The 144,179-nt window shown below is 34.2% G+C and overlaps 2 protein-coding genes across 3 annotated transcripts in view; both read right to left on the bottom strand.

Moving 5' to 3' along the window:
* LOC144447926 (glutamate receptor ionotropic, NMDA 1-like) overlaps positions 1–29,593 on the bottom strand; it is a 48,386-nt gene extending 18,793 nt beyond the window's left edge. The window contains exons 1-9 of the mRNA XM_078138027.1: positions 28,988–29,593; positions 10,867–11,049; positions 8,997–9,106; positions 8,033–8,154; positions 7,468–7,648; positions 6,022–6,247; positions 4,722–4,833; positions 4,183–4,301; positions 2,974–3,138 (exon numbers count right to left, since the gene is read on the bottom strand). Coding sequence (XP_077994153.1) covers positions 2,974–3,138; positions 4,183–4,301; positions 4,722–4,833; positions 6,022–6,247; positions 7,468–7,648; positions 8,033–8,154; positions 8,997–9,106; positions 10,867–11,049; positions 28,988–29,434 — 1,665 coding nt within the window. The 5' untranslated portion in view covers positions 29,435–29,593. The remainder of the gene's footprint in view (positions 1–2,973; positions 3,139–4,182; positions 4,302–4,721; positions 4,834–6,021; positions 6,248–7,467; positions 7,649–8,032; positions 8,155–8,996; positions 9,107–10,866; positions 11,050–28,987) is intronic.
* A 46,757-nt stretch (positions 29,594–76,350) lies between these two features.
* On the bottom strand, positions 76,351–129,792 carry LOC144448540 (MOB kinase activator 2-like). Of its 2 annotated transcripts, none has more exons than XM_078138808.1 (5): positions 129,651–129,792; positions 79,753–79,907; positions 79,286–79,382; positions 78,316–78,440; positions 76,351–77,005 (listed from the first exon to the last, which is right to left on the bottom strand). In XM_078138808.1, exons 1-5 carry the CDS (start codon positions 129,665–129,667, stop codon positions 76,716–76,718), a joined length of 684 nt encoding a protein of 227 aa, XP_077994934.1. In that variant the 5' UTR covers positions 129,668–129,792; the 3' UTR covers positions 76,351–76,715. The 2 variants fall into 2 exon arrangements, with proteins under 2 accessions (XP_077994934.1, XP_077994933.1); XM_078138807.1 differs by lacking the exon at positions 129,651–129,792 and adding an exon at positions 83,880–83,910.
* Positions 129,793–144,179: the final 14,387 nt, after the last annotated feature.

Genomic DNA, 144,179 nt, shown 5'->3' with positions numbered 1-144,179 from the left:
AAAAAATCTATTGTCTTCATCTAGACATGTGTACTTAAATATTTTCTGAGAGATCCTAAGAATATTTTCCTGTATATTAGATATGATTCCCCCACATCATTTGGTGCATATGTGGTCTAGAAAAAGCATCATTCTTTTTAACTGTCAATGAAGCGATTTGATACATTTTATGCATAAATTAATTGGCAAATCTGCCTAAGTCTGAAGGTAGATAAACTGGATGACATCATGATGTTTTAGACACTCAAAAGTGCATGCCATGTATAGTTTTGAAACAAACATGCGATAGGTTTTACTTAGTTTTTACTTGGTCATACTCTGTTAAGTTTTGTGTTCATTTTATTGTTTTAGTTTTGATGTCAAACATGATTATGGTTTGTGCAGGGCTTTCTTGAAATGGTAAGACAAATCTGACTAAATGAATACAAATTTGGGAAAGTTTGGACGGGAATTTAAACATACATACATATACAACTCCAAGCAGTACCTTGCAAGGGTGAGGAACATATGAGACAGGAAGCCAAATAATAGAAAAGTAAGGATAGGCAGCCCAAAGAAAACTGAATTTGTTAGGAAAATCATTAAAAAATGTTATGTCAGAAGGATCTCTAAAAAGAGTGGATTTTAAAATGCTACAAACATCAACATTATAATTAAAAAAAAAGCTAAAAAAAGCTATCTTTTCTTTGTCCAATAATTTTGTGATTTTAACAAGGATACAGAAGGCTAACACTAAGGATCAAATTTCCTTTGGAGCAAAAATACATTTTGGTTTAAGTATATTACTGAGTTAGGTAAGACAAGGAGAGATATGTTATGGCTTGCATTAAAGAACATATATGCAATGCTTGTTCACATGTCATGTTTTTAAAAACCTCTTTTTCAATTTGAATGGCACGACCTCTTTGTACATACAGCTACATGTACATTAAAAATATTGTGAAGATAAAACATCTCCAGTCCAAAAAAGTTATACATGTATATGGCAGAGCTCGAAATAATGAAAAATATTTTCTTGTCTATTGGACAAGTAGAAATTACAAAAATATTTGTCCAAATCAGAAAGTACTTGTCTACAAAGTGACTATTTTTTTGTAAATTTATTGAGATGTTTGCTTGAGATATCCTTCTTGATCAGTTTTTTTACCAAGTGAGTTGCCATAGCATTACTTCCAGTTTGAGTAAATTCAGGAAATCTAAGCAGACTAATCATTTGCTTCTATTCATAATTTTTTATGTTAAAATATCACTTTGAAAGTTTGTGTAGGTACAGCGAAGTTTTACTTCTATTAGAATGAGGGAGTCGCGGCTTTAAAATTGAAAACCATGAGAAATTCTACTTTTTCTTTGGGACAAGTACTTTCTAAAAATCACTTGCCCAGTGCTTCAAATCACTTGTTCGGGACAAGTAAAACGCCCTTATTTCGAGCCCTGTATGGTCATGCCAAACAGAATGAAAAGTGAGTTAAAAGTTTAGTAACATATAGAAGGCATAACAAAGCCTACGAGAAAAGGTCAGAAAATCTACGAAAATACAGAAGTGATGACAGAATGGTTAATGAGTTATTGAATCCTAGTGGACAGGATACAGAGATAAAATCAGACAATTATCCTCTACCTTACTTTAAGCATCCAAAAACTAACAGAAAGACTCATTCACTGTATTTTGATGGTCATACTTTAATAAGTCAAACACTGAAAGTTTATTGACTTAAGAGATAATTTGGTTATTTTGTTCTGTATGGCTGGGTGGGAGGTGTGCAGTAAAATAGAAGTCTACATTTGAAAGTGGAATGTGTGTGTTTGGTTCAAAATAAAAAGAAGAAAAAAAAAAGAAAAACAACGTAGGGAGAGCAGGTGCATTTTTGCAGCTGGTTGTTACCTAGCAATGGTTTTCATTTGATCCAACAAGCTTAATAACTCAACTTGAATTTGCATACTTGTTTTCAAGCACTTACAAAATGACAACATTTGTTTGCCATGAAATATAAAATTTGAAATAAGCAGCATGTTCTCATTAGTATGCAAATTATATTCAAGTTAATTGAGGCTTGTTAAACCATACAAGTGGTACTACTTACAATGGAGAAATTTACTGGTTATTTGATATGCAAAGCTTGGGGGTAAATAATGGATATATAATGAACAGGGAGGAGAGTTCAATGGCATACATTTGCAATATCTGATATGATAGGCAAAACACATGCTATCTTTCTTTGTAATTTAGTTTGAAATAAAATTTACGTGTTAAGTAAATGTTTATTTTCCATCAGACAATATCTAAAAACTAGTTTGTCAAATTCAGCTTTCTTTGAAACATGCCAGTATTTGCAACAAATCAGATATTGCATATTGGCTGCTCATTTGATCAAGTTTTTCAGAATATGGGTTAACATCTTTTAGTTGAATACATGTGAGTTATTATGCATGACCCGATACTGGTTAGCTAGTTAGGATAAACATTTTGTAGAAGTATTTGAATCATTTAAATTTGAGATTCAAAATTTTGTATTTAATTCTAATTTTAGAAGGCAGCTACTGTAGCCTATACAAATGTCAAGCAAAAATGAATTTACTGTTAGTATTATGAGCTATAAATATGCAATTTGTACAAGAGTTTTCTTGAAAGGTGAGCCGAAATGACTTTTATCAAAACCAGGTAATGATGGAAATTAACTATGCATAATATATGTTAATTCCATATAAATTTGCATAACACTGGTTGGTTTTATAACCTGGGGTTACCTTTTACTAAATAATTCAAAGCCTTGCTTTACTGATGTGAGAGAACTTGAATGTGCATAAAAGACAACTGCACTGTTTGATAAAGTCATAATGATCAATAATATAATAAAATGAAGCTTTGGCCACAGTAACTCATTTAGGCTGCCATATTGTTATTAAGGTCAAGGGTCATGCATGGGTTAAATTGATAAGAGTTTTAAAAAAATCATTGCAGCAGAATTTACCTACCTTTCGGACTAAGATTGTCAATCCCTGATATTTGAAAGGTTTAGAAAAATCAATATACTTGGCTCTTTCGTTGTTGATTGTTAAAGGTGCAACAATCAGGTCAGCTTTTCCTTCTAGTAATTCCCCTACCATGCCATTCCATCTCTTTTCATTTGAACCATTGATCTTCAAAGAATACACGAAAAAAGTTATGATGCAGCTTATAATAATATGTCCTTTTATAAGAGGATTGACTATATTAAAGATGAAACAGGGATATCAAAGTTTGCTAAGTTCATGGGAGTTATACCATATCGTTCATTACATACCAGGTGGACATGGTAAGTAGAATTTAAACTGTCTCGGTGATATTTCAGTGATACTGAATGTCATAACTTACCATTTCCTGATTATCATATTTTTCATAATGTACCACGTGGACATGGTAAGTGAAACTTAGACTGAGTGCCTGATATTTCAGTGATGCTGAATGTCATGACTTACCATTTCTTGTAGACTGTCGACAGTCGTTTGTGCCTTTTTGCTACGTTTTATCTAAAACTAAAGTCGTTGCCTCACTCCGATCTGGAGCAATACTATAACCATGTACTGATCAGCTCGCGCCAGAGGCACGAGCTGATCGTGCCTTTGGCAATCACAGTTCCTATCAGTACGCATTAGTATCCAGTAGTATGGAGTGAGGCGATGACTTTGATTTAGATGAAACATAGCAAAAAAGGCACAAACGATTGTCGACAGTCTACATTTCCTGATTATCATATTTTTCATAATGTACCACGTGGACATGGTAAGTGAAACTTAGACTGAGTGCCTGATATTTCAGTGATGCTGAATGTCATGACTTACCATTTCTTGTAGACTGTCGACAGTCGTTTGTGCCTTTTTGCTACGTTTTATCTAAAAGTAAAGTCGTTGCCTCACTCCAATCTGGAGCAATACTATAACCATGTACTGATCAGCTCGCGCCGGAGGCACGAGCTGATCGTGCCTTTGGCAATCACAGTTCCTATCAGTACGCATTAGTATCCAGTACTATGGAGTGAGGCGATGACTTTGATTTAGATGAAACATAGCAAAAAAGGCACAAACGATTGTCGACAGTCTACATTTCCTGATTATCATATTTTTCATCATGTACTAGGTGGACATGGTAAGTGAAACTTAGACTGACTGCCTGATATTTCAGTGATGCTGAATGTCATAACTTACCCTTTCCTGATTACCATATTGTTCATCATGTACTAGGTGGACATGGTAAGTGAAATTTAATTCGTCTGACAATTTAGTCAGTAAATCAATACAGAATCCTTTGCAGCAATACATGGGATCTATTTGGAATAGAGATTAGGAGAAATTGTTAAATAAAATAAACAAATAACATGTCATTTAATAACTTTGATTACAATTACAAACACTAGTACAGCTTTTATTAAAGCCTAAGATAATTTTTGATAAAAAATCAAACACATTAAAGTATGGTACAATAAAGTGCCTTAAAGGCAGAAACAAGTCTTTGATAGCAGTAATCAATACAAGTGTACTAAAGGCAGAAATACGTCTGACTGGATTTTTTCTTTATTTTGATAGTAGTAATTAATACAAGACTTAGTGTACTAAAGGCACAAATAAGTCTGACTTGACTTTCCCTTTATCATAATATGTTGCTGGCAATAGACCTTCTTTAAAACTATTAATAACCCCATCCACATAGCCCTTTTAAGTTTAGTCAGACATGACAATATACTCACCTGCCCCTGTCTTATTGGGTCCTTGACATTTTATTTGTTTTTGCTCCTTGCATTCACCATTAGGTTCTATCTTGGAAATGAAGACAAAGGGAGGACTTACTATCGTAACAACCTGTCAGAAAGATAGTACACATAAATTACCTTCTAGTCAGCAGAGCAATAGAGAGAGGCAGAGACAAATTGATATTGTGTGATCACATACAATCAGGTACAATACATTTACATGCAACAGTGCTGGTGTACAACTACATTGACCAGAGCAGTAGTGTTCTTTTCCCAAAAGACATTACTGTGATTTATTATCTGATGTGTATTTGATGTGTACATATAGTTATCATTGCATTAACTATTTTGTTCATGTTGTAATATTATATTTATTATTTATCTCCGCATTAACTATTCTGTTTATGTTGTATTATTGTATTTACTATTTTCCACATTAAACAAGATTTTTAGTTTATTTTGGATGCATGTGTCAAATATCAATATATGGTAAATTTGATATAACAGAATGCTATTTATACTGTAACATTGTTTATATCAATCTAACAGTTATTTGATTGAAGAGCTAGATGAGGTGACGAAAGTTCTTGAGATTTGAGCCATGGATAGACTATCCATTCTGGATTGCAAGTTCACTATTGTTGTTACAGGAGGTACGCAATCTCTCTTTTACATCAACATTGGTTGGGAATAGTGTATATCTCGTTTTCCTTCATGTGAAACCCTAAAATCCTGCAAGGCAGTACAGATTAACACTTTCAGTGCCCATACAAACCATGCTATGGGCTATTATTGGGAAAATACTAGTAACATGGTGGTAGTTGGTAGATCTTCCTCAGAGGGAAAAACCCAAACTCGATTATTATGCTGACATTGCTTTATTTTCAATATCAGATGTACTTTGATCGGTTTCAGGTTCAAAATCGGATGAACTCTCAAAATCAGAGCTACAACTTAGCAATGGGTCACTGTCACTACTGCTTGATGCCATGCTGGAGTACACACACAAAATCAACCTTTGACAATTAGAACTTTGCTTGAACTTACTGCACAAGTCTCATTTCAACGGAAGTATGACGAAATAAGAACATTTTATAACAAGATCATTGATTGGACATTTTTGATATGATAAAGGTATTATGTGAAACAAGCGAATCAGAATATCCCTTACAAAATACAGTATCTAGAATGAGTCGATGTATTGGCCTGTGGCAGTTTGCATATGATTGGGTTGGCCAAACAATCGGCCTAGGGGCATTGAAAGAGTTAACAGAAAAGAGAAAGTTATCAACTTTACCTCCAATCTCTTTGAGATCTGATATCCTTCGGGATTTGTTTTTTCACCTCCAGGCCATATAATATCAAACTTTGTGTTTTTGTCTTTAAGCCATGGCCATGATCCGACCACAATTTGATCATCATTTACAATATTGATTATTTCATATTCAGCCGACTCTCTGTCACCATTTTTATCAAACGCCACTGATCCAGTGGCTCCTTCAAAAGTCACGTTAAGCAAATACCTGTTAATTACAAATAAAGTCAAAATTTAACAGAACGTACAAAAATATTAAGTTTTTATTTACCTACAATGTACATACCGGTAATATGATATAGACCAGGTGTTTATTTAATCTATCAGGTCTAATATGCAAACAAGGCTTCATCGAAGACACAGCTCCTCAAACACTTTACTGCTTTGACTATGTAACTGAAATGGTGACATGATTTAAAATAAATTAACAAATAAATACTAAAAATGCCTGAGATAAGGAAGAAATGGCTGGAATTTGATAATTGACATGGAAGGTCAAGGTCAAGGTCAGCATATATGAAGTCAGACACTTGACTGCAGTCTCTATGTATTGAAGTTTTTTTCAGTTAAGCAGTAAGATGTATTGAGTTATTACTCCAAATATGGCTGCCATTCAGTAAATATCAATATCAACACTAAAAGTAATCCTTGTGTATACTTTTCTTCCCCTTTATTACATGTGGACTTGATTTATAAGAAATTGGTAACAAATAAATAACACAGAGTGTCTGTGGTAGGCAAGAAATGGCTGGATTTTGATAATTGACCCTGATGAGGGTCAAGGTCAAAGTCTTAAAAGAAAGCTTGTACCTGATAATAGGGGCAGACACTTAAATGGTGTCTCTATGTATTAGTTTTTGAGTTACGCCGTAAATATTGATTTTTAACTACAAATATGGCCACCATTCCATTCAGTCAAATTTGCATATGTCGTGAAATTAAGTAATGTGCACGACTTGTCACCTTTGTACCAGGTTTGAAAGAAAAGCGGATATAGCATGTCTGAGAAATGATGTATTATGACGATTTCTTTGTATTAGCAGTTCAAGTGCAACTTTCCCAACTTGGTGAGCCAGCAAGTCGGGTGTCATAAAAATTGTTTGCACCTCTAAAGCTATTTGCAATGTCACTGATAATGGGTCAGTAAAACTGATAACAACTGATATGACATTATTAGGGGCTTCACACTTAGATATTAAGCTTAGCTTTGCCTGATGTGTTATGTAATAGTGCTTTATCACATTTGTAAATATTGCCAACAAACATTATTCAGTGATAAGAAAGATAAGAAACCCCACTTCCTTAGCTAATGGCTTGATTCTGTAATGTTATGGATGTACAGATGGACAGACGAACAGACACATGGACGAAGCCCATTGTAGTAGTCCACCCTATCATATAAAGGATATACTGTTAGGTGTGACTTACTTGTAAAACAGGGGACCATTGGTCCAGTATTTTTCAGTTCCTCTACAGCTACTAGGTGGTTTGGTAACATTGTGTTTTTTGTTATCATACAAATCAGTCAGTGCTTTGTAGATAATGTGAATAGAATCCTGTATATGTGCCAGTTCATTGGTTCCATTGGCAAGACGTAGTCCAACAATACCTAAAAAATAGATATTTACTCTTAGGTTTCTACATGTACATATGCAGATGAACACATAATTCACTGTTTCTATTGGCACAATCTGTACCATATCAGCTACTCTGCCCCAACTAAGGTTAACTTAACTGAGGTATTAATAATTGCCACAACCCTTATATTTAGCAATCACGTGATTTGTTCACACATCTATTGTAGTTTTTGCCTGTGTAAGGATTTCTCAGGTACAAGAGCTATTGTTATTTTATTTTTTGAAATAACAATAAATCTATTTTTGGTTATCACATATAAATGAACACACAAGTCACAGGTTCTACTGGTCAGATGTTATTAGCCTGTAGGGGATTCTTCCAGTGCCTTGCCTGTGATAGGCAGTCTAATTATTACCTGTAGGAGCTTCTTCCAGTGCCTTGCCTGTGATAGCTTGTTCTGTTACCAACCATACATTACCAGTGTCTGTTAAGTTCAGTTTCTTAGCAGCTCTGTAGATTTCTACAGCATCATCCTCACTACACAAAGTAATAACCAAGAGTTTACGTCAATGAAAATTATTCTCCAGCCTTTTTAGAATTTGCATTTATACTGTCTTACAAACTGCTGAATTGCTAACAATGTCAAACAATTAATGTGGTTTGAAAATTATACACTCAAACTGATTGGTTCAAAAAATTATACACTCAAACTGATTGGTTTAAAAAAGTATACACTCAAACTGATTGGTTTAAAAAATTATACACTCAAACTGATTTGTTTGAAAAACCACACACTCAAACTGATTGGTTTAAAAAACTATACACTCAAATGATTGGTTTGAAAAACTATACACTATAACTGATTGGTTTGAAAAACTATACACTAAAACTGATTGGTTTGAAAAAATGCACTCAAACTCAGATTGGTCACAATGTAGAGTGATAACATAGGCCATTCTAACTGACTACCATTTTGGTGTAGTTAAATATCTACATACAAACAAACTGACAACTACCATTTGGGGGTAGTTAAATATCTAAATACAGGCAAACTGACAACTACCATTTGGGGGTAGTTAAATATCTACATACAAACAAACTGACAACTACCATTTGGGGGTAGTTAAATTAGTTGTTTGCCTTTACTAGCAAAATAAGCATTTAGTGAGTTTTTGCAACGACTATCTTGTAGTCTAGAAAGAATATCAATGATTATAAAAGGGAGTGGGTGACAGATCCTTTTTTATTCACCAATATTTAGTCATCATCGAGGACTACATATTGAAAGAAAAACAAACTATTTTGAAATCCTTTATTTTCTCAGTTTTTGACAATTCTAGCATTAATGATGGTTAGGACATTGAATGTTTTTGACTTACTTTGCATAAAGTAAAAAGACTCTAGAATGGACTTCATTAGTCTTCATCAATAGTTCCATCATACTATTCTTATCACCTCCTCCAGCTTTGTATACCAATGATTCCTCAATCTAATGAGAAAAGAGAAAAAAGTTGGAAATGTGTGTATCATGGTGCTGGATTTGAAATTTGCTGTTAAACTTAAAACATCTTTGCATGCATTTGTGGGTGTTTGTATTCAATTTGTCACTGATGTTTTTTCTGCACTTATTTGTGTAACTTTTTTCTCTCTTTGTTTTGTATAGTGGTTATGATTTATTTCAGTTTGTAAATTTTGATGGATGTTCTCAAAATAAATCTGCATCATTATTGATGCTATCAGCACTATCACATGACTCACTATCTCAAATGTAGGTTATGGGTGATTAGGTGGGTGGGTGTTATGAAAGAGTTGATTCACCCAACCTTACTTGTACTTGAGGTTGAATAATTAATTCCTTAAAGGGCGCCCTCTTATGACAACTGCTCCCCTCAGTCTCAGAGGGACACAATTACTCAAAACTATTCACAGACTGAAGACAACACAGCTTGGCAGTCTGAGGGAGGTGGCCCTTTTATTTCAACATACAGGAAAAGAGATGTCAAACAGACCGTCACAGTATTTTCAATTACAACAGCGCCCTCTGTAGACAACATTTACCTAATCTTAGTTCAATCAACGATCTATTAAAATCCACTAACACGTCAATCAGTTTTCAACTCTTGATTACAAAGTTATCTTCCTTATCAATTTCCCTTTAGGTTAACCACATTATCACAATTTCTACACCATCTCAGAGAGAACTGTGTCCATATCTTTAATTTCTACACTATCTCAGAGAGAACTGTGTCCATATATATCTTTAATTTCTACACCATCTCAGAGAGAAGTGTGTCCATATCTTTAATTTCTACACCATCTCAGAGAGAACTGTGTCCATATATATCTTTAATTTCTACACCATCTCAGAGAGAACTGTGTCCATATATATCTTTAATTTCTACGCCATCTCAGAGAGAACTGTGTCCATATCTTTAATTTCTACGCCATCTCAGAGAGAACTGTGTCCATATCTTTAATTTCTACACCATCTCAGAGAGAAGTGTGTCCATATCTTTAATTTCTACACCATCTCAGAGAGAACTGTGTCTATATCTTTAATTTCTACACCATCTCAGAGAGAACTGAGTCCATATCATTAATTTCTACACCATCTCAGAGAGAACTGTGTCCATATCATTAATTTCTACACCATCTCAGAGAGAACTGTGTCTATATCATTAATTTCTACACCATCTCAGAGAGAACTGAGTCCATATCATTAATTTCTACACCATCTCAGAGAGAACTGTGTCTATATCTTTAATTTCTACACCATCTCAGAGAGAACTGTGTCCATATCTTTAATTTCTACACCATCTCAGAGAGAACTGTGTCCATATCTTTAATTTCCTGTATACTGATTAAGCTAGCATTGATCCATTACATTTTCTATGATAAATCTTTCTCAGTTTTGTAAACTGATTTAACGCGGCATTGTTTCATTACATTCTCTATGATAAAAGATTCAGGTGTGGTTTTTATTCGTACCAGATACACTGTTGTAAAAGACTTCAATCCTGTAGCAGCATTTTTGTTTTAGTACAATTCATTCTATATAATACTATATATATAAAGTTCCCTAGATATCTATTGCCCCCCCCCCTCCATGAAAATAATCACAGTTATATATATATATATATATATATATATATATATATATATATATATATATATATATATATATATATATATATATATATATATATATATATATATATATATATATATATATATATATTAATAACTTACCTTGATATCACCTTCACTATCTTCTTCAATTTGCTTAAATGCACTGAGTACAGCCCTTCCATCTTGATCACTACTCGTAATGGTTACAATTCTTTCCCACTTATATTCCAGTAATAAATCAAACCACACCTTAGCTTGGTGTGAATATGGAGGAATAGTACGCAGAAAGGACATGTGAATATTCTGCAAGTTAAAAAAACAAAAGAGATAATGTGAGACATTTATGATTTACCATCAAACTGTATACTTACCAAAAGGTGAAATTATACGTTTAATTATTTTCTCGATGTGAAGGAACAGAATGTAGAAATGGACATTGTGAATGTTCTGAAAGTTTGAAAAACATTAATGACAAAGACATAAAAATATTTTAAGGTAGCTATCAAAATCAATGAAAGTTACCTAAATTAAAGTGGCCATATGGATGACAATTTGGTATTTATTTTGGATTTTTATTTGATAAAACAGCTTCACTATGTTTTTCTACATGAAAAAATAATGCGAAATAACATATACCAAGTCCATGTTCACATCTCAATAAACGGCAAAACATTAAACAATGTGTAAAATGTTTGTTATTGTACGTACAATAACAAACTTTTTACACTTTGTGCATCTTTTTGCAATGTTTTGAGTTATGAACATGGACTTAGTATATGTTCTTTCGCATTATTTTTTCATGTAGAAAAACTTAGTGAAGCTGTTTTATCAAATACAATTCCAAAATAAATACCAAATTCTCATCCATATGGCCACTTTAACATATGAAATATTTTTTTAGGGTTCACCATTTTTTTTCTTCATGGAAAATGAACTTATACTTTCCAAGTAATTTGAGAGCCATTTTTGACCCTAAAATGGATCAAGTTTAATTTAATTACTATTATTATATATATTTTTGGACATATTTTATATAATTATATATATATATATATTACTTCAAAAGTTTGCAAGGTTGCAACGTTTTTGTAGTGATTTTAACAAATGTTTGATTTTCTTATCATAACTTTGATTTCTGAGGCATCTACTGTATGGTATAGTTGACTTGTAACTAATACTAATTTATATACATATTGGTACATGAATGTATATGTGGCTGGGTCAACTAAACTGTTAAGTAATGATAGAACAGAGATTTCACCAAGTTTTGGAGGGGGAACATCAATCAGAAAATCATTGGGGGAGGGGGGAGGCGTAAGCAGCTGTGGAGGAGCAATAAACCATCAATTATGCATGACTAATTAAGATAAAATGTGTGTGTTGTGATAGTCTGAGAGTACAGATTATATGCACACAATGAACATCATTGCTATCCTTTGAAAAAGTTAGCTTTCACTTGAGTACACATATAGATGGTACAAATATTTTTTTTTTAAAAGTAGACTGCCATGGGTAGGACAATATCCAATTACACATATGTATATGGCTGTTGGCTTGGGCTTTGTGAAAAAACACTGTCCAGATGAGAAATCACTTTGCTCATTCATAATTCATCATCACAGTTTCAAGGAACTATATGCTGTTTTATAAATGATTAATGACACATATACACTTTCATGTTGTATGTTCCTAAACATGTCCAAATGTTATTACGTTCTTAATCCAGCACAAACCTCCATGTCCGATAGCGCAACCTGTTTACTTTGTAATCTCTCTCTGGAGAAAATCTAATACTTCTGAATGCAATAGTACACGATAACAGCACTCTAATCCTACCAGGTAATGAACAATACTGCAGGGTAAATTGACTCACACCGGTACTTTCAATCTTGCCCAAGGACTTTGACTGTTCAGAAGCAAACGGAAATAGCACAGATAACACCAACCATGTACTGATTACAAGCTAGCAAATTTGACAGTCATGACTCCATATATTGATAATATTACAAGGACCACTGGATGATCTTTAGGGTAACATGGTACCGAGGAACTTAGTTTAATGATGTAGTCTTATTTTGTAGCAGATAAAAACCTTGGCAAAATACGTATTTTCACAAAAGGACATGATATCAAGCAAAGACAGTCAGACAGTAGATGGGTAATTTCAATTTGCTTCAATTGACACCCCTAGGCATTCACATTGTAATGAGATAAGTGAACTTTGTCTAGTGACTGTATTGAATAATAAGTTTGTGGAATGCAAAGTGTGCTTAACTTATGAACTATAAATGGAATCCACAATTACACCTGATGCAGTAATTACTATCAATGCAACATCTAAGTGCACAGTAATCATTTTAGGATAGGATTTCTCCTCTGAACAGTCTCACTGTCTACACTCTAAGGATTTAAAGTTGTTTTTTCAGAAATCTAGGTAGGAGTTAAATTATTCAAAATGGCTACGTTGGAATTATGTCTGTCTGATACAAAATGGCTAGACTTGGAATTGTGTCTGTTACAAAACAGCTAGACTTGGAATTGTGCCTGTTACAAAATAGCTAGACTTGGAATTGTGTCTGTTACAAAATGATAGACTTGGAATTGTGTCTGTTACAAAATGATAGACTTGGAATTGTGTCTGTTACAAAACAGCTAGACTTAGAATTGTGTCTGTTAGTGTTACAAAATGGCAGACTTGGAATTGTGTCTGTTACAAAATAGCTATACTTGGAATTGTGTCTGATACAAAATGGCTAGACTTGGAATTGTGTCTGATACAAAATGGCTAGACTTAGAATTGTGTCTGATACAAAATGGCAGACTTAGAATTGTGTCTGTTACAAAATGACAGACTTAGAATTGTGTCTGTTACAAAATGACAGACTTAGAATTGTGTCTGTTACAAAATGACAGACTTAGAATTGTGTCTGGTACAAAATGGCAGACTTAGAATTGTGTCTGATACAAAATGGCAGACTTGGAATTGTGTCTGATACAAAATGGCTATACTTGGAATTGTGTCTGTTACAAAACAGCTAGACTTGGAATTGTGTCTGATACAAAATGACAGACTTGGAATTGTGTCTAAAACAAAATGACAGACTTGGAATTGTGTCTGGTACAAAATGACAGACTTGGAATTGTGTCTGATACAAAATGATAGACTTGGAATTGTGTCTGTTAGTGTTACAAAATGGCAGACTTGGAATTGTGTCTGGTACAAAATGGCAGACATGGAATTGTGTCTGATACAAAATGGCAGACATGGAATTGTGTGTGATACAAAATGGCAGACTTGGAATTGTGTCTGTTACAAAATGGCAGACATGGAATTGTGTCTGATACAAAATGATAGACTTGGAATTGTGTCTGGTACAAAATAACAGACTTGGAATTGTGTCTGTTACAAAATAACAGACTTGGAATTGTGTCTGATACAAAATGACAGACTTGGAATTGTGTCTAATACAAAATAACAGACTTGGAATTGTGTCTGTTACAAAATAACAGACTTGGAATTGTGTCTGTTACAAAATGGCTAGACTTGGAATTGTGTCTGCTACAAAATGATAGACTTGGAATTGTGTCTGCTACAAAATGACAGACTTGGAATTGTGTCTGTTACAAAATGATAGACTTGGAATTGTGTCTGTTACAAAATAACAGACTTGGAATTGTGTCTGATACAAAATGATAGACTTGGAATTGTGTCTGTTACAAAATAACAGACTTGGAATTGTGTCTGTTACAAAATGATAGACTTGGAATTGTGTCTGATACAAAATGGCAGACTTGGAATTGTGTCTGTTACAAAATGACAGACTTGGAATTGTGTCTGTTACAAAATGACAGACTTGGAATTGTGTCTAATGTTTTATTTCTTATTTCTTATCATCTCTGTATGTACAGTAAACAAAGATACTTGCCAGCAATTATTCCCAAGTATGAAAAAATTCAAAATTCAAAGTAAATACCTAATCTTCATCCAGATAGCCACTTCAAGTAAGAGTATTTTTATCAATTTATTTATCTCTGTTTATTTTGTATATTTTACTCTTTGATATCACTTTAATTGGTTACGCAAAGTGTTCAAAGATATCCATAAACAGCATATATAATACCTTGGAAATATTTGCATACTTTCATAAGTTAATTAATACATTCAAAAGCAATTAAAATTGTTCACCAGGCAGCTAGTGCTGAAAACCATGAAATCCTGACCTTTGTTAAACTCAATAATGACAACGAAATATTGAACATTTTCTGCTTCATTGAAGTTAGTGGTATAGATGCACACATATGGTGAAATAGCAAAGTAAACAAAATGAATTACATATCTATTTATTATGTCTATAAGGTATAAAAAGTTTACCTTATGGTGTTCACATACAATTATATGCTATCTTTGAATGAATGATAATCTTTTGAATAGGATGTAAATTGTATAACTTAAATTTTCTGTTCCAGGTACAGGCTTTACAAAAAACATCATTATTCTGTTGTTAAACACAACTGACCTGAGGGGTTCAGTAGTGCTATAAGCATGGTAAAGTATACAATGTAAATCTGTCTGTGGCAAGTTGTTTGAGACATGGATCATTATCCATCAATTTTCTGGAAATTCTTGTCACTGTCAGAACAGGATAAGTTGTTTTTCAATCAGATATCCGATGTTTTGTGTACAATCCCTCAACATCAATCATTATCTATTGAACATTTGCAGGATGTTGTCACTGTCAGAACAGAATTATTTGATTCCTTTTAAGTCATTTGTTAGAAATGTCTGATAATGTGAAAGTTGTTTCAGACATTAATCACTGTTCATCGACTTTTTGCAAAAAACAGTCACGGTATGAACAGGATAAGTTCCTGTTAAATTATACGCTAGATATTACTGATAATGGCAAAGTTCCCTTGACATCAATCTTTACCCATCGACTTTTTACAAATAGCCACTGTTTGAACAGAATTACTTCTTTTTAAGTCATATTTCTGATAATGTCAAAGTTGTTTGTGACATTAATCACTGTTCATTGACTTTTTGCCAAAAAAACAGTAATGGTATGAACAGGATAAGTTCTTGTTAAATTACATCCTTATTGCAAAGTTGTTGGAGAAATTCACATTTAGGTATCAACATTTTGCAATAATCTTTATTACCTAGCAGAACAGTTGCATTATAAATTCTTTTAAAAACATACCGTATATATATAATATGTTCGGTATTTCATACAAATCCTAATAAAGTTCCCTACGGCATGGATTGATTAGACATCAATTTTCTGCAAATTCTTGTCTCAGTCAGAACAACTTACAAGTTTTTTTTAATTGTAAGTCAGACATTTTGTGTAAAACCTGATTATGACAAAGTTTGCATATATATCAATCATTGGCCACTGACTGGCAAAAATGCTGTCACTTTTACACCTGGTTCAGTTTAAGTTGCTTCTCATTGCAGATATCACGCCATATGCAAATATACCTAGCAACAATGGTTGTCAAACACATGATCGCAGTCAAGCTTTCTCCATGGCCATGTGCAATGACATTGAGAATAACTGCTATGCTGCTAAGCATTTGACACTTTCAGCTTGACCACCCTCACATGGTTGATATGGTTGCAATGGCGATCACAGGATCTCATGAGATCTACCACGAGACGAAAAATGCCTTATCATAAGTCAGATATTTTGTGTCAAACCTAAATGACAAAGTCGAATGCTGAATGCAGATATCAATTGCCCATCAACTATCTACAAAATGCTTTTACTATTTGAACAGGATAAGTTCCTTTTAAATCATAACATGTTACTTTTCTGATAAGATCAAAGTTGCCTGAGGTAATATGTGCAAATGTAGTCACTGCATGTGAACAGGATTAGTTCTTCCGAAATAATATCTTTCCATTGGTCATATATGATCTAATAATGGCAAAGTTCCCCAAGACACTGATATTATCCATCAAGTTGGTGGAAAATGTAGTCACTAAGTCTGACAGAAATTGATGATTATCGGTATAAGGTTCTATATTACCTACTGTGATAAAACTGTCTGCCTACCTGAAAGGTTACATTCAATACCATTAAACATCATCAATTTCACTCTCGGCTAATCACATTTTGATGACCACACATTTAAGAAGTCTAAATTTCTAGATTTTTTTAAAATAACCTCTATCCCATATAAGGTACTACATTGCATACTACAAATCTGTCTCTTCATTTTCCAATCAATGACCTTTGACCTCATCAAATTAACTATAAGTAGTGTAATTATCTGAACTAAAACCAACCATGCATGAAGAAAACTTAGCAAGCAAGTCAGGTGGAAAAATTTGTGTGTGTTTCCGATAACATGGCCTCACAAGATAGGGTAGGCAGGTCAGGATTTTATTTTATATAATTTTATTTTACCTTTTTAACTATTTTTCTTTTTATACCTGTATATTGCTTGACCCAAAACCAAATGAAATGTCGGTCAGAATACCCTTCTGTGATACTTTAATGAAATATGTACAGACATCACTAGGGGAAAGAAGAAAGACGTGCATGAAGGTCAAGAAGACAAAAAATTTCTTATCTTTTTGTTTTAATAGTTTAAGAAATGTTTAGAGTCGGTGGTTTAAACTAGGATCGTTGGGTTATCAGAAACACATTGTTTATTTTGCCTAAGTAGCAATGTTGGACACATAGATAGACACTGACAAGGTGGCCATAGATGTACACACCAAAACATTTATCTCCTGTGGAGTCCACAAACATTGTCATGTTCATGACATGAACATAACTTATTAAGGTTGTAAAAACAAGTAACATTGGATTTAGGGGTAATGGAGTGTGAATATTATTACATTGATTGATACTATTACTAGTCTAAGTGGAAAATTACAAAATAGCCCAATGATGAATATGACCATTAATTGCACTATTTTCCATTACACATATATTGTTCATATATTTGTTAATTCTGAGACTCTAAAAACTATCATAAATTAATGTATAAAACTGATTCCATTTCAAATTGGATTTTCCATTTTGACAGTTTATTTGATAAAATAGACCAGATACAAAAATGTGGATTAATGAAGGAAAGGACAAAAAATAATTTGGTAAACTGGGCATATTTTAAAGTTCTATTTATACTAAAAAAACACTGACTCCTAATTTGCATATTGTATACTTTTGTAAGACTAAGAGGCCTCAATTCTCAGATTTTTGTACATTTAGAAAACTGTTTTCGACTCAAGGTTATTGTGTGACTATAACTTAAGGTGGAAAAAATAATCAGGATTTTATTTAATCATTTTTAATTGTTTTTATTTTTGAAAAATACTGTTTCAATCCCCAAAAAACAAAATACCAATCAGAATAATACTTCTGTGATACTTTGATGAAATATGTACAGACATTGCTGTGAAAAGAAAACAGCTGAAGGTCAAGAAGACAAAGAATTTCATATCTTTTTGTTTTAAACGTTTACAAAAATGTTTAGGGTTGTAGGCTTAAACTGGGATCAGTCAGGTTAACGGAAACACACAATTTTGTTTACGTATGACTACATGTATACTTAGAAATGTTTGATTTGCTAACATCAAGCATTCATTTTATAAGATAGGTAATGGCATGAGAGGCATTTGAAATTTCTTCTTTCAGATCTAATCTGTACAATAGTTGTTTATGTACAATCTCATGGTTACTGCAATTTCTCTAGAGACACTATATCATCATCACAGACCATTTTATCATCACTATCTCAAATCATTCCATAGCAGACAAGTACTTTACATATCATTAGGTTTTCCCAGATGTCGCAAAGTTTGATATTATCTTCTTTATCTGCCGATAGCCTATGGATAGGATAAGCTATTGTACAAGTGATTGCCAACAACTACAAAGGCCATACAAAGATTAGTACAGACACTTAGCTGTCTGACTTGGCACACTGGCTCCATGAACAACAATATCAAGTCAGATATTGAAATGTCTGGGCTTATAGAAACATATTTGGTCCAGGACAAAAATCGTACATTAGTGAATGCCTCCAACTGCATGGCCACACAAACATTAGATATCTTGGTGATAGAAACAGAAAGATAGATTTAATTTCTGAGAAGATCTAATTAAATGTAATCAAAGCTGTTGAGAAATTAAACATTATGTACTGTGTTGCTATCGCTATGACTTTACCTACACCAAGTTTTGACCATCACATTGAATTTTGTCTATCTGCATGCCATCACAGTTCCCTTGGCACAAACATATGTTGTAAAGAATATCAATTTCTGCTCAGAAACAAAGAGTACTCTGAGAGTTCAGAGTAATACGGCGAGGTCATGAGGGGAATATTGCCTTTACCAGCAAAGTGCAATTCTTCCACTTTCTTATCAATCCTTATCAGCTTAATACCATAACTAAGTGTTTGCTTTTTGTAATTACATCTGATAAGCCTGAGTGTCGCTGGTAGAGGTACTAGGTCAAGACTGAAATGCTGTCCACCGAATGTGTGCAAGTACTAGTGAGTGTGTTACTCCGCCACAGGGCACAACTGGCTTGGGTGAAAGGTCACGATTTGGCTTGGGTGAAAGGTCACGATCCGATCGCGATCATAACATTACGATACATTGTGCACCGGCCATACATTGACAATGTTACATGTGGTATATGGACATCAGATATGGGAATTTGCTATTTAAGTATCTCTGTACTTAATTTTTCAACGAGAATGAGAAAAACTGTAGTTTCGAGTGCAAGGTTACTTTCAAGGAGTGAATCGTTTGAGTCAAGGGACGTTATTAGCTGTTACAACTTTTATAATCCTATTACAGTTGACATTGTAAACAGATTTAGAGATTGTCAACAACCCGACTTGCCTATTGATGAACTCGGGTTATCCGTAGTTTGGTTTTACCGAGGCGTTTCCGACATGTTTTGTAAGGCCCAGGATAAGCGTCCATCTTCTCATGTGCTGAATCTAATTATTAGATTTGGTACATGTACATGACAAATTCAACGTCTATTGTAATTAGTTGCTACAACTAATATTAAACTCGACAGGCAATTAAGTTCGACACAGCTTGTCAAAAATAATGACACAAGTGCGACATGCGATCAGCGTCAAACCTATGCTGTGTCAAATCTAATACAAAATAACCAGAGTTCAATACACTTGACATGTGCAGTCATTTCATTCTCAAATGTATGGCGGCAACATTCAGCACATGCATCATTCTCGTGTTGAAAATAACTTCATCTATGTTGTAAATGCTAAAATAGCACATAGCAGTGAAATATCTGTCATTATTGATTTTATGTTGCAACAAAAATCTCGTCCGATCTGCCATATGATTTTACCCCCTAAGCGAATCATACACAGCTAGACCTCCTAAGCTGTTTTTTTTTTGTATTAAATTGGATAGATTAGATTCAATGTCTATTCCATGTTGTTTTCATTCCAGGCTTGTGTCAACTTCAATACAATTAGATTAGGTGAATGACAAGTTCGATGTTTATCCTATGCCTAACATGGAACCCTGAAGAGTGTGTATATAAAACAAACAACTGCCACACAGTGACATTCTGTCTAGACTGTTTCCATTCCTTCTCTGGAGTCACAATTTTTAGGATATAAAAAGACCAAGTATGAATCAATAACACAGTCATATGATTAATCAATCTCCAGCACCATTAACCTGACCTTAATAGTTAATATCAATTGTAGAAACCATTCAGACTACGGAACCCATCGTTGTATTTCATTTTCAATACTTCTAACTGTTGACATAACTTGATTATAGGAAATATTAAATTTGATACCTTAAGGAGTTTTACATAATTATGTTTGTAAACCTTAAATTAGTATTTATATTTAATTAAAATCATGGCTTTACAATTTTGCTTATATTTCCTATCAATAGACATTTTAATTTGTCACAGAACTGCAATCTGCTTGACAATATATAATATATTCATATAACTATCTCACTGGAGAGAACATATATATATTCATATAAATATTTCACTGGAGAGAACATTGCTCGATGCAATATTAGTAGCAGAGCATTACAGACTTAAACCAAAGAATAAGGATGTTATAAATCGTTACTTCCTCAGCATAACATGTCAGAAATGCCTCGGTAAAACCAAACTGCGGATAACCGGAGTTCATCAATAGGCAAGTCAGGTTGTTGACAATCTCTAAATCTGTTAGCAATGTTAACTTTAATAGGATTATAAAAGTTGTAACAGCTGATAACGTCCCTTGACTCAAACGATTCACTCCTTGAAAGTAACCTTGCACTCGGAACTACAGTTTTTCTCGTTCCATAGCTAGTTAAATAATTTTTTGAAAAATTAAGCACAGAGATACTTAAATAGCAAATTCCCATATCTGATGGCCATATACCACATGTAACATCGTCAATGTATGGTGCACGATGTATCTTAAGGTTATGATCGCGATCGGATCGTGACCTTTCACCCAAGCCAAATCGTGACCTTTCACCCAAGCCAGTTGTGCCTCGCGGCAGAGTAACACACTCACTAGTACTTGCACACATTCGGTCGACAGCATTTCAGTCTTGACCTAGTACCTGTACCAGCGATGACTGAGGCTTATCAGATGTAATTACAAAAGCAAACACTTAGTTATGGTAATGAGCTGATAAGGTTTGATAAGAAAGTGCAAGAATTGCACTTTGCTGGTAAAGACGATGTTCCCCTCATGAACTCCGAGTAACGACTTATAACATCCTTATTCTTTGGATTATTCAGTCTAATGTATAGATAGTTAGAACTGTACCAAGGAATATAAACTTAAAATGGTGTATTAAGAATGTGAAATTTAATATCTTTATCTAATTCAAATAGCAATTTAAAATGTTTCTATTCAATTATAAATATGCTAATTTGAACAAACTATTTTTGTGGTCCAGCCAGAAGTTCAAGTTAATCTTATATATATACTTTTTTTTTTCATCGGCGATGTGATTACTTGATTATTTCATTTTCCTCACTTGATATGTAAATTTTTTTTCGACCTCTGGCAAATGATATATATATTATATAATTTATTTGGAGTACAGATATCTATTGGTAGTATCATTCCTAGCATATACGCAGAACTGTACTAAGCCATATCAAATTACTTTTTAGTACTATTATGAACCAGGAAATTAAAACTATTATTAAAATTCCAACTTTACAATTTTCAATTAAGTTATGTAAATAAACTAATTTATTCAGAGTACATCTATATCACATGGTAGTATCACTGCTACACACGTAAGTAGACTTGTACCATGGATCATGACATTAAATTAGTGCAGGAAATTAATATCTATATTTAATTAAAATAATTACTTTAAACTTTGCCTGTGAATTTCCTGTCATAGACATTCTGATTTGTCAAGGGATGGCTATCTGGTTGACAATATCACTGAGACAAACATACAAAAGAGACTTCTCAGTTGTCGAGTGGTTATGCCACTTATACTCTGATAAGGTTCCAGACTAGTCTAGGTTTGATTAAACTTTTAATTTGCCAGTAATTAAGTAACATGTCAATTAAACTCTAAGGAGCAAGAGAGGTTCTTTTCTTGATTCTCTGGTTTCCTCTGATGACAAGAGTCAGCCGTCACTGGATTTCTTGGGAAATATCACCTTATTCGTCCAAATAAATTCAGAAATATGTAGAATGGTCACCACAAGAGCAGCACCCTAGTGCAGTGCCCTATATATATTGTTGTAGAAGCAGGAGGAAACTGGAGTATCCATGGAAAATCTACTTTGCTCAGCAGGGTCAAACTGAACACCACTCTTTTAACACACAGACCTGATTAAATTTTAATACCCAAACTACAGAGATAAGAGGTATACGAGCTAACCACTTGGTCATCGACAACTCCCCAGTTAGAAATGTTGGCAGACACTTTAATTTATTCAAGTACGATGCAGTATTAGATTTGGTAATTTCATTTTACACACACATATTCTTTACATAAAATGAACGATATAGGTTTTCAGACACATTATTTCATTTGGTGTTACGTCGATGTATTTGAAAGTGTCATCTTACAAAACTATATTCCATCAATAAATAAATGATATAATACTATAGTCATACATTGAAATATCAAGGTTCATATGCAATTTTGATAAGTAATGTTCTATTAAAAAAGTCACCGTTAAAAATGATTCACTTTTATAATGTACACTGATTAATTGAATTATTCACAATTATATAAAACCATTTCAACTGGAACTAATTTGTATACCCAAACAAATGATATATTAACTTATTAAGTAATTCTCCCTAAATCATTACAATATTGATTCATCATCAAAAAATTACACTTATTGATACTAATGTTATCCCATATTTATAATATAAATTACCCTAGAATCATAATGATATTGATAATCATCCTAAAACTATACCTGATATTAATACATTTTTACATTATATACCAGAGATTACTTGCACTGCTGTACATGTATACAATATAATAGTGGTATTTGCACTGCATTGCAGTACCAAAACCATTATTACCTACCCACATGCAAATTATATGCAAATGAAGGTATGATTATTTGTTGTGCATAAAAGAGTGTGATTGCACAGAATCATTTTTATGAAAATTTGTTGTTTTGGATAAACATATGTAATAATAACAGAACCCCATGCCGCGTGAGTGCCAGTGTGGGTACTCAGGGGTATTTTGCGCCCGGATTGTGCTTGCAGTGTTTTATGCTGCACTATCACTTGACATGCTTATGAAAGTACGACAGCAGAGAACAAGTTGCAAATACTCATGACATCAAAATACCCTGAGTACACCACACTTGCACTTGCGCCTCCTGGTGTTCTGTCATATAGATAAATTATTCCAAAAATCATATCTGATAATGTGATACAGATAAATTATAGCAAGAATTATATTGGGTAATCGGATAAAAATAAAAGATTAAAAAACAACAACCTGGAATTGATAAAATATCCAGTTTATAATTATGATATTGATTGATCACCTTAAAATATGATTATTCTGTAGAGTTAAATTGAACATGCAATTTTTATTAAAATGGGAATACGCAATTTGTTGATGACTGAATTCAAGACAGTTTAAATTTATGCAACAAATTACATAAAAAAGTGGCAATTTGATAATTTTGTCATTTGGGAAATTAAAAAAGACATGTTCAATTTTGAGTGCTGATACGACAATCTTTTAATTACTGCATATCATTAACAAGCTTGTATGTTGTAGTATCCTCTTTTTTATTTCATAAAAGCAAAAAGAATATGTGTCAATGAGTATGCACAAAACAAACACAGGGAAGTAGAATGATATACATGTATGTATACATGTGAAAATACGTAAGAAACGGCCCCCATTATCGATATGTCTTCTGAGTATATTCCTGACTAAGGCAATTTGGCTTTATACTTTATATTAATTATTTCAAGATAAAATTAGCTAGGTACGTATGCACACATGCACACACACACACACACACGCATGCACGCACGGATACACGCACACACACACACACACACACGATTCACTATACCTTACACTACTGAATCAGTTCAGTTTTGCTAATAAAACAGGCCTCTTAACATGTATAATGTCTAATTACTGGTATTTTAACAATTTTTAGTAAATATGCTATTTTTTGTTTGATTGAAAAATATAACAGAGTAATGCCAGTTATAGCTAGCCAAGGTTTACTGATTGTACAAAAAAACAGGATTTATAAAACACTCATAAACATGTCAAAGGCAAAAATGAACAATTTAATTACATCATTGAAATATCACATCTAATTTCCTGTATCCAATAAATCAATGAATGAAAACAAACACCTATCTTATCAATCATTCTTTAAAGGAATACGACTTAATCATAATTAATGGGAAAAATTGAATTCATTGTTAAACTAGTTTTAGTTTTCAAATTGGACCAGGTATATAAATTAGTGGTTAAAACTTGTAGAATATGTACATTGCAGCTACCTGTCATCAAAAACAGTATCTTGCTTCTGATATCAAATGATCTATCACTGAAATCAAATGATCTATCACTGAAATCAAATGATCTATCACTGAAATCAAATGTTATTGATCTCTCACTGGGTTTTTGTTCAATTCTTTTAAATGATGAGAATTATCATTTTCATCCCCTTACTTATAAATGCTATACCTTAAAGTTTGTTGATACCTTAGAGTCTAGACGTATTGTTGCAAGCTTCACCTTTTACTTGTGATAATCACTTTTTAGTTGATGATTTTAAATACCAGTTTCTGGTGAAGTATTCTCTGTGAGGAATTTACATATTCATTTTGCCTAATATATACATCAACTATAGCATTTTCTGAGAATGTGTCTGCAAAAGAAATTTTCCAAACAACATAACTGACAATACATTATCTTGTATATCACTCTTTTGATGGTGTTTTATTAAGAAAATGTCCACTTTGATTTGTAAAGCCCTATTTTGATATAAATTTAGTGCAATACATTTTTTATCACCATCTTATTCATCCTGCCCAGATGATTCATATGTTGATGTTTATAGTTTAAAGTTCTCTTTATATTTTATAGTCTTTATTTCTCTCATTCCTTTTTCACGAGCAGTAAATACGCTTCAAGTTCAAGCACACTTTTATGCCACCACCTGATCACTACATATCGAAATGATGCATAAAACATTGTCTAATTCTGAAATCATGACTATTTATTCATGAATGATTAGATGGCAATGAAATGAATCAACATTCAATTTCCTGTTAACATTCCCTAAGGAATTAAACTATCACTGTCAGGGCTTATATGACAGTATGTAAAGAACATAAAAATAAATGACTTCTCTGAACTTTTGATCTTTTCCCCTAAGATATTCACATATAGATGAGAAAGAGAAGTATTTGATACTGGTACGTAATGTAAATGGTAAATCTGAAACTGACCAACTGATAGCATGATCTGATGGAATTAGCTGGTAGAGGAAAATCAATCAATACCATGCAGCGATGCCTAAAGCTGAAATAACAGAATCAGCAATTGAATGGCCACCTACCTATATATAAAGTTTTTAATTAATAAAATCTGTTTTTGGAACCTGTTTCCTGCTTCATCGTCTGCAATTGAAGTTCTGTAGAAATTGCAAGGGTGGTTGGTTGCTGAGTGGTTAGCTCATATATACTACTTACCACAGTCTGGCAACAAACCCCGAAAAGTGTTGGCTGGGTTTGATTGAACATTAATCGGTTCTTACATAGCATATCAAAGGATGGTGTTCTGGAGAACAACAATGGTTTGGTTTCCTGGCAACTTTAGTTTTGGTTTCCTGGCAATTAACCTTAGTTTCCTCCTGCCTTTTAATACTAGGGCACTGCTTAGTGACGGCCATTCAACAAATTTCTGAATTTATTACTAGGACCATAAAGATTACACCTATTTTTACCATTATTACACAATGTAAACTGTGTTACATGTAGTTTGGAGAGTCTCATCAACTTTACACTGTGTTACATGTAGTCTGGAGAGCCCCATCACCTTTACACTGTGTTACATGTAGTTTGGAGAGTCTCATCACCTTCCTACAGTCCGTATGTACAATGATACATTGAGAAAGAAATTTCATGAAAAAATATAGTTTTAGTGGTAAAACAATACCACTTGAATATATATATTATATGAGAAGTTTTGGAAACCCTTTGAGTGGACTTTAGATGAGACAAATGTGAAAATAAACAAAACCAAATTATTTTCTCATTTAAATCCATCTTTTTTTTAACACAATGTTAATTCACAAGTTATCCTTTCCCTTTAAGATTAGTAAGATAAATTTACTAAATTCTGTAAATATGTATCTTTATATATAGCTTGAGTCTCTTTCAAATGATCATGATACAAGGTATTACATTTCATGTTTTTATTACCAGATATCTCCAACTGGTATATTACAGAGAATCACATGTCATCAACACTGAATACACCTAAATGTCCTCTTCCCAAGGTACATGTGTACATTGTGTATATATGCTTGCTATCAAAGCAACATAAAATGGATATTTCAGCAATAAAACTTATAAACAGACAAAACGATGAATACATGGATTACCTATAGTAACCAGTATAACAATGGTGACCAACTAAGCTGATAGCAAACACTGAGAAGTGAAAAATCTGTTGAAGTAATACTTTCAAATCCTTTAAGCCGTTGAAAAGACAAAATACATATTAAGGCCTTGGATAACAGGTGGGAGTTAATCTTGCAGTCAATCACATCAGATGGTACATAAATTTACAATCATATTACAAGATTTAAAATCATAAATTTATGACTAAAAATACAAGACAACCAATGACATTATCCAATCAAATTTTTATATGTTAACATTTTCGACACTGCTAAGATTTTATATATGAACAGAAAGTACATCAAATAATTGTAATCTGAAAGGTAGATACTGTACACTAGATATATATTGTTTTCACACAAACTATAGGGTGTCAGGCTTTAATGACTTGGTTTCTGTAACTCTATGTAATTACACCCTAAATGGTGTCAGGCTTTAATGACTTGGTTTCTGTAACTCTATGTAATTACATCCTATAGGGTGTCAGGCTTTGATGACTTGGTTTCTGTATTAAACTCTTTGTAATTACACCCTACATATACATATAAGGGTGTTACGCTTTAATGACTTGGTTTACGAAGTCAGGCTTTAATGACTTGGTTTACGGAGTCAGGCTTTAATGACTTGGTTTACAGAGTCAGGCTTTAATGACTTGGTTTCTGTATTAAACTCTGTGTAATTACATCCTAAATATAGGATGTCACTGTCAGGCTTTAATGAATTGGTTTCTGTAACTCTATGTAATTACACCCTATAGGGTGTCAGGCTTTAATGACTTGGTTTCTGTAACTCTATGTAATTACATCCTATAGGGTATCAGGCTTTAATGACTTGGTTTCTGTAACTCTATGTAATTACATCCTATAGGGTGTCAGGCTTTAATGACTTGGTTTCTGTAACTCTATGTAATTACACCCTACAGGGTGTCAGGCTTTAATGACTTGGTTTCTGTAACTCTATGTATATTACATCCTATAGGGTGTCAGGCTTTAATCACTTGGTGTCTGTAACTCTATGTAATTACATCCTACAGGGTGTCAGGCTTTAATGACTTGGTTTCTGTAACTCTATGTAATTACACCCTATATATAGGGTGTCAGGCTTTAATGACTTGGTTTCTGTAACTCTATGTACTAATTACACCCTATAGGGTGTCAGGCTTTAATGACTTGGTTTACAGAGTCAGGCTTTAATGACTTGGTTTCTGTAACTCTATGTAATTACACCCTAAACAAGGAGTCAGGCTTTAATGACTTGCTTTATGGAGTCAGGCTTTAATGACTTGATTTATGGCTGGTGTCAGGCTTTAATGACTTGGTTTATGGCTGATGTCAGGCTTCAAAGGGTTTAGCCCTTATTAAGACCTATGTATTAGTTATAAGTAAACACAGATCATTATATATATAATTACTTCTTTGTAAAGTCAGTCTGTACTACAAACTGTACAGTACACACACACACACACACACACACATACACACACATACATGTGCACACACACACACACAGACATACATGCACACACATACACGCATACACACACTCACTCACTCACATACATGCACACACACACACACACTCACTCACTCACTCACTCACTCACTCACACACACACACAATAAGGTTGATTGCATTACATGTATTGTACATATTGTTTACTTACAGATATTACAAGCACATAGTCATTATTATCAAATTGCAATAATTATGCATTCATGGTAAAGCTGGTTGATCCAGGAAATCTTAGATGACACTCATAGCCTTGAAGTTATTTCTGAATAAGGATTTGTTAGTTTGTATCAGGTAACATTTTTGTCATCTAATCGTAACGTTATAATATTGATATATGATATATAATACTTATTGAACAATTTACTGTAAGATAGGTCCATCAAACTACATCTATGCTTAATCAATCATTTAATATGAATTATCAATAGATTCTACTAAATGTCAAAACAGATGTGATGAAAATTATGAAAATTATCTTATGCTTAAAAATTCACAAACTACAAATTATAAAAAAAAAATAATTCAAAACATGTAATATTTAAAAAAAACAAAAAATGAAAATTTTATGAGTTTAAATTCTACTTACCTTATCAGAAAATATAGATTCCCTACAGCTGATACCAATGACAGGGATCCGATAGAATCCACAGGTATAAGATATAGACACCGGAGAAAGATCGGAATCTGGAGGATGACTAGCAATTACGGCATACACTTGCTGTGAAACTAGATCCTGACATACGGATAATGCCAGTTGTATGGGATTGGCATTCATGACAAGGAATGTACCGTTCAACTTCCTTTTTTCCGGCATCTCTTCCTCATTGATGTTTTTAATCATTTCATAGAAATGACTTTCATATTCTGAAGAACTAAGCATTGCACCTATGTTGATATATTCTTTTTCCTTTCCATCAGTATAGTGGGATATCTGTAAAAGCAGTACTAGGAAAATCCAAATGGATAATACTCTTGGTATACTGTTCAGACTGGGCAGGTGTACAAGTGGGATTTTCCTTGTAGTAGCAGCCATAGTCAGGATGTGAAGTGTTGTATTTGGAATTGTCTTTGTGACGTTCTGCTGTTGAAGAGATGCACTCCCACAATGGCAGTCTTTAATCCACAAGAAAATTCTCCTGTCTCTTCCTGGGGCTTTGCCAAACGATTTTTGAAAAAATCTGTCAATTGAAAAACTTAAAGTACCCAATCCTTTTTGTTGAATCCTCCTAGGAAATCTAGCAAGCTGCTTAGTTGACGTCAGTCATACTGAATAAAAACTGTCCAGTTTGAGAACTACACAGTAGGTGAGCAATCTCAGAAAGATACTGTTATTATTGTAAGACTTCTGATAATCCCTTTATCGGTGAATGTATACTGTGTTTGCTTGAAGTGTATGTCAAGTATAGCTACAATAGATCTCAATGCAAATGAAGCAGCTGAGGCTGGTGAATGGCATGGATAGTAACGACTTTACCTCATTGAAATGCCACGGAGTACATCTGCTGATGTTCCAGACAGCTTCTTTTCAGATCTGCTGTTGTCAAAGCCACTCCTCTGGGACTGCTGACTTCATTTACAGTCACCAACCTGTACTGTGACAATAAATCAGTTAAGATAAGGTCATTCTGATGCTCAATCAACAAACTTTAACTGCCTAGAGAATTTTACCTTCAGTGACTGCAATTACTCACACACAGTGGGAGTAATGTGTGTGTTTGTAATGACTACAGCAACGGAAATAAACCCTGCAGCTTTCAAAGTCCAAGTATGGTTTCTACATCATACATTGAATAATGAAACGACAACTAGTATGAGAACATATCATAAATACCACAATGTAATTTTCATGTAACGTCTAAGATGAAATGACTGCAAATACCACAATGTACTTTCGATGTAACATCTCAGATGAAACGACTACAAATACCACAATGTCAAGTGAGCTACATGAAATGCCAGCAGAGATATGGCAATTTATTATCACCAATCACAGCGCAGGCTTCGATGTGACAGACAGATAAATGAATTGATAAGTATGGTTTCTCTGTGCACAAGACGAGACATTGAAATAAACAAAATAATGTACATCAGCTCTATATATCATCCTTCAAATCACTGCTTGTCTTCTATTTCTAGGTAACATCTGGAAACACACACTCTAAATTAAATAAAGTTGGGTTTCTCTTCAAAAAATGGAATATTACACTCTCCTCATCACCAAATCACAGTCACGTATCCAGGTAACAACTAACTACATCAACAAGTAAATCAGACTACTATTTCTAAATGAATATACAACATCCATCCTTGTGTTTCTAGCTTGTACATACCGAACTCAGAGTTATATAAATGCTGGGTAAATTAATGTAAGTATGGTTTCTAACAAGATATACATCTATCAGCGCCACATATTACCCACGAAATCACTGCTTGTCTAGATCACCTATGTCTAAGTAACGTCTACATCTAGATATCCACCCTCAAGATTCTCCATTTATCTAAGGAGCTTGAAGACATTATACACACTCTGTGAGTCTGTAAATTAACGAAGGTGAGATTTCTCTGTAACAAATGAGATATTGCATCCTCCTTATCACCAAATCACAGTCACATACCCAGGTAACAGCTAAATAAATGCACTTCTTGAGGCTAAGCCACTTTCACCAGAATATCAATACCGACTATCATAAACTGAAGAGTTGAATAATGCATAACAGTAAAAGATAAACGCCTACGCTGTTTATAATCAGTAATGTACAGCTTCCATTTGATTGCCTGGATGAATTCATACCCTAATCATAAAAGTCTTGAGAATGTAATCAATAACCAATCAGGTTGGCTGTCACAATTATCCAATCACCATGACTGACACAGTTATCCAAACAGGTAATTACTGTCACAATGTCAAATTCTAGAAAATGTAATCAGTAACCAATCAGGTTGGCTGTCACAATTAATAACCCAATCAGATTGACTCCCAAAACTCAAATTATGACAAATGTACTCAATATCTGCTTAATTTGAGTGCCGCAAAACTTAAAATATAAAAATTCTGGCAAATATAAATTATCCAATCAAGTTGAATGTTACAATTACCAATCAAGTTGAATGTCACAATTATCCAATCAGCTTGCTTTTCACAAAGCTCAAATGCTAGAAAACGTAACCAACGACCAATCAGGTTGACAGAAACGTTTTATCACATAAAAGATGATGAGATAGTGGGTACAATGACAACCAAATGGAAAGATCATGTTAGATGATACCAATCCTTTTGTAGTCATGTTTTATTAACTTCAATGGAACATTTTTTTATAAATCTCATTTCACAAGATTTAGGTTCCAGATACTTCTGTCAAATAAGCAAGTCTCTTTGTTAAATAAATATGTATGGGACTTCCTGAACATACAATTTGTATGCGGAAGAATGGTACAAAAAATGGAAGACAAGTAGAACAAAGGATGCTATAAACTGATTATTAACACCCTTGAATTTACTTTTGTGGAAATTTGAACTTATTATCAACATCTTAAAATGATAATATTGACACAACCTTAACTGAATAAAAAAGCTGATTCAGAATTTATCATACGCACTATCTATTTTACATGGACATACTAATTTCAATTACAGAAAATTTATCAGTTTAGATTCAAATTATTCTTTAGAAACATCATTGTCGTTCCATCAATTGGGTTGCCATGGCATTGTAATTTACTCTGCATCAATTCAAATGATGGAGTCCAGATGGCTATTAACACTCCATCACACTGTGATACATGTATTCAGTGAGATGTTTGGTTCATCAAACACACACACACACACTGCATCACCTACATAATAATGATAACATTTCACTATGTGCTTTTAAGCATTTGTCGAACATGAAAGTTTGAGAGACTCACAGTCACAGTAGTCCTTAAGATTTCATACATGTACAATCATGATTACAGTCATGTCAATGGCTTACAATCCAAACAAGTAATCTTTGAAACATTAGTAACAGTAAAAGTATATAGTAGTTATAGTACTGTAGTATATATACCATGTGCATGAGCCAAGTTGAACAAAAAATAGGGAATAAATACTCTGGTCGTTCTACATCACAACAACATGTATCTATATGTGTATGTCTTGACAACACATATCTACAAATGTATGTCACTGTTTTGCTGTGTTCAAAATATGAGTCGAAACGTTCAAAATTGTCATTACTTTCCCCGAATTGTTAAAATTACTTGCATGGTATAATTATGTTATTCTCCAATATTTTCTTCATTCAGCTGGAAAATACTTGTGACCTAAGGGTAGTCGCTACTCATTTAGCAAACATCAGTGACAAAGGTCCCTTAGGTCACTCATATTTTCCTTGGCTGAACGAAGAAAAATGTTGGGGAATAAACACCTACTAATTCATCTTTTTAACACGTACAATCTCTATTTATTGATATTTTCATACATTTTCTGTAAATATCATGTTGGTTGTCTAATCAAAATAATATTACTCCAATTACAGCTACTGCAGCAGTTCTAAAATCAAAATAAATACTTAATTTTACTTACTTTTCTTGATCTTCTAGTTAGTACGGTGCCTTGGTCTTCTAGTTAGTATGTGCCGTGGTCTTCTAGTTAGTATGTGCCTTGTTCCTCACAACTTTGCAATCACAAGTAAAACCTACAAAAAGTCAGAAAAAATATCTCGGTATGCCTTACATGTATGGTGTAATATGATAACTTTAAAAAAAAGGTAAGTCTAAGAATGATTGCAGGAATACTTCAAGTTGTTATCAGAATATGTATATCACTGCTAGGATAGACTTTGAGTTGACAAGAATATGTCATGACTGCATTCTAATCTCTAATACTAATAGCTGTAATTTGAGGTTTGTTGCATACATGTAAGCCCTGTTGTCATGTTAAATGTTGAAACAGTTCATCTAAGCTACTATACTACATATATATTTTTAACTTAAGATTTTTTGAGACAGGTTTGTTGCATATTAAAGCCTGTTGTCAAGTGAATTGTTGAATCAGTTCCAAATAAATTGATTCTCCTTTCCCTACATGTAATAAATTTGTACTGAGATTGTTGAATTGGTTTTAAACTGTCTCAGGGGTGGGGGATGGATGGATGGGAGGGTGGGGGATGGATGGGAGGGTGGGGATGGATGGGAGGGTGGGGGATGGATGGGAGGGTGGGGGATGGATGGGAGGGTGTAAAAAAAACATGAGTTACAGTACCAGACAAGCTGGTTAATTCAACTGGTAGTAGAGCTTTAGAGTCCTGAACCGGGTCAAAGTTCACAATACAGTTACCTCAACAAATTAATCCCTCTGAGGGCACTGTACTATCCCTGCCCTCAATGGGACACCATGACACTGTGTACATGCTGATTTGAAATAATGTGATGATGTCAAATCAGCAATTAGTAAAAGTGTATAGGTTGCTATACTGTATACACATACACTAACAATGACATGGATATGAAGATAAAATGATATGACAGGACCCCTGGAAATGAATTAAAATTCCAAACACGATTCTTATTGCAATGTTGAAAATGAAAGATATCAGTTTTTAATACCATCCCAACCAATGAAGTGTAATATATCTAGGTGATGACATGTTGTCTATAGTTCTTTATGTCACAGCTTGCATAAGAGAACGGAATGTTACGTAGCCATCATTAGTACATATATGCCTTGCAAATATGTGACATTATTCTGAACTTGCGTCTCATCTCACTCAAAACTGAAGTATTCATTAGAAAGTGGATATTCAACTTTTGCTGTTACTTGAGAAAATAAATCACTTCTCACTCTCAGTTTTACTTAAGAAATAAAATCAGTGGTCTCTGAATAAATTTTTAAAATGGAAGTCCGAAAATGATATCAAAATTAATTTTAGCATTCAATACAAAATAGTGAAACTAAAATTTACTAAAATTATTTCAGAAAGATCATGAACAAGCTGTCATGTGACACACAGTATGGAGAGATTTAAGAATTTTGATTTTTTAGGAAATATGCCCCAAGACAATTCTATGTACAGACTATTAAATGAGGTAGATTCCCATGTATTCTCAATTTACATGACAGCAACTGATAAATGTACACATATACAAAGATACAAAGATCTTAGATCTCAATGACTTATGTACAACAAATGGTCATGACTCTCACAAACCAGAGCTGATACTTTTTCTACAACACTGTGAAATTGACGATACGTTTGTTATGGTGCTGTAAAAGAGGCTGTGGTTTACGACGATGCAGATGGTACACTCTACACCTCAGAGTTGGCAGTCTGAGATTACAGATTTTAAGACTAATATCTCTTATCTCTGTCTCTGAGAAATGTGTTCACTATAGAAAGTAGGAAAGACACATTTATTTTTAGTTATAACGTCAAATCACACTTTAAAGAATGTACAAGACACGTTTGTTGTTACAGTAGTTTTTAAATTTGTTATCTCTTACCTATAACTTGGGAAATGCACGTAACAGAAAGTACTGTAACACTACACTTATATACAAGTCTGTTACTTGAAAAATGCATTAGAGATGGTATGCTGCACATAAATATTTATAGCCCTTCTTTTTTAACTTATCTTCATTGCTAAAGAAATGCAAACAGAAAGGACACTATAATATACAACTTTTAGGTTTGTAAGTTGAATCTCTATTCACATACTAGTTAGACTGAAAGGTGATGGGAGACTAGAAAACAGTTACTAATTAAAGTGGCCATATGGTTGACAAATGGATATCTGTTTTGGATTTTAACTCTACTACGCTTTCCTAGTTGAAAACATAATGTGAAAAAGAATTGACCAAATCATTGTTTGTAACTCAGCAATTTAATATTGAGCTACAAACAAGTATTTTGTATATGTTGTTTCACATTGTTTTTTTAAGTAGGAAAACATAGTAGATTTGTTTTATGAATTAAAAATCCAATACCCATTTGTCATCTGTATGGCTATCTTAATTAGTCCAGTCACTCATCTTGGCAAATGCATGGCAAATATGACAGGAATGATCAGGTACTTGGTTGGCTCTCAGTACCTGGTAATTCCTGTCATTTCTCCATTTTAGATGAATACACAGTAATACACTTAGAGACCACATATTAGGATTAAAATTTTGGTGTGAAAATCTATTATCTGGCAAAGTTACAAATTTGGTCCACAACAAAGAAGTCCTACCTAACGACCCAGGGCTCCTCTTATAAGATAACACTAATTGGAGAACCTGGAATTGAATTATTGGCCTTTAACCCTCTTTCCATCAGGATGGGGGGGGGGGGATATTAGTTTGCACAGTCACACAAAAACTACAAATCAGATTAATGAATGCATTTCTATGTCTATTTCACTCTACTCTCCAGTTACTTGATAACTTAATAACACACACACATACATTGACAGTGACAGATAACCTTATTATGTTTTTCCTTAGAATAGATGTAACTTGAGAGTTTGAACTGATAATATACTGTATGCCAAGCCATTGTATATAGTACCTGTATATGTGATGTGAACATTAGATCTCTTGACTATAAATTCCTACAATTGCACGTACTGTAATTTGAGATATAGAGTTCACTTGGCAACATGACTGCCATGATGAATGACTTTGCAAACAAACAGATATTGCAGACTAGTGTTATTACGATTTGATAAAAAGAAACTACATTGTAACATCAGATATTTCGCTAGCTACTTCAGAAGAGATAATTACCAAAATACTCCATGCAATTGTAATTACTGTAAATCATGCTTTTATTAGCATTCAGTCTGTTTCCACCAATGTTCCATCTACTTCATAACTTAATTAACTTAACTATAAATTGACATTGACAACTAACCTACATGTAATTACATTTTCACACATCATTAATCGTAATAAATTTTCAGTTTCCATGACTGAAAGTAACTTATTTACCTAGTATTCTTGGATCTATGTTTTGCTGAATATGGACTCTCGTGAATGAACCTGCAAAATCTGGAATTTATAGTTACAATGTAACAAGGTGATAGCTATGATGTAACAAGGTGATAGCTACGATGTAACAAGGTGATAGCATTCCCTCTAAACCAATTTGATAATGCTGCTCAAGCTTACGAAGTCATGTGATATACTGAAATATTCTATCCTTTACTGTCTGTGTGGTGACTCACAAGAAAATTATATATTTATTTTTGTTTGTTTCTTTTTAATATTCACGGACAATGACTAAAGGCTAAAATATGAACACAAGCATAGACAGATTAACAAACTGACAGGAGATACATTGAACAAATCAAAATCTCTGATCTATCGAATGTCAATTTGAATCACGACATGAAAATTAATAATTTAACATATTTGAAATATCAAAGTTGCTGGTATATCCATTCTGAGTCATTGTTATATTACGTGACAACTCTCACTACATCACTGTCATTGAATTCACTGTAATATTTGTCACATAATCTATCATTCATATAAAGGATTTATGTGTCAAATAGTTTAGAATTCAAAAATAACCGTATTTTACATTTGAAAGGGGAAGGGTACCTTGTGAATTTACAATTGTTGGATAGAAATTGAATGCTAAATGAGATTAAATGTGTTCATGAACTTTAATAGTCTAGAATTCTAAACTGGTGTAGTAAATTAGGACTGCACTGATATGCAAATGTCCAACTAGGACTCCACCTCCAGCCTGTTTAAACTAAAATCACGTGGGGATGCGACGTCATTGTGTTTATATGAACGCGGTTGGGGGGGGGGGGGGGGGAGCACAGTAATTTACTGTACCAGTTTAGAATTTTAGACTCGACCTTTCAATACAGAGTTGACATCGATCCTAACAGAAGTGACATACAAGACTTGCTTCCATAAGACATTACAATAACAACAGAAATAGTCGACAAAACTTTTAACAGGCGTTGCCTTGCATGTCTCAGTCATCATATCCATCTAAGTTCAGATCGATGCCAACTCCATGCTGATTTGTTAAAAGTGAATGAAACCAATGCATTTTGTTTGAAAAGCATTTAAGTCATCTGGGTGTAAAATGGCTCCAGTTTGAAGAGAAAAAATTTATAATACAAAATTCAATAAGAATTTTCTTTAAAAGTTAAAAGCATGGCATCGTCTTTAGTGGGAAAGGTCTATATGACAGTAACAATTCATAAATCACTGACCTTAAAGTGCAGTTTTCAGTAATAAACCGACTTTTTTTGAAGAGCAAAAAAAAATATTAAGTGTTTTTGCAACATCTGTCTGAAGGAAAGGTCCATGTGAATTACAATGATATAAAATTTTGCTTTGTATCATTTACTGAATTTTTCCAATTCATACTTCAGTCACAATTAACATCGGAAATTGACAATCTTAAATCTGGAATATTGATTCATATGGCAATACATTGTGGTATCTACAGTCATGAATCTTTGCACAGAATGTACACGTTACTAAGGTTTGCGTATTGGACAGGATTAAAAATTTCAACATACAGACAATGTTATACAAATTTGTTAATTTTAATTTTATCAGCTAAAGTTCATATTATATTTTTGTATCTTTAAATTGTCAAAGGGAAAGGATATCAAGTGAATTCACTAGGTTTAATAAAATATCGATGTTAGAAGAGACAAAATGTGCTGATTTCATTCATTCTCACTTTATCACATCAGTACTTGGCTGGCATCCATCAGTGAATTCATGAGGGATCCATTCCTGTTAACATGTAATTGCTTGAATTAAAATAAAATTAGCACATTATTCAGGTTTTGCTAAACTGGACAGGAGAAAGTATATCTTGACATACGGACATAAGCATTCTTTGGCTAAACTAGCAGAGTCCGTATATGTAGCTATCTTACAGCTAAAATGATGTAGGCTTGGAGTTCCACTCATGCAACAGGACATTTAATACACACAATCAGACAACTTCTAATGCAAAATAAATAATTATATAGGTGGAGTGCACAGTGGGGATATAGATGGAATCAAGTTTAAATGTTGATTGTCAGTTAGAAAATAAACAATTGCAGCCATTAAAATCATCAAGTCTGTGTGTAATGTTTTCATTAGAAACCTGTTTTTACTGCACTGTGAAAGCATTCAATGTGATTAAGCAAAGGATTTTGCTGTGTTTATTGTGTCTGTGTTATTGTTAGTCTAGAGTTGAAATATGTCTATCTTTGTGTCAAAAACGTAATGTCCCATGAGTAAAACACCAAGCCTACATCATTTTAGCTATATAATGTTAGCATATCTTTGCTTAGAATGAAAATGTTCAGGTTTTCTTACTGGACAGGGTTGAATACCTCCACATAAAGACACTGAAAAGTAATTTGTTAAATGGTGGCTTATGATCAGTAGAAAAGAATAACCCCCAGAGACTGATTACGTGGGATTTACCAATCAAACTAATATCCACAACTGGTAGGTTATTACTAGCATATCAAAGACGGCCTTTCATAAATCATCACAAAATAATTAAGAACATGCTGCTTTCTACTTCAAGATGGCATAATGTAGGGCTTACTGAAAACCTATCTGACAAAGACCTTTATAATGAGTTTTCAGCAGGATTTCCTGATTGTACCAATAACTTAATGTTACTGGAGTGTAAATAGAGCAAATTACACATTGTGAAGGAAGAATTCTCATCCATAAGTCTTTGTATACATAAATGTAATGATATACAATATTGAGAGAAAACAGGAGAGATGTGTGGTCATGCTGATTTTCAAATTGCTTTACTTTTAAATTGAGACTAATTACATAACCTAGTTTTAGTAAAATAGTCATGTTTTAGCAATTTTTAGTAAAATGGCCATGCTGTAGCAATTTTCAGATACACTGAACAACGTCACAGAACCTTCTGTAATTACAGGTAGGGGAGGGCCGGAGGAATCATGGGAAGGTATTGAACCATACCGTGCATGATTTCCCTAGTAATCTCACATTATTTAAGACTAAATGCCTTTACAAACACATTTCTGCAGATTTTACCTCATCCTGTCTACATCAATTTAGGTGGCACCATCATAAATACATTAAATATGTTTCAAAACCAAGGAAGAAATGTTGTTGCATATTTGAGAGAAGTGAATAATTTAATTTTCGGTCTACTATAAATGAAAATATTATTCAGGCAATAGTGGACATTATATTACACCTTGTGCATGTAATAACTATTTTTCCTCAGTTTTCAGCCTGAGGAAATAGTTACTACATATAACAGCCCTCAGGGTAATAGACGTCTTGTGGCCTCATAGCCTGGCAATATGTGTATAACTATAATACATAATAAGTCTCCAAAGGACATAACTACAACAAACCAATAGCCACCATATATGTATATTCAAATGAGGCACCAATGCAAACTAGGACTTTATTGAATGTCATTATTTGCCAAAAAGCCATATTCACAGTTTTTTTCAAAAAGTCACACACATTTACTGTTTTACACATAACAATATTATTCATAACTCAATACATAACTGTACTATATGATAGTGTGCTATACTTTAATTGCCTTGTAGACATACATTTTGTGACAACATACTATAGTTAAATGTTGTAATAATTTAAATCTACAAGTGATGAAAAGTCTACTCTGCATATATTAAATGATACTCATTATGCTAGATGACTTTGACCCTTGTACAATCACAGACAACAGACCATGGACAAACAGAACCTGTTGCAAACAGGGAAACTAAATAAATGAATTGGATTAATAACACTTGACACCGCAGGTTGGATGTACAGAGACTTGTATTACATTTAATGGTTTGATAAGAACAGTTTTATAGCCTTTTAGCATGTATATTAAATGCCAGTGAACTTCAAATTTGTTTGTGAACTTGAACTACTATGTAGAGAGGCCATAAAACTGTTCTTATCAAATGATGGAAGGTAATACTTGTCTCTCTGTATTTCCAACATGCTGTGCCAAGAGTTATTAATCCAATTCATTTGTTTACTTTCTCTGTTTGTAACAGGTTCTGTTTGTCCATGGTCTGATGTCGGTGATTGTAACACACTCACAGAGCTCATACGGTGTCTATGAAACTGTCATTTTAGAGAGTACGCATTACTGATTTTTACCTCCTAATGTTGGACTAATATGAAATTATGAATATACAGGAAAGAAATCTGTAACTGCATTTTGGAATTTAATTTGCGACTATGTTCGTTAAGAAATGTTGGCATGATACAGATTGGAACTGTCAAGACACTGACCTGGGATTGAGAATAATCGCTTTAAATGTTTTTCTTAGTTCAATATTTCTCATTACCAATACACATACATCATATTGTAAATATACTGGTATGATCATAATAAATCATCTACCTATAAATGGATGTTTACGTAATTTTACTGATAATCCATCAAACTTGCATGGTTTTTAGATAACTATGGGTCATAGATTGTATCTGTTAAAGGAAAGATTAATCCATCAAACTTTGTCAGGTGGATTCAATGGTGTGATGTTGGAATACCACAATAATTTGGTTTTGTATCCAAACAATTGTAATGCCTTGCTGTTAGAATAGAAGAGTTGACTGATTTTTTACATCATTAGTATATTAAACATACTACAATGATTTATTTAAGCAATAAACCACCCCTTGGGGATGGTATACCAAGAGGTTTTGACCAGTGAATGAAATATATGCACGAGCGATAGCAAGTGCATATATTGAGTTCACTGGTCAAAACCGAGTGGTATACCATTCCCAGGGGGTGGTTTATCGCTATTATATTATGCCAGTATATTGAAAATGTCGGAAACAAGATAAGACGCAACATTTTCTGCTTTCATTTGCGACCCCATCCCTGTACGGACTACAACATTCGTAGACGAACAGTCAACATGAAAATTTGGACGCGTGCCAACTGTGCATTATCGCTCATTTTAGACACACTAGTTTGATGTCTAGACCAATCAGATCTCTCGATTTGCGCCATCAATATACTGGTATAATATAATACCTTACAACATATGCTATTGAAAGCATAGTATAGTAAATACATCGACAAAATGTCACACTCCAACAGAAAGGAATTTTTCAAGTGGACGTTTAACATCTCAACTAACAATGCGATAAAAGATTTCATTGCTATTCAAAGTATGAAAGTGAGTATGATTCAGTAAACATAGAAGATAAAACCTGTCATATTATAATGTTGTGAGCAATCAATATGAAAATGATATTCATCTTCAACAACTGTAGGACAAGAATGGCAAAATCTTTCATTTTCATTGCAAGTGATGATTATTATAATTATACATTTTTCTGTGAAATTAAACGTTCTTAGTTTGGCCATGTTTTATTACTCTACCCTTATACAAAGTACTAATATGACATTTCTTGAGTCTCATATAAATAAATAGTTAATCACATATTTTACTTTCATTTTAAATACAGGATACAATTTCCAAATCTGGTTAGAATCTGTTATATAACTACATACAATATATTTGTTGGGATGTATTATATATCATATTGTCAACCAGCTGTGCTAAATTAGCCACAAACACATACATACATACATGCAAATCTGTCTCATTAATCATTAGAAATGTTTGAACAGAATGTTCATTCTGATTAAGTCACTAATCCAAACAGAGAATACTTCATGCATAATACCATTCACGCATAATACCACACTCCAAGGCATTTCCAGTATTCTTATGCTGATAATCAATCATGTAAAATAACCTTACGATAGGATGGTATTTGATACAACCAGTGACAGACAAGCATTTACAAGCAGAAGTCGTTACAAACAGGGAAAATAAACAAATGAATAGGATCAATAACATCTGGCACAGCAAGTACAGACATTGATAAGAACAATTTTATGGTGTCTTTACATAATAAGTCACATTCACACTGGATGAATGTCAAGTTCCCCCTCACATGTAAAGTGGCTAGAAAACTATTCTTATCAACCATACATGTTTTTGTAGTTTTAACATGTTGTGCCAAGTGTTATTAAGCCAATTAAGGTGGAATTACTTTCCCCTTTGTAACACGGGCTGCTTGTCTCTCACTCAATGTAGTGACAGTTATAAACATGAATAGAAATACAATGCATACCCCAAATTATTTGCACATATTCTGCATGTTCCATCATCATCATCATCATCATCATCATCATCATCATCACCATCATCATCATCATCATCATCATCATCACCACCACCACCACCATCATCATCATCATCATCAATAATAATAAATTAATTTAATAATCATATTTCATGACATTTGATCATCGCTAAGCATATGTTTACCTATAGATGCCTGCTTCACTTTCATTACTGTCACAAATATTCATTTTTTCCACAGACCGTCAGAGACTGGAACAGTTTACCACAGGATATAATCAACATAACAGATTCAGAACAATTCAAACAAGCATTATCAACATTCAACAGAACACAGGACAACAACATCAAGGACTAATAACAATCATTGCGCACATCACATCCTTACTCGTTTTGTTCCACTAGGGACATTGAGTAGTATCCTAAAGAAGAAGATAACATTTTAATACATAATTTTATGGAGTTACTAGAAAATAGTTTTTCAGTATATCGACTACTATGTGAACATGTATAAATTTTGAAAGAGGAAATATTCAGATGTCTTGATTGTAAATTCACATCAATTTTTAAATTTAAAGGAAAAGTCATGTCAGACTTCTTTCTGCCTTTGGTACATGTACATGGTCTTAACTTCAGAACTGATATCAATTTAGGATTTTGGATGATAAAATAGCACTTGATAATCTATTCAACTTTGAAATCTTATGTGTTTGGCCATTTTGGGATTTCCTGCATAGGTTTATAGGAAAACCTCTGTCGATGTCACCATGAATTCTCAAATCTCTTTCTATTTGTTGTGTATTTTTTTAAACTGAAAACATTTCCATTGGATATTAGTTCAAAACACAAACAATTGATAAAGTGCATAGATTCTCACTAGTAGTGGTCCAATCTGATTAAAATCCGATGTAGATGTCGACTAATCGTTCATTGGTATTTTACCTTCGTTATTTTGCCTGAATTGACCTTCTTGGTACATGTTTACATTTTTTAGCCTGATCGCCTCCTCTACCATCAGGCTAAAAAATGTAAACATGTACCAAGAAGGTCAATTCAGGCAAAATAACGAAGGTAAAATACCAATGAACGATTAGCCGACATCTACATCGGATTTTAATCAGATTGGTAGTGGTCATGCTGTACTTTGGGTGTGAATTAAATTTATTTTTATCAACTCTATCTGCCACTGCTTTCAACATATATCTGATGTACATTGTACATGTCATGTCATGCCATCCCATAACTCATTAATATACCAACCTGCTGCAACAATAGTTTTAGTTTGTGTTGTTGGTGGGGTCCATTGCACTCTGTACCCGCACAATGTCCACCACTCCAAGAAATAACCAACCCCAAGTGTGTATTAGATTAGACTGGTTTAATTCAAGAAGTAGTGAAACTATAAGGGAATGCAAAGAGAACCACAAACTTTTTAAGGCTTTCTTAACTTTAACACAGATCACCTCATGTTCATCAACTCAGGACTTAGAGCCCCAACGATGTAAGTAACTTTTAATTTATCATATTATCTTTATTACTGATGAATGAGACATTATCCAAGAAGGAGATCGATCCAATATATCAAGTAAAATTAATGTAGGTTTGAGGACACCATGAGTATAGATCAATGATGACAGTTTGTGTTTATCTCAGTAAGCTGGAACCTCCATAGCCACAATGACTGTCCTATGGTTTTAGTGTACATGACATCAATTATAGACTGCATGGCCACAGTCTAGACATATTATTACTGTTATTGTAATACTAGTTAGTATCACCTGGTTCATTTATCATTTCTGTCTGACAGGGGCGCATGTACTTTACAATACAATGAACTTTGACTTTTAACTTGCAAAAGGACAGTCGATGTGGTTTGAGAAATGTAGTGTGCATTTCATTGTATTCATCAACAAGTTCATGGGTTACATAGAGTAAGTAAGTAAATTTATTATAATAATGACATGAGGTAATAAAATACCTCCCAGCCCATCAGGTTTAAAAGTCACCTTGAACAAAGAATGTTATACATTGACAATATAGAGATTACCATGAAAAAAAGAAGTAATTGTACATACAGTTTGAGAAAAAATAAATTAATTCTGATACAAGTTTCATTCCGTCTTAAAAAGCGACTTCAATGAATTTTGCTGTATTCTCAACCTGATTTGTCACAAGTACTTTAATTGTGATGTATTCAGTGTTTTTTTCTGTGTTAAGATAAGTACATAATTCATAAGTGTTACATATTCAAAATGTTACCACAAGGAGTTCAAAATCTGCAAAGGAGACTTTAACACACTGAAATGGAGATTATATTCTATAATGATGATAACTTTATGATAATGTTATGATAATGATGATAATGTTATGATAAAGTTTACATTTTTCATGCTTAACTAATTTCATATTATCTGTCATCAATATGCATGGCTAGATGCAGTAATAATTGTATAGTTGATAGATTGGTTCTTACATCACCGTTAGAACTATTTACATAAAAAAAAACTGTAACTGTAACCTATTAATGTTTTCTGACTCTAGCAAAGTTTGTAATCTATTCATGGAATAGAGATAATATCAAGAGTACTGCAACGAACATATACCACAAGGAATATATCACTAAATCTGGGAATACTTAAAATCCCATGGAAAGCTTTGTACACGCTTTTATAACATCCAAACTATGTTGAAGTAATGAATTGCTGTATGGAGTTTCAGCGATAAGTCTTGTCAAACTACCAATGATACAAAACCATGCAACATGCAATATTATATAGTGTATGTAACTGGGACATTTGATCCTAACTTCACTTGCTCCCAGTAGAAATACATATCATGTAGAAGATTCTCTGCCTGACCTTCTGAGCTCTCCATCAGATAGCACCAAATGAATATTTGTAATAATTGATGGTGTTTACTTGTGTTGAGTCATTTGGAGTCTCAATGCAGGACCTAAAATTCCTTCCCTAACAAAATTAAATATTTATTTATTTATTGTTTAACTTCATTAGGCTCTAAAGAGAAACAAGAAAAATGTAAATAAGTAAATATAAAAACTGTCACAGGCCAAAGTTACAAATGATCAGATTTTCTACAGAAAGCTAAAAATATCTCTCCATTGCGTACATTGGAAAGAGTTACCATACATGTATATGCATGCATAAGGGAAACAGACATTTTCACTGTTTTCGAATCTCTTATTAATAATTTAACAAAATTATTCACACATTTACGCAAGCTTAAAGACAGAACTAAATAAAATACAAACAATGAACTGTGTTTTAAACAGTATATCATGTGATGATGATAGGTTACGATTTGAATCGGTATTATGTTACTTTCAAAGTTTCTATAATAAACTTCATTTTTTCCTCTATAGATTTCCTATTATGATTGTTACACTGTGTGTAGTTGAATGACATGCATACAAAGCCTTCATTCATATGTAAGAAGCAGGTGAAATGACAAAAAATTAAACACTGAATTGAAAATAGTCCAAAAATTGTCAATATTTACTGTTCTGTGTGGTTTTAACAAATATGTACACATATATAACACATTGTACTTGTATGCAACAAACACACTTAATGGAGCCAATATTACGCTTGCTTGCATACATAGCATAACTAATCAAACTCTGAACAGCTGAGAAAATAAGTCAAAGAATGGTTTAGTCACTTTAGATAGGCCCTTGAAATGAAAGTAAATGACAGCTGGTTACAAGCATGTATAAAGTGTATAGAAACTTGCAATGTAATGTAGCTGCAGTCATTAACTATGGCTGGCTCTTTAGTTGTTAAGTGTTTTTCGGCATCTAAAGGCAGCCATTCATCCAAAGGGGGACGTGCAGAGACTTTAATAAGAAGGTCAAACTAAATAATGAAGTACCTGTCATGCGACTGTCACGTCTAACATGATTGCAATTCAAACCACACCAATTTATTTCCGGAATTCCAGTGTTATATATTTAAGGTCAGTGACATGACCCCTTGTGGGCAGGAAGATATTCATTATATAGTATATTATAGATGCAATTTATTTAAGTGAGCAGACCAAGTAATAAAATCAAGTACTTATTTGTGATAATGAGTTGCAGCTAAGGTTGGAAATGTGTGATATTATTGATTTTGTTTGGCAGCATGACACCTTTCACTCATACTGCTTCATACATAGATTTAAAACTAACATGACACCTTTCACTCATACTGCTTCATACATTGACTTTAATATGAAGTAAAACTAACATAACACCTTTCACTCATACTGCTTCATACATAGACTTAAAACTAACATGACACCTTTCACTCATACTGCTTCATACATAGACTTAAAACTAACATGACACCTTTCACTCATACTGCTTCATACATAGACTTTAATATGAAGTAAAACTAACATAACACCTTTCACTCATACTGCTTCATACATAGACTTAAAACTAGCATGACACCTTTCACTCATACTGCTTCATACATAGACTTAAAACTAACATGACACCTTTCACTCATACTGCTTCATAGTAGACTTAAAACTAACATAACACCTTTCACTCATACTGCTTCATACATAGACTTTAATATGAAGTAAAACTAACATAACACCTTTCACTCATACTGCTTCATACATAGACTTAAAACTAACATGACACCTTTCACTCATACTGCTTCATAGTAGACTTAAAACTAACATGACACCTTTCACTCATACTGCTTCATACATAGACTTAAAACTAACATGACACCTTTCACTCATACTGCTTCATACGTAGACTTAAAACTAGCATGACACCTTTCACTCATACTGCTTCATACATAGACTTAAAACTAACATGACACCTTTCACTCATACTGCTTCATAGTAGACTTAAAACTAACATGACACCTTTCACTCATACTGCTTCATACATAGACTTAAAACTAACATGACACCTTTCACTCATACTGCTTCATACGTAGACTTAAAACTAGCATGACACCTTTCACTCATACTGCTTCATACATAGACTTAAAACTAACATGACACCTTTCACTCATACTGCTTCATAGTAGACTTAAAACTAACATGACACCTTTCACTTATACTGCTTCATATGTAGACTTTAATATGAACTAAAACTAAAACTTAAAGTGACAATATTGGAATAATTTTCTCTTGAAAGCAAACTAAAATGTTCAATCTCACTACTGCTACAGAATAAAGTATAATTATGAATAGTTTTTACATTCAAGAATCTCTTAAAAGCTGCACTAGCTGTAACTGAAGCAATTTTTAAAACTATTTTGTTAGATATACATGTTAAATCACCTGTGGATAAACATTTCTGTAGCAGTACATAGAGTATAGCATAAATATCCAATCAAACTGATTTTGGGGTCCGCACCAAAAAATCAACACCCTCAATGAAACATGATTTAAACTATTACTATACTACTTATAGATTAGTAAGATTTTTGTCTAGCCAGACGACAAAATGTAGCAATGTTTAATGAGATTTTTGTCGAGCCAGACGACGTTTTGTTTCATGGTTTATGATTTTCGTTGGACATGCAGAGAGACAAAGCCCATTGTAACAGACCTCCCCCCCCCCCCCCCCATGATAATTTCATTTCTAGAATCATACCCATATGATCAAGCTTACCTCTCAAACATGCCTACTCAGGAATAAAAAATACAATTAAATATATAAAAAAAAAAACAGCAGGAATTGACATACTGTGTATTTACAAATGATTAAATCAGCCAAAAATTAATTATATATCCAAAGAATAGAATTTACTGCATTTTAAAGAATTATTTAAATTCCTATATGAGACAATAAATCATTTATCCACAGAATCTAATCTTTATAAAGGTTTCGTGCGTGTTCTTGAATTTATGAGTTTTGGGTCACAGCAGGTACATTTATTCATAATGCATCACACAGCTGTTCAGTTGATTCATATTACAAGAAATATGATTTTTCAGATTCATATTTTATGGCTGGCATTTATGTTTTAATTTCACAGTTTGCCACGATGAAGGTTAAAAAGAATAATTAATTCTCTTTGCTCTGTTTGGTAGGAATATAATCACAAACTCTAAATTTCACAATCACTATAACACATTGAAAATTTTGGTTACTACATTTAGTGTGTTGTATTCTGTTCATTTGCACACACAATCTCTTAGACTTAGAGAAAATCTTTGTGAAAACATTTATTAGCTGCAATGTTGAATTCTGCTCATTTGCACAAAAAAACGTAGATAAATCTTATTTTAAAACATTTACAGGCCAAGTGTTATTTTCTGCTTGTTTGCATAAATAATCTCTTTGAGAAAGCCTTTGTTAAAACATTGATTAGCTATGGTGTTATTTTCTGCTTGTTTGCATAAATAATCTCTTTGAGAAAGCCTTCCTTAAAACATTGATTAGTTATGGTGTTATTTTCTGCTTGTTTGCATAAATAATCTCCCTGAGAAAGCCTTTGTTAAAACATTGATTAGCTATGGTGTTATTTTCTGCTTGTTTGCATAAATAATCTCTTTGAGAAAGCCTTCGTTAAAACATTGATTAGCTATGGTGTTATTTTCTGCTTGTTTGCATAAATAATCTCTTTGAGAAAGCCTTTGTTAAAACATTGATTAGCTATGGTGTTATTTTCTGCTTGTTTGCATAAACAATCTCTTTGAGAAAGCCTTCGTTAAAACATTGATTAGCTATGGTGTTATTTTCTGCTTGTTTGCATAAACAATCTCTTTGAGAAAGCCTTCCTTAAAACATTGATTAGCTATGGTGTTATTTTCTGCTTGTTTGCATAAATAATCTCTTTGAGAAAGCCTTCATTAAAACATTGATTAGCTATGGTGTTATTTTCTGCTTGTTTGCATAAATAATCTCTATGAGAAAGCCTTTGTTAAAACATTGATTAGCTATGGTGTTACATTCTGCTCATTTATACTATGTGTCAAGCTTATTCACAAGACACAATCACACCTTATTTGATTACATACAATACCTATTCATAACATTACTCAAGATGAAGTAACGTCATTACGTATTGGCGCCATTTGATCTGGAGCTCTACAGCATAAACAACTCTTATTGAAAAAAAAAAATAATAATGATCAATTTTGCATTCCAACTTATAAAGGAGAAAATGCAATAAAGCACAGACTTGACAAATTCTATTCCAAATGTCACATTTATATTGATTTCTCCCATGACATCTCTATCAACTCAGAAAATTGACATGTCAGACTGTATTAGGCAACAACTTGAAAATAACAAACGACCTTCCCAAGTACTCCAGTCAGTATATCAGTTGCATGTCACTCTATTCTTGACCTTTCATACAATTTCCCGAGGACAAATCTTTGAATTATTTATACCTGAAGCAAGATTCCAGGGAATTCTGAATGAAAATAGAGTAAAATCAACAATGACACATGAGATGTATCCTGTCCAAGTCACATGGAATGTATCCCGCACAGTAGTCAAGTCACAGTATTTTATGAAAAATATTTCATACATTCCTCTTCTCAAACTGCAGCCATTCAAGATTTCACTATAATGTTTACTCCATATATTTACTGTGTAGTATTAAGTGACTTGAACCACTAATTGCATTGTGGGGTATCTACTCTACACATCAGTGTTTTTAGTTAGGTTTGGGAACCCTGCTAACAGAAAGGGGAAATCTGATAAAACTGCATGGCATGATATTCTTCAATACCACAATTTAGGTAAAGAACCCTGCTAAAATGACTGGGGAGCTCAGGTAGACTTATCTACATACTACACTCAACAAAAGCATATACAGAAATAGAGAACCCTGGTAAAATGACTGGGAAGCTCGGGTAGACTTACCTATATACATACTACCCTTAACAAAACACTGATTTATTGTAACCCTGGTAAATTGACTGGGGAACTCAGGTAGATTTACCTACATACTACCCTTAACAAAACACTGGTTTATTGTAACCCTGGTAAAAATGACTGGGGAACTCAGGTAGATTAACACCTACGTAATACCTTAGGGAACCCTACTAAAATGAGAGAGAGAACTCTAGATTTACCTACTTTACTAGGGAAAACTGGTAATATGACAGGGGAATGCTGGTAGACTTTACCTTCTTACCGGGATACCATCTTTAACAAAAACACAGCATGTGAAGTGATGGAATATCACCACTGGTGGACTTACTCACAGTGACAGTCAATGAAGTAATTTAGACAACATACGATCTGGATAGGATAATGTTACCAATTATATCCTAATCGAAAACATACAAAATCTCCTAGACTAGGAAGATATTCTGATCACAGCCTTGGCCTTCAGGTAGAATATGCCTCAGGGGACCAATTTATATGCAAGTTGCAATTCTGAAAATCTAGAAATGTTAATTTCCCATCTAATACAATATTTGGTGGCCATATTGGATTCTAGCCTAGTGTTGAGTGATGAGGGGATTTAAATTTGGCTCTAGCCTTTCCCAAAAATTACTAAATAGTACTAAATAGATTGTACTAAATAGATTCTAAAATGACTTAATTTTGATATTACTGAATTATTTATCATTGAATGTTAGCGGCTTAAAGAAAACCGGTATGACAAGCCAAACCACAAGATGGAAGTATAATGAGAAATAGGAGGTTTACTACGGTAATGGGATATATTGTTACTGCCTCCGTTGATTTATAAATAAATAAAACCTAATGTTTCTATAGCTAACACATGGAATATATATTTCTAATCATTCTAAGAATCAAATTGGACAATGCAATATTGTCACTATGGACAATAAATTTTCAACTTGTGATGTTTTTTATTCATCTACTGCAGGTTTTGATAATGTAATTACGTTATTTATTAAATGTTGATGGATAACGTTGCCACTTTCAGAGAACTACATGTATAAATAACATCACTGTGAGATCAACATCTGAAGTAGATGTTGCCAGTTGCATGATTATTAGAAGATGAGCTTACATGCATGTCGTCACCAGCTACATGTATACAGTACAAGGTGTTAATATTACATTCAATGTACTGGAATTGATGAATGGTTATTCCATTGTGTGTGATTAATCAAACGTAAGTTTTACAAGAAGTGTGAAATTAAACCTTGTCCTGAGGAGGAAGTCACCCTGTAGACTTTATTCCTCCAAAGTTATTGAAGAATGTTAACTAAACATGTGCACGTAATATAATTTCTTTCATATAAAATTATTATTATTATTATTTGACTTTATTTAAACTCGATAAATTGTTGAGCCAAAGGCTCTTCTCACACAATGTCGAGTATCTTAAAAATATTTACAATATATACAATAGATTTTGTGGAATTATTAGTAGTCAAATGGAGAGTATATAGTGCAACTTGACTACCATTTGAAATTGAGACTGACTCTTCAAGTTTTATCTACCTGTATAGTCTTAAATGTTTCCATGGTGTTCCCTGATTTTAACCCAATTTCTAAAGGATGAATGTCAAGTTATCCTACATGTAATACTTACATGTAATACTTGATAACAAGATGATTTATCATGATATTCTAACTATTAAGGCATCACCATCATCCAATTGTGTATTCTACCACACTGAACAGCAATGTTTAGTTGTCTACCTTAGTTTTTAGTTGATGTCTACATTTGTATTTTAGTTTCTAAATAGTTTGCTTTCCATGGTAATAATTGAATGCCATCACATTGCACGTCTCAATAGTTTGCTTTCCATGGTAATAATTGAACACTCCATCACATTACACTTCTCAATAGCTTGCTTTCCATGGTAATAATTGAACCCAATCACATTGCACTTTTCAATAGCTTGCTTTCCATGGTAATAATTGAACCCAATCACATTGCACTTTTCAATAGTTTGTTTTCCATGGTAATATTTCAAACCCAATCACATGATTGCATTACTTGTACAGATGTATGGGCCGAAAAAAAAATCATCCACAAGATGTACTCCTGTAAACAATCAGTTCTAGAAATAGCCAGTAGCACTCGTCAGTTTATTATTAAAAGAATTCCTACCCATGCTAAATAATATATTAATGACACATTAAGATACAAGATATTTCATATTATCAATGTGGGTGAAACAACGGGTGAGTCACATTAGCACTATCAGAATACAGACAAATGGAGGGGTGTTATACTTATAATTGTCATCACATGCAGGCATACAAACTGTAGTCTGTTGTGGCCATTAAAATTACAACAGACAGCAGGACAGTCAATCGATTTTTGCACAGTCTTGTATAACACATGGCTATCAAAACAGAAGTGCAAGAGACATATGGAATTGTCCATGGACACCAACAGACAAGTACAGTTGTCAATACTGTTATACAACACATTCAACAGGTCTACACAAGTACTACAGATGCTACAAACATAAGAGGAACTTTGTTTGTGGGACACACGTCATCAACATGCAGATCTACACAAACACTACAGACATGTTGACCATAAGAGGAACTGTGTGGGTCACATGGTCATCAACAAAGAAGCAGGAATGATGTAAAGACAGCCATCTTTGATAATTATTACATATCAACTGAGAAAGTCTGAAGTATGCATACAAAAAACACAACATGAAAGTTGCCCCACATGTAGAGGTGATATATGGACAGAAAACACATGAAAGTTGCCCTACATGTATATGTAGAGGTGATATGTGGACAGAAAACACAATATGAAAGTTGCCCTATAGGCAGAGGTGATATATGGACAGAAAACACATGAAAGTTGCCCTATAGGCAGAAGTGATATGTGGACAGAAAACACATGAAAGTTACCCTATAGGCAGAGGTGATAGGTGGACAGAAAACACAACGTGAAAGTTACCCTATATGTAGAGGTGATATGTGAACCACCGCTGGGATTATGGATTGACTGTCAACAAAAGTAGACTGGGTTTGATTACACTGAACTATCACTCTGGGTCATAGACTAATGTGATCAGATTATCTATAGGAACATCTCTATGGACAGACACTTGATTCTGATAACAGAGAAAGAATCTCTTTACAACATGTAATATTCGTGTAGTATGTATTTTCAAGACGATGTAGGTGGTACGGCAAACCAGAACTTGGTTGTTGTGCACTGAAGTGGCAATTTGTCAAGGACATGTGTGAGGCCAGAGTTCCCACTTCACATTCACAGTTAGGAAGCAGTCATTAAAAATATGATAAGATAACAATGCTATGTCATGGCTTCTATCACTCTTATGAAGTAAACACTTGAATATGCTGCAGAATATTAAATGATGCAAAGCCAGGATTGCAAACTGCACCAACTGACTGCCAAGAAATCAAACTATATGGCATGTGGCATGAGGCAAGGGCAGTTGAAGTAATACATGTAGCTACAGTTAAGAATTACCATGATAGTGGTGAAATATTTGTGGTTCTCAGTTAATATCACCTACCAACTATGTCAAAAACTTCCATACAAAGTGTATCTCCCATCATGATGAACTTGTGGAAATTTCTTCATCCTATGAGTAGCAGTAATTGTTCACTACTATGGTTGTCGTCCATCATAGTAGATCTAATCAGCCAGTGGGGTGTACCTCAGATGACGAATTATCCCCCCAAAATGTGACAAAACATAAAATGACACATATCAACTTGCCCACAACAAATCTGAATAAATTCCCCAAAGGTCTATTGGCATCAAACATCAAAGCAATCTGACAGCCAGTTTTAGAGATGAAGATGAAAATAGAAAAAAGTTAAAAAGATGTATAACGGACAAGAGATGACGGTGGAGAATCAACCAAACCCACTCAGTGGAGTTAAATATTTATGAATAAATTAACAATATCTGTTACTCCTAACGCCACACATACACATAGTTGTATTCCTACTGGCATTAGCTAGTTTAGCTTCAACTTGGTATTATTGACATTCACATTGGTTTGTGAATAGTAATTTAATTCTATTATAGAATATAAACTGATGGTTAACTATATATAGAATAATAGCTTGTGGATAAAATCATTAACATTAAAGTCATGTAGTTAATATCCAAATTAGCTCTTACTCCGGGCTATGCCACCATGGTGGTCCTTCCAAAAGATAGCAATTCACAACTTGCCAGTTTTTCAGTTGGTTAATTCACTGCACTGCATTTGTTAATATCTAGAATTTACCTCTTGAGTCTTATAGGATGCCATGACAAAACACATCACATTACCTGCTGTTTTCTAGATCTGACAAATGGCAAACAATAAGGCAATCGTATCATGTTTCTACATTTCCAAGGATGTGGATGGAGAGAGTCATGCATGCAAGTGCGATGTAGCCATACCACAGTAGATCAGGATGTTTATATTCTGGACAATATAACTTCTGGTTTATAGATATTCCTGGACAAGTAAAATGTACATAGATGTTACCACCTTGTACCCATCATTGGGGGATGGGGTGACTTTGAAGGTGGTAGATAAATACCTTAGGGGGCCTACCTAACAGTGATTCTAACTGATAATTATCATCTTTACACTATTTGTACATCATGTTAATAATATGCAAGTTTGCATGTCAAGTAATCTGTATATACTTTACATGGATTTCATGAACAAACACAATTATTGATTGATCTATAAATTTACAGATCACGTATTTTCTCACTAATCTCTCTACATGACAACACGTATCATTGAAGACTTCAATTTATGGATTTAAACTGTCAACAATACTGTTTAGCGAAACAAGTTTATGTCAGAAAAGTAAAATGATGGGACACTGAATCATTTAAAGAGCTTTAGTTAAAACGATACAACTTTCAACTATCCATTCATGTAGATGATAAGTGAGCATTACTGTGATTAATACTGATTAGAAGGACTTGCTACAATGAATATCAAAATTAAGGAGATTTTAACTTAAGACTAAAATACCCTGGTAAGCCATAAAATTATGGCTTCATTTTTATAGATTAGGAATGAGATTAAATTGAAATTATCTGTGACATACAGTCAATTTCTCAATACCATGCAGCTTTCCTGTTTGATATAACCATGCAGAAACTAATAAGAAACTGGACATGCTACACTTTAAGATAACAAGATTGAATGAGTACAGTTTCTTGCTACATTTTGTGTAAGTGAAATGAACTATACCTGCCATCATAGAGACATCAATTGAACACCACACCACTTTTTAGCCACCCTTCATTGGGTGTTTGATACTAAGAAAAACATTAACACTTGAATGTCTGCATGGAGTTGCAATACATAGTTTATTTCATTTAGACTAAACGTAGCAAAAAATGCGATCTTGCTATAAGTGTGGTAGATGCAGTTTCTTGTTGGTTTCTGTGTAGTTGTATCAAACAGAAAAACTGAATGGTGTTGTGAAATTGACTGTATACTGGTACAACATGATTACAATTAATGAAAAACAGGAGACTCTGCAATCAAGCACTTAACACATATTATAATTCATTGATTATACCTGTAGACAAAACAATTCATCTATATTATGTTACCTTTCCACAAATTTCACAAATGTTGAGAATTTTATTGCTCTGTAAATATTTATTATTGTCCATTATTATGTATATGTGTAGGGTAGACAATGACTGGTAAACAAACTTGGCTAAGACAAGTAATCAGTATGCAAATTCCAGTTTGGTCTGTGCTTGCATTGTTTGCTTCCCAAATGTATTGGAACTTCATCATGCATAAATAGTTTAGGTTATGTGTACACAATTTACATAATGCTCAGAGTAAGTAGTAATTAAAATCAAAATTTTCATCAGGTGAGATTGACATTGAATTGAAATTTTCCACAACAATTGGTGAGACTGCCAACTGCAAACCAACTCACAAAGTTTACACTATAGTAATTCAATATCTCTTATAATCTATCATTTCCAAACATATTTTAAATGGACTTGAGAAAAGGATTGCTTAGATAACAGATAATATGTTGAGTAAACATCTGAAAAGTCAAATTCAAATTTTCAAAGGAAGAGTGAGCTAACATTGAATTGCAAACGATTTATCAAAGATTTATATATATAATATATATATAATCCAAGCTGTAAAAATGTCGTAAGTTGGGACTGAAAGTTTCACACTTCTGCTGCAATCTTCAGATGACTATTAAATATAAATATTTGTATAATTTTCTCAGGACTAGAAAGAAGATTGCCTAGGATGGTGTTAAAAGTAATATGAAAATTTAAAAGTCTAATTCATATTATAATAAGAACGGTGAGTGAAAAGGTTGAACCGGTTGACATAATTTAGCTTGTAGTAAGTTACTCATTGAAAAACTCTCTTAATGATATCATTTCCAATGTTGCTTTATCACTACTTGGACAACAGGAAAGAATAGAAAGAGCAAACATTATTAAAATCCTTCATTAATATTCAACGATTCATAGTACACTATACTAATAATATGACACAGAATGTTATTTAATTTCATCCTGTTGCCATTGTCAATGGTTGCCATTCACTCAATGCCAATCTCTACGTATAATTTTCAATCATGTTCTATTGTCAAGTGGAGGAGAAGTAATATGAACTGTCATAAATTTTTCAATGCAATTTGATAACAGTAATTGTTCTCATGGCATTGAATTTTCATCCAAACCATCGTATATATATTGCCAATTTCAATTTCAATACACAGCTCTATAGCACAGTTAACATTGAATTTCCATCACCATTATAATATAATCAATTTCAATACACATGATAGTATAATTAACATATTGAATTTTCATCACCATTATTAATAACAGCTATAATTGGTTTTGATCTGACCTTCACAGTTTGTATATCACCAGTGATCATTTCACCAAATAATTGCTTTACACTTAAATAAACATTTCATTAGTGAGTAATCATTGTCAGGTACCCTAGGACTCAAGGACTTCGTCCATTTTTTCAATCAGTGTGTTTTGCACTCCTGAGTCTTGGATATACTTTATGGGCTACAGATTAAACATACTGATAATAAATTATAGTGTTCACAGAAACATGGCATTGGTAGTTTCAGTTCCACTAACTACTGTAGTTTGGCTCCAGATTTATTTGAAATGAATTCCCACAAAAGCGCTTTCTCCAGAAATAGCTCCCGTTGGGGGAAATAGCTCCTGTTGACATAATTTACGAGTTGTCATATTTCCATATTCAGCAGTTGTGAACAACAACACTATGTTGCACTGAATATGGCGGGCCGACTAGATGAGTTATTGACAAGTAGTGTCTATTTTCCCCTTGCACTGTCTGTCAAATTAAAGTGTACCTCACACATCCTAAATATTGCCAAATTTTTCACATGCCAAAATAAATACATTTACAGTATATGAATAAATATCTCTTTTGACTTCATCACTTGGAGACTACTAATTACCAAAAACCATTTATGGTTCTCAGAATATTTATTAAATTTACATTTTATAAATGGTATGATTCTAATTTGTGCTGATCTTGAATAATTTCACATATCTGTAATTTCCATTTTTTTAGAATGCAAAATGTAAAATTCTCTCGGTTAAATAAAAAAAAAGTCATTTATAGACAAACTGCAGATGATTAATAATAATTCTGTACACGCATACTAATGAGAAAGATAAGATATTTGAGCCCTAATCTTGAATTCAGTAGTCTTTTGGTTAATATTAGAAGGACTGGTTGTAATGTCATTTTCTATACTATTATTACATTTTAATTTTTTTAAACCTGAATATTAATGAAAATATAACATTTTGAGTCACAAAATGGCAGATACTTCTGATGACTGTTTTTGATCCACATGAGTTTCAGGAATAGTTTATAGGAACTTGCCATCTAATTCATGTCACCATATATGGAAATTAATATATGCATGTTTATAAATTTTACCTGAACTCTTGGAAAAAAACACTGATTATGAAAAATATCAGTAACAAATGATTCAGACTATATAATATATAATACTTCTCTTTTGGTTTTACATATAATGTACATGACGTTGAAGCTATATTTTAATGATCTATTTCATATGGAGCCAATTCACATATTTTTCTATCTAGAAATCACTCACACGTCTTAAATCATGCTTGATCCCTAAGCTGGGGGGGGGGGGAGCTACTTGCTTGCTCTATTTGACTATAAATACATGTTTTGCCCTTTGGATGCATTTTTTAGTCCTTTGGTCTACCCAGCTTACATGTTTTGAGTCCAAAATGGGGTCCACTCTACATTATTTTCAATTTTGCATGATCTAAAATGTGGTCTATTGTCCTTGTTATGAAATTATGACTGTACCATTATTTAGGTCTAAAATTTGGTCTTCTACAAACCTATAATTTTCAAAAATGGAGTATTGTTGTCAAAATGGATTTGAAGGGACTCTGGTGTTGGTAGTATATTGGATACACACCCCTACCAGAGCTTGTCACAGAAACCGGGGTATACCAGTGGGCCAACTAAATATATAATCTAAACATGGATCAAAGTGGTAAAAAATAAGTTTAATTAGTGGATATACTGGGAAAATGACAAGAAATTGTTGTGTGGCGGTCATGTATGGTCCTGAGTGAAAACTGTGGTACACATTAAATTCACATATCATGCATATTGTACATCAGTGGTACGTCAAATTTGTTGAGACTTGAGAGAGTACATCTGTGTAATTTATCATTATACATACCCTGTATACATATTTAGATTCTTATTGTCTGTGAATGCAAAAAAAAACATATTTTGAAAGCCATAGAAATGTTGAACAATTGAATTGGTATATGTACTGGTAATATAAATCAAAGATCTAGCCATACCCATTGTGACTTTGAAAAAACATGTCACCATTAATTTTCATCTCTGCAAATATAATCGTCTGTTTTTCTCATTACTGTAACAAATACTGGCAAGATGTCATCACAAGTACAAAATAACACAACTTTCATTATAGATATCAACAGGGAATTAATGTTTACTTGTACTTAAAGCCACCATGAAGGCCTTAAAACTGCATTTATTTATAGCTGCAACTGAAACGTTTTTTTTTTTACAAATATTTTGTTACATACAATAACTCACTTGTAATATCATCCACTGTGACAGGATCACATCACCTGTGGATAAACACATTTTTGTAGCTGTATACACGATAAATTGATATTTGGAGCCTATTTTTGGGTACAAATCCCAAAATCAGCACCCTAAACAATAGTCACGATTTCAATGCCTTTCATTGAACAATGATTAACATGTGCTCTAATTAGTAGTCATGCCAAGTACATTGTACAGAAAAGATGAGGATGAAAATGAATCAAGATGAAAAAAGATGAAAACAAAACGTGTGTGAAATGATAACCAGTATTTCACAAGATAATTGAAATTCTGCTTCAGAGTAAAGGGAATATCTTACATAAAGTTTGGCACAGCAAAATTTGGGTACTTCAGAAGTGCTTTTAGCATCAAGATTTGTGTGTGTGTGTGTGTGTGTGTGTGTGTGTGTGTGTGTGTGTGTGTGAGTGCATGTGGATGTATGAGTGTGTGGAAACAACTTGAACTTCTTAAACTTGAAGTCAAAAATCACCACACTGATTGGCTTGAAGTTGGTATTTGGTGGAAACATTACTTTGGGTATGAAGATAGAAAAATGTTCAAATAAAAATGATTGCATGATAGATGTGCATTTTGGGAGAAAAAATGTAAAAAAAAAAACTTTACCTACAAAACTACAGGTCAGATTTTGGTAAAAAAAATGTTTAATTCCAAAACTACCAATCAGACTGGGCTGAAATTTAATGGGATGCATCTGGGTATGTGAAGATGAAGGTGTATATCATGATCCCATCAGTGATATGACAATTAGGTCTAAAATTTTAAATCTCATGTTTGGACAAAAACATCTCGAAAACTAGCTGGTGAATGGGGCTCGAGAGCTCTCTTCATTTCATCTAGCTCAGTGAGAAATCATGAACCAAATATTGTTCATACAAATGAGTAAAGACCAATTGTTAGAATGATGTAAACTTCCTAATCTGACAAATATACAATATTTAGAATTATGAAACGTACCCCAATAAACACTAACTTATCACTGGGCAGAATTCTGTGATTAATTAACAAACAAGACATGATGTTAATGACTGTGTGTTAGTGGCGACATTTGAATTTGACATTTCACCCGTAGACCACACTGAGCTAGATGTGAGAAGAGATTGGAAGTCATGGATAGTATTGAGACTACTAAAAACTGTTGTGTTATCAAATATCAGAAACAAATTGCTGATTTTTACAAACAAAAATAGTATGAAATATAGAGATAATCGTAGGTGAGATACCGGATGTAAACAGTAAATCAATCAATCAATCAATCAATCAATCAATCAAAAGAATTTGTATGGTGCCAAAATCTAATATAATGTAATGTTCTATGGTGCTGAACAGGAACAATACAGATCGTACTAAAGTTAGAAAAGCGAACAGATGTGTCTTGATATCCTTCTTGAATGTATCGACACTGGGTGATGAATGAAGTTCAAGTGCTATATTACTCCATAAGATGGGCACTACTTGCACGAACACCATATGACTTTTGTATTACAAAGTGTTACAGGAAATAGACTTTGTTATTTGAGTGAGGTGAAATACACGTCAGACTGGAATTGACTTTATTTCTTAATTGAATCCATATCTTGAGTACATGTCACCAAAGCCAAAGTCTGTCATTATCTTAACAATTTACTTTCAAAATAGTTTAATGTCTGCCAGATGTCTTACACTATCAGGGATGTACTGATATGATAATATTATCTACTGACCTTCAAGCTCTGATTAAAACCAACATATGGAGACCTTCAGACTAGAATTAATGTGAAATTAACTTCTGAATACAGGCTACAGTTTAAACTAAATCTATCAGGACCAATTTCCTTGAAAACAAAAGTTCTGAAAATAGCCCCAAATATTCCAAGGTTTCTACTCTGTTAAATGTATACTAGTTTCTTAAGAAACAGTTTAGTTAAAAACATCAAAATGTCTGGTTTACTACATGTGTATATACAATGGACCTGACTTGTTAAACTTTTTTCCAAACCGGATCATCAATGCATGGAATAAACTGCCAACAAAAATTGTTACAGCGAATACTATCAACTCTTTCAAAAACACTCTAGACAGTCACTGGGCTGAATACAAATACATCATTAACATAAACTTGGATAGTGTTTGATTTATATACATGTTACTATTCGTGGAACTTTGGACTATGGACTGTTGAACATTTGATTTTTTTTTTACCTTTGATCGGCTCATAGGCTTTTAGCCTTCAAAGCTGTACATAATATGAATATGAATATGAATATGAATTTACTCAAAATTCCTAAGGTCATCAGATTCTGAAAATAATCAAGAGGTTTTGATTTGCTGTTGTTCACCTCTCCCACATCTTTTTACATTAACAACATGCCCCAAACAGTTACACAAACTTTGAGTTCATTTCAGTCATTGAGGCAACTATGTTGGAAATCGAGGAAATTGCTTGATGTCAGGGACATTAGAGTGACCCTATTTTTTCTCCTGTTTTCCAAAATTTTGAGTTCCAGCATCAAAATAACTTTTTTTTCTTCCACCTCTAATATTTATGAAATAAAATTGCAACCTCTCTGGCAAGAATAAGCAAGTGTCTGGACTGTCAACAACATCTACCTAGAGTCATGGTGGTAGTGGTGACGCTTGTTCAAGAAACTATCCCAAAAAGATGAAGTTGTGCTAAGAACATGCCAATTACTTAGAGAAGCTGGGAAAGGGCTTATTACCAGGAATACAATAAAAAGAAGATAAGGAGGAGGTAAAGGAGGAGTAGAGAAACCTGAAGACGTTTTTTCTTAAAAACTTTTTTTTTTAAAAATCAACTGACCAACCCATACTTAATATATGAAAAAGTAATAAGAAACAATAAACAAACAATAAGGTCATCCTTACAAAAGGAACACTATGATTGGTCAATTTGATCCTTGAAAAGGAACATTATGATTGGTCAATTTAATGCTTCAAAAGGAACACTATGATTGGTCAATTTGATGCTTCAAAAGGAACACTATGATTGGTCAATTTGATGCTTGTATCATTCAACATATACAGTTTTCAATGCCTGCACTTCAAGGGTAGAAATGAACAATAATGAAATCAAATCACGTTGATTCTTTAAGATGGCCAGAGTAAGGTGAAACTGAGTTGAAAGTGTTATTTAATTTGTTAACAAAATAACTTCATTTATATACTCATGAATATTCATGACAGTGATTGTTAATGAGATCAGCTGATACAACTTAAAGGCCAAGGTGTCAGTCCTAGGTCTTATCTTTAGAGCCTTGGGGAGTAGATAGAATCATTCTTTTTACTCAGGATTACCAACACTTTCTAAAGCTCTGTAAGGCAAACCTAAATTTCAAGTTTTGGAAATGTATACTATTAATAACGATTACGATCTTAATATTGATAAATATGATAATGTACATTTCAAATCAGATGATAGCTCACTAAAAATGCCACAATTTCGCAGTGAAGCATTCCGACACTGAGGCAATTTCACTTATTTTATTTCAATTTTAGTCTGCAGTGAAATAAAAGTTGAAAAAATGATTGTTGTCAACTTAACTAATGTACACAATCCTACAAAAAAAAATTGATGACCAAAATTTTGACAGCATAGGTTATAACCCTGGATAGTTTATTTCACAGTTATTAATTACATATCCAGATGTCATTTCACTTGCATTGCTGATAGGCAGAATTATTTCATTACTATAAAAAGTTATCTTCTCTTAAAACTATATATCAATTTAGCATTATCTCCTGAATACTTCTATTCATGGTATTTGACCTAACACACATGTAAATGCCTGGGGTCACATACTGGAATTACAATATGTATGTCTGGAATCACACTGACACACACTGCACTGGGTAAACCATGGATGGCTCTATAGTGAATGTTTAGCTGATACAGCAACATTAGACTGGAATGGGAAGTAGACTGCTAAAGGTGATTATTGTATATTCTATTGCAGCTGTTATGGACACCCTTTGTTCGAAATATAATCCACTAATTTACTAAACATCATTAAATCTCCACACAATAGCTCTTTCTTATAAAACGTGTTATTTATCAAATTCGTTGGATTGTATGTGGACATGTTGCAGAGATTATTATTTTCGTACGTAAAATAAGCAACGTTGTAATAGTAATAATCGTAGGGGGAGTCACAAGTACTGGGGTTCGTCAGCGATGCGACGCGATTCCCACAGCTCACACAGACGGACGTACCGTACCGGTGAGATAGCGCATGGCAGTAGTTTTGTAAGTTAGCACACAGTAAATAATTATCAACAACTCAATGTAAGCTAAAATTAATATCAATCTGTTATCTGTTTACCTGATTTCATTGCAACACATTCAATAACATTTCACGCAGTGCCAGTCGATTCCTGGCTTTCAACACGACATCATACATCGTTGTCGATATGTTGTCAGCGGGCCCCACAACCACATCCTTGCCTATCACATACACCCTACAGCTTCAGATCAGATAACCACGACTCACGACATTACACGTACAAACGCTCTCTAGTGTACACGTTCACCTAGATCTAACGTAGCGGTTCAAAACTTCGACCCATTCATCACACAACAATATTGAACACACAGGGTATCACTGATCATGTTATCCCATTCAAATTATCACGGATGAGCGGGTCGAAATACAAACAAGGGGTTGCTGAAACAGTGAAAGACAATACAACCCCGGAATACAACAAATGCCACGCACATGTAAAGATATAACAGACGAGATAAATCTTTAACAAAAGTGATTTCGACTACAGTTAGCTAGCTAGCGCATGTTATGTACACTATGTTTCTCCAAAACCGCGATAGATGTATTGTAGGTTCTACTGTCAAAACTACGGACAGCAGAGAAGTCAGTGCATTGAAACCTACCTCCGCTTACGACTTTCGGAAATCGCGACGTTGACACTCATGGATATTTGAACAGATGACGTCGACCTAAGTCTTCTTTGTCTGTGAGAAATAAGATACCCACTTTGGAGGCCAGGAGATGAAGCCTGAGCTAAACAGAATGACCGAGGATCAGAAATACACACAGCCACTTTCATCACAGCGCCATCTTGGATGTGATAGATCAGTCGGAGTGACGTCATGGGCTAACTTCATCTCATCATCAAGAGAGGGCGACGCGATGCGATGGATCATAACTACACTGGCATCTGAAGAAATTTTCGTTTGAAAAAAAAAACACGTTAAAATCGGCAAAAATATAAATTAAGACAATAGCTTTGAAAAGTCAAAACTGATATATTTATCATACAAAACAGTCAGCTATCTATGGCATGCTTGTAGTTTTACCCGACCTACTTTTTGAGTAGAATACTAACTACATAAACATTTATGGGTCATAATATATTTTAATGTAATAAAGTATCTACAAAAATGACGCTTTTGCCAGATTATATGTCAAATAGATAAAGATACATACATTACTCGGACCACGTAATATCACTGACACATAAAATTATATTTTAATATACCGATTACGTTTTATGGACTCGGGTCGAGTTATGGCAGTGCACTCAGCAAGCTTACTCCAGATCTCCCGGGAGACATATTCATAAAATATGCATATATAATCATGATACGAGCGTCCCCCGTATCATTGTGCGTCCCGGTATAACTATATTAAGCCACAGATGTGTTATCTGTGATTAAGCCTACCCTATGTCGAGTTTTTTCGCTATATATATATATTTTTTTTTACACGACGAACTCCTAAAATATCAACCACTGACTAATATGTAGGATGTCTAATTATTGGTGTTTTAACATTTTCCAGTGAATAAATTGTGATTGTGTGAACGAAAAATGATGAACACATCCATATACTGACACTACACACATATAATGATGCACACATAACTAATGCAGTTTTCACACGGCAACATACAGATCAATTCAAAACTTACCTTTCTCAAGATTTTAAACTTGTCTATACACCATGGCACCACCTATACGACAAATTAACAAATGCAATTTTTTTTTAAATAAGTAACTGACCAATTTTTAGTGAACATATCTTTAGTCACTTGCTGGTAAAAATGCCCCAGTTGCGCAGCTATATCTTTAACTCCAGTGTACATTTACATCCACATTTGTGTAGTAATTTTCTCTAGTCATACACACCTAGCGCACTGTACGTTCTACTGACAAGAATTGCGATAATTAAACTAAACTCATTATTTGTATTAATTTCTTTCTTTTATTCCGTTATGAAAGTGATACTGAAAAAAACCTTGATTTTAAAGTTAAACGAAACCCAATGATTCCTAGTTGCCATCAGCACGTTTTTGGATAACGATAAGTGTCGTGTGGTGGCGCACTTCAAATCATCAGTCTGCATCGACACCCTTGAAAATGAGGCGAGTTGCGCACAGAGGACTCAGGAACGGTGTGACAAACAAAACAAAACAAACAAACAAATAAATAAATAAATAAATAAACTATCAAATAAATGACAAATGAACAAGCAAACGAACGACAAGTATAGGGACAAATAAAATAATTAAACAAACCAGCAAATAAACAGATACTCATGGGGTATACTAGATATGTTTTTTTTTCTATACCCATCACTATAAAAAAAAACATGGGTATAGAAAAAAAACCATATCTAGTATACCCCCATGAGTATCTGTTCATTTGCTGGTTTATTTAATTATTTTATTTGTCCCTATACTTGTCGTTCATTTGTCATTTATTTGAGTTTATATATTTGTTTTGTTTTGTTTTGTTTGTCACACGGTTCCTGGGTCCCCTGTGAGTTGAGTGGGGCATTGAAAATAAGACGAGTTGATCCGTCACCGTCTCCACTATCCACTGTAATACTGTTGGCACTCATACACACAAATGAGAGGTTGTGTGTTAATTTGAAGTGTCAAGTTCATGCACGCGCACACACAACACACACACACACACACACACACACACTATATTTATACAACATACACAAAAATAATGCTTACAGAGACAAGCCTGGACCTATGATGTCATTATAGTCACATAAATATAGACATATACCTGAGACCACTAAGAGATTACTGGTCAGAGACTATACACAACATACATTAAAGTGAATACCACATACACAGACAAGACACCACATACACAGACAGACACCACATACACAGACAGACACCACATACACAGACACAGACACCACATACACAGACACAGACACCACATACACAGACACAGACACCACATACACATACACAGACACCACATACACAGACACAGACACCACATACACAGACAGACACCACATACACAGACACAGACACCACATACACAGACACAGACACCACATACACAGACACAGACACCACATACACATACACAGACACCACATACACAGACAGACACCACATACACAGACACCACATACACAGACAAGACACCACATACACAGACAGACACCACATACACAGACAAGACACCACATACACAGACACAGACACCACATACACAGACAGACACCACATACACAGACAAGACACCACATACACAGACACCACATACACAGACAGACACCACATACACAGACACCACATACACAAACAGACACCACATACACAAACAGACACCACATACACATACACAGACACCACATACACAGACAGACACCACATACACAGACAAGACACCACATACACAGACAAGACACCACATACACATACACAGACACCACATACACAGACAGACACCACATACACAGACAAGACACCACATACACAGACACCACATACACAGACAGACACCACATACACAGACACCACATACACAGACAGACAGACACCACATACACAGACAAGACACCACATACACAGACAAGACACCACATACACAGACACCACATACACAGACAGACACCACATACACAGACACAGACACCACATACACAGACAGACACCACATACACAGACAAGACACCACATACACAGACAAGACACCACATACACAGACAGACACCACATACACAGACAAGACACCACATACACAGACAAGACACCACATACACAGACAGACACCACATACACAGACAAGACACCACATACACAGACAAGACACCACATACACAGACAGACACCACATACACAGACAAGACACCACATACACAGACACCACATACACATACAGACACCACATACACAGACACAGACACCACATACACAGACAGACACCACATACACAGACAAGACACCACATACACAGACAAGACACCACATACACAGACAGACACCACATGCAGACAAGACACCACATACACAGACAAGACACCACATACACAGACAGACACCACATACACAGACAAGACACCACATACACAGACAGACACCACATACAGACAGACACCACATACACAGACAAGACACCACATACACAGACAAGACACCACATACACAGACAGACACCACATACACAGACACCACATACACAGACAAGACACCACATACACAGACAGACACCACATACACAGACAGACACATGTACAAACACAATAAACCAGAGAAGAACATTCTTTGTTGTATAACTTCTTTTAATTATGCCACACTCCTCACCCCTAGTATCTGATACAATTGTTTTCTTACCTAACAGTAGTCAAGTTATAAACCACAGGTTACATTGCAGTTCCCATTTCACAGCCAAACAATGGTATATCAGTATTTAGCTTATTATATCATACAGAATCCAAGTTGCACAAAAAATATGGAATATATACTCTGGTTGTTCTATGCCATGACAACACACATCTATGTCACTTGTTCTGCTACCCGAAAAATCAGTCAAAACGTTCAAAATTACCCATTACTTTCTCCGATTTTTCTTTGATATCACTGGTGCTGGTATAATTATGTCATTCTCTGATATTTTTCTTCATTCAGCTGGAAAATACTAAAGGTTTGTCAATGCTGATCAAGCGACTTGTAGTGACAAGGCCCCTTAGGTCACTCATATTTTCCTTGGCTGAATTAAGAAAACTATGAGTGAATATCTAAAATATTCCTTACTCATCACTTTTATCTATCACTTGATATATCTTCCTTTTCGTTATTATATCAAAACTCCTTGTGATCAAATTATAACATTTATTAAAACATACAAGATATTTCATAAATTCATATTTTATCAATAAATGGTCAAATTTATGCTCCACAATCATATTCAGTCGGGCAGACTACAACCTTATACATCAAGTAGCCCCGTCCGCATACCACCCTTTCAATCTACAACCTTATACATCAAGTAGCCCCGTCCGCATACCACCCTCTCAATCTACAACCTTATACATCAAGTAGCCCCGTCCGCATACCACCCTCTCCATCTCCAATCTTATACATCAAGTAGCCCCGTCCCCATACCACCCTCTCCATCTACAATCTTATACATCAAGTAGCCTAAACACAAATGTATAGTCTGTGTTGTTCATGATAATCTGACATTTCAATCTATGGTTGGTAGCTGTAGGTAGGTAGGAAGGTGGGTGGGTTGATAGGTGGGTACATCAATAACAATAACTGTAATAGTATCTTTATTTGGTCAAATAAATTCTGAAATTTATTGAGTGGTCACTGTGAAACAGAATCATTAAAGTTCACTTTATCCCAATTTAAAAAAAGAAGAAGTATAAATTGGCAGAAAATAACAGAAAGTTGTAGTGGCTTGGTCTTTTAAAGGCAGGTTTTATACCATTTTTCCCCCAAAAACCAAAAGTACAATAAAATATCTATTCCAATGTGACTGTGAAATGGGAACACAAATACCCTAAAGTTTATGTTTTATAAACTATTTTACCATAGATATTGTCACAAAGTTGTTGATTTCTAACTACAATTTGTGGATTTTACTTCTAGACAACTAGAATCTACTTATCCATTCTGTTACCATGGTTATACTAAAACTACTACTACTACTACACACATATCGGTACTACCACTGAGATGAAATTGGCTTTTAAGACTTACTTTTAAATAACTGTACATTCTAATAAAAGATCTTCAATCTTCTGTCTTTTTTTGTGTAATTTTTTAATATTTTGACTGAACCTATACACATCGTAGTTTCTCTCCAACGTCTATACCAAAACTTTACTGTCCACATCCAGAGGGTGAAAGGTCACATAATGTATCTTGTAGATTTATTCATAATTTTATGCAACTTTTTGTTATATCTTGTAACTTACTAGAAAACGTTCTTAACTTTTTCTATGATGAAATAAAACTCAAAGGATGGAAAATAGTTGATCTTTCAAATCCTTGACTGTGATTGGGTGATGGGTGACCTTTAACCTCATACAACATGGACTTTTTTTATCAGTGCTAAAACACAAAAGTTGACAAAAGGAAGATAAACTAGCAAATAAATACATCATTACTTGATAACCTTATTTTTTTACTAAAAACTTTTTACAAATCTCTTTAAATGCCTTATTTAACAAAACTTAAGTAACTTTACTTGCAAATTTCAATTTTATTGCCCCCTGGTGTCAAAGTTCAAAGGTCAAACCCACATTGTCATCATGCTTTGTTTATGGCAACTTTAAACACAAGGCAGGCTAAAAAATGAAAACAATACCAAATCCAATATCAATATTTTAGTAAACATTGACCTGTAAACACAAACTTTAACCTTTAACTTCTAACCTTTGACCTCAAAATACTACTCTGAAATAAAATTCTTGTAAAATAATTGAACAATCCAACACATTATTATAAGTACATCAACACAGCACCTTATAGTAAAGTTGACCATTTTGCACAAAAAACTGAAGAAAAAGACAAAATATGTCGCATATCATAGTATACACCTCAGAAATCAATTAGTCTAGAACTATTTCTGTAGCTTTGTTCAAGAAAACTGTTCAAATCTAGGACAAAAATGAGGGGTCATTAGACAAAAAAAGTTTTAAAATAACAATCAAAATGACATGGAAATTTAGTCATTTTAGAATCCAATATGGCCGCCACTGACCATGTTAATTATATGCAAAAATAAACGATTGTCAATTATTTTGAAAACAAGATTGAGAATCAACAAGCTTTCATATGGCATAGTTTAGAGGGATTTAAAAAATTTTGAATGTCGGGGAAATGTGTGACTGAGGTGCATTCTACCATAGTGACATAAGTCTTATTTAATCAAATTAATTATTACCAATATTCTCATAATTTCAAAACAATTTGGTGACAAAACATGGAAAAGTTGACAGATTTTAAGACATAATGTAATTACTAAACAAGTTAACCAATCAGTGGCTTTGAATGATCAACAAGTACACCTGGGTTTCACTATTCTTAGCCAATCAATTTGCTTGTAAAGCTAATGTATGCAATGGATACATCTGGTCAGTGAATCAGTATTTTGTGACTAAATGTAATGCCATACAATATCAAGTTCACGTTTTATGTCAAGAATTGGGTGAGATTTAACAATCCAAAAGGAGACATGTCTTGGTGTGTATTTTCTACCTTGATGTTGTCAGTGTGCTAACAAATCATAAACAATAAATTTTAAAGTGGCCATATGGAAGAGGACTGAGTATTCATTTTTTAATTATAATTTATAAAACAATTTTATGATGGATTCCTACTTGAAAAATCAATGTGAAATGCCAAGCCTGTGTTTGTAACTCAATACATTGCAAAAAGCTAAAAAATGTGTAAAAAGTTTGTTATTGTACGTACACATTTTACATATTTATCAATCTTTTGCAATTTATTGAGTTACAAACAAGGACTTGGTCTATGTAGTGTCACATTGATTTTTTCAAGTAGGATGCCATGATAAATTGGTTCAAAATAAATTCATCCACATGGCCACTTTAATGTTTTATAGTCAGCCATTAGTGATAAAAACAATAAACTTACTTACTGGAGAAATTCTTTACTTTGAGTCAAATGAATAAATTGTATAACATTATTAACCCTTTATGTATTGAGCTCTGAAAACTTGTAGAAAGTTAAACAATCCAATTTGATATCAGGGGTAAACACATCATGTATATCAGAAAACAAATACTGAAAAAGACACCCCAGAAGTTTGTAATTTATGCAGCATCTTACTAACGGATACAATGTTTGAGATAAAATTGTTGAAACTTATTAAGCACTGGTAGAAATATCTTAATTATACTTCCCTGATAATTACCTAATGTTGAGATTGAAACCTAGACACTCTGATTAAAATCTGATATAGTGAATACAACTCTATGGTTTTATTTACCTCATATATTTAGATATTATGATCAAAGCTCATCTGTGCAAAAGTTCAGTCTAAGTTAAGACTTCAGAAAACACTGATGAAGCCATGGTGGATATCTGGCAAAAGCTCTAATAAGCTAATTCAATATTTAGATATTATATTTTTCTTTGTCCAGCTCATAAAAATGTGAGTGACCTAAGGGGTCTTTGTCATCTTGGCTTGTGCATGGTTCAATGTTATTTGTTTTCATCTGTTTTGTCCATGGTGTGAGCACCCTTTCCTAGAAATAAAGACATGGTGTCAGCACCTTTTCCTAGAAATAAAGAAAGGGCGTCAGCACCTTTTCCTAGAAATAAAGACATGGTGTCAGCACCTTTTCCTAGAAATAAAGAAAGGGCGTCAGCACCTTTTTCTAGAAATAAAGCAATCTAGTTGTATTCTTAAATCAGATTTTAATGAGATCGGAAACTATGGCGATATGGGAAAGTTGAAAAGTTGAAAATGTTGGCATAGTTTTACATCACTTGTGCAAGTACACTGTAAATATTATGATCAGGGGGGAGAAGAAACTGGGGGGAGGGTGGGGGGTTGTGAGAATTCTAGTAGATTTTACCTACTGACATGTACAATGTTATTAATGACAATTTCTACTCACAGATCTCAAGTCAACAAAGTTTTTAAAGTGAATGTTAAATACAACTCTGATGATGATGATGATGATGATGATGATGATGATGATGATGATATGATGATGATGATGATGATGATGATGATGATATGATGATGATGATGATGATATGATGATGATGATATGATGATGATGATGATGATGATATGATGATGATGATGATGATATGATGATGATGATGATGATGATATGATGATGATGATGATGATGATGATGATGATATGATGACGATGATGATGATGATGATGATGATGATATGATGATGATGATGATGATGATGATGATGATGATGATGATGATGATGATGAGGTGCTGAGATGTCACAATGTTGTAAATCATACGCCTCTTTACGTCACCGTCACATGACAAGAGGCTTCGTATTTTGTTGCTTCAGGAGAAATATGTCCTCTGGCTTGAGAGCATCAGTGAAATTTGAGTTTCAGTTTCAAACCAACTCTTAACTTTGTGAGTAGAAATCTTGAATTGTAACTATGAACACAGAGTCAGAGTCCAGAAACTATGAATCCAGAGTCCATGAACTATGAACCCAGAGGTCATCAACTATGAACCCAGAGGTCATGAACTATGAACCCAGTCATGAACTATGGACCCAGAGGGTCATGAACTATGACCCCCCAGATGCCATGAACTATGAACCCGGAGTCCATGAACATTCATTCATTCTCATGTACTGGGAATTCTTGTAGGTTTTACCTAATGTACCACACACACTGACAATAAATTACACGCTTTCAATTTTTTTATGACTTGCCTAGTTATTGACATACTGGGAAGGGTGGAAAATTTTTGAACACTTTTTTTCATTTACCCTATCATCTCCACACATGCTCGCACGCACGCACGCACGCATGCACGCACGCACGCACACACGCACACACGCACACACACACACACACACACACAAAGAGCATGGCAGCTGACAACTTGATACTGTGTAAGTACTCTGCACTACGATCTATTTTTACCTTAAATTTGTTGCATATAATGTGACTGTAAAGTTAGGAGCCATGATTTCATTCAATATTCTAGATTCTATCATTTATCTTTCCTATTATGTTATGTACCAGTGAAAATTGAGATAAGAAACCAAAATCTCCTCTATAAATTCTCAAACTCTCTGTAAAACGTTGAAGTTAATACCAAAACAACCTGCAAACTATTCTTTAAACGAAAACAATAAACTCAAAAACTTCAGTTTGTGTATAGCTATGGACTTATCCAAAAATTTTGATGATGCATACTGCATTTTCTGAAATTGCGAAAGTCGTAACTTTTTTCTCCTTTTTTAAAACATTTGTTGTCTGAATGTACATCACATATTTCAAAACAAAAATTATTGGTAACATATTTCTTTGACTTCTTGATGATTATTGCACAAGGTAACAGAGATTCTTTCACTTTTTCTGAAAGTTTATCAATTGAATTTCTAAACAGGAAGTAATTCAAACAAAATGAAGTTCTGCAAATCCTCATTAGCATATGGCAATGTAAACTAACCAATCAAAGACTAAGTATGACTGAACATTTACATAACAATAGGTTCAAGGGTCAAAAATCAAAATTCATATTTCATTTTTTGACAGCTTTATATAGAGTTGAATCTACAACAAAATGAAAGAAAATATCTCACAAAAAGGATGTTTTGAACAAAATGGAGTTCTGTTACCAAAATATATAAATTTATTTAAACTAAAATATTTCGTAAGCCTATTCAGAATGTATTAGCCATCTTTGGTTTCAAAAACTTAACCTAGGTCAAAGGTCAGAATGTCTACTGAAATGTCAATATACCTTTCACCACTTTGGCAGCCATATTGGATTTCAAAAATCATTTCTATGTGCCATATTTCTCATGTCAAAGGTCATGATCATTTGAAATGATCATAGTCATAGATCTTCCCATATAAATGATGGCCATCTTGGATTTCACTACATCATGTTTGTTAAACTGCTGCTCAAATATTTCTGTCAAATCATAAAAAAGTATTGAATTAAGTGTTTACTGTGATGTCTTGATACAGTATTCGAAGTTTCAGCAGCATAATTAAGTTGACCCTTGTCTCCATCCTGTGACCTTTGACCTTATCAAGAAAATGAAACAAATACAGGCTGATGTCAAAAAATCCGACCCTTGAAATTTTGGACAAAAATTCATGAACTTGAGATGAGTTGATTTCAAAAAAAATTCTGAGTCCAACATAATTTAAAGCTGACTAAACAAGATAAGAGAATAAAATATAAATCTATATGTGCTATAAAAAAGTGAAAGACAAAACTCTTCCTGATTTTAATATCCCCAAAAAACATAAATTTTGAACTTGAACACAGTCTGTTAATGAAGCACAAAATGATAGAGTTCATTATAATGTCAACCTCTTAGTACTTCTAACTAATTCTAAATATGATAAAACTTAGAAATATCCAATTTTGCAGTGCTTTTGCATTTGTTTTTTATTGAGGGCAGCCTTTATTAATTCTATCTTTCTCATTGTGACACTTTAGTAAATGATGGGTTGGTCAAATATAAATAAAGAACAGTAGATGTGTTTGTACATAATGGTGGAAATATCAGAAGGGTTGTGAAAGACTGCGTATCATACACATTTTATGTTCCCTAAGAACAATTTTAATAGATAGATAAGAAACAGGCTTCCCACAGATCACTCACTGAATATATAAACAATACCATTCGACCCCAACTGATACACACACACACAAACAACGTCCTTAGAACAAACAAGCTATTTAATTTTATCACATTGCAGACTCAGATTTTGACCATTCTCACAAACCAGAGCTATTATTTCTTCTGCCACACTTCGATATAACCGACTCGTTAAGAACGATACCGTAAAACGGTCGTGGTTTGCGACGATGATTTTGACACATACAAATTAAAACTAGCAAGAATTTGAGTCTACTTGCGTGGTTCCCCGTGGTGACGTGTGTGTGCACATACTGTGCCTGCTTGTCAGCAGGAATGTGGTGTTGTTTATATTTGTATTGAGTGGTCTGTGGGAAGCCTGTTTCTTATCTATCTAAGTTGTTCTTAGGAAACATAAAATGTGTATGATATGCAGTCTTTCAATGACCCTTTGATAATTCTGCTGTATTTTCAGTTCATAGTTGTACTTTTTAACATTCTGAATGAAAATCAGAAGGAAACAATCAACCATTTGTTGCATTAAAATTTCTAGATTTTGGCAGTAAATGATAATTTTTGCTCACGGGGGTTGCCATCTTAGAATCAGTAATGTTATCATTTTTTCTAATCCCGCCATAGAGGGCATCAGTTTTTTGTAGTATTTCACCAGATTTAAGAAATATGGTGTTGGTAGGATCATGAGAAAATAGAATTAATTAAGACTGTCCTGATGGCAGTTTTATTCTTGAGTAAATAATCTTTCTTTTATATTCTAGATTTAAATCAAGATAGAGTTAAAATAATTGTTTGTAGGATCAGACTAGTTGTTTCACCATGTAATGTTGAAACTGTAATGTCATGCTGGGTGTCAAATCATCAAATCAGTCTTGCTGATCTGAAATCAGAAATCATTTGGGATTTGCTACATTTTGATTTAAAATCACTAAATCATTTGTGATAGATAAATCACTAAATCAACCATGCCTGATGAGAAATCAGTTCAAAATGAAATCAACACATTTTAATGTGTGTGATTTGAAAAACATGTATCAGCCATGTTGGGTTTGAAATCATTGGATTTGCCATGCTTGATTTGAAAAATCATTGAATCATATGAAATCAATTACAATTTATGTCATGCCTGATTTGAAGTCAGTGAATCATATCATGTTATCACTGAATTCTGAATTGGCCATGCTGGATTTCAAATCACAATAACACTGGATCAGCAGCTTTTGATTGGTTGTTAAAATCAGAAATGCATTTCAACAATGGAATCAGCCATATGGGATTTGAAATAACTGGATCAGCCATATTGGATTTGAAATAACTGAATCAGCCATATTGGATTTGAAATAATTGAATCAGCCATACTGGATTTGAAATAACTGAATCAGCCATATTGATTTGAAATCACTGGGTCAGGCATATTGGATCTCAAATCACAGGATCAGCAAGTTTTGTTTTCTAGTTTCTACGCAGCTTTTGTGACTTTTTCAACATGTTTCCAATCCTCTTCCTTTAGACATGATCGATCCTGTCAAGGTCTACCTTCCTGTTGATGCATTTCCAGTAACCGATTCATCTTTCTTTGGGTCAGTGTCATTTATGCCTAAAACGTCACTGAGATCGTCCAGAATCAAGACTTCCTTACTATCAAGTAAACTGAACTCTCTGGCGAAGTAAATAAAGTGAATAAACAAGCAGTTTAGATGTGCATGAATGTCCAGTTGAACCATGTGTTCAAAATGTCCATGATAGATATGTGCAATTACGTGGAATAGAAATCGGAATATCCTTTGTAGTATCGCGTCAAAGTCTCCCGGGAAGACATGGCCTGTGAAGAAATAAGATAATAGGGATCAGTAATAAATAGTGACAGAAATGTAAGCATACAATATATGTTCTAACCGGGTTTTCGTTATAAGCGAGTTCGTTCTAACGAGGCTTGACTGTACTGTGTTTACTTAGTATCTCTTATAAATAAGTCATCATTCTCATATTCCAATTATCTTCAATTTTTTCAACAGATTTTTTAAAAATATTTCTTTGATGATACATATATGTTGTCATAACAATGTTGAATTGATGTCCATAGTTGAATTGTCATGAAATTATCTTGAGTTTATTTAAACCTGGATTTAGAAACCATTCTCTTCAATAGTATAATAGTTACAGACAGGTAATCTAAGGCACCATCACACAATGTCACACAGGCTCAATCAATGAACATCATTTGTTTAGGACAAACCATTTTCCCTCCTTTCCATAAACGATCATTTACAAGCGTGACATCACATGTTTATATATGATGTACTCTATGACCAAAATTGTAGCACTCATATCACTACGATCGACGCAATGTAAAAACATGATGGTAAACATGAAGTTCCAACCTCATGAACCTGTTTACTAAGATGATGGTAAACACATCAAAATACTACCGGAAACCCAGCACTGTATATATCGTATTAGACGTCAATTTTTATCATCCTATCAACATCTCAGTAGTAAATACAGAAGCTTTTATCACTGAAGGAGTGAAAGTTTTCAAAACTCGTAGAAGTGCGAAAATGAAGTTCAGCAATTGCCTTGATGCCTGACCCCCCCCCCCCCCAAATGAATGGAGTTCGCCTGTTGAGCTTGTGCGATCAACCCTAAGTGTGTGATAATTCCTACATATTTCTTTTCTTTCTCTTTCTTATTATCTTGTTATATATAACTTTACTCCTTGTCCTGTGTGAGATTGCTTTCTAGCATTTCTGATTTGTTATTGTTTTGTCTTTTGGAACTATCCAATCACAGGCTGTAAGAGTATGACTGTACATTTACATAACAACAGGTGTAAAGGTCAAAATCATTTGATTTACATATTGTACCCAATGGCTTTACTGGTGTACTGATGTATATATATAAAGTTTCAACCAACTATACTTAATCAACCAACCAACCAACCAACCAACCAACTTATCTACCACCCATCCATCTATCCATCCATCAATGAACCAATCAATCAATCAATCTACAAACCAATCAACCAACCAACCAACCAACCAACCAACCTACCCACCCACCCACCCACAAATCCACCAAACAACCCACCCACCAGCCCACCCACCCACATACCCACCAACCAATCCTACTTACCATATTTTGTCGGGAAGACAGACTCCTCACTGATAAGTTTTTGTATGTATGTCATCACATAGTCCACGTACTGAGCTGCTGAACACTTCAACTTCTTACCCCTTTCATCCACCCACATATAGACTCTGATCAAATCAAATAGCAAATAGAGAGTCAGAGTGTGTGTGTGTGTGCACGTATGTACGTAGTATGCATGTACGTACATACGTAATGTATTTACGTATGTATATTACATACACATATGTACGTACATTTGTACATGGATGAATTTCATATGAACATTTTATCAGTTAAACTAAATTCAGTCAAATATTGAAGTAACTCAGATAAGGTATTATCTACATGCATGACAAATCCAATGTCTTGTATTGGTACAGACGTTGTCAAGTGACATACATAAACATATTAGTTATTATACTCTTAAGAATGATATTAAATAATGTCCACATCTCAACAAAGTTAACTCAATCCCAGGATTTCTGAGCTGTCCATCGAAGTATTTATTGTTTGTTAGACTCTCTTACAATCCTCGGAGCTTTGCATAGCTAAAATGTGTATTGTTTTGTATGTACTGATATCTACTGCATAATTGTACTTGAATATCCTGTACTGTATGCCCCCATCGATCACAAAGGGCTAACCTTTCGTTGACTTGTTAATGTGAAGCCCGAGACATCAATGAATGGTTAGACCTATGTGATCGATGAGGGCGCACAGTACAAGGATACTTGAGTGCAATTATGCAGTAGATATCAGTACATACCAAATTTTAACTATGCGAAGCTCCGAGACCTGTAAGAGAGTCTAATTGTTTGTACATCTGAAAGCTGACATATTTAGGGTGTACCGGTAAAACCAGTCCTTACAAGGTTTTAGGGTGTAATTTACATAGAGTTACTTGAAAGCAGTCCTTACGGATTTAGACATGTAAAGATTTGTAATATTTTGAAATAGTAAATGTGAGACTTACGTTGTATTTGGTGCTGTCATCGTAGCACACTGTGACGATGTACAGAACTCCGAGATACAGCCATATTGCAAATTAATATTATTAAAAAATGCTATAGCTGTAGGTATCAAGACAACAGAACATCAAATATAGTTAGACATTGAACATTAATTATACACATGTACTTCATTACAGCATTTTTACAATTCACTGACAGATTCAAGACACATATATTAACTGTATACACTAAATTGGACAAAGTTCAGAATGTCATCATCTCATGAAATTCATACTAAAAGTGTTCCTTTTTTTCTATAAACCTTTCTTTCAGTTAGAGTTGCACGTTATTATCATAACCAACTATTTTCATTGATTCTGACTACTTTGGCAAAGGAAAACTGTATCTTTAAAAATATAGAAAGCTCACTGATGGGATCTTTTTTTTTTTTTTTTTTACAAAGTGTATACTACCCTCTCTGGCCACTTACCAAATGTAGCTAACCATTCGTTTAACTCAATCCCATCAGGCAACCTGACAGCTTCCTTGAAATCCAAATGGATTATTTTGGCACCTATATACTTAGGTTCTAAGTACAATTTCTTTTCTTCTACTGGTGGTTTCTTTTCTTTCCTACCGGCCTTCCTGTAAAAGAAACAGAAAACAGAAATCGAGTTCAGCGCAATCACAAGTTTTATTCATTTCTAATATATAAACCTGGTTGTTGGTACATTGTACTCCTGTAACTAGTGATTAAAGGAAGTTATACAAAGACAATTTTTTTCGGTCTTCATTTGTATGTGTGCATGCAATACAACACTGTATTTAAAACTAGGCATTCCCTTTACAACATTATACATGGGAAGTAGGTAAAACCTACCCGAGTTTGAAAAGTATTTTATTTATATTCTCTTCAGTGTTGTACAATCTACCTTAGTTATTAATTTTCGTATCAGGGTTATCAGTCAAAATTACAGTCTAAGAGATAGTGTGGAAACTTGTGTACATTTTATCAGATTTCTTTGCTCTGTTACCATGGTTACCAACCTTTGCAAATATGTTGTCATATTAACATTGAAAGTCACCTGGGACCCATATGGACTTGTTTGTTTTGGCACTTGAAAATTACATGTCTTCCACACTTGAAAATTACTGACTTTATTACAGAGTGTCATAACATGGTGTTAGTTTCATCTAATGAAATACTGACATGCCCTTCTACAAGTAAAATGTTTTTGTAATATTTTTACTAAAATAATGAAGCGGGGATCAAAGTGACTTCCTCACCAATGGGATGGGGGAAGGGGTGAATTTTGCAGCAAATCAAAGCAGTTCATAATGAGTGTAGATGTATTTATTTCAAAGAATATTTTTTGAATTTTTATTTGTATAATGCAATGTATACTAGAAATTTTATCTCAATTTAAAAAAAAGAAAAGACATTAAAAAATGTTGGAACTGGGTTTGTTTGTGTAAAACTTATAAATAAGGAAATCATTCAGGAAAACTTGTTATTAATCATAAATAAATGAAATAAGAAATATACATCATTTTTATAAATCATTAAATTTAATTTTCCTTTACAAATAAAAGTACTTACAGACTGTGAAGAATAAATTGACTGACATAAATTATTTATAAATAGACAAACAATGCCCTATTATAGTGATAGATAATTACTATTAAATTAATAATTGTGTTTGTAAATGTTGTAACCATAGCAACTGTGTAGAAGATACCACAACTGTCATCTAGAACACTACATTGTACATGTACATCTGTGTATTTTCACTACTCAAATCCCTATATAAATCATTCTGAGACTCATAACCTATTTTGTACAAATAATTACATGTACGGACGTCAATATCTAAAAGAATTTCTTCCCTTTCACTCCTTTGTTTTCATAACATCTTCAAATATATTTAAATTTAATTACTCTCCCGATAATAGTATATTTATATCACATTGGAACTTTGTCAAAACTTTCAGAAACTTTTTGAATTTCATTTTGATACCATCCATTTTTCATTTTTTGTACTATATTTCATTTCTGGGGTCTGCTTTGTATGTTAATTATTGGAATATTTCCAATTTTCAGGCTCAAAATACATAAAAAAGTTTAAGGTTCTCAAGGAAAATTATAAGAAGGTTGCTTTATCAGAACCACTCCTTTTTCTTTTCACATTTAATTTATTAATAGTTTAATTTGTCAAGGGGTAACAACACAAAGTGAGAGAAACAATTTTCTGTTTGACAATTCACTAACTACTTTTATTATTTCTATATAAATAAAGGAGATTTGTAAAATGCTTAATCTCTGCAAGCAAAGCTTGGGGCACAGAAGTAAATGAATAAATTGACTGTATGATAAGGTATGAAAATTTGATTGACAGACACTGGATACTAGGCAATTGAAGAAGGCTTAGACTAAATGTTTAAAGAGATAGGTGTTGAGAGAACAGCGGAAGGATGTCAGATACTTGGAGTTGCAGAGATCGAAAGGATGATTGTTCCATAATGTAGGGCTGATAATGAGTAAAAGATCTCTCACCAAAAGTCTTTGCAGATACCCTTGGAATATGATGAAGATGGTTGGGTTTTTGTTGTTTTTTGGGGGGGGGAGGGGAGGGGAGGGCTGAGGGGGGATTTTAATAAACATGTGCATTGTGTATATAGATTAAGCGGTACCATATATGTTTGTACCTTGTGTCATCATTTTGGTAGAAAACCTCAAAAAAGAGAAGAGAAATCCAGTAAAGTCTACAAAGATTTCAATATTTTGTGGTAGAAAACTGCAGTAATTGAGGGGAAAATGGTAGAATTTACACAGATTTCCATACTTAGTACTATTTGTGATACCAATTTTGAAGGGAACCCAGGAAACAGAGAAGGAAAGGAACTTACTAAAATGGTAATTTTACCAACTCATGGCCTCTAACACCCCTGCCCCCTCTCACATTAGTCATACATAAACATTGTGTGCACGTATACATGTACATGTATATATACATGTGTGTATATTTTTAGTAAATGAAATTTCTACTCACACTGTAACAAAGTCAAAATATTTCTTGGAAGAGAATCCCAAATTATCTCTGATGTCTCAACAGCATTGTCATGGGTGTACTACAATGGGCTATTGTCATGGGTGTACTACAATGGGCTATTGTCATGGGTGTACTACAATGGGCTATTGTCATGGGTGTACTACAATGGGCTATTGTCAGGGATGGACTACAATGGGTTATTGTCATGGGTGTACTACAATGGGTTATTGTCATGGGTGTACTACAATGGGCTATTGTCAGGGGTGTACAACAATGGGCTATTGTCATGGGTGTACTACAATGGGCTATTGTCATGGGTGTACTACAATGGGATATTTGTATATATTTTGTATGTGTAAGAACAAAGATATGAACAATTGAATTGTATGAAAATAGATCCAACATGTACAGACTGCACTTTGATTATAGATACAGCTTTAACTTATTAGCATATGGTAGGCTTGACAGATATTCAACATACATGTATGCTAAGGTCAAGTAGGTGTTTTGGTGAGTTTTATTTCAGGACAATATGTGGATCAAACTGACCTCAATTTACCGGGCACTACCCAGGGTTTCTTATCAAAACTATCAATACATGTATTTCTTGAAAAGTCTCAAAATTATCCAAATTTCCACTCTAAGTATTATAGATTCTATGGTTCTATAACTTTACTGTAGTAAAAACAAAGAAAATACATTAATATATTTTGCACTATGTATTTAGATAATTTTTATAAAAAGACAACTTATCATACTTACTGTTTCCAAATTTTCTATCACTATTTTAAGTTTTAAATTTCAGGGTAAATAATCTGGCAGAATTCATGTTTTTACTTGTTTATTACCCTGGGTCTAAATATCATTGTCCTGTCATTATGAAAGCAATGAATCTTGGACAGTGTATATCACAATAAATATTTCAGTTGTTCACCAAACATTGTACTTGGGTTACCTTCTAAATAAATGTTTGAATGCAAACTACCAACTGTTTAAATAGTTTCAGATTTCCTATTTTCTGTCATCAGATGAATCTATAATTTACTACTCCCATTTTGTTGACACTCAATGGTTTCAACAGAACCTTGAATATTTCTACTGTTTGAATTCTGACTCTTAAATTCATCATGTAATTTTCTAAACTAATGGACAAATAAATTCATGGCAAACTTTTCAATTGCAATTTGTCTCATTATTTGTTGTCACAAAATCCTTCATTATCCAAACTGACCACTATTCACAGTTGTCATCACGAATGGTGTCGACAAAAATGAACACAAGTTAGAATTTTTCAAATGTTTAAATCTGTTGTAATTCTGAAATTCATCACATGCATATTTAGGTGAACCTGTGACAGCTGTGTTGACTGTACCCGGCTATTTACTGCATGTCACTAATACTGAAAATATACGAGCACAAACAATACAGAGTATGCGTCATTTCTGGTCAACCCCTTTTATAATTTGACAACACACACAAACTAGACCTGTGTGGAAATTCACTTATCATTAGTAAAATCTGAAAAATTCTGTTGTAAAATCTCAACAAGGAAGTTAGAATGTCTTACCATTTAATAAGATGAAGCATGGCTGTTGACTGTGCAAGGGTGGTGAATAATTCTCACTAAGCTAGGGGGTCTGACTGAGAGTGTTTCACCTGTGGATGACCTTACATGACCTATATCATGTAAACGAGTTATTCATCTAACTTATTCAAATATCTGACTGACTGCAAGTATCCAGCTGTTTCTTCAATACATCTCAGTATTTCCTTAATTTCAGATTTCACTTAAATTTTTGAATAAATTTTTATATTGGTTAGAGGTTTCTCTTTGATTTCTCTGAGTCATTCAGGTGTTGGCTTCAGTTCCCTTACAAGGTTATTTTAGGCCATTTGTCAGCGGTATTAATTGCATTGAAAAGCCCATCTAAGTGACACTTAAAAAGCAGTTTAGGTTAATAGCGTGGGTGTGGCCATGGAAAACCCTTACAAAGCAAATATCATGTGATTAGCTATAAATAAGGCCACTAGCTATAGGCAGAAATAGACAACATCACTAAACTGTACAGGTTTTTATTGCGATGTCACTGCATGTAATGTGAATCTCTATTTGTTTACTGTTGCTAGGCAACCAAGAAGCTGATAACACATGATCTAAAGAAATAAATCTTACTTTCGCTTTCTGAAGACTGGACATCCATACAAAATGTTTCATGTTCTGAAAACTGGGTGTCCATACAAAACATTTCATGTTCTGAAGGCTGGACGTCCATACAAAACATTTCATGTTCTGAAAACTGGGTGTCCATACAAAACATTTCATGTTCTGAAGGCTGGACATCCATACAAAACATTTCATTTTCTGAAGGCTTGACATCCATACAAAACATGTTATAAAATGTTACATTCAGCTTTGTTTTTATTCACACATTTCTATACAATTTTGATAAAAATGTTGATAATAATTTGTATATTTAATATCTTATTCTCCACTACAGGCGTGAAGTACACTAATGTATTATTATAAATATACAACATTGATATAAACTTCTCATGTTTTTATTTGTTGCTAGGTACAAATGTAACTAACATGGCCTTAACAGTAGTAGTAAAAAATTTTTAAAAACAGGGTAGCTAGAAAATAACACTAGCTGATTTCAACATAGGCTGACCATTACAACCTACATGTACCGGTAGGCTGACCATATCAACCTTGGCTGACCATATCAACCTAGGCTGACCATATCAACCTAGGCTGACCATATCAACATAGGCTGATCATTATATCTACATGTAGCACAAAGACAAACATTTCATAGCCCTGAGACTTGGCTATATAATGTTTAACCCAATACAAGTAGCAAAACAGCAAATCTCTGGTGTACAAATTTTATTTCCTGCCTTTATTTCATGACGTATACAGTAAACACAATACATGTGATGTATGCATGAATGTATTTTCCAGAGATAGAAATATGACAAAAGCTGTAATTTCAAAAGCTTTTGTCACCATCCTTTCATTTACACACACTGTAGGAAATAGTGTAAATCAATACCTTCTAGAGATTTTCTGATAACATTTCACTGGAAGTATAAAAATAGTAATCAATTTTATACATTTTAATGACGTACTTGGTTTGACTTTACTGTACATCAAGTATAATAAACTCAATGTTGTCTTTTCAAAGTGACCATATGCTGCATATGGATTAGGTTTGGGTATTTATTTTGGATTTTTAATTTATAAAAGTTTTATCATGGCTTCTTATTTGGAAAATCAAGTCCTGGCCTAGTTTGTAACTCATTAAATAGCAAATCATTAACAATTTGTGTAAATTTTTGTTATTGTACGTACAATAATAACAAACTTGAACATAATTTATAGCTTTTTGCATGGTTTATGTTGTTTCATATTTATTTTCCAAGTAAAAAGCGATGATGAAATTATTTAATAAATTAAAAATCCACAATAAATACCAAATCCCCATTCATGTGGCAACATTAATTTTGATGTTATTGACGTCATAAAGGTATGGCCTATAAAAGTAGAGTATTCTATTCATCTTGTAAAGTCAATACTTCAGCTAAAACTGAGTCATGGTCCAATTATCTGATAATGCTACCAAATATAGAAGTTCACTATCACGATGTTAGCTTTATACTGGTCATTTCTGAATTAATGAAAGTAGTGTGACCAACATAAAACCATATGCCAATTTGTGACAGTGGTGGAAGTACATGTATGGTGTGTTGTACTTTCATGGTGTATCTTACATGTACATGTATGGTGTGTTGTACTTTCATGGTGTATCTTACATGTACATGTATGGTGTGTTGTACTTTCATGGTGTATCTTAATCACTGAAGCCATAAATGATATAATTGGATCACTTTTCTGTTATCTTCAGAATCAACTTTTTCTATGTCAGATTACACTGTTTTCCTTATCCACATACCCCTAGTCCGACATTGGCCTTATCCACATACCCCTAGTCTGACATTGGCCTTATCCACATACCCCTAGTCCGACATTGGCCTCATCTACATACCCCTAGTCTAACATTGGCCTTATCCACATACCCCTAGTCCGACATTGGCCTTATCTACATACCCCTAGTCTAACATTGGCCTTATCCACATACCCCTAGTCCGACATTGGCCTTATCCACATACCCCTAGTCCGACATTGGCCTTATCCACATACCCCTAGTCCGACATTGGCCTTTAACATTACAATATGTCTCATTATGTTATTATTCATGATTTGATCATTACAAAATATGCTGTAAGTAATTGTACAATGCCTGCTGTTGATAATTTAGTCAATGTAGACACTCATTTGCCTAATATAACATTTTTAGAGTAATAACACCCCCTTGTGATTTATGATGTCAGAAAATTACTAACAAAAACTAAATTAACTATTTCTGTTGTGATATTGACTGGTACATTGTGTATTCTGATGTTTATCCATTACATTTTTAAAACTGAAATATGTCTCATTTCGTCTTGATTTGAAAATTACTCATAGAATCTTCAATATGCATGCTGTGATTATTGCTACTATTCTACCAGGGGTACTATTTTACCCAAGATAAGTTAAAACTTAAATATGTATCATCATGTCATTAGTGGTGATTTTTGAATGATAGAAAATTACTGATAAAAAGCATAATTTGCATGCTGTGATATTTAATGTACAAATGTATATGTACATAGTAGTACAATGATATGCTCTCCCTATGTAATATATCATTATGATATTACAGGTAATTTCACAATTACTAAAGAGTTGCTAATACGTGTAATAACTGTATTTTGCCTGCTGGGATGATGGAGTATACAATCATACAAAATGTACATGTACAGTGTCGTCAGTGATGTCACCTGATGCAAGTCATGGCAGAATGGCAGAAATGTATTAAAATGACTACTTCTCACCGCTATGATAAATCAAGGTATTAATTTAATATCAAGTTGCCTGGTTCTAAAACTATATAATATTAATCATACTATGCAATTGAAAGTGATTTATGTATTAGAGTATGTTGTGTACTTTTATAGCTGCAGTACATTGTACATATGTATGTACATTTTGTAGTTTATGTAAATTGTATCTATATAGTATATGTATCTATATATATCTATATGTATATGTATGCATCTATATCATATGCATAAAATTATGTATTATGTCTATGTACATGTATGTTAACATTGTACATATATACAAAATGTACATCTATGCAAATATGCAGAACATTGAAATTAGTACCAACATAGAATTACTTGAGATATACCAACAAGTAACAAATACATGTACACCAAGTCTCTGAAAGATCCTGACAACTCAACTGATCATAATAATATATTGAATGATGACAATAATTATATGTATGTATGTATGTATGTATGTATGTATATGTGTGTGTGTGTCTGTGTGTGTGTGTGTCTGTGTGTGTGTGTGCGTGTGTGTGTGTGTCTGTGTGTGTGTCTGTGTGTGTGAGTCTGTCCATCCATCCACCCACCCACCCACCCCCACCCAATCCATTCATACACCAATTACCAAAGATAAGAACGTGAGACAAAGCTGTCTGGGCTGGAAGAAATACATGTATGTCTCATTTTAAATACATGTACATGTTGTATGTCTCATTTCTGACACAAGCCTAATAAACTAATAAACATATTACATGAGGTAATGTAATGTATTCATAGTCAGATACAAAATGTACATGTATAGCCAGCCAGCCAGCCAGCCAACCAAGCAGCCAGCCAACAAACCAACCAACCAACCAACCAACCAACCAACCAACCAGCCAGCCAGCCAGTCAGTCATGACAAAAGATCAGCTGAATGAGAAAGTACCATCTGGACAGACAATACATTCACCTGATAAATTAATTTCCTGCAGGGAAAAGAAATATAGATTGTAATTAAGCTACATGTATGGATATAAGGACTAAATCTGTCAGCTTTATATCCGTTATAGAAACTATGTATAATCTAAAATACCTAAATCACTACTAATATGATGAATTTTATAAATCACATCATATTATACCTACTTTTAATTGCATAATTATGATAATTACATTGTATACAATCCTTCATGATACAGGAAGTGATATCAAATTGGGATCTTTTACTAAAAAGTACAATTTGAGAAACTATCGGTATTTTTATCTAGTGTCTATTTATGACATTTACATGTACAATGTTTTATATTATATTTTAATGTATTGTATTATTATAAAATTGTATTGTAATCTATTGAATTTGTATACATTTTATTGTAATATATTGTACTTTCTTGTACCTATTCATCTTTGTGTGATATTAATTATAAATTGTGTCTTCTATAAAAGAAGTGTGACATTTGATGGTGTGTCCTGTTTTGACATTTCTTGAAATGTTTCTATAAATGTATGCAAAATCATTTTATTGATTGAACAGAAGGTTTACCTAAAAGTAACAAAGTGATGACTATCTATCTATCTATCTATCTATCTATCTATCTATCTATCTATCTATCTATCTATCTATCTACAAATGTATCTATCTATCTATCTATCTATCTATCTATCTATCTATCTATCTACACATGTATCTATCTATCTATCTATCTATCTATCTATCTATCTATCTATCTATCTATCTATCTATCTATCCATCCATCCATCCATCCATCCATCCATCCATCCATCCATCCATCTATCTATCTATCTAGTACATGAATATTGTACTTCTATCATTTGCAGGGAGATCAAGGAAGTACATGATATGATATGTTTGGAAATTTGAACATATACTGAATGAAAGTCACAAAGTGTACCGGTATATTGCGTACATGTAATCCCCTCACAACTTTCAGGAAGCCATTTGCAGAGAGACACAGAAGTATAACTTTGGAAATTTGAACATACATGTGAATGCTATTGTATGTGTATCCCATTCAAGGAGCCATTTTACAGAGAAATGAGGGAAGTGCATTTGGAAAATTGAACGAGTCCTCGTTGAAGACATAGTTCCCTAACACTAAATCTGCTTTCATTGGCCAAGATGAAACACTGCATTCAAGTCATGTCTTATGTTGATATGGAATCCAAAACTACTGCTACAGCTAATGTAAACTTGTCACTCAAGTCATGGCTTCACTAGTATACATGTACAGTTCAGAGCATGGCAAGCGTTGTGGTCAGTATGTATGATATTGTTAAGTTAACATACATGTACATGTACATGTACACAGTCATTCAAGTCACGTTGTACAGTTGATTGCATGGCAAATTACACACCTTGACAGAGTTCATTAAACTATATACATTACATGTACAATCATGTGAATGTAACATCTGTACAGAATTAATCTGTTTTTCTTAGAAAACCTATGATTCAATGTAACCTAACCCTGTCTACCTGCTTTCCATCTAATTATACCAGTAAAATTTCATCATTAAATACAAGAATCAGAATCAGAATCAGAATCAATAAGTTGAAGGAACCAATACTGATAAAATAATCAACACAAGAGGAAGTGAAACATTTAGTTGCATGGTATGGATGCCTTGAAGACATCCATCGATCCACATGTGATCAAATTATTGTCTAGTTTGTTCCAGTCTATGATAGTTCTTGGAAAAAATGAGTTCCTGTAAATTTCTGTATTTGAGTGCGGTATTTGAAAGCAGCTAGAGTTGTTTGTCATATAGTTTTCTACAGGGTTGCTATTCATGTATGTTGGTAGTCAGCTGCTGTAAGTTCCTGGGTTTGAATGACATGGTATACATTCTATAAGAGTCATAATGACAAGTCATTTATAATATACACATCTCATCAATTAGATGTACAATGTACTTTAGTGTTTGAATTGATTTATACTGCTGGACAATCAGTCCTACATGTAATTATCAATATTTCCTGATTTCATTTTATGTATTCCTAATTATTAATGAGATAAACTGTTTTTTACAAAACGACATTCATTGCATTAATTTGCATTCTTGTAACTCGATAACTGGTAAAAAGCTAAAAAAAAAAAAAATGGGTAAAAAGTTTCTGTACAAATAATTTACACTTACAATAACACATGTACATGTAGTTTCATGCACCAGTGGGCTTTTTAAAGAAGTTTCATTCAAATTTGTTTTTTTGCCTGGGTACTATTTCAAAAGTATGTCTAAATTTAGAAATACATGATTCAAAGGTAGATAATTAAGGTAGACACATATGAAAAACATACTGCACTCACACTATCATTATCACACTATTTGACACTGACTCATTTCCTGCTAAGTTATTATTATAACCTACGATGGTACATGTACATTGGTGTAACAAAGTAATAACAATTATTTATAGATATCAGGTACGAATAGCCTCCAACATGCAAACAGACATCCCAAATAAAATCATTTAAAAAAATGTCTTCATGTACATGGAGGCATGTTTCCGGTGTGCTCGTTGGCAGGATGTCAGACTTTGCCATGTGGTGGGCAGAATGTCAGACACTGCCATATGGTGGACAGGATGTCAGGCACTGTCATTTAATATGGTGTTACATTTAATCAGTAATTTTTAAAATTGCTCAACAAGATCTCTATATTTGTTGGGGTTTTGTCAGCATTATTGTAAGCCTGATAGGAACTTACTGAAATGTTAGGAGACAGACCATATCTTGATAAACACTTGGATAGCCACAATGTGTGTTTCCCATGTACCAATGGGCAGGATAGTAATCACTTATCATTTCTGACATGATTTCTGTGAAAATGACTATAACTTGTGTTGTACATGAATGTACAATGTTTCTCTATGGAGATACATGTAAGTGCATTTGACGAGGCACTATAGTAGGAACTTACTGAGATGTAAGGAGACAGGCCTTATTATCAACACCTACACAGACACAGTAACTGTCTCGGTATGTATCCTATGTGCCAATGGACTGGAAAGTAATCATTGTCAGTTCTGACATGATTCCTTTGTACATTTGATGTGGTATTCCGTCAGCAAACTAGGCCTTACAGGAACTTACTGCCATGTAAGGTATCATTAACACTTGGATAGACACAAACTGTCATGGTGTGTTTCCAATCAAAGGCTGAAGGGATGATAATCACCATCACTTCTGACAAGATAAGTTGCCTTGTACATGTATACATGTATACATTTGTACAAAGTATCTCTTTGGAGATTTATAGTACATTTGATGAGACGATCCTGTATACAGACAGGAACTTTAATGTCCTGTAATAACTTGTGTTGTACATGTTATCACTGTCATTTGCACATTTTATAAAATTATGATTCTTGTAAAATGTTTTGATATATATCTTGTGTTGTACTCATATTCCCATGAAATCTATATAATTTTTAAGTCATAATGCTCCTTGTATGATTCTATGGAGTACAAATTCTCACCAATATATCTCTTTGGAGATTAGTACATTTAATGGAGCAATACTATCAACAAGATAAGGAACTTCCACTACTTCAATAATAAAAAAACTTGTAAAGCGCCATATATCCTAAAAGTTCATAGACGCTGAACACTACAAAAGCAAAAAAAAAAAAACTACAAGTGGAAAACATACTAAAAGAGGTTAAAAGGTCACTGACGATAAAGGAGTTCCATGTAATAAAAAGTCACCAATGATGAACAAGAATCACTGGTAAAAGTTACTATAAAAAAGGTCACCTGTAATAAATTTCAACATAATAAGAGTCACTTGCATTAAAATTTACTAGTTAACTGTACATTTTGTATAAAGGAAAGTTCTGATTATTAACACTTAGATAGACACAGACTGTCTAGGCGTGTGTTTCCTAGCTATGTGCTTTTGGACAGGATGACCAAGAGTATAACATTTTGTCTTTTCCAATCAACAGGCTTTGTGAAACTAGTAAGTTTGTTGACTATTGTCATGTACATGTTGTTTTCAAGACCCAATTTTCAAAGATCAGTTGATACTAGAAAGAGATGATACCATGTACCATCCTACAAGTTATAAGTACTGTTGACCTTAAAAGTGTGTTGGCACACCATGTGGTACCGGTCAATGAAACCATTACAAGGTTACTAGAATCCACAGTATAAATAATAAAAGGCACTTTGCCACACTGACATGGATCTTCCTATCTACATGAGGTCAAACATCAGTCTGCACTCTGCCTTACTTATTTTCTGTCTCGTTTACAGTGGCATCTTTGTCAACATCTAAAACAAACAACTAAAGCACTGACAAACATTTACACATTTTCACAAGGGTTAAAAGGTCCTATTTGATACAATATTCATGTAACGTTCACAAATTTCAATGACTTGTATATTTTGGATAGCCATGTTTACTAATTTTCTGTCTTGTGTACTTTAAAATCTCTGTCAACACAAAAACAAACAACTAAAACACAGACAAACATTTACACATATCCAAAAGGTTAGAAGATCCAATTGGAAACAATATTTGTGTAAAGTTGACCACATTTCAACATATTGGAGACAATTTGTTTTCACTATTTCTAGTAGTAGTTGTTTTGTCTTATTTACTTTAACATCTTTGTCAACATGTAAAACAAACAACATGTAAAACAAACAACTAAAACACAGACAAACATTTACACATATCCAAAAGGTTAGAAGGTCCAATTGGAAACAATATTTGTGTAAATTTGACCACATTTCAACGTATTGGAGACAATTTTTTCTTTCACTTTTTTCTAATAGTAGTTGTTTTGTCTTGTTTAATAAAATACTTTGACATCTTTGTCAACATGTAAAACAAACAACTAAAACACAGACAAACATTTACACATATCCAAAAGGTTAGAAGGTCCAATTGGAAACAATATTTGTGTAAATTTGACTACATTTCAACGTATTGGAGACAATTTTTTTCTCTCACTTTCTCTAATAGAAGTTGTTTTGTCTTGTTTAATAAAATACTTTGACATCTTTGTCAACATCTAAAACAAACAACACGTAAAACAAACAACTAAATCACAGACAAACATTTGCACATCTTCATAACAGTTAACAGGTCCTACCAGATACAATATTGACTACAATTTACCAAGTCAATGACGTTTGTATTTTGGAAGGAACCCAAAAATGAATTTGATTGGATACAAGTATATTGCATCATACTCTGTATACTGCTACACAAAAATGTTTACCACCTGTGATTTAAAATTGTGCAAGGTGTGTCATATTTTGATTAAGCCATTATATCTAACAAAACAGTAGCAATGCAACATTCCAATTACATTAACATGTAATAGGGGTACAGCTGTACATGTAAATAATATACAATATTTGTACGTTGTGTTTCATTGAATGCTGTGAGCTGAGCTGAGAAAAATTGTCAGCAATTCAGACATTTGTCAAAAGCATATTACTGGTTCATTTGAATTATTGAAATATGTTTTTGATAATAGAATTTTATATTCTGATTTGCAACATTGACCATAAAGCACTTTACAAATATTACCCTTGCAATATGACCTACAATGTGTCTTGTGTATAATAGAACTAAGACCGTACACTTTTTCAACCCCTTGGGGAATACACTTACTGAACTCCCTGGGGAGTATACTTTCTTTTAGCACCATGGGGAATATACTTACTCAACTCCCTGGGGAGTATACTTTCTTTTAGCACCATGGGGAGTATACTTTTCTCAACCCCCTGGGAGTATACCATTTTTTAAAACTTTATTTCAACACCATGGGGAGTGTACTTTTTTCATTCCCCTGGGAGTATATATTTTTTTGTACTTTTTTCAACCACCTGAGCAGTATACCTACATGTACTCAACTCCCTGGGGAACATACTTTTTTCAACACCCTGCACATTACATTTACTCAACACTCTCAGGAAGCATACATTGCAATGTACAGGGGTACAATGTATATCCACTGCAAATAATCCCCACAGGGTCACTTAATACAATCTGGTTCAAATCTTGCCCTTGAAGAACTTTAGCCATTCAGAAATAAATGACATATAGCTCAAACCTGGCAACTTCCAATTTCTGAGCCGGCTACTCTATATAATTACATAGTACATATTTTTCTACTTATATCAAATATCAATTTGTGTCCCTTTAAGTGTTACAAAATATTTTTTAACAAAAGACTGACCTTGGGGTCTACATATTAGCTTAATTAGATTGGTTGGTAATAGAGTTTGAATTCATCATTTGTAATTTCTCTGGACTGAACCATCTTTTATACAGTGGTGTATTTAATCAAAATGAAATCATTCGTTCAAATTGATATCAGAATGTACCAAGAAAGTTGTATGTAATTAGTGCTAATTTGGATTGTGGACATGTAACTATGGTAACAGAAACATCACTTATACAAATGTGGTAATTTATATGCTACATTTGTATAAGCAAATTGCGTGGACTATACATTAATTTTGTATATATGTAGATTGTATATGTATATAGGATGGCATATGCAAATATTTGTCTGCATGCTAATTAGCTGAGTTATGCTGCATCTTTTCTCTGATTCAATTATGTATAACTTGTAATCTATATAATTATTGGGTATATATACATGTACAGGAAGTTACATTTTAGTTACTGTGTTTTGCATACTAATTAGCTGAGTCTATAATATATGGCATCCTTCCTATGATTAAATTAATGGTAATTTATGCAAATTCCTTATTATGTATGTATACAATGCAATGTAGTATACATATGGGCATACATAGGATAGTGTGAGTTACCTATAGTGTTTTGCATACTAATGAGCTGAGTTATGCAGACATCTCACTGTGTGCATGTAGATGGTACATGTATATACAGGAAGTTACAATTTAGTTACCGTGTTTTGCATACTAATTAGTTATGCAGACATCTCACTGTGTGCATGTAGATGGTACATGTATATACAGAAAGTTATGATTTAGTTACTGTGTTTTGCATACTAATTAGCTGAGTTATACACCATCCTTCCCGTGATTCAATTACGCATAAATGTTAATTTATATTCGCACACTACTAAATTGACAGTATAAAAACTTCTCTCTACATTACATACAAATGTATACAGTTAAATGAAAGCTGTTCTGAATTAGACTGTTCCACTATTTAATATAGTCTAATAAATGACAGTCTCCGGGGAACTGAGAGTCTCTCAATACATATTTGAATGTTGCATACAAAATGTAGGATGACATCGTTCACCTTATCAATACACAACTTTCAGTAGTTTTTATATGACAATGAAAACACATCACAGACCCTGGAAACCATTCACCTAGTAATATATTATTTTGAATTATGCATTAAATTCCATATGGAGTCTGCCACTCCTATGTCAAATTATATAAGGAATCACTTTCCGTGATTTCACAGTGCTTTTCCTGCGGAATTTTTTTGTCCCTCTAAACAAAATCCGGTCAATTCTTAATTAAATGTTGCTACTTTTGATGTGAACACCATTATGTTTTACTTTCAGGGAATTTTACTCAGTTCTTCCAATTGTATAATTCTGTATGTACAAGGAATACATACATTGTAGGTGTGTGGGGGTGGGGGCAGGGGGCTGTAATATTTTTACATTTACACAATGTACGTCATCATACATGTACATTGTAGGTGTGTGGGGGTGGGGGCCGGGGGCTGTAATATTTTTATATTTACACAATGTACGTCATCATACATGTACATTGTAGGTGTGTGGGGGTGGGGGCCGGGGGCTGTAATATTTTTACATTACACAATGTACGTCATCATACATGTACATTGTAGGTGTGTGGGGGTGGGGGCCGGGGGCTGTAATATTTTTATATTACACAATGTACGTCATCATACATGTACATTGTAGGTGTGTGGGGGCCGGGGGCCGGGGCTATAATATTTTTACATTACACAATGTACGTCATCATACATGTACATTGTAGGTGTGTGGGGATGGGGGCCGGGGCTATAATATTTTTACATTTACACAATGCACGTCATCATACATGTACATTGTAGGTGTGTGGGGTGGGGGCCGGGGCTATAATATTTTTACATTTACACAATGTACGTCATCATACATGTACATTGTAGGTGTGTGGGGATGGGGGCCGGGGCTATAATATTTTTACATTTACACAATGTACGTCATCATACATGTACATTGTAGGTGGGTGGGGGTGGGGGCTGGGGCTGTAATATTTTTACATTTACACAATGTACGTCATCATACATGTACATTGTAGGTGGGTGGGGGTGGGGGCCGGGGCTGTAATATTTTTACATTTCTCACAATGTACGTCATCATACATGTACATTGTAGGTGTGTGGGGTGGGGGGCCGGGGCTATAATATTTTTACATTTACACAATGTACGTCATCATACATGTACATTGTAGGTGTGTGGGGGTGGGGGCCGGGGCTGTAATATTTTTACATTTACACAATGTACGTCATCATACATGTACATTGTAGGTGTGTGGGGGTGGGGGCTGGGGCTGTAATATTTTTACATTTACACAATGTACGTCATCATACATGTACATTGTAGGTGTGTGGGGGTGGGGGCCGGGACTATAATATTTTTACATTTACACAATGTACGTCATCATACATGTACATTGTAGGTGCGGGGGTGGGGGCCGGGGGCTATAATATTTTTACATTTACACAATGTACGTCATCATACATGTACATTGTGGGGGTGTGGGCCGGGGCAATAATATTTTTACATTTACACAATGTACGTCATCATACATGTACATTGTAGGTGTGTGGGGGTGGGGGCCGGGGCTATAGTATTTTTACATTACACAATGTACATCATCATACATGTACATTGTAGGTGTGTGGGGGTGGGGGCTATAATATTTTTACATTATTTACACAATGTACGTCATCATACATGTACATTGTAGGTGTGTGGGGGTGGGGGCCGGGGGCTATAATATTTTTACATTTACACAATGTACGTCATCATACATGTACATTGTAGGTGTGTGGGGGTGGGGGCCGGGGCTGTAATATTTTTATATTTACACAATGTACGTCATCACACATGTACATTGTAGGTGTGTGGGGGCCGGGGCTATAATATTTTTACATTTACACAATGTACGTCATCATACATGTACATTGTAGGTGCGGGGGTGGGGGCCGGGGGCTGTAATATTTTTACATTTACACAATGTACGTCATCATACATGTACATTGTGGGGGTGTGGGCCGGGGCAATAATATTTTTACATTTACACAATGTACGTCATCATACATGTACATTGTAGGTGTGTGGGGGTGGGGGCCGGGGCTATAGTATTTTTACATTACACAATGTACATCATCATACATGTACATTGTAGGTGTGTGGGGGTGGGGGCTATAATATTTTTACATTATTTACACAATGTACGTCATCATACATGTACATTGTAGGTGTGTGGGGGTGGGGGCCGGGGGCTATAATATTTTTACATTTACACAATGTACGTCATCATACATGTACATTGTAGGTGTGTGGGGGTGGGGGCCGGGGCTGTAATATTTTTATATTTACACAATGTACGTCATCACACATGTACATTGTAGGTGTGCGGGGGCCGGGGCTATAATATTTTTTCACTTACACAATGTACGTCATCATACATGTACATTGTAGGTGTGCGGGGGCCAGGCTATAATATTTTTTCACCTACACAATGTACGTCATTATACATGTGCATTTGTATGTTTCCATGGATGCCATTTTTCAAAGATACATAATTATAGTTTATACACCTGCTAGACATTTCTTTATACATTTACAAAGATCACAAAAATTAGATGTACAATGTAGCCTATAGGATTCAAAGATTTTACTTCACATTAATTAATGTACATGTATACAATCTACATGATGGTTAGATTAATTTCTGAGAATTCTAGTAAATTCAATAGTAAATGTCACTACATGGTTTGGGATAATATAATTTATAAACATTAATAATGCATGACATCGGATTTCCCAAAGTACTATGAAAATTAAATTACTGGGAAAGTACACTACTGTAGAGAAGGAATGTTTGCTAATTAGTATAAAAATCAGTCAATCAGTCACTTTGTCATGGTTGGGGAACCCGGTAACACTGTAACAGCATTGGGAAGGGGAGCTAGTCTGGATACCAACACCTCTAAGCATCTCAATTATAGACAAGATATAGATATATACACTGCAATAACGTATATCAATCATTTCAAACGTTTTACCTCACGCAGCGGCTGCAAAGCGGCCACATTGTGGCTCAATGACTAGTACACATGTGCGTCTATATATTACATGTATGCAGGGTTTTTTGGTGGTTTTACCCAAGGATGCATTGCGGCAAAATGACTATGCATACGCGTTCTATACATGTATACTATGCGCATTCTCCACATGGAGTGCACTATCTACAATATCATCGTGAGGCAGTCTAGTTATGATATTACAGCCCATTACATTGTATCCATCCTATTATTAAGGTATTAATAATACCTTAATAGCTAAGGTATTATTAGCTATAATACCTTAGCTATTGTCTATTGTCCAAAAGTCAGCTAGTACCAAGATGACAACTTCACTATAATTTATTACACAAACCCAGGCAAGATTAAAGGCTTACTTATTAAAATAAATATTTGAATACAAATGGTGGGGTACATGTAGTTGTAGCTGTGAGTCACATACCGTACATCATGATTTCTTGTACTTCATAATCTAACAAACATTTAGTATATATCATACATGGATGTAGGAAGTAGTCTGAAGGCAGCAAAAATAACCATGTGTCGGCAATAAATTGCCAGCTGAAAAAATTCTAAAACATGGAAAAAATTCTGAAACATCAATAATTCTATCAAAATGTTTACACAATTAAACATATATTGAATTTCTCTACCTTCATTGTAAAAGCATTCATTGATAAAAAACTATGGAATGACAACATTGTACAGAAATAGTGGTGTTAGCGGACGTCTTCTGAGGTTCTTCAGATTATTTTAATATAACACTTATCCCCGTGACTTCGCCATGAAAGCATATATTTAACATGCCAAATTGCAAAACACTTTTTCCTTCTGTCATTAAAATTTTCTACATCTCTGACATGTTATGTATGCTCATAACTCAAACAGATACCACAATTGTACACTGTCAAGTTTTATTATATCATAATCATATTATTATTAATCATAAAAATAATAATAATAATTATTATTATTATTATTATTATTATTATTAATAATTTTTGATATCCTTAACACTCTCCAATGGCCACTATCTTTTACATAGACTTCATTCACATCAAGATGGTTAAAGAGCTCAAAGACCTATAGTGGCACAATAACCCTTTATACACTCAGGTATTTCCAAATCTTCCTGGGAAGCATACATTTTTGTACATTCAGGCATAAATGGTAGCAGTGAGGCTGAAACAGACAAATTGGGAGAATCCAAACTGGCTAATCTATTGATTATCATGACCAGGAGTGAACAAATCCACTGGTCCTGGGTCCGGGACTAGCGATTCTTGGGGGCGGACAACACAAATTTTACCTTGTCTGGTCCGTCGGACCAGTACCTTACTGTCAATAACTATTTTAAAAAGTCGTCTGAATATACAGATTCATTGGTAAGATTTTAATGTTTCACATTTGTGGGACCTTGGACCACTAATTCTTTCAGCAGGACCACTGGATTTTTTAAGGCTCTGGTCCGGGGACCACCAGTTCACAAAATGATTTGTTCACCCCTGATGACTTTATAGCAACTGTGTAAGATTGCCTATACAGTCAGTCACCAAGATGCTATATGTAAAACTTCAACAGAATCACTAACAACTATCTGAATTATTCATCTCTATAAGTGTCTACATGTTACATGTACATTATATCTCACTGATCAGTACTACTGTCTCTGTACAACTTTAATATGCAGTGTTTTTGTTAAAGGTTAGGAAACCTGGTACCAAATTTGGTAAAACTGGCACAGTTTCCCAAATACTATATCAAAATATTGATGGGGATCCTGGTAAAATGACAGGGGAACCTGAGTCAGGTAGTAGTAGTACTGCCGTTAACAAAAACGCTGATATTTCTCGTTTTCATGGACAACAAACTTTCAGCCTGCATCATTTGATATTAAGGTGTAATCTATATTTATGGTTCACACTAAACTACAAATAAAACACTTCATGCTTAATGTATGATTTACCTCAATTTCAATTGAACCACGTCAAGAAATTCATTGAAGTTTTATGATGTCAGGAAAAAAAGGTTCACTTTTACGTCTAATGAAAGTAGTAACATAAATTCAAATAAGGATTGTAAAGCAAGTGTATTTCTGTTTCATGATTGAAGATCAGTTTTTATGACAGCGTAACCATTTCTAGGAACATCCCTATCAATTATGCATGACCTACATTTGTATGTATGACATTTGACTTTTGTGGGTCTTGGATATCAAATGATTTATATGTCATATTAAGGGTGACACACCAAACATGTGTAAAATGATAAATTCATATCACACTCAAATTACTGTACATTGTCTCATCTCCTTCAATAGAAATGTAATATGTCAAGTATTATGTTTCATTGCAGGCTTGAGATAGTTGGAATGTCATAGTCTGACATAGCCTCAAAGATCCAAGTCTTCCTTCCACTTACAGGCCTGTTACATGTTATAATGTGTTATCTCACATGGTATACATAAGCAGACCAACAGCTGGTCCTTTCCCTCTGATAGTGATACACACATGTATACATACAACATGTTCAACTACATGGACATTGTATTTTAAACTGCACTAGTTATAATAGGGAACCTGCAAACCCGCCATGTTGAATGTTGCATCATGGGAAATGTGATAATAAATACAGTACTAATAAATTAGTATTGTAAACAATGTTGTTAAATTGTCTATAACCACGAATGATCAATTCATATTTAGCTTGACCAGTGTGGGAGGTTAATTTCATAGGTAGCTCCAGATAACATATTATGATAACCACAGATAATCCCATAGTCCTTTGCGTCTGAGCATGCTCAGTCTGGATTGCAAGTTCCCTATTGGGATATTTTCAGACAACCAGCAATATATTAATTCACTGAAAGTTGTTAACATAGCAATAATTAGACATTCTACATTTACACAATCGTGCATTAGTGGTTCATTGTATCCATAAGTAGTACATCAACAAGTATATTTTACTGAACAATCAGGGATACCACTACACAAACCAAAATCCAGGTCATAAAATCAGTACATCTTTTTTAGAAAACATCACATCTTACTGAGATGGAAGAGCCATTAAAAGTTTATAATTCAGAACACCACTTTAAAAACCAAATACAAAAATCATCTTGATAAGCCAAATATTACATCTAAAAACTTTCTTTAGTAAAGTTTTATCAACCTCAAAAACTGTCACCTTTTTATATACAATATACCTTATACTACATAAATTTCACTACAAGCATAAATCTAATGTTACTATGACAAGCACACAGGTGGCTGGATACAGATGAAATCTAATGTTACTATGACAAGCACACAGGTGGCTGGATACAGATGAAATCTAATGTTACTATGGCAAAAACACAGGTGGCTGGATACAGATGGCTATAACAATGTGTCAAGACAAGAATTACTGTATGTAAATGGAAACCATGGAAACCGTTTAAAACCAAGCCATGTCTTTAAGAAAAGATGTAATGCATGGATCAACTTTTATGAACATAGAATGTCTTGATAATGATACACTAGGTGGAAAAGAATAAGTATAAATCAAAATTTTGTAAAAATGAAATCAGAATGTTTTAAGAAGAGCTTTTATCCGATATCCATCCGTGATTCACATCTTAAATCAGTCCTAGGATATTTCATCATTTGTTTTAGTGTCATGTTTGTCTCAGCATTCTATCTTTTTACCATCATGTGTGTTTTGTATCGTTTGATGTGTTACATCAATTTTATCTTTTGCATTTCCTTTTCTACGTTTTCTTCATTGTCGTTTTCTTTCCAATCTTTTGTTTTCAATTTTATTCACCTCTTTTTATGAGTACACATGGAAAACCAATTTCCGATGTATTTTTATGCAAATGGCAATAAATTTATATTATCATTATATTTAATATTATGTAAATCCCGGTTCATAGCCAAGAGGGTTGGGTTGGATATCGTCATATTTCATAACACATGTATGTTTTTATTTCCTTTTCCCCATATAGTTATGATCTGGAAATGAATTATAAAATACTTGATTTATATCATGGATGGACGTTTTGAAAGTATAGTATGATGATAAATGTTTTATAAATTTTGTCTGTAATTTGAGAAATATAAAATTTGAGAGATATAAGCATATATTTATCTATATCTTGTCTATAATTTGATACAATGTAGCGTTATTGCAGTGTATATATCTATATCTTGTCTATAATTTGATAGTATTATTGAGGTGTATATATCTATATGTTTGTACATGTACATGTAGCTATACCTACATATACCTACATATACCTACATATAACTATATGTAGGTACATGTACATGTAGCTATACCTATATTTTTCAGGCTTGTACAATGTAGGGTAGCTATATGTAGGTACATATACATATAGCTATACCTATATTTTTCAGGCTAGTAGTAATACAATGTAGTGTAGCTATATGTAGGTACATATACATGTAGCTATACCTATATTTTTCAGGCTAGTACAATGTAGTGTAGCTATATGTAGGTACATGTACATGTAGCTATACCTATATTTTTCAGGCTAGTACAATGTAGTGTAGCTATATGTAGGTACATGTACATGTAGCTATACCTATATTTTTCAGGCTAGTAGTAGTACAATGTAGTGTAGCTATATGTAGGTACATATACATGTAGCTATACCTATATTTTTCAGGCTTGTACAATGTAGGGTAGCTATATGTAGGTACATGTACATGTAGCTATACCTATATTTTTCAGGCTAGTACAATGTAGTGTAGCTACATGTAGGTACATGTACATGTAGCTATACCTATATTTTTCAGGCTTGTACAATGTAGGGTAGCTATATGTAGGTACATGTACATGTAGCTATACCTATATTTTTCAGGCTAGTGCAATGTAGGGTAGCTATATGTAGGTACATATACATGTAGCTATACCTATATTTTTCAGGCTAATACAATGTAGTGTAGCTATATGTAGGTACATGTACATGTAGCTATACCTATATTTTTCAGGCTTGTGCAATGTAGTGTAGCTATATGTAGGTACATGTACATGTAGCTATACCTATATTTTTCAGGCAAGTAGTAGTACAATGTAGGGTAGCTATATGTAGGTACATGTACATGTAGCTATACCTATATTTTTCAGGCTAGTACAATGTAGTGTAGCTATATGTAGGTACATGTACATGTAGCTATACCTATATTTTTCAGGCTAGTAGTAGTACAATGTAGTGTAGCTATATGTAGGTACATGTACATGTAGCTATACCTATATTTTTCAGGCTTGTGCAATGTAGTGTAGCTATATGTAGGTACATGTACATGTAGCTATACCTATATTTTTCAGGCTAGTAGTAGTACAATGTAGTGTAGCTATATGTAGGTACATGTACATGTAGCTATACCTATATTTTTCAGGCTTGTACAATGTAGGGTAGCTATATGTAGGTACATATACATGAATTGAAGAGATCAAAGCATAGCACTCACCTAGTAATTTGATTTACAATCTTGCCTTCTATAAAGAGGCATTGATTTTAATTGAACACATCAAAAATAAATGGCAACAATACAATAAGTACTATGTGTAGTTAAGAGAAGTTGACAAAATGTCAGCTGACAATCTGACTATACATGTAGTTATAGTTATCTTTTAATACACAGTGCCATCACAAACCAAAACTCATTGTTCTAAACCACTAAGTTACAAGCCAAGGTCATTTCTTTGTTCATTTAATCATTAACAATCATGTAATTATCTACAAAGTACATCATCTACAAGTGGGTATACAACCGGAATAGGCTATGTATGAGTAAAAAGTATATTTCTGGTAATATAATTTACAATATTCCAAAACATGTTTCATATTATAACATTTTATATTGTTCAAATGAAATAAAGAAAATAAGAGTGACCTATGGGGCTTTGTCACTACGAGTCACTAGACGAGTATTATTTTTCGACTGAATGAAGCAAATGTTGGAGAACACAGTAATATCAATGAAAAATCATGCAGGGAAAGTAATGGCAATTTTGACTCATATTTTGAACACAGCAGTAGTGTAGACAAGTGTTGTCATGACACAGATGTGCAGTTTAGTGATGTAGAATGAGCCGGGTATAAATTCCATATTTTTGGTTTACAAAATATATGCATGGTATAATTTACAATATTCCAAACACTTATTTCACAGCATTTATTATTGTGCAAACAAAATAATGGCACATGTACATTTCATGTCATGAAATTCACCATTGACACTATTGACTTAAAATATGTTTACACAATTTGACCAGATGTTTTTACAATGATGACATAGTTCCAAAAATAACCCTGGCTCTTACACATGACCACACCTATATGAATATGTTCAAAAGATTGGGTTAGTAATTACACATAGATAATAGACTTGTAAAAAAGATGAAAATACAAACAAACAAAGAATTCAGGTTACGTTTTATTTTATTTTATTTTATTTTATATAGAAATGTTTACACCAGGTTATGGAAATGAGGGAGGAAAATATAAAATTAATATATTTGAGTACTGCAATATGTGGGTCATGTGATCAAATGTGAGTTATGATTTATTTCAAGTTGCACTAGCCGTAACTGAGGTATTAATTTTAATAATCAATAATAAAGAAATAATCAAAAGACCATCTTCAATATCAAATACGAAATACCAATAACAGAAATTATTGAAATATTGATGTCTGGAAAATAATTAAGTCTGATTTTGTCACATTTTCATTCAGATAGCACAATGACTCTCCTCAAGAGAGAGAAAGAGATGTACGGTGATGCATAATGAAGACTGTGTGTCTCATAGAGTATACTTGTACTTGTATGATGTCATTAATATTACATTTAGCACTTTGTATCATCAATTGTACATTCATAGTATTTTTAATGTGTCTGTATTGTCAGTAAATTATCAAATTTATTGCCCTTCAACAGGAACCGGATATCCTTTACATTGTGTAGACATGTACATACATGTATATATCCTTTTATGAGTCAGTCAGTCAGGTAGTCAGTCAGTCAGTCAGTCAGGTAGTCAGGTAGTCAGTCAGTCAGGTAGTCAGGTAGTCAGTCAGTCAGTCTGTACATGTACATTGTATGTATCCTTTTGTGAGTGAGTGAGTGAGTGAGTGAGTGAGTGAGTGAGTCAGTCAGTCAGTCAGTCAGTCAGTCAGTCAGTGTCTGTCTGTTCTGGTGGGGAACTTTGAAGTGTTAATTATTGAATATATTGTACCATCTTCATAAACTAATACATGTACCATTGTATGTCTGTTACGGTGTGTTTATCATGGTACATATGTCTGTGTTTGTAGACATGTGTGTCATCAAATTCACATCTATTTATCTATAGATACATATATGTATGGTGGTTGTGATGGTTACATTACATCGTGTGTATTCTGTACTCTTGTACATGTATTAAGACCTGCACTTGTAAGGTTGCTGGACAAAAGCTGAGAATGACAGAATTTTGGGCAAGTCCTTGACAGCATTTCTGCTGCTATGCAACCTGTGGTTAGCAGAATTACCCAAGAGTTTAGCAGCTTAACTAATATAGATAGATGTACAATGTCTAAATAACTTCAAAGGAAAGCGTATATAACCAAAAATCAAATGTATACAAAAGAAGCAAAAATGACCCAATTCTACAAGAATACTAACTCATTATCTGTGGTTAAGCATTGTTACTATGCAGGATAAGATTATTACATTGTTCATTAGTAATATATTATACATTACAATCCACTACACATGTTACCATATCATATTTATCTAACAATCCTATTGTAATTAGCACACTTCATACCATATGTTGGTTCAAATGTAGCAACCTACATGTAGTCTGTCTATTGTAGGATTCAAACTACATGTACATGTAGGTTACACTATGTTTAGTTTTTTGGTTACATTGTATCAATATTACCCACATGATAATTTCAATGCACATATAGGAAATATATGGCAACAAAGATACTTTTAATTATCATGGTAGACTATTACACTATTTAACCCATTGTTTAGTTTTTTGGTTACATTGTATCAATATCACCCACATGATAATTTCAATGCACATATAGGAAATATATGGCAACAAAGATACTTTTAATTATCATGGTAGACTATTACACTATTTAACCCTATGTTTTGTTCTTAGACTATCACTTGTTGGAAATATAGTAGAACTACACGTATTATCTACAAAATATTTTGTAGTTGTAAGAAATCTATACCTACATTTGTACATTTTGTACATACAAGTTTATCTATTACACAACTCAAAGCCCTATGTTGTGTTTTATTAGTTGTTGATTATGTAGTATACTGTCGTTATCATCTAAGTGATAATTTCTATATCCATGTAGGAAATCTGTTATCATCTAAGTGATAATTTCTATGTCCATGTAGGAAATCTGTTATCATCTAAGTGATAATTTCTATATCCATGTAGGAAATCTGTTATCATCTAAGTGATAATTTCTATGTCCATGTAGGAAATCTGTTATCATCTCAGTGATAATTTCTATATCCATGTAGGAAATCTGTTATCATCTAAGTGATAATTTCTATATCCATGTAGGAAATCTGTTATCATCTAAGTGATAATTTCTATATCCATGTAGGAAATCTGTTATCATCTAAGTGATAATTTCTATATCCATGTAGGAAATCTGTTATCATCTAAGTGATAATTTCTATGTCCATGTAGGAAATCTGTCAAAGTGTCAATATACACATGGTTTATGATGGACTATTACTCAAACCCATACATGTGTGTTTTGGTCTTAGACTACTACATGTACCATATCAGTACTTGATTGCATAGTACAACTATATACATATGGGGGGTGGGGGTGGGGGTGGGAGGGGTTATAAACACATGTTTATACCTGTATTGTTCTATCTACTACACAAATCAAAACCCTGCTGTTTTGTTCTTTTTATTGTTGCATTTATAGTTGTCATGTTTATAATAATATAATCCACATGTTAATTCCAAAATGTATGAAATCTGTGACACTAAACATCATGTACATATATCTATTACATTATTAAAACCTGTAACTTAGTAAGTCTGGATTTCAATGTGCTATCAAATGAAAGATAGGTCTTTAAATTTGTTCAAAGGATACAATGTACATTGTGTAGCATTACATTCGACAATCTTCTAGTAGACACATTTTATGACCCAATGAGTCTGTGAGTCTATGGTTTCACTTCTCCGTTAGGAGGAAGTCAGCATAATAGTAATTCATCTTACATTCAATACCCCTAAGTTATATTCCGAGGAAATACTTGGTTTTGTATGATTTCGTTATTAGGACTGGATGTCTGTAACATATATTTACTGAAATATACATAATTATTATACATTTTGTACACTTACTATGTGCATTACCATACTATAATTCTATTCTCCATGTGGCACTCATGTAAGATATTTGTTTTAAATTTTAAGCTTGTTTGATTATTTGGTGCACAGATACAGACATAGATATAGACAGATACAGACATAGATATAGACAGATATAGACATACCGTAGATATAGACAGATATAGACATATGTAGATATAGACAGATATAGAAGATAGACATAGATAGACAGATATAGACATAGATATAGACAGATATAGACATACATAGATATAGACAGATATAGAAGATAGACATAGATAGACAGATATAGACATAGATATAGACAGACAGATATAGACATAGATATAGATATAGACAGATATAGACATACGTAGATATAGACAGATATAGAAGATAGACATAGATAGACAGATATAGACATAGATATAGACAGACAGATATAGACAGATATAGACATACATGTAGATATAGACAGATATAGACACTTCTATTATTACATGTACAACTGTATTTCTCTGTGGCACTCAAGTAAGATATTTATATTCAATATTTTTTTAATTATCTGTGCATAGATAAATACATTTTTATTACTCTCTATTTCAGTCATGTCAGATATTGTTATTAAATCTATTTTTGTTTTAATTATTTTATGCACAGATATATTGTAGACATTTCTACTATATAGTATCATTTTTCTCCATATCACTCATCAGTGTTTTATTTAAGGGCGGTAAGTAGGTAAAATCTACCGGGGTTCCCACATCATTTTACCGGGGTTCCCCACTTAAACTATGATACATTGCATGGGAAGCACTACCAGTTTTACCTCTTTCCCCCTTTCTGTTACCGGGGTTCCCAAACCTTAGCAAAAACACTGCTCATGTAAGATATTGGTAAATTCGTCAATTTATTTTTTGTTTTGATTATTTGGTTCACGGACAAACAACTTTAAATGTAGATTCATTATATTTTCAGTGTCACAAATTTGTATTATATTCCTTTTTTTTAATTATTTGGTGTACAGATATAGATTCATTAAGGTCTACTTGTGTTATTCATGTCAGACATTTTCGTTTATTTGTTGGGGAGTCACGAGATACATGTAGGGTAAAAATGTTAAAGACACAGCATATCACAAAAAGCTGACATTGACACAATGACACCAATGAATGTACAAGAGTGAAAATAACACAATGTACCAGTAACTGTCATGATGGGCCAGTTGTAGTAACATCCTGAATATCTTTATTAATAAAATGAACACATGTTAACGTGTTCATTATACATGTAGTTATGAATTTTAATTTACAGCTATATACATACAAATGTCTAAAGGGGTGAGTTAACAACTATGAACACATGTTAACGTGCTAATTTAGGTATGATTCTATGAATGTTAATTTACAGCTATACACATATACAGGGGTGAGTTAACAACTATAAGCACATGTTAACGTGCCAATTTAGGTATGAATTTTAATTTACAGCAACATACATATACAGGGGTGAGTTGACAACTATGAGCACACTTAAATTGTCAGTTACAAAAAAAAACTGTTTGTGAGACTGAATGATGGACTTTAGTCTTGAGTTGATATTTCTGTGCACGTAATATGAATGCATCAGTCTCACTTGATTCACCTGATGCATACAACTATGTCAGCTAGAGGTTATAGAATTAAAATAACATCCGTACATACCGCAATATTCGACCGAAGAAGAAGGCAGTACAGCCCATAACTGATAAATTGCCTGGCTCTAGATCATAAACTATAATGCATATTGGTCGAGGTGACCATAACATGGACACCACACCTATCGATGTACATGTACCCGGTGTGGGTTGTCACCATTACGAATGCCAGGTGTGGGTAAAGGCATATCCCATGACTCACACGGAAATAAAATATTATGAAGTCATGTAAACATCAGTCCTTCACAACACTTGGACTGTTTAAACATTTTACAAGACACCTCAATAATGATTATATCACGCCTATTTAAACAACTTAAGATTAAATCTAAACACAACCCCTCTGACCAACAACCTGTTTTACCTACAACACAATGGAATTGTCCAGACACAGGTAAGCAGTATCTCACGGCAACACATTTTTTTTTATATATTGCAAGAGTTAATAATTAATGTATCAACTAAAATGTTCCGTTACTAATACACAATACTCAGAACTAGCCTATGTGTTCTTGATAATATGCATGCAGTATTGTCAATCAATGAAGGCCATCGGAGAAAAGTTCATCCCTGATCAGCTGAGAGTATTAATCTATTACGTATCCATGACAACTACAACAAACATGTTCAGTTCAGTCATGTATATGATAAGTTAATTGAAATGAGATAGTGCAGCAGGGTTGGGATTGCACGGCTTTTAAAATGAAACACAAATGTATTTGTTAATAAGCTAAATGTATATTATGTCTCATTGTAATATCTACATGTAGTAATGACTTTAAATTCAACAGCTGAAATGAGTAATTGACAGAAAACTGCAATATCAGCAAAATGAACGTGTTCTAATGAATGTTGTGACAGTGAAAGATACATGTACAATGTAGATGTAGATAAAAACAAGTTGTCAAATTTAGTACAATAGTTCAAATTATTTCATTTGATGTGTTTTATTCTCTGACATTTACGTCGGTTTTCTGAATTGAAATCTCCACTATGCTGTTATGTTCTATTCTCATATTCTATTCTATTCAATTCTATTCTATTCTATTTCATTCTATTCTACTATTTTATTTGACTATACAATAATGGAACTTCTGTTTTCTATTTGCATTCTGTTACACTGCCATGCTGTGTTCTGTTCTGTTCTGTTCTACTCTACTCTATTCTATTCTATTCTAATCTAATCTATTCTACTAAATTCTATTATATTTGCTGAGTTGCTGAGTAGTTTTCTATTTTATTCTACACTACACAATTCTATTGTTAAATTCTATTCTATTCTATTCTATTCTATTCTATTCTATTCTATTCTATTCTATTCTATTCTATTTTTTTTTTTAGTTGCATTCTCAATATTGAACTAAGTTTTCTATTTACATTCTATACTACACGGTTCTATTCTATTCTATTCTATTCTATTCTATATTCTCTCACAATGAGGTTATGGTAATTTATCTGAGGGCTTGGTATTAATGATAAAAATTGTAATACTGGGAAGATAATAATGGTATTGAAAATATTACAATAACCATAACCCTGTCAGATATTGCCCATAAAATAAACATTAATGTTGAAAATATCAATTTTATATATATCACTTCCCTTCACTGTGCTGAAGGCAATTTTTCCAGTTACTACCCAGAAATAGACATACATGTATAATAGCCCATAATACTTGCCAAACTCTGGTGATATGCAATCCCTGCTGTTTGTAAATCCTATGAACACATACAGTACAGTCTACAAGGGATGATTGAATCCTTCATATTGCAACTTATCCTACCAGATCCCCTTTTATACAGCTGGGTTGAAACACTGGATGACATCACTAATTATGCTAATTTCATACAGATTAAATTAAAGGGAAGGTCTTATAAATTTCTGCCTTTCAGTACATTTCTATCGATAACTGCTATCAATTCATTTTGGGCGATAAAATAGCACCTCGCTAACTTACTCAACTTCGAAATCTTGTAAAGAAGCACTCCTGCACTTGAGATGTGTAAGTCTATTTTGGGGATTTCCTGCAAGGGTTTATGGGAAACCTCTTGCGATGACATCAAATTTACCACTCTGAACACTCTGACAATCTGTTTGCATGGAATGATAGTCATGGTGTTGAATCAAATAGTCGTTATTTTTATGATAAACCTAGGTGGTCATTATTTTTATGACAAACCTAGGTGGTAGATTTCTATTGCAGGTACCATGTACAAGAGACAGTAAAACATTACATTTGTCAAGAGTTGGTGCACAAGAAAGTTGATATTTCGATTCATCCTCAGTGTCTACTAAATCATGACTACATCATCATGACCATCTTATAAATTTCCACCTGCATGTTCATCCAATAGGTAAACATTCCCCATTCAATAGAGTGAGACAGTGGAAGGTTTACATGGTTGGCCACAGCACCCTCAGTGGCAAGGTAGTGTACAATGTACATGTATATGTATGAATTGTTAGTGGTGGTCTGTGAAGTCTTACATGGTTGGCCACAGCACCCTCAGTGGGAAGGTAGTGTACATGTATGCACTGTTTGTGGTGGTCTGTGAAGTCTTACATGGTTGGCCACAGCACCCTCAGTGGGAAGGTAGTGTACATGTATGCACTGTTTGTGGTGGTCTATAAAGGTATTCCATGGTTGGCAACAGCACCCTCAGGGGCAAGGTACATGTAGTGTATGCACTATTTGTGGTGGTCTACATGTATAGCAGTCTTACGTGGTTGGCCACAGCAACCTCAGTGGCAAAGTACATGTATAGTGTATGTACTGTTTGTGGTGGTCTATAAAAGGCTCACAATGTGCATGTATACAATATCTAAAGGGTATAAGTACCAGTACGTGGTTGGGCACAGCAACCTCAGTGGCAAGGTATAGTGTATGTACTGTTTGTGGTGGTCTACATGTATAACAGTCTTACATGGTTGGACACAGCACCCTCAGTGGCAAGGTATAGTGTATGTACCATTTGTAGTAGTCTAAGGATTACATAACCAAGATGAAAACTTATTTGCTATGCTGTACTTATAGTCTTGATTATCCAAACTGACAGCTCTTACTCCCACCCCCCCTACCCCCATACAGTCTGTAACATTTACAAAGTACAATTCAGTGATTTGAATGTTAAGATGGTAACTATCACTTGACTCGTTGGAAGAAAATAATTCCTCATTTTCACGTTCATCAACTCTTTATATTTCAGAGAAATTATGATACAACTGTATAAAAACTTTCTGAAAATCATCTAGAAGATTGACTAAAATATTCTTAGCAAGAATTGCCACTGTGTGATTTTACTAAAATCTACAGAGGTTATGTTGTGGGTTAGCCTCTCTGCACTAGCCATCTTTCTCTAGTCACTATAAACGCTGTATTCATCCAGACTCTCTGGGGCTAACTGGGTTGGCAGAAACCAGAGGAAGTCTGGGTAACTGACACTATACTAATCATATCTATGACATTGTGTTGGTAGAAACCTGAGGAAGTCTGGGTAACCGACACTATACTAATCATATATATGACACTGGGTTGGCAGAAACCAGATGAAGTCTGGGTAACCGACACTATACTACCAGTAACCATATATATGACAGTTCCTTGTGAAGGTCAAGTGACAAACCTTTATAATATACTGGGTTATATTTCCCAAATGTAAAACTGTGTTTTATTTACACTGTGGGTTCAAGTTCATGTTTTACGTACAATTTACTGGGTTACCTGATCATTTTAGGTTTAGATACCATGTAATAATGGATGACTGCATTCACACAAGGTAACTATCTCAATAATATCAAATGTAGGAATATGCTTTTTTCCTTCATATACATGTATTGTCATTCGTTTTCAATTTTCTGTGCGACACGAGTGAGTGCCTCTTGAAAGAAATACATGCAATAAAGCAACCAAGAATTAAATGTATTCCTACATCAGATTGTAAACAGCCTGTATGTAAATTTTACACGATTTCTCCATCTCTTGTTAACACCAAGGTGTCACATCAAATGTTAGAAAAACACCACTCAGCTACATACACGAACTTGTCTATAAGCCACTTATTCAAAAACAACAACACTGCTATGTACAACTACTTTACTTATTTGGCTTTTATGAATTTAAAGATAGTAACTGTAAAAAAAAAAAAAGTAAGGTCATTATGTGTCAGTCACTGTACAGTCGTTTGTCAATTCTCTGTGTACAGTCTACTCTAGTCTAGGGTATGCAGTCACTGTACAATCGTTTGTCAATTCACCATTGTATAAAGTGACCAATTCCTACTTTACTCATAACTCTCACTCTAAGTTGAAAATAATGTCTTCAAAAACAGGATTACTGGAAGTCTGTAATCTCCACTTCACTGGGAATACAGTTCTAAAGTTGACAACTTATGGAGCATTGTGAAGGGATTACGTCAAACAGAAAGTACACACACGTATCCACTGCTATCGGTCAAGATAATTTGCATGATTAGTGAAAGGAGGAATTGGATAAGTTGTGTAACTAATAGCTTTCTGAAACCTCATCTTATGGTTCTTACAAGTATGACGTGTCGAACACTATCAATCTCTTTATTTTCCCGCTTACTATTTGACCAAAATTTCTAATTTTTTCTGTAACTTTTCAGAATATAAAAATGTACATCAAGTACCTATAGAACACTGCACAGAAAGTCACTTTTGTATGTGCCTGGCATATCAAAATCTGTTTTATTTCCCGCCAAAAAATATTTGACATAAATTCCCATTTTTGTCAAACTTCTAAGAATATCTCAACTTCATTTTGGACAGAGATCTTAGAAACAGTCCTATTGGACGAGTGTAACATACAATGTAGCAATATCTTCAATATATCTTCTCTATTTCCCGCTAAAACTATTTGCCAAAAATTCCCATTTTTTCTAAATTTTCAGAATATGTCAACTTTATTCTGAATAGAAATCATAGAATCAATCCTTTTGTATGTATCTAGCATATTAATATCTTCAATCCTGAAGAATTTTCTTGCCAAGAAATGTGAAAAAATTTGTTGATATGTAAATTATTGTGAAACCTTAACTGTATTTTAGCCTAGAATGATAAAGAGTAATGTTTAATTGTAAAGTTTAATAAAAAATTTGGTAAAACTGATATTTTTTATTCAAAAACTCAGAAAAATAGAGTTTGCATATTTCATCGTGTGTGTGTGTGTGTGTGTGTGTGTGTGTGTGTGTGTGTGTGTGTGTGTGTGTGTGTGTGTGTGTGCACACAAGAGAACTAAAAGTGTCCAGCTTGCTTTGAAAAGTCAAATTGCCTGTCAATGTAAGATATCAACTTCTGTCACAGACATGATACAGAATGTGAATATTATGTGGATTTTTTTATCATTTTATATTTCGGAATTCAATATTTCTTGATTTGTGTTTTCCTTTTGGGATTGAGGTTAGGGTTTAAATTTCATTCAAATCCGTATTAATGTTTAACAAGGAAGTACTAGTACAAATATGCCCTAGAGGGCTGTGAATTTGCACCAAATTTGAAATATGAGTGATTCAAATTTCAATTCAATGGTTGATCCTAGCAACGACAAACAGCAAACGTATATTAATCATTGAAATAATTCTATTGGGATGACAGCAGTCATTTACAATACTTGCACACACATTGACATGTACAAGTTGTACGCTGGCAATAAATCTACCCGTTGCATGTGATGTAGTGAATGTATAACAAGACCGTTGCCATTTCTAGCGCCATTATCAATTCCCACAAGACGTTAGTCAATCTACCTTTTGATGTCAAATTCAGACAATAAATTGGCAAGGGAATGTTAACATGGTTGTGTCTACCTTGTAGTCCACGGTAAAGCTGACATTTATGATCACTATTGCTGTGGACAAAATCATTCTATTCATTTGACGTCTGACTTTTGTTAGCAATACTTTCAGTCTCTAGTAGTCACCAAAATACATGTACATGTAATGTTGCAAATTTTGAAATCTGTTCTTTTTTTAATTATTGTTCATATCAGCAGGATTTATGATTTAATTGTAATGAAGGATTGAATATGTCCCTGAATGACCTACACAGATTGTTACAATGGCATCATCATTTCACCTATGACCTATGACCCATGACCTATGACCCATGACCTAGCTAGTCTAGAATCCAGGCAAATGGGGGATTTTGAATTTTGATTTCCTACGAATTCACAAATCCAATTTCCATGGATTCTAGACGACCTATGACCTTGTTGGTTGTGAAGGTTAAAGGCCACACAAAACAACATATTGCTGGTATGGTTTTGAAGAAATGTTGGATTTCCACAAAAAAAGTTCACATGATTTAGATGACTAAAAAGTTCTGAGATAGGTAGAACTTTTTAGGCAGTCCCAGAGTCCTCAATACTCTTCATTTCCTCCACAATTTAGGGGACCAAAACATGAAAGAGGAAAAAATGTACCGTCAATCACAAAATACTGGTATGTGAACTTAGTATTGGCACATGAGCATAAGTTGGTCTGTGGTAGATCACCAACTGTATAACAGTATATGTATGTTCACTGTGTACATTAGGTATTTGTGTATACTGTACAATGTACAAATGTAGGTTGTAACTGATAAGTTGTCTGTGGTAGACCACCAACTATATAACAGTATATGCATGTTCACTGTGTACATTAGGTACATGTACATTGTATTTGTGTAGACTGTATACTGTACAGTGTAGGTTGTAATGTAACTGATTAGTATATATTAAGGTCATATTGTATCTAAATAGATAAGACAAACCAGGCTATAAATCATACATAAATAGGTTAGGTGACTTTTGTGGTGTCTGGGTAAACAGTCAAAACTTAACTCAGTTTGATTCATATATATTTGTTTGCTATGTGTTAGTACATGTGGGCAATACATGCAGTGTATCATGTCAATGTCATACCGCCCTCTCTGGTGTTAAAGGTCACATGATAACACATTTAATAATTGCATGGAAGACTTTCACAGATGTGATGTGTCTGTGACCACATAGTGTATATGGCATACAGCACACACAGCATGACAATACCACATGTATGTATGTGTCATCTTGTCACTGTCATATACTATACTGCCCTCTCTGGTGTTAAAGGTCACAGGGCTGACTAATTTAATTTGTTTTTCTCATTTCTAATTACAGTATGTACATGTAGAAGACCTACATATATACATAAACACATTGTATACACGAGAAACATTAAAGATAGATTCACTGATCAAAAACGAAAAAGGAGCAAAAAGTTGCTTCATTCCCTTTTGAATTTTGATGAGTAAACTTTATAATGACCAAAATGATGAGGTGATAATTTTTTGAGTGGTTGTAATGTTTATTTCTGTGTGAGTGAATTATGAGTAAAAACTACATGTATTTTTCTCAAGGCTGAAGGAGGGTCCTGGAAGACATTTTCATAAATTCTTTTATAAATTATTTGCTAAACTGTATTCAAACCTCAACAATGTATCTGATAAAAGTGTTGTTGGAGGAAATGGTTTAGTAACATTTCGTCTGTTAAGGTCGACAGGCTTTGACAAACTGTCTGTTTGCTAAGTTACCGCTAGACAAAGCATGTCAACCTGAACAGGTGAAATGTTACTCATAAGTACGGTACTACTTTGGTCTTGGTATAAGAATGTATCATTACTACATATACATGTATGTGTATGTGTGTTGTACATGTATATCCTACTATGAGATGTGTGTCTGTGAGTGAATTTATGAAAGTTTAATAATATCTTTGTATCAAAGAGAGATGTTGAGATTCAAAGCCATGGATAGTATTAGACCAGATACAGAGAAGACATCTTGAGCACCTTCAAACCACCACTGATAAAATAATGTTCTGATCACAGGCATCACTAAATAACAGCGAAATTGATATCACTTCCTGTTGAAGTCTTACTCTGTGACTTTTGATCCTGTTATTGACGACATACTTTCAACTTTATAGGCTACTTTCAAACTTAATCCTTGTACATGTAAGTTATTCTAGTCACGTGTCTACACATTCTAAGAATTGTAAGCAGTAAATCAAAAGGGCATTTACTGTCACTCTTCAATACTGTACATGTACACTTGGACAGTTACAGTTTTCCACAAAATGTTTGTGATAAAAGTGAAATTGAATAAATCTTTATTTTTATTTATTCATACTGGATAGTTCATTAAGTATATAAACACTTGTCTCCCAAGAAGTCCAGTGAGGGCCATCCTTCATGGGTTCAGTGTTAATGCAGGAGGAAACTGGAGTACCCGGGGAAAACCTGCGTTGTACGGTAGAGTCAAACTGAATGACACTCTTCTTTCTTACAGCGTGGTAAATTTCAATCAAACCCTGAATGGGTAAGAGGCAAGTGGTTTAACCACTCGGTCACTGACAACCCAAATTAACATATTATGCAAATTATATATATCTACATGTAGACCACCAAATTAGCAGTAGTCCAGGACACATAGTCTACTAAACATTGTATCAAGACTACCAAATTAGCAGTAGTCCAGGACACATAGACTACTAAACATTGTATCTAGACTACCAAATTAGCAGTAGTCCAGGACACATAGACTACTAAACATTGTATCTAGACTACCAAATTAATAGTAGTCCAGGACACATAGTCTACTAAACATAGTCTACTAAACATTGTATCTAGACTACCAAATTAGCAGTAGTCCAGGACACATAGTCTACTAATCATTGTATCTGGACTACCAAATTAGTAGTAGTCCAGGATACATAGACTACTAATCATTGTATCTGGACTACCAAATTAGTAGTAGTCCAGGACACATAGACTACTAAACATTGTATCTAGACTACCAAATTAGCAGTAGTCCAGGACACATAGTCTACTAAACATTGTATCTAGACCACCAAGTTAGCAGTAGTCCAGGACACATAGACTACTAAACATTGTATCTAGACTACCAAATTAGCAGTAGTCCAGGACACATACAGAGTACTAAACATTGTATCTAGACTACCAAATTAGCAATTTGGGTAATCTAGATACAATGATGGGCTACTACTATTATATAATATTTAATGTGCAGGAATATGTAAAGCTGAAATACCTATACTAATACAAGCATAGTACAGTTCATTTTGAAGAAGATAAGTTGATAATTTAATATGTAGTATATTTTTATTCACTGGAACGGAAAATTTAATAGATTTCCTACCATCTAATACGTACGTGTATCCCTACCACATAAGTAAATATGTAAAATTTTAAATAAATCAATTTACTGAGAACATGGCATAAATTAAGGTGAGACTGACATTTCATGATAATGAGTTAACTATTACATTATCACAGCATACTTTATTGACAGCTGTACAGGAAGTAGGGCAATATTATGGAAAGATTTATTACCACGGTAACACGTAATTCTTGTCAGGTTTTGATAGATTCTCTGATACATACATGTACATTGTACTGTACAAGGAAATAGTTATATCACAATAATGACAGCCTGACATTGTGTAAGGTGTGTCAATATATAATATACATGTATAATCATATGGTACATGTTAGACTGTTGACAGTCGCTCGCGCCTTTTTTTCCTACGTTTTATCTGGCGCAACACTATTATAATCGCATATTGATATCGAGGGCCGAAGGCCCGTATGCGATTATAGTAGTATTGCGCCGGATCAGAGCGCGGCAACGACTTAAGTTTAGATAAAATGTAGGGAAAAAAAGGCGCGAGCGACTGTCGACAGTCTAGGCACATGTGCTTGGTTGTATCGTAACACTGCCTTGCAAAACAGCAGTCAGTGATTGGAACTAAATAGCTGTACAGAGAAGCTGACCCAAAATATGACCTCTGTACAGTGTACTGCAATCACATGGTGGCAATTCTTGCTAAGTGTATTTTACTAGTTACATTGTATCATCTTCTAAGTTCTTGAACAAAGATGATTTTCACAATTGTATATCCTGATTTTCATGAAATGTACAGAATACAGAATTGATGAATATCAAAATTAAGAATCATTTTCATCCAATCAGAATCTGTCTGAGTCCAGTGACAGTTGCCATCTCTTTTGTTCAAATCACTGATGTTGAATTGCCCTAGACTCTCTGTGGGTGCATGGCTAAAACCAGAGGGATTCTGGGTAAACGAGCTCTGAACTAACATTAGTACATGTACTAGCAGGGTCAGTCTGGTGTTAGCATTGAAGGGTTGGCATCAGTGCTAGCAGGGTCAGTCTGGTGTTAGCACTGATGGCCTAGCACCAGTGCTGCTAGCAGGATCAGTCTGGTGTTAACACTGATGGCCTAGCACCAGTGCTGCTAGCAGGGTCAATCTGGTGTTAGCACTGATGGCCTAGCACCAGTGCTGCTAGCAGGGTCAGTCTGGTGTTAGCACTGATGGCATAGCACCAGTGCTGCTAGCAGGATCAGTCTGGTGTTAACACTGATGGCCTAGCACCAGTGCTGCTAGCAGGATCAGTCTGGTGTTAACACTGATGGCCTAGCACCAGTGCTGCTAGCAGGATCAGTCTGGTGTTAACACTGATGGCATAGCACCAGTGCTGCTAGCAGGATCAGTATGGTGTTAACACTGATGGCATAGCACCAGTGCTGCTAGCAGGATCAGTCTGGTGTTAACACTGATGGCATAGCACCAGTGCTGCTAGCAGGATCAGTCTGGTGTTAACACTGCAGGGCTAGCACTGGTAGCTGCAGGGTCAGTCTGGTGTTAGCACTGTAGGGCTGGCAATAGCACTAACAGGGTCAGTCTGGTGTGAGCATTGCTGCACTGGCATCAGTACTAGCAGGGTCAGTCTGGTGTTAGCACTGCAGGGTTGGCATCAGTGCTAGCAGGGCTATCTCACCCAACATATTGGCTTGACAGTTGTTCGAGTGAATATAAAACAGAATCTTTGTCTTCACTCAACTTCTTCAATGATGTATGACATAAAATATCTAGGATTAGATGTACATGTATCTGTTCACCATTGATATGTACATGTATCTGTTCACCATTGATATGTACCAATGAAATTAAAACACACTAGCTACATGTACATATACACTGTATAATAGAACTTAATTTGTGCAAGTATAATTGTGACATGTATGCAAGTGTCAAAGTTAAGTTTATGCCCAGCCTCGTAAGGGCTTGTATATTTATTTACCATTGATTATACACATGATGTACATATATACATGTACATACATGTATGCAATTAATACTACATGCCCGTTACAGTAGATTCTTCAATTAATTATAATGAAACTAAAAGCAATTATCAAATATGACATACATTAATTACATAATCAATAATTAATGTAATTTGTCCCATAGAAAGAGTAGTAATATCATTACTAATACAATATGTCTGCTTGAAAGTGAGGCTGAATTGACAAGTTGAGGTCAAAGGTCAGATGAAGATGTAGAAAGTGTCAAAGGTCAGATAAATGAGTGTCTACTGAAAGAGGAAGTTGTGTGTGTTTTGACAAAGAATTACTTACATATAGTGCAGGCAGACTTGCTATACATGTACATTTAAAACATGCATGAATGGTGCATAAAGAACCTTTACAATTCAGTTGAGCAAATAAATACCAAATCTGACAAAGCACTGCTGCAGTAATGTCCTCGATGTTTTCAGATTGAGCCATAAAATGGCTAATTTGCATACTTACGAGCTGTTTTCATAGCATTCTTCACTTCCTGTATCTCTTTATCATCACATAAACTTTTTAATTTCTTCTGGAAATTCTGCATGAGTATAAAGCTCTATTCTAAGAATTGGCCATGTGATGGTACTAATTTACATAAAATTATGACCCTGCACAAACAATCCTTTACTTCATACTATGATATTTTTACACTAGCATTTAATAACAAACCAATTACGGTGACTACATGCACAACTTTCACTTTGTTTTCAATTTTGCATGACAAGTAGTAATTACATGTATAAGTTGATAGAGTCAGGTGTCCTTCAATTTGATACTGTGGCAATGTGCTTAGATACAAGACTTCAATACTTTGAATGGTAACTATAATTCAGTTAATCCTACAATAACAAGTACTTGAATCTCTGCCACTTCAGTCACCCTTTCACTTTTTATCTATACTTGTGAGCATTACTACAAATTTGAACAATTTGTAAATCTTCAAATTTTTCTAGATTACTCGTCAAACAAACTTTGAGATTGTCATGTGTATTTATGCTACTATAAGTATAAGGAAATATACACTTTGAGAATTCTGACACATCTTTGCCCCCCCCCCTCCCCTCCCATCCCCATCCCTTCACTATAGTTCTTCTCAAAGGAAAACTCCGAGACTGTGATGAAATCTTCTACATACAAAAATGAACATTAGCATTGGCACTAACTGTTGCAGTAACACACCATGCTAATGAGGTGTTGACGTTGTATTTTAGTTACACATCATGCTGCTTTAGGACATTAACCCTGTGCATACTGGCATAACAAAACGTCCTAAAAACCCCTAGTATGGTTTCTGTGTTATGTCAGCATTTTCCTAAAACCATCTCAACTTTGGACATTGTGAAAGTTCTAAAATCATCCATAAATTCCCGGTAAAATGTACATATTTCCCTTTTATATGAAATGAAAGTTTACCTTCATATTTGTGACACATAAAGTACTTTAGAGGAATAACCAGTAAATACATTTGTAATTATGTGCTGGGACATTAAGAATCCATAATGAGAAGTATTGTTCTCCCTATTTTTGAGAAAGCAAGATGTGCTAACATCCTCCTTGTCACCTAGGCAACCATGCTTTACAAGTTTCTGCCATACTTCAAAAGTGTTCTACTGCAGTGTTGCAGCCAGAGGGGGGTTTTGGGGTCATTTGACACACACTTTTTGGACCTGACCCACAATTTTGGAAGTGATGGGTCATAGATGACCCACACTAAAATTGTATGCAAATATGTTTAGCAAGATGACCACGCCTATAGCAACAGCCAAATGATCGCATATACTGCATAGATAACAACAGGGTCGGATAGACAACTGCATAATCATTTAGAAAATATCTAGCATGGATCAGCATATTTTTAAAAACTGTACAGTTGTGCTACAACTCCATTGGCGCTTTTTTTATAATGTCCCAAAATTTTTTATGATGACCCAGAAAAATGAAAGTCTCGGGACACTATGTCCCACTCTTTCAAAAGGCTGGCTGCAACACTGCTACTGTGTACTGTCCTTGAGCTTTAGTAATCTTTGAATGACAAAATCCTAATAATATTTTCACATGAAGAGAAATGGCTGATGTCCATGTGTGTGTACGTGTTAAATAAAAACATGTCTGATTAGGTTTTAATGTTGCAGACACAAATGTGAATTATGCAAATCAGTATGCAAATTAGAATGTTAGTGATATGCAAATCATTTTGCAAATGACACATCATTCATGCACTTTATCCTTGTGAAAACTCTGGAGTGAATGACAAGATTTTTTGTTGGAAGTCAAAATAAATAAACTGGGTTTTCTTGAGTTGCCACATACATGTAAAAATGGATATGGGGATAGTGGTCTGGATTACAATCTCAAACCCAAAGAGAGATCTGAAATTTGATTTAAGATAGCACTACACAATGGGAACACACAATTTTGGTGAATTACATGAAATAGCTATGACTTAGTCTAAGTGGTACATTGTATATCAAAATAGCTTTATAGAGGGCATACTATCACCACAAAGTACTTGACTGTATAGTTCAACCATCACGATAACATATTTAGTTTACAGTATAATAAAATATTTTTCCCAGAGACATAGTTGACATCGTTTGGTAACATTTGAGTATGAGGAAGCCTGCTTGAGAACTGGCACGCTAACAAGTTCTTACTTAATAATACGTAACCTTTGTTTTCAATTTGTTTAGTTTACAGTACATATATGTGCTTTATCAAATCACAGTGACAGATTCTATGCTTCTACAGGAGTATCTATCATAAGTCATAGCGATAGTCATTAGTACTAAAAGTCAATGCAGTTCAAACTGTCTGAATGATAGTGAAGTTCTCTCTGGGGGTGTGTGTGTGTGTGGGGTGGGAGGGGGTTTACATAGGGGTCAATGTCTCATAATAACTAATCAGGTCATCATTGGCATTTAAGAAAGAGTTGTTCCCTTTCCTTGAAGTTGAATCATCTCTCAGTTAAACTTGACTATTTATGCTATGTACATGTAGTATGTGCTTCACTATCAAAGGTAAGGGACACCTGCCAATACAATAATGGAGAGAAATGTAGCAAAACTTATCTATAAATTTCTGTAACCTGTCCTATAATTTTTGAGGGAGAATTGTGGTACACAAATGTATTGGGAACTCAGGTAGATATTATCTACATGTACATGTAAGGTGTATTCACATGTATCTAGTTCTAATAGGTAGGATTTAAAATATTGAAACAAAATAGTTGTCTGGCACGGCTAATATTGAAAAAGTTGATCAAGAATGATAGACTGGTCCTACAACTTCAGTACTTAATCCTTATAGGTCTACTGATCAGATAGTACTAATTTAATAACCTGGGATTGAATCATGGGCCGTTAACAAAAGCTGCACTGTTTTTGGAAACCAATATTGTTTCATTGAGAGCCAGGTGGCTGCATGTATTCATACTTGTTTTCAGGTGATTGTATGCTCCCTAGGGAGTTGACAAACTAAGAGGGACCATTGTGCTGTCCATTGATCCATACCAGGGTAATAACTGTGAGTGCCTTGAGCTCTCAGGAGAAAAGGGTGCCATTAGAAATTCACATCATCATTATTATTATTTAAAATTATTATACTATTATCATTTTCACTTCATCAAATCATAATTCAAGGAAAGTAAATATCACTGACTTAGGGGTTCAATAGAGAAAGCTCCCATGATGAAATGCACCACATACCTTGAAGTAATTGACTTCTTTGTTTTAATTTGCCACCAAGGTAGGTTGATTTACACATAAATAAAAGGAAGCATTTGCAATCAACCACCTATGTGTCAAAGGTATTCAACTAATCTTACCCACCAAAGAATATACAGGGACGAGCTAGAATGGAGAACTGTGGAGCGTGGTACAATAACTACACATTTGTATTCAAGCTAGGGAGTAAGCATTAAGATTAGGCAGCAACAGATACAGGATTAGACTCCCTAGGCTAGCATACATCATTTGCATCACCTTCAATGAGTGGAAACTGTTATACTCAGTTTTCTCCTTGGAAGTGGTGTATATCAATGATAAAAATTTGGATAATTACCATTTAGCTATCTTGGAAGGAAACCTTGAGAAAGACATTAATGTAGTGAAAACTAAAATATCTCCCTTTAAATCAATATTTGCTAACGCACGATTAAAATAATATATACTACAAATTATATTGCATCTACACCCTGTGGTGTTTTTTTTCACACAATATACAAACAATAATTTCATACAAAACAATCTCTACTGTACACCCTGTGGTGTTTTTTTTCACAAAATACAAACAATAATTTCATAGACAATAATCTCTAATGTAACAAAATTTCAGTCAATATATCTCTCTAACATTAAGACTGAAAATTTACATCCAAATTATATCTTCTCTGCCAAAATTATTCAAAACCTTAGTGTATAGATGTACAACAAAAAATATATTTAGTGTGGCCTATAAGACCATGCCAAAGGTGATAGCAAATACCACGTGATGTCAAAAATCCTTAAAATGATGAACCCAAATATAAGCCCATAATCACGACAATACTAGAGTTCATCAGTATGGCTGCCTGACATAAATTATACTACCTGCAATAGTTATATCATGAATTACTCACATCACATGGTCTGAGTTTATTACAAAACACACAATACATGATATGATGTCCATATAAATTAAATCTAGAGGCTATCCACTGGGTTTGAATCTGAAGATGTTTTTACCCAATGGGGTTAGAGATGATTCGATATCATATTGGCATCTGGACTAATACAAGATATATATACATATACGATAGTAGAAATTCACTTAGAATTGTTAGAATTCTGTTTGGAAGAATATTTTTGTCATGGGTTTTAACTATTTTTAAGACATTTCACAAGCCAGAGTGTAACAGGGTGTCTGTTATTAGTGTAACGGTGTGTCTGTTATTAGTGTAACAGGGTGTCTGTTATTAGTGTAACAGGGTGTCTGTTATTAGTGTAACGGTGTGTCTGTTATTAGTGTAACAGGGTGTCTGTTATTAGTGTAACGGTGTGTCTGTTATTAGTGTAACAGGGTGTCTGTTATTAGTGTAACGGTGTGTCTGTTATTAGTGTAACAGGGTGTCTGTTATTAGTGTAACGGTGTGTCTGTTATTAGTGTAACGGTGTGTCTGTTATTAGTGTAACATGGTGTGTTATTAGTGTAACGGTGTGTCTGTTATTAGTGTAATGGGCTGTCTGTTGTTAGTGTAACAGGGTGTGTTATTAGTGTAACAGGGTGTCTGTTATTAGTGTAACAGGGTGTCTGTTATTAGTGTAACAGGGTGTCTGTTATTAGTGTAACGGTGTGTCTGTTATTAGTGTAATGGGCTGTCTGTTGTTAGTGTAACAGGGTGTGTTATTAGTGTAACAGGGTGTCTGTTATTAGTGTAACAGGGTGTCTGTTATTAGTGTAACGGTGTGTCTGTTATTAGTGTAATGGGCTGTCTGTTGTTAGTGTAACAGGGTGTGTTATTAGTGTAACAGGGTGTCTGTTATTAGTGTAACGGGCTGTCTGTTATTAGTGTTAAGCACTGATTGCGATTCACTTTGTCCCAATTTCAACTCGTCCCATTTTCAACTCTTCACTTTTTTAAAATCATGTAGTAAAGTAATTTACAGATCTTTGCAATACGGTTTACAGTACAGGTGCATTTTAGTTATAAAAGATGTTGCCATAGTATCACGTTAAAAACACTACACATCCAATATACTGACTTTTCTTTATGGCCTCCCATGTTTTGGTAGGAAACCAGACCTTTTACAGATACTGCAAATGTAACAATCAGCTCAGAAATCCAAAGCACTGAAATTGGGGTGAGTTGACACTGAGGTGAGGTGAAATGGGACGAGTTGATACTGAGGTGAGGTGAAATGGGAGGAGTTGATACTGAGGTGAGGTGAAATTGGGGTGAGTTGATACTGAGGTGAGGTGAAATGGGAGGAGTTGATACTGAGGTGAGGTGAAATGTGAGGAGTTGACACTGAGGTGAGGTGAAATGGGAGGAGTTGATACTGAGGTGAGGTGAAATGGGACGAGTTGATACTGAGGTGAGGTGAAATGGGACGAGTTGATACTGAGGTGAGGTGAAATGGGACGAGTTGATACTGAGGTGAGGTGAAATGGGAGGAGTTGACACTGAGGTGAGGTGAAATGGGACGAGTTGATACTGAAGTGAGGTGAAATGGGACGAGTTGATACTGAGGTGAGGTGAAATGGGAGGAGTTGACACTGAGGTGAGGTGAAATGGGACGAGTTGACACTGAGGTGAGGTGAAATGTGAGGAGTTGACACTGAGGTGAGGTGAAATGGGACGAGTTGATACTGAGGTGAGGTGAAATGGGACGAGTTGATACTGAGGTGAGGTGAAATGGGAGGAGTTGACACTGAGGTGAGGTGAAATGGGACGAGTTGACACTGAGGTGAGGTGAAATGTGAGGAGTTGACACTGAGGTGAGGTGAAATGGGAGGAGTTGACACTGAGGTGAGGTGAAATGGGACGAGTTGATACTGAGGTGAGGTGAAATGGGACGAGTTGATACTGAGGTGAGGTGAAATGGGAGGAGTTGATACTGAGGTGAGGTGAAATGGGACGAGTTGATACTGAGGTGAGGTGAAATGGGAGGAGTTGACACTGAGGTGAGGTGAAATGGGACGAGTTGATACTGAAGTGAGGTGAAATGGGACGAGTTGATACTGAGGTGAGGTGAAATGGGAGGAGTTGATACTGAGGTGAGGTGAAATGGGAGGAGTTGACACTGAGGTGAGGTGAAATGGGACGAGTTGATACTGAGGTGAGGTGAAATGTGAGGAGTTGATACTGAGGTGAGGTGAAATGGGAGGAGTTGACACTGAGGTGAGGTGAAATGGGAGGAGTTGATACTGAGGTGAGGTGAAATGGGAGGAGTTGATACTGAGGTGAGGTGAAATGGGACGAGTTGATACTGAGGTGAGGTGAAATGTGAGGAGTTGATACTGAGGTGAGGTGAAATGGGAGGAGTTGATACTGAGGTGAGGTGAAATGGGAGGAGTTGATACTGAAGTGAGGTGAAATGGGACGAGTTGATACTGAGGTGAGGTGAAATGGGAGGAGTTGACACTGAGGTGAGGTGAAATGGGACGAGTTGATACTGAGGTGAGGTGAAATGGGAGGAGTTGACACTGAGGTGAGGTGAAATGGGACGAGTTGATACTGAAGTGAGGTGAAATGGGACGAGTTGACACTGAGGTGAGGTGAAATGGGACGAGTTGATACTGAGGTGAGGTGAAATGGGACGAGTTGATACTGAGGTGAGGTGAAATGGGAGGAGTTGACACTGAGGTGAGGTGAAATGGGACGAGTTGATACTGAAGTGAGGTGAAATGGGACGAGTTGACACTGAGGTGAGGTGAAATGGGACGAGTTGATACTGAGGTGAGGTGAAATGTGAGGAGTTGACACTGAGGTGAGGTGAAATGGGAGGAGTTGATACTGAGGTGAGGTGAAATGGGAGGAGTTGACACTGAGGAGAGGTGAAATGGGACAAATTGAAATGAGGATGTAATGAACCTAGTGGTTGAATGGTTGTCTGTCTATCCATTTAATGTTATTGATGACAATACAAATCTGGTTTATGCTAGGGAGTTTATTTCTATCCCTAACCTAACAAATCTGGTTTATGCTAGGGAGTCTATTTCTATCCCTAACCTAACCAGATACATGTACATGTAGGATCCTATAGGAGTCGTGACTGGGAAAGTCTCAGATTTTACACAAATCTGATAATATTCAAAATCTGGTACAAAATGAAAATAAAGTTTAATATACTGTTAAATATGATCTTATGTTAATTTGAATACAACTAATTAAGTAGACAATTGCAATTCATTAAAACTCCACTTTCTAAATTAATTTTCATTCCATTGTATTCTGTCATACTATCAGTATCACGTCTTCTATTATTATTTAATAATATTACCAAATATATTAATTTTGCTTTTCACTCTGCACCATCATTGACTTCGTTCAAAACTCCTCCCCTCCCCATTGAAACAACATCAACAAACAAACATTAACTTGGACTGGGACAAACAACAACAAAACTTTGAATCCTGTCCTCATGCAGCAGAGCGATTCCTTTCTTTCACCCCCACCCCATCCCATTGCCTCAACACAGACACGTAGTGAGTTCGAGAACACCAGGCCTGTAAGCCTTGTCCCTGGGGGCCTTGTGTGTCGACGTGCACGTGTTTGTAATACATAATAAGCATGTAAGTTATCATTCATATAACGCACGACTGACTTAGCTAATATAGTAATTTCATACATTGACTGTCTCGCCATATCGTAATAATGGAATATCAATAAAAAGAATTACTTTGCCAAACAATTATGAAAGCTAATATCGCGGGACCACTGTTATATAATTTACAGTTGTATACGCTATGTGTGTGAACGACCCCATCCTTCAGCAATTGTAAATATGGACAGAGAAGCACTGTTTTGTGTTTACATACAATTTACGCAAACTAAGGCCTCCCAAGGGGGAATGTCAAGGCCGTGTCCGTAGTCGTCTGTAATAATAATCTGAAGTACTTCCCCTTAACAATCAATAAGGTAAGATGCACACGTCTATTAATATTATAGGAAAACATTATTGAATTTCACTCGTGTAAAGGTATGTTACGAAGGAACGGAGGTCTATTGGTGCAAGAGTCGCAAGTCGTCGTGTGTGTAGACGGACGGTGGTACAGAAACTAAATTCACTCTCTCTCTCATTATCAATTAATCATTCTGATCGTCTACTCACCCCATTAACCAATCCATGGCACAGACAACTTCCTGGTTTACCGACGTTTGATATCTGATCCACCACCAAGTACTGTGATCATAACTTTTCAGGCGAAAACGTGGTTATTTGAGGTGATTTTTCGGCCGGTATCAGGTCTTGATGGCGCTGGACAGCTGTATGCGCAGACAAGGATGCGCAGATGCTATCATCCAAAATGCTTTGCGTAGTTGTGTGCATGCCGAAACAGAAAGTGCTTGTTGTTCATCTTGTCCCAGGGTCCCTTGAGCTTTGTAGATGACAATAAGAAATAATTTGTAGTCCGATTTTAGTTTACTTTGATAGGAACTAAAATGTAGGGTACATCAATAGCAATGTACTGAATTTACCACAACCAGCTCTTCTCGTGTTTGTTTCGCTTTGATTTTGTTGTTGTTTATGAAACCAAACAAACTCATCAAATACCACTGCTAGAATATGACATACGCTACCAATAAATGTATTATTTTGTAAATCCATAATAAGTTATTCAATATAAAGTACATATGATGCAAATGACATCCCAAACTTAAAGTGGGGCCATATTGATCATAAAACAATTTTACCACATATTTTCATACTTGAAAAATATAAAACAACAACATCAATAAAGTCCGTGTTTGTTATTCAATTTAAAAAGCTGAAAAATATCTAAAACTTCTGTTATTGTACGGACAATAACAACATTTTACAAACTTTTAAATTAGTTGCAATTCATTGAATTACAAACAAGATCTTGGAATATGTTGTTCCACATTGTTTGTTCGTCATAGTAAAGGTGTTTTATCATTTAAAACAACAACAACAACAACAACAACAACAACAACAACAACAAAATTAACAATGACATTACCAGCATAAGCATCTGGTAAGCATCACCTTCACCACTAGCTGCTGTATCAACAATTTACAGAAATAATGACAATTTTCTGAGTAAAATCACAATTTGTTGATACGTATGCAACTATAACCTAACTGAGTGGCCTTTAAACAACAAAAAATAGACTGAAAATAAACAGAAAATGTAGAATCAAATTAGACACCATTTAAAGACAGAAATGAAATCAAAATTTCCTGGTATCAGTTATTTGTACTACTGAAGTCTTGAGGCTACCATGAACTACTCTAAATTACTTTGGTGGCTACAAGTACAGTGTGTGAATGACTCAGTGTCACTCCTTTTGAATTCTGTTTTGTTTCATATTTTTTTATCATAGAAGTGAAACTTTCGATAATTCTGAGGATTTATAACTAATTTTTTAAGCTTCATGATTTTCTATAAATCATTTCATTTCCATTAGAATGGTTGGTAATGATATGACACATAACAAAGACATGACCCCTTATTAGGCCCAAATGTCCACATATGGTAACATGTACTGAACAGTGGGTCAATCTGTTAACAAAGACTGAAGTGTGCAGTGGAAAATTTCAGGTAAAATTTTCAAGTTGTGTTTGGAACAAAAGTTAATTTGAAAAACATGAAAAAGTGTTGCAGTTAAGAATAAAAACAAAAGCAAATATTTTCAAAATGATGAGGGCGCCATGCAATTTATTTCCTCGTGTTACAATCACAGATTGAAGCTTGCAGTTTACCAGCTCAAATACTGAGAAATGTATATTATATATGATTAATTTCGTGTAAGCATACAGTTTCTTTGGCAATGATCTCCCCACCCCTACCCCCACCCCACCCCTACCCCCACCCCCACCACAATTTTCTTTAAGAGCCGGAAGTAAGCGAAGCCGTGAAGTTAAACTTCATGTGTGTTCACATGTTTAGGTGATCCTCAGCTATTTAAACCTGCACTGATGACTGCTACTGAGACATTTTTATCAACCAACCAACCAACCAACCAACCAACCAACCAACTAACGATATATTTGCTAAATTTTCTCAATTAGTTATAAAAAAGAAGGCATTGTATCTGTTAATTATCTGTTATTATCAGTAATCGATTTCCATGGTAGAGAGATTGGTTTAAAGTTTTAGCGAAAGCTTGTTTAGCCGCCGGCACCATCATTCATTTTTTTACTTATTTCGATATGGCAGTGCTCATTAAATAAACAATATCACGACACAACCTTGGCCACAAATTTTCAGTCACAGCGATCACCGTGTACTTTCCCTGGATCCCAGACTCTCCACCGTGACCCCGCATCGCAAAGCTTGAGATGGATCCGGAGTGAGCCACCAGCGGTGAGGTTGAGTAACCCAGACTAGGTCATGAATGTAGATTACGTTTTGTGTGAAACTTTGATGGTGGCACAGATTTTAGGGTCGGTACTTTAAATTGTATAGATTTTGTATTTTAAGTTGAAATACAAATTCAACACGTTTTCTTTCTGTATTATGTATACAGCTCATTGAACAAAACATTGTGGTCCAGTTGCAGTTATTATAGTTTTAAATTTATCCCCCAGACTTGTATTTTATGTCATATCTTTATTTCATGAATTCAGTCCTTTGCATGCCTGTCTCTTTTCATCTTTGTAACAGAAATTCTCCTGAAAAATCAGTTTCGTAGATAAATCGTCATACGCCTGCCTGAGTATATTTTCCACCGGGGATCGGAGCGTATATGTAGATAGGATTGCAATAAAAGGGACAGAGCCGGGGCGACAGTATAGTTTACGACGATGAGTTGAATCGACAGTTCACACACACATATTGGCGACAGTAGTTTACAATGATACTATACTATTTAACGTTAATTTTTATACCAAATAACATAATTTCAAATAAAAGTAGCACATACATAACCAAGGCACCGCTATCAATCACTTGCCTTGTGTAATCCACCACAGACAACAGTTTGTGTCTATCTTAGTTTGTCTATAGCCTGATTTCCATAGTAGTATATCAACAATAGTTTTAGTTTGTGTCTATCTTAGTTTGTCTATAGTATGATTTCCATAGTAGTATCTCAACAACAGTTTTAGTTTGTGTCTATCTTAGTTTGTCTATAGCTTGATTTCCATAGTAGTATATCAACAATAGTTTTAGTTTATGTCTATCTTAGTTTGTCTATAGTGTGATTTCCATAGTAGTATATCAACAATAGTTTTAGTTTGTGTCTATCTTAGTTTGTCTATAGCTTGATTTTCAAAGTTGTATATCAACAATAGTTTTAGTTTCACTATTCGAAAAATCCAATTTACCCAACCTTTACCCTAACTGTGACCCACCTAACTACCATCTCTGTCAAGGGGTAGTACGAGACGAAGTGACACTTTTGACTGCCTACAACCCCCAGGGGAAAGATCACTGGGGTAAATTAAGTCAAACGTGTCACTTCGTCTCATACTCACCACATTTACACATCCTCTGCTAAAGATTTACCCCGATGGAAAGACATGGTGAAATATGACTTTTAGTATAGTGTTTATGCATATCATGGTTTGCCTACAGCCTGATTTCCATAGTTGTATATCAACAATAGTTTTAGTTTATGCATATCATGGTTTGCCTACAGCCTGATTTCCATAGTTGTATATCAACAATAGTTTTAGTTTATGCATATCATGGTTTGCCTACAGCCTGATTTCCATAGTTGTATATCAACAATAGTTTTAGTTTATGCATATCATGGTTTGCCTACAGCCTGATTTCTTTAGTCGGATTTATAAATATCGATTATTTATCGATAGGCATGGGATTTATACCTAGATATTTTATGAAACACTAGTTAAGAATAAAATCGTAATCGCCGAAAATATATTTCGTATAGGTTGATGCCCTGAATTCATTGCGTAGTATACATAAGAAGAGAAGGAAAGTCGGTGTGACAGCTGCATGTACATTTTTGTATATAGGCGTATCTGCATTATTTATAAGCATATCCAATCTCAGGAGTATTTTCAAAAATCATCATTTTCTTCAATTTTAAAAAGTGGCAAATTTGACCCTAGAGGAAAAGATTACTAATGTCTGGTAATCTATAGTTGGCACCTCGTTTAACTCTGAAATAATTTATAATGTTTTGAAAACCCTGAAGAACAATATGCTAATGAGACGAGAATTCATTCTTTATATTAAAATCTACCAATACGTATAGACTAATCCTACCGTGGATGTATCTGACAATCCTCTAAGTACATCTTTGTCGGGTAGTGCATTTAAAGGTTTTGCATATATATGTATATGTGTCAGAACGGATCATACATCAGCACGGATCACGTGATAACTGTGTCCTACCTACTATCGACCATGTAGTCGATTGTAAGGGGTGCTCCTGATCAACAGAAAAGAAAACTTCTTTGCTAGTAATAGTATAATGCATGTGCATCGACACGTTTTGTTACTGTTGCCATTTTTTGTGTTGCTTTTGGAGAGACTGGTGGCTCATTCTGAGAACAGTGACGTCACTGCTGAACACTGTGAACAGGGAGATGGGGTAAGTCGACATTAAACTTCTTTATAAAGCTTTACGTTTTAGAAATTCATCAAAGATTCTTAATTCCACGCATGTCGAATTAGTTGGTTGACAATACTCTGCCCCTCTCCTCAATGGTAAATTCACCGAGTTCCTCTAGTATATTTTGACAAACTGTAGTCATTGACAGCAAGGGTGTTGTCCTTTTACACGATTCACACAATCCGTTCCCGACATTATCAAAGGTAAACTTCTCTCAGTCAGTGTTGATACGTGGGTTATCCAGACACCCGAATACGATATTTACTGCTGTATACCTCAAAGACAAATTCAATTACAACCAATTCTGTTTTATGACTAATTTCGCATAATATTGATCTGTAACATATTCAAGAACTTGCCATGCGCCTAGTTCATCATATCCAAGTGTACTCAATCTGTACTGTAGATTTATACACTGCACACACCTTAACATGACACGGACAATATTGCATAATATAAACTCCCCTTTTGTCAAGTGATGACCACATTCGACTTCTGACATATGCATTCACTATTTTGGGACACAGGAACATTTTTAAAGATTGAATTACAGGTTTTATTACCCCCTCAGAGATAGACTCAAATTAATTTCGTTAGGCGCCTCACACGCAGAGGGTAAACGACTGTACTTGTAAGATTATACCACCTTTATTCAATTCCAGAGCTGTACGCCCTAGTAATCATTTCTTATTTTCAGTGACTGAAATAAACTGGTACATGTCGATAGCAATTGTGGTTTTGACTTAAGGATGGTTATGATCAATGACATGGTATTGTGAATCAATATATCTACGTCTTTATGGACATATAGTAATTATTTATACGTAAAAGAACGAAAATAACGTTTCAACATATAATTGAACTCACACGGTCTTTTAAAATGGACTTGAATGCCATAGACTCTCGAATTTTGAGAATTCATTAAAGACCCTCTATCGTAAGTGAGATGATTGCAAGTTTCAGTAACCATGCATGTAGCATATCCATTGCCCTGTTCAGATATATCGTTATCTAGTCGTACCCCCTAGGTGCCTGTCTAGTATCAACATATTGATAGGAGGACTAGGAGGTACGACCAGTTACTAACCTTGTATATTAACAATGCAATGAATTGATTAGTAACCATGGCAATTAACCTTTTTGTGCTCGTAAAATGAAACGTAACAGTGTGGAAGGCGATGTAATCATCCAAATGTACGTATACTAGTACTGCAAACGAGTTGCAGATATTATCCACATAACAAAATTAACTTAACTGTGAAATTGTACCGCAATGACCTCCTGTCACGATACTGCCATAATGTTGTGAAAGGTAATTCATTTTTCTATCATTTGTTTTCTTGGTTACCATAGTTAAAGTTGCACAAGCTAGGTGAAGTTGAGTTTGTAAGATCTTTACTCCAGTGCAAACACAAAACTTTGATTAAACTATTCTACTATAATTTTAATGTCGACGTATGCCTTCTATGACGTCACAATTATCTTCTGACATTGTTAGAATAATTGATTGGATAGTAGAAATTTCCTTGATTTTTTGTGCGTATAATAAATTACGTCATCGGATCGTTTACAAATTATAGTCTAAATACCAGGTTTAAGTTCAGTCAATTTCAAGTGATACATAAGTAAGTTTAATTTATGCTTCTGAAAGAATAATAATTTGGGACCTTTTAAATATGCAGCAAAATACAGCGTCAAAAAGAATAAACCCAGCTGTGCCTCTTTAATGTGAACTATTAAAACAATTCTAATACGAATTACAAGGAGATCGACAATGTGTTAGCATAGGGTTTACAGTAAACAATAATGGCGGTGAGAGTTGTGAGTTGTTTTATATCACTTTGGTGTATTGAAAGGTTTACATGAATTGGATCATTTATAGATTAACATCAATTGGTAATGTTGAATATGGACAACATAATTAAACAATTAGTAAGTTGAATTCGGAAGGTATTTTTTCAATCATGATTTGCCATTCAAATTTTAAAAAGTAGGGAAATTTGTTGAAAATACTTGCATACCAAACTCACTTGTGTCAATATAAATTGAGACACAGTGCAATTATACCTCCATCACTCAAACTAGAAGTCCTAAACCTAGCAGAGCAGTTGGTGATCGTCCTTATATTCTATCTATTTTCACAAAAAATGTTAATAAATGCGATAAACATTATGGGGTGGGGTGGGGTGGGAGGGGCTCAAATGGAATGCTGTTGACAGTGTGTTATTTGTTAATTGATTTGAAAAAAAATCATTTAAAATGCATTGACTTAAGAAGTGGGCATCTTATGAGTGTCCACTCAATAACTGGAGGCTAATAATGCTACAAGGTGGGCAGTAATATATTCTATTTGTCTTTCTATACAAGGAGTCCGACCAGATTGACACAGGGTCGTGTGCATCATCACCATGTTCAGAACCAGCTGTGTGTCAGGCAGATTGCAATGAGAAAGGTTACATTTGTCTTTGTCAGTCGGATATTTATAAAGGTGAACATTGCGATGAAGTGGCTATTAAACTAGGTAAGATGAATTTAATATTAATATTAAGATTTGATGACATTCTCGCAAAACAGAGCTGATAATTCTTCCACGACACTGCGAAATATCAAGTGCATCTCGGACGGTGCCGTAAAAGAGGCTGTGTAGTTTACGACGATGATTGTCAGATCTGAATTAATATACTAGAGCTCTGGAGACGTACTTCTGGTAGTAATGTTATCAGAGTCTTTGACAAATTATTACTTTAGAAATTCAACAGATGTATAAGTAGTTTTCTAAAACAACTGTAACGTATGGAAGTCTATTGGGGTCAATTTCTGAAGGCTGTTTCATATTTCATACTTCATCCTTCCCACTTCATAGTTCACACTTGTAACCGTAGTTCACACTTCATTATCACTTCATTATCACATGTCTGTCTGTCTGTCTGTCTGTCTGTCTGTCTGTCTGTCTGTCTGTCTGTCTGTCTGTCTGTCTGTCTGTCTGTCTGTCTGTCTGTCTGTCTGTCTGTCTGTCTGTCTGTCTGTCCGTCCGTCCGTCCGTCCGTCCGTCCGTCCGTCCGTCCGTTCGTCCGTCCGTCTATATATATATTTACTTATTTCATTTACATTGTTGTGATAATATGTTATACGCATAAATGCACGCTTCAAAATTGCTCAACAGATTCGCATGCGTTACCTCAACTAAACATGATATTACATTTCTTCAATCGTTATTTCTCCAATTCGTTTGGCAAGGTCGCCACTGAGTATTATTTTATTTATTTCTTGTAAGAAAACGCCCTACACATGCGTCTCAGCGCGTTGAACAGACTGAAGTTTAAAAAATTGCAATAAAGTAAAGAAAATAACAGCACACAAAAAGGGACTAAGTGTAAAACTGACCAATTGAAATAATTCACAATGTATAAAAACCGACAAGTTAAAATCAATCACTTAAAATGTTGTCTAAAAAGATGTGTCTTTAAACTACGTTTAAAAATGTCAACAATCATTATATTTCTCATTTCAAATGGAAGTGAATTCCACAGAGAGGGTGAGCACACTGAAAAAACCCTCTGGCCATAAGATCTATTGAAATTGCCACGTGGTTGGACTAAGAGTAGCTTTTCAGCGGAACGAAGATTTCGTGTTGGAACATAAATGCTAATTAAATCTGACAGGTATAATGGTGCTATGTGATTGATTATCTTGAAAGTGATCAGTACCAGCAGAAACCTTATACCTACCCCTGATTAAAGGTGGGCAAGGCCTAATTAATCAACATTGAAACTCGTCTTTCAGCACTCTGCTTAAGTCACATTCAACGTTATTTATACAACGATTATCCACACCCAACCTTAAACTTTATGGACTACTTCCTTAACAAAGTTGCAAATCTACGGTATGCGGCCGACAGTTATTCTTGACAACTAATGTTGACGCAACTGCTCGTCTTCGTAACCAGGATATCAACACAACTTTCCACCGATAATCGCAAAATCCCAGGACATTGGTGCCTAATCAACCCACCACGTAAGAGTAGAACATTTCCAGACAAACGAACGCTTCACTTGTTCACGTATATTACAGCAAAGATATCAATCCACCTAGCAAGAGGAAATAAAATGAAAGACGCGACACCAATAGACCCCATGGAAACCTTCAAAACACGCTTTCGAGCAAAATTATCGTTTGAATATGAACACTACCGACAAGAACATAACATAGAACTGTTTGAATCAACATGGGCTATCAACGACGCAATATGCAAGGTCACCAACGGTCAACTCCAGATTGATTTTTAAACACAATAGTACAGTAACTGTTCACTTACAACTTAAAGATTTTTCCCGATACTACATGTACCGTTTTCACCTATGTATTTGCAATTATAAAGATGATGATGATGATGATGATGATGATGATGATGATGATGATTTAGTTTTGAATGTCATAGAGAACACGGACAGTGACACAAGTGCTGACTCAAGTAGTGACAGTCAGTCAGATTAGAGTGACACTGATAGTGGCAATACTGAAGGTGAACGTGATGATAATGACAATGATATCAGGGAACTTTTACGAATGACAAGGTCAGACAGAGTATGCACAACATGGAAAGCACATTTTAGATACTAACTAGATTGTGTATGATTACAAGAGAAAGGTAACTAGCCAGTCTTTTACTGTTTGTCACTTTATATGTACAAATATTGCTTTCTAATACAGAGTCAAAATCGTTTATTTTGTATGTATACATATAATGGGAATATTGATTAACTTTCAGTGTATGCAATTGTCATGGGGAGGGTCATGTTTTACAAAATGGGACAAAGGGGAGGGTCACTTTTTACAAATGGAGAATGGGGAAGGGTCATGTTTTATTTAACATACCCTGTGTGATTTCCTCAGCGCCCCCTGTAAATACAGAAGGCTTCCTAAAAACAAGATTTTCAATTTTTAAATAGTAAAGAGTTCGCATGAATTTATGTCGGCGAATTCTCCAGCATGACTGCCTGCAGCAGATGGGATCTTACGGCCAACTATAACATGTAATATTATAGTTACAGCATATGTCTCACCGTAGAAGGAGTTTTAAAGGGAAAGAGAAAAGAAAGAATCGCTTCTGGCCAGTGTGCATCACTTACATACCCATTCACTTTGAAAATTGAGTCAATGCAAGCAGAGTAAATATTAGATTTTGAAAGCAATTTATTAAAATCACAAATGTGTATATACACCATCACCATTTATAAACGATTATATTCCCATCATTATACTAAAATGGTGATATAAGTACGGGTGACAGAATAATGATATTCGTGGTTATGTATTCAATTAGCCCAATTCCTATTTCCGGACGTCGACTCAGGCCGAACTGTCACCGTCACTTTCTTCCAGAACTTCCAGGAAACGTTCTACTTTTCTCGCCCGCAATTTTTCCTCCATAACCTCTCTGTGTGATAAACAAAAAACATAATTTGAATGAGTATGAAGTTTTAAACATCATTGACAGATTAATAGGTTTAATGAACCAATTGCTTATTGTCTGCCTCACTGAAGTTTGAATTCAAACAAAGGAAACAGTGGTTGGGGTGGTTGAATCTATACTCCGTTCCCTCTCCTACTCACTTTTTCCCGTTGTGCATGTATAATCATGATAATGTCGGAATGTTACAGGCTGCGATGCATAGCAACATTGCAATTGTATCTTAAACATTCCATGTATTTATTTGGATGTAGCAAAATAATTTGACCAGAAATTCTTTAATCTGTTTTCATCTCTTGGAACTATTATATTCATATTTGATCTGAAAACTTTTGTATTTAGTCTTGATCAATATAAATGTTCACAGATTTTGGTCAATTCCGGACAATTTTCTCATATTTCTGTAGACTCTTCACTAATGGAATTTAGCTCGTTAAAGACACAATTTGCCCATCATAATTCTTCGAAATTGAAATTAAGTCTTTTACAGTAGTTCAGCCTCAACAAATTTGTTATTTTGTTCCTGGTAAGTCAAGGTCACCACGAACTGGGTATATCTATATGAATTCGTGCTAGTTACAGATTCACCGATCATAGTTTCTATTACTTACTAGTTGCACAGACTTTACTTATCTTACTTTGTAGTGACATTTCTCGTTTAATGATTATTTATGTTGTATTCAGGAAAATGTTCATATATTGCAAACTTGATTGTGTAAAATTATTATACCGTATATCTCTTGGTAAGATTTTTGACTTGGCTTAAATTTTACCCCACAATTGACGACTTTGGCTCCAGCAAGTCTAAACCATCTTTGTGAAAGCACAACTCCAACTCACAAGTTAATTGTGAATTACTAGTAGTTTACACCCTAAAGGCATTTAAGTTTGTCGCTTGAGTTTAAAGAGTGCACACCAACAATTAGCACAAAGACAGGCAAAGAAGAATCTTTGGTAAGAAATATTTGAGTAACAAAGTAATAAATACATTTAATTGTTGTGGTCATCTTCTAATTAGCCATACATGTATATATCCAGACGTTATCACAATAGCAAACTTACATCATATCTTGCAAGACTTCCTCTTCTACTTCTATCTCCTGCTGCTTAGGGGTTGGGTCTGTTCCCACCGATCCTATTCTTCGTCGTCTTCGTCGTCTCCATTCTTCGCTCTCTCTAACAAAAAGTGACAGCACCAGTGCCAAACTCAGCAACAAAACCAAAGCTGTCTTCATTGTTATCTTTGTATCTGAGAGTGAGAAAATTGTCCTTCATGTTATATTGGATTATATTCGAACACAAAATGTTTAATACGGAAAGAAGTTATGATACACGCACCGATGCTGAAAGTACATTTTATAGTATGTTATCTGTAAATATGAAATCAGCAGATGTAGATACAGTTGTGAGCTAAAAGATTCGTCGTTGTGGGCGCTCCTCCTTACAACCCAGTCTCTTACAAAGGCCAGACAAAAGAACAGTAGTTCTAATCGGTTTTTATTATTATTAAAACGTTATTACGGACGCATAGGCCAGAGAAGAACAAAAACACACAACAGCTTAAATATTATATAACATCAAAATACAAACAGCAAAATATCAATGTAAAATCTCAAGCCAGTGGGCTTGACGCCCACTAAACCGTACATCACATGGAACAACATTATTTAATCAGAGTATTTTGACTGTCAACAATACCTAACATGAACATAAACGCCGCCTTTCTTCTCAAAAGTGAAAGAGAATAAATTGCATTGAAAACCATTTCCGCAACGCATTGTTGTAACAAACAATTATTTTTTGACGTATCAATTAGGCCTAATAGAGAATATTGTTTGGTTCCGGTTATACCCGACCCCACCTAGTTTTTACCCGACCCCACCTAGTTTTTACCCGACCCCACCTAGTTTTTACCCGACCCCACCTAGTTTTTACCCGACCCCACCCAGTTTTTACCCGACCCCACCTAGTTTTTACCCGACCCCACCCAGTTTTTACCCGACCCCACCTAGTTATTACCCGACCCCACCCAGTTTTTACCCGACCCCACCTAGTTATTACCCGACCCCACCTAGTTTTTACCCGACCCCACCTAGTTTTTACCTGACCCCACCTAGTTTTTACCCGACCCCACCTAGTTTTTACCCCACCCCACCTAGCCGATCCTACACTTTGTTTACGTATTCGAGAAAAAAAAATGAAAAGTGTGAAGTCTCGCAAGAAATAGTGGATGCGGAACCTGACATCAACTTAAAAAGGCAATATAAAACTATTCTTCCATTCTGTAACACAAAAGAAACCAGTAACACTTAGACCATATTGAAAACAACTGAAAACATAACTACCTGAACTAGACACTTACATATGAAAAAAAAATTAAAAAAAAATCTACCCCACCTATTCTAAAATTGAATGTTACAGTAATCGGAATCCTACAATTTGTTACGCCTTACATTAAAGTCACACCAACATGATTTCCGTATATGTTATCGCTAAAAAGTTGTAAGGGGACGCAGTTTCACCGATATAGTACATCCAGAAAACTCTCTGAGTACAAACTTGGGTCTATCACAAATTTAAAGTGCTCTACGCTGTTTCAAAATATCTAGATTGTCTTTCAAGTCATCAGTAAAAACATGCCTCAAGTAATTAAAACTCGAGAAAATTTCCACAAAGGTTAAGTGACAGAAACTTCTCAAGTTGTGGATGACTTAAAGTGTGCACAGTTTGATTTTCTATCGTTATAAATGATACCTGAGCTTGATTATCAGCATGTAATGTTCACAGAGATGTTTACTGAGGCCTTTGATAGATGGAGAGATGAGACATATATCATCCGAATATGGCAAATTATTAATTGCAGCTCCACCCACTTCACAACCAACCTTAATAACGTACGTCGGACAGGTACCATCATTCAGTTTTGTGATGTCACACTGCTCTCCGAACTGCTTATGAATCTTGAACACAACTGAGGGACAAATCAATACTAGGCCATCCCTGTAAAACAGGTGGTTGCTGTGACACCCTAATACATTTGCCTACTGACTGAAACTTACATTTTGATTTGTTCACAAAAGCAAACATTCAGAGACATAAGAATGTTTTAAAAGTGCCGTTAAAACATCAAAGCATTTACATTTAAGAGTCAATATAGTCCATACGTTCCTGCAAGGCTGTTCAAACCTAACAACTATGACGGCACTGCTAACAACGGGTTTAGCAAAGTTTTTCAAGTTTTAATTTGGCGACATTGTAGAAAAATATGTGCCAGGAACCAAACAATTAAGTGAACATTTCCCGCCCCAACATTTATGACACTACGAGGTAAAAAGATGATAACAGGTGAAAAAAAAGAAAATATAAATTATTATATTACGATAGGCAGCTGATTACGATAAATAAGCGCCAATAAATGATACTTACCGGTCAGTAACACAGACTTCACCAAGAAGTTTAAAAGTCAGAGAACAGAATGCAAACTTTGTGGGTTGTGCCTCGCTATATATAGGCTTCCTCTCCTATTAGGCCATATAAAAAAATATTGTGTTTCCGATAACAGACCGACCCTAGTTTAAGCTCCCGACCCTAAACATTTTTTTTGCATGCAAAAAGGTAAAATGACAACAATTACTTCTATTTTAGTGTGCACCTTCATGCCTTAGCCTCATCTGTGGTCACTTAAAACAAATCATATTCCAGGTCTCTTTAGACTATATCCGTTACAGTATAGTCTGCAGAACGTGTTCGCCTACTTAACTAATTAATTGACTTTATTTACTTCTTTTACACCTCATCAAATTCTCAAGATAATATTGTGACCAAAGAGTATCTTATTTGGGGTCGAAATAATATAAAATAAATTAAGTAAAATAAAATGAAATTCAGACCTACCTACCCTATTTTCTGAAGGAATGTTATTGGAAACAAGTATTTTTTTTTATTTTGCCTTATGCAAATACACATATGAGCAATATAATCAACAAACAAAGACAATCACCTGTGGTATCAAGACATATTTGCCTCGACTATTACTCCTATAAAAATAATAGTCAATCATTACCATTATAATGGTTGATTTTTAGCAAAATATTTAGGGAATATTCTATTTGTTTGGAACATGAATAGATAAACTAAAAGAATTCAATGCTTTGTTTTATGGGATTGAATAGACATTGAGTTTGAGGCGGAAACCGGAATCAACACTGCATTGATATGTAAATTTATTCACACTGATAATTTAATTAATTAATTCTATTTATTTTCTAAAGCGCCATTTGTATTCATTAATATTCAAAAGCACTGTACCTACAATAGATTTAAAAGCATGGTAAAACAATCAAACAAGTAGAGCTAAAATCAACAAACTGGTTACAATAATTATAACCAGATTTAAACTGAATGGCTTCCGTAAGGACAAAGTTTTGAGATTGTCGTTCCTACAGGCAATTTGTTGTTGGAATACAACAAAATATATGCAATAACTTATTTCTTCTCATTGATTGCGATTTGCCCATTGCTATTAGTGATCTGCTGGCCAACCACAACATGTAGCTTTATAGAACGTTGTAGCATAGCACTCATCGTAGAAAGAGATTTAAAGGCAAAACAAAAAAATTGTTT

The sequence above is a fragment of the Glandiceps talaboti genome, chromosome 17 (genome assembly GCF_964340395.1).
Source record: "Glandiceps talaboti chromosome 17, keGlaTala1.1, whole genome shotgun sequence".
NCBI lineage: Eukaryota > Metazoa > Hemichordata > Enteropneusta > Spengelidae > Glandiceps > Glandiceps talaboti.
Note: the sequence above shows the minus strand (reverse complement) of the source record. Positions and strands in the feature narration are given on the sequence as shown.

What these genes read in the sequence shown, in the direction of transcription:
- LOC144448540 (XM_078138807.1), bottom strand. Translation starts at nt 83,899, where the DNA reads ATGCTTCATCTTATTAAATG. An exon ending in ATGCTTCATCTTATTAAATG is followed by an intron (nt 79,908 to 83,879) that starts GTAAGACATTCT and finishes TTTCTTTTACAG; the next exon opens with GAAGGCCGGTAGGAAAGAAA. An exon ending in ATGACAGCACCAAATACAAC is followed by an intron (nt 78,441 to 79,285) that starts GTAAGTCTCACA and finishes TGATTTGATCAG; the next exon opens with AGTCTATATGTGGGTGGATG.